Genomic DNA, 106,982 nt, shown 5'->3' with positions numbered 1-106,982 from the left:
CTTCTATATTATTACTCATCAGAGCCACATCGTCTGCAAATAGAGTGCCAGGGATTTTTCTTACTTTTTCTTTTCCTTGCAATCTTAATTCTAACCCTCTGTTTGTTTTGATCAATGCTTCTTCCACTTCATGTATGTATATCAGGAATAGAACTGGTGATAGAGGACATCCTTGTTTCAAACCTTTATTACTTTCTATCCATTTTGATTTTACGTTTCCCATTTCATATCTGTATTTGTTGTTCTTATATAATTCCTTAAGGAGCGTAATAAATTTCTTTGATATTCCTATGTTTTCCATTACTTCCCATAATATCTTTCTCTTGACTGTATCATACGCCTTTTCAATATCTATAAATGCTACTATGAAATCTTCTTTTCTTTCTCTGCATATTTCTATCAGTTGTTATAATGTAGATGTTATCTGTTGTTCTTCTATCTGTTCTGAATCCATTTTGAAACTCACTTAAATTTTTTTTTCTCTAGCCAGTTCATTAATCTATCTCTTAGAATAATTGCAAAAAACTTATATACGCAGCTGGTAATCGCTATTGGTCTATAATTTTTTATATCATGTTTATCTCTACCTTTTCCTTTATATATTAACTTAATCTTCGTTTGCTTCCAACTTGGAGGAATGGTTCTTGACTCAAGTATATTATTCATAATATTCTTTAAACTTTCCAAATATTTATTATCTAAGTTTATTAACATCTCATTTGACACCTCATCTGTTCCTGTTGCTTTTCCTCTTCTTAGCTTTTTCCTAGCCTTCTCTATTTCCATATTTTCAATATCATTAGTTAAGTCCTGACATTCTTCTTCTGCACTCTCATTACTCATTTTTGCTAATTTATTTGTTTCATTTTTCGGTTCTTCACAATTGTGTTTCATCGCCCAATCTGTTAAGTACGCCTCAATTTCCGTCCTGTCCTTCATTATTTGTCCCTTTTCATTTCTAAGAATAATTTCTTTTTCTGTTTCGTTTTGCTTTTGTCTAACATATCTCCAGAATCTTTTCCCTGCTTCTCTCCCTCCTGACTTAATTTCCTCTGCTATTTCTTCATTGAAATTTCTAATTTCTTTCATTTTAGCTATGTGTGCATCTTTCTTGCTGTTTATATATTCGTTCCATGCTTGAATTACTTCTTCTTTCCCGATTTCTCCTTTCTTGAATTTCTTTAGTATTAGTCTATGGGTTCGGCTTTTTTCTTTTCTTATATTAATTTTTGTTTCTGTTTCTTTGGTCCAATTGAACTTTCTACTTTCTCTATAACCTTTCTTCCCTTCTTTCGCATTTGTAACTTCAGCTGCAGCACTTTTAATTTTTGTTACTAAAGATTCATAGCTTAGTTCATTTGTGTAATCTTTTTCTAATTTCTCTTTATATTTCTTTATATCTTCTTCTTTTTCCAGTCTTCTAATAGTAGGTTTGTTTTGATCTCTTTTATTTATTTTTTTGGGGTAATTTCTCTTGCCCTCTTGATCAAATAGCTCCATTTTTATTAATCTATGATCACTTCCTACACTGTAAATTCCCTCTTCATCAACATCAAATTCTTTAACCATTTTCCTGCTTTTTTCACTAACAAGAAAGTAATCAATAGTAGTAGCCATCTCTCTTTTGAAGTATGTCTTCTTAACTGGTGTTTGTCTTATGTTCACTATTTCTAAATTAAAATCCTCTACTAGTGAGTATAAAAGTTGCCCATTTTTGTTTACTTCTCCTTCCGTTTCTATCAAATGCGCATTTAAATCTCCTCCTATTATGTAATCTACATTTTCTTTTCTTATTTCATTTAAATCTTCATTTACACAATTATATATTTCCGTGTTCCACTCTAGATTTTTTTCAGGTCTCCAATATATTACACCTACATATAATTCCTTTTCCCCCAGCTTTACCTTTATCCATAAGTGATCCTTTACATCTTTGGTTTTGCATCTTAATTTGTTTTCTATGATACTTATATTTTTATTTATTAGAACTCCAACTCCTCCTCCTTTGATTTCTCCAGTTTTTCTATTTCTCCCTTCCCACATGTACTTAGTATCTTCCAAAGGTGGAGCAATTTCATCCCTCATGTTTGTTGCTGTAATTAGCATTATGTTTATATTTAGTTCCTCCATATTTTCGATAATTTCCTTCCATTTTTCTGTTTGATTTCCCCCTTCCTGAATATTTAAACAACCTATTTTTATATTTACAGAATTATTTTTATTTACTTTTTCATTTCTGGCAACCTTACTCCATCTTGCTTTCCCTTCCAGTCAATAATTCCGTTCCATAATTCTTATTTCAAGGATTTTTTCACATTCTTCCAAGATTTGTTGTCCTAAGAAACACCCTCCCCTCCAGTTAAGGTGTATTCCATCATTTGCTGCTTCATATTTGGTTAGTCTTCTATTTGCATCTACATAAACCGTTTCTAACTGTTTACAGACCCAATTTATGCCATCATTTAGCTTTTCTATAGTATCTTCATAAACATCATTTCTATATATTAATCCATTTACGACCCATTTACTTTCAGGATATAGTTCCTTACCTTTTTCTAGGAACTCCCACATTTCTTGGATCAGGTGCTTTCCGTTTCTTTTCCCTATATTATTTGTTCCTACATGCACTACAATTACTTTTGGATTTTTATATTCTTTTTTATTTTTCTCCATCATTTTCTCTAATTCATTTATCCTAATTCCTGGGAAAACCTGGGTCTTTACTCCATATTTTTCGCAGAATTTCGCTGCACCTTTCAACATTGAATCTCCTATTACCAATACATCTTCTTCCTGTAAGATATTTTTAATATTTCGATTTTGTTGCTTACTTTCTATATTTGCATTTGATCTTTTTCCTCTTTTTACTATTTTCCAGTATTTTTCTTCTTGTTCACTTATTGCCTGTTCTTTCTGATTTTGTGTAACTTGCTGTTTTTCTTCCCTGGTTTTTTCTTCTTTTCCCTGCTCTTTTACTTCATTTTCTCCTTTTTCCCCAATTGTCTCTATGTATGTTATTTCTTCAAGATTACTCTGTCTGGTGTTGAATCTTTTACCTGTTTCTTTTCCAGATATGCTCTCTCTCTGTTGTCTCCTTTCACTTACATTTTCACATACTTCGGAGCTTCTTCCTTCTGTGGCTTCTTGGAAATTTTGTTCCTTGTTGCTTGGCTTGGGTACCTCCATTGCTGGATTCTTCATTTCTGTTTTGTCTTGTTTCTTATCCTCTACCGTCTCTGAATTCTTATCTTCTAAGTTCATACCTGTATTTGTTTGACTGGTTTCATCTCCGCACGTGCATCTCTTTTTTTGTATCACTTTCTTCAGTTCGTCTATTTCTGTTTGAAGTTGCTGTATTACAGTTAATAGGTTTTGTACGTCTTCCGCTTTACTATATTTCCCCTTTTTTAAGTCTATCCATTCCCGTTTGCAGTTTTCACAGCTCCAAAAGCCTTCTATTTCATTTTCGTCTATTTTTCGTTTTACTTTCTTCATTTTTATGTCTCTACTTTCTGTTTCCTCAGCTGTTATTCCTATACAAAGTAGATGAAACCAATTACCACACAGATCACAAGCAACCATTTTCTCTCCACTGTCCTTTCCTTTGTATTTACATTTTTGAAAACAAAAGGTATTTTTACTTTTATCCATATTTATATTTAAATTTATACTTAAAGTATAATAACTCTTTTCCCAATTTCTGTTATTCAGAAACAAACATGCACTATTTATCTACTAAAGTACTAAGTTTCTAAGATATATTATTAGCTATATCAGAAAGTATTCACCACACCCGATCCACATGCTACAATATCTACCGGTACTATCTGAGTTAACACCCTTTTATGTAAATCTATATATGTACTTTACCACTTAGTTTGTGTTCTTTCCTTGTGAAAGAATTTTCAAGAATCCTTGCTCTATTTGTAAGTTTCTTAGACTTCACTATTTAGTTCCGAAGTAGGCCACTCAGGTCCTTGACAAAACCTTGTTTGCTTATGTAAGTTTATAAGTACAAAGGCTCAAAATATCCACTTACACACTTTTGACTACTAAATTGGAATTGATAATCGCTGCTTTTCCTTATGTATAACACTCGTGTTCACAAAGCTACATTATTATACCGTAATAACACTGACCACTGATAACGGAAAACTTGCCTTCCAAGAAAAAAATCACTTCAATTCACAACCTTTCTTCATATAATTATACAGCCAAATTTCTCCAATTCACTCAATTCACTTCAAATTCACTACCATTCTTCACACCATTAAGTTAGAAACATAAAAAGACAGCGTGTCTGCTGGCGCACTGTACCGATGCACATTCACCGAAGACTTCAGTTGATTTACATACTTTAATTATCGTACTTTTTAAATTTTTTTAACTTTTTACTTTCGAAAGCTGTAATCCAAAAAAACAAACCTACTCGTTTGCCAACTTGGAATTGACAATCGAATCCTGACAATTGGAACGGAGCAGAAAGATGTGCACAAACCATCTCTGTCTGCCCAACTGCCCAATGTACCATTTTGCTTATGTTCATAGCTACATTTAATTACTTTTGATGTCACGAATCACTTCCCGCAGTTTGTGCATATCTTCCTGTTCTTTTCCAATTGTCAGGAATCGATTGTCGATTTGAACTTGACACTTTCTGTCACTCGTACACGACGTGGAATTCGATAAAATGCAAGAGAACTTTTTGTCTTCTTTTGATGTCACGAATCACCTCCCGGAGTTTGTGCACATCTTGTAGGTTCATCCTCCTCGCTGATGACGTCCCCATTAATCCCCCCTACTCATACTCATATAGGTTCATCCTGTATATAGAAGGGAACTTATGTGGTCCCCCTGTGCATTACATACATGGTAATTTTGACTATGCTACTAACGTCAAGAAATTCATTATAAATCAGATACGTCCCTTCCGTCCCCTCCAAGAAAACGAAAGGAAAAATTAATTATTAACGTGAGTGGAAAAGTGCATCAGTTTGAAGTTATAAGCTGGTGAAAAAATTAGAAAATTGTAAAGGGAACTAAGTTTTGGAACAAAAGAAAAGGACATTAAAAAAAAAAAAGCTACCTGAAAACTTACACACAAAGTACTATTTTTATCGAGGTTAACTTCACACTACCAATATTTACCTCTTAAAAGAAAAATAGTCTGTTTTTGTTATGAGAAGTTGTATATACTTAATCTTTTTCATTTGTGCAGGTAAGAAATATGTTAATTATAAACAAATGATTATAGTCAGTTTATAATACCAATTAGCAGAATGCTTGTTTTCCGCACGGAAAGAATAAGGTTTATGAAAAATATTTGAAAGATGTAGATGCATATACGAGCAATTAAAAAAAAGAAAGTAACGCTGTTTGGTTATCAAGACATGCGAGGGGTTATCGTAAATCTTTTAGTTATCACCAGAAAATTATTAAGATACGATTATGAAATTTTGACAGTGTTATGTTTGGTTCTTATGTGTATGATGTTAAGGAAATTAGCTCCTAATGATTTAAAAAAAAAAAAAAAGAAAAGAAAAAAGAAAGAAAGAAAGAAAAAATGTGCCAAAAGTACTAAAGTGCAAGATGAATAATATTGAGGCTTCCAGTATGATAAAGGTCTTGTGTTTGAAAGATAATAAGGCCAGACAAATTCATGACGAGATGAAGGCTTTGTTTGGTGATGATTGTCCATCTTATGACACCATTGTAAAGTAGAAAAGGAAATTCCAAACTAGTCATATGCTCCTCACAGATGACCAAAGACCTGGAAGACCATACCTGACAGACGATGCGGCCACTGTGAAGAAAGTGGAGTGTAATCCTCGAAGACAAACGTATAACAATCCAAAGATTATGACTGGTCTCAGTTATGGTAGTGTGTGGAAAATTATCCATAACGAACTTCACATGTCTAAGGTATCTGCGCACTGGGTTCCTCTTTTGCTGACACCTTTTCAGAAGCACCAGCTTATTTATCTCTGCTGTCGAAAAAGTAAGGGCGTGTGGCTTCCAGGTATCGCAGCATCCGCCTTATTCTCCCGACCTCGCACTCAGTGAATTTTCTTGTTTCCTCAAATGAAGAATTCGTTGCGTGATCGCCATTTTGACAACAGAGATGACGTCATTCATGAGGTGGAAGAGAGGTTTAATGTACAGACTTCTACAATGACGGTGTTTGTAAAGTGAAGGAACGCTAACAGAAATATGTAAATCTGAGTGATGACTCATAGAGAGGGGTTAACAACTACAATCACAACAATCCCCGTATCCTGATATATATATTTTTTTTTTAACTATGATGATTAAAAATTTACGATGCCCCTTTGTACACTCAGATACAGAACTTTTATTGTACACATAAGAAAAGTACAGAATTATATTACTTTTCAACATACTCATCAATCAAATTGAGGCACTTGTCATAACGCTTTTCAAGATTTGAAATTCCTGCTGCAAAAAAAAATCTCGCCTGGGAATAAAGCCACCTGCCAGTAAAGTGCATTGTAATTGTCGAAACGATGTGATGCAAGCCACTGTTGTTTCATGTGTCTGAGGATAGAACAGGAAGTTCAGATATCGTGAACCGACGGACTTCACGGACCCGTTTTGTCAATTTCCTGCACGAGTTTATTGCTAACTTCAGATGGGCGCCCACTTTAAACATGCGACACTATTCATGTATGACACCTTCACTCGTCACGTGTGGTCCGTAAACACTACACAGTTCACGATGAATCGCAAGTGCCGAAAGTTTTTTCGCACTCAAAAATCATATTACCGCACAAACTTCACATCTTGGCGGGTTTTTCTATTGGAGCGTATATTTTCAATTGTTACAGTGGTCGAGTGAAGTGCAACATAACCTTCCACTTCTCACTGTCTACTACTGCACACTTCGCTACAGGACTGACATCGCTCTTCGCGGCCATTTCTCGCACAGGGGCAAACGTTTTTTTTTTTTTCGAATTGCCCTCGTATGTTTGGTTTCAAAATACATGTTAGTGCAAGTTCAATTGCACTGAAATTGATTTAAAAACGCTCATTCCTCGTTTTCCCCTCGGAGTCGGACTTCACAAAAATCAGGTCTTATACACAACCTAGGGACAAGATATTATTTATACAAAATTTCAAGGTTTCACACCTAATATTTTCAGAGATAGGGTGGACAAAAAAAAAAAAAAGTCCTTGTCCCTTCAGGAGTCGAATTTTGCAAAATTCCGTATTATCTACACACCGCGTATGGTATGACAGGAGAATATTTTCCATAAAATTTCAAGGTTTTACACCTAATAATTTCGGAGATATGGGAATAAGTGAGTCAGTGGATTTACTCTTTTATATACAGGGTGGTCCATTTGTCTTGGGACGTCATTATAACTTTTCAACTAATGGAACAGAAAACTGTAAAATTTTGCACAGTCCAAATACTTTACAATACCATTAGAAGGGGAGCATAGTGTATCAGTGGTAAAGCGCTTACCTCTGGCGCGTAGGCTCCCTGGTTCGATCCCCGGCCAAGTAAGCTTGTGGTGGACAACAACGTGTCCATGAATTTTCCCGGATACTTTCGTTTCCTCCATCCGCCAAGTGAACTTTGTGGTGGACAAACACCGCGCTCGTGGGTTTTCTCGGGGTTCTCCCGTTTCCTCCCACTTTCTTCATTCCACCATTTCACTCATCTCTCATTATCACCGTCTCCTTTAGCCTAACCGGCATAAGCGTGGGACGTAAAACTTAAAGATCTCATTTCCTTTTCATTTCGTTTCCTCCAACATTGTCATTCCACCAATTCCATTATCATTTACTTGCCTTAATCATTAGTCTCCCTTAGTCTACAGGGTATAATCATGGAACGTTAAATTGAAAGACTTCTACAATACCATTAGATTGTGTTGCTTTTTATTTTTTTATTTTATTATTTATTTATTTATTTATTTATTTATTTATTTATTTTTTTGTATGACAATACGTCAGATTATTATAGTTCAAATTTACATCCAATACCAATTTTATTTTTTAGTGTTACTAACTAAGAATGCTAAGTCATAAACGTCGGTAAACGTCCACATTTTGGAGGCCGCTACCAGGGACGTACGCAGGGGGGGGGGGACCGGGGGGTCCGGATCCCCCCCGAAATTTCGAATTTTTTAAAATTTAGCCTAATTTTAGGGGCAATTTTAGGAATTTTAATATAAAATACCTTCATATTTAGTTTGGACCCCCCCCCCGAAATAAATTCCTGGGTACGCTACTGGCCGCTACAACAGTAATAGTGCAACTGAGAAGAACGAAGTGATAGTGCAGAATACTTAGGCCATGATATGACGCATTTCTAATAAATAGAAAAAAAGAATAGATTAAAAATTTGACTTTTTTCAAAGTTTTATTTTGAGAAACTGCTTAGATAAGTATCAAATTCAATCATATGAAGTTTTCAGTACACGTAAAGGGCATAATTAAATACTGTTTACAGCAATTTGATATCTCAAACCGTTCCGGAGATACGATGAGCATTTGTAAAATTTGCAAACTGCTTACAATTATATAATTACTAGAACTTGCGAATACAATTACCGAAAACTATTGCTGTAATCTTATATAAGAAGCAGAGGATACCAACTATTATTTTAAAAATTTTCCTCAAATATGTTAATATTAGTTAGTTAGTATGCAATCTCCAACCATATTTTCAATATCACCAACACGGTGTGAGAGATCAAACAGCTATAAACGAAATTATGATCTTTACGTCTCGTGATTTGATGTGATACTCACGGAAGCAGTTTTCTTCTAAATAAAACCTTTCAAAAATAGTGAAATTTTAAATCTCTTGAAAGTTTATTATTATTAGAACTGAGACATATTATGATGAAAGTATTTGATACGAAGACATTTTGAATGTGCATTACCCCATTTGGTTCACTTGCATTATTGTAAAGGTGTCCAAAGTGTGGATGTTTGGAATATTATAGCGTCCTTTGTTTATAACCCTCAGTAATCAATGTGATCTCGTTCGTTTACGTTTAATATGTGTACTTTAAATATATATAAGTTACTAAACTAGCGTAGTGCCATTTGAAAAAAAAAAATAAATAAAACTTCATGTTGGATCAACAAGACTATTAATCTGATTGTACGAGAGAGGATCAGAAACTAATGTCACAGGGCCGACATTTCTGGAGTTTCGTCTGTTATAGAGGAATGAGGAGCTTGCGATAATTTTAATACATGGATTTGGCAACTATGCAGAGTTTCAGCTACCCGCCACACACGGCGCTAGTTAATGGTAAATTTAAATGGCGACTCGTTTGCAAAACTGCTCTTGCCAAGAAGTCCGCTTAGTTATTCGATTTCTGTGGGCTGAACATGTAACCGCGGCTGAAATTCACCGGGAGCTGGTAAAAGTTTACAGAGAGACTAATGTCTCGTCAGCATACCGCAGAATGATGTCGAAAGTTTGCGGCTGGTGGAGAAAACGTCATCGACCAGGAGCGCAGTGGCCACATACAGTCCAGAAGACCACCACGCTGTTGAAGCAGCTTCATTGGGACATCATCGACCATCTTTCCTACAGCCCGGACCTCGTTCCAAGCGACTCACCTGTTCCCGCACTAGAAGGAGCACATAGGAGGCTGTCGCTTCGCCTCAGACGAGGAGGTGTAACACTTCGTGACAACGTAGCTGAGCATGCAAGGATATGATTTCTACCAGGAGGGAATCTTCAAACTCACCCATGACGCGATAAGTGCCTCAACCGTTATAAATATATGTCGAAAAATAACTTAATGTATGTATCATCTATGGCTGTATTGGTTGTATGAAATGATATATGCACGTTTCACTGCAGGCTTGTAACCTTACTTTCTGATCTTTCCTCGTATTTCAGAGTGTGTCAATGTCCCCCCTATCAATATTTGCATGTGTGTTGTATCTAATAGTTGAATGCATTCCAAGATAAATGATTCTCCCTATATATAGAGATAATGAAACTTAATAAGTATTCATGCGACATTAACACACGTAATTTGTAATTCAATGAAGGTTACTGTGGCATGGATACATTGCAGGTGGTAACCTAGCTTGACAGATATGTTGCATTCGTTTATTTCTGTAATGGAAGAACAAAATTGAATGATTTCGTTTCTTTAATTATTGTACAGCGGGGGACACTTCTAAATGGTACAGCCATATGGAAATTTACGGCTAAGGTGTACCATTTAGAAGTGTCCCCCGCTGTATAAGGTGGGCCATAATTATGTATATGATGTTTTACTGACTGTAGTATTTGTAATTCTGGAAAAAAGTTTCAATATGGCAATACTGTGTAGCCTGAGAATGGGAATAACGGTCACTGGCCTTAGAACCGTTAGTGTATGCCACATAGGATGGTGGAACGGTTGTCTCTAGAACAGCGTGTGCGTTTGTAGTCTGTGGAGTGACCAGAGTACTATTATTCAGTACAAAATCTTTTGTCGTGAATTCTGTCGACAAATTTGAAGCTAAAACAATGTTCATACCTGTTCTGTATTGTTGCGAAACATGGTCGCTTACTCTGAGGGAAGAACGCACACTGAAAGTATTTGAGAATAAAGTCCTCAAGCGAAATATTCGGACCCAAGAGGAAAGGGAATGGGAAATTTCATAACGATGAACTACATAATTTATACCGTTTATCAAACCTTGTTAGGGTAATCAAATATAAGAGGCTCAGGTGGGCAGGTCATGTAGCCAGAATGGAAGAAAGTAGGAACTCTTTCAAAGTACTAACTGGAAATCCAGTCGGAAAACGACCATTAGGAAGACCGAAGCGTAGATGAGAGGACAATATTAAGATGAATCTCGTAGAAATATGAATACAAAGTAGAAACTGGATCCAGTAAGCTAAGGATAGAAGTCAGTGGAGAGCTTTTGTGATTGCGGCATTGAACCTCCGGGTTCCATAGGCCATAGACTTAGTTCAGGTTAGTGCGAATGAAATCTCTGCCCAGATGCGTAATTGCCAAATCTCCTTCCCCTTTAAAAAAAAAACTCGTATAATACGTGGTTAATAATAATTTTAAAAAAATAGTTGGCGTCTGCAACCTTTTTTTTTTTTTTTATCGCTCAGTCAACGAACGATTGCATTCCGTGGCGGAAGAAGCCTGGTGTTTGCAATGCCATGAAGTTCTCAGCCGCACATTGCATCACCCAGTCATCAGAGAAGATCTTCACTCCCAAAGAATACTAGAGATGTCGGAAGAGGTAGTACTCAGTGGGAGAGAGATCGGTGGTTACGGTGGAGAGGAAGGTTTTCATACTGCAATTCAAGGGGAGAGTGTACCGTCCTTTGAACGACATATATACAAGGTTTCAGAACAAGAGAGCCTCGATTCCTGAAAATGCACAGAACACCCACACGCCTCTGTTCCTTGTCAACAGGCCATAAGAAAACAATCGGCTAGGAAGAGGAAAAATTGCCAAACGCTCCCTTTTCTCCAATTTTGTAATTCAATTATCACAAAAAGTAATAATATTACATTATGTATTTTATTTCTAATTTGTTTCCCTTTTTTTTCTTTCTTGTTTCTTCTTCTGCCTAACGACAATAGACATTTGACAACATCCACCAACCACCGTCCTAACAAGAGTGGTAGTGTTGTCAGACAAGGCTGTTATGTTTTGAAACAGACTATAATTGTGTATTTTCATGCAACATGAGGGCACAATGTTGTTTATTGACCAATTCTGGATTCTTGAGGGCAAGTTTGTCGTATATTCATCGAGTTCACAGTGCTAGTATCACCTCGACGAAGACCGACATGATGTATCCTCCCCCTCGTCGTGGACGTTGATCACGATCCAACCACTGACGGTTTTTGGTTGCTGTAGCAGATCCATATTTTATCAGAAGTGATAAACTTCCCGGTTATTCTGTACAATAATCAGAGAACTGCATAGCCTCAGATGGCAATCCTTATTAGTCGTATCAACATTTGTTGCACATTGGACCCATAAGTTAAATTTGAATTCAGGTACCGATTGCACAGTTCCACCGAATAAATGGTGTGGTGCATGTCTAAGTCATCTATAATAGCACGAAAACATTTCTGAGGTCTTTTTGCGTGATGTCCCTCAGTTGATTCAACTTTGACATAACTGGAGTTTCGTAAACGCTCACTCCCCGCTCAGGGTTCACATTTCATAAAATATCGTCTTATACACAGCTAAACCAAACAAAACCAAACCACTTGTCGTAGGGACAAAATTATTTATACAAAATTTTAAAATTCTACGCCTAATATGGGGGGCTCAGTGGTAGAGCGCTTATCTCTGGTGCGTAGGATCCCTGGTTCGATCTCCGGCCAAGTGAATTTGTGGTGGACAACATCGTGTCCATGAGTTTCCTCCCACAATTTCATTCCGCCAATTCTTCCATGATCATTCACTTCTTAGAGCAATTTCCTATAGTTAAAGAAGTTGAAGACTAGAGTTCATTTTGAAAATACAAAATTGTCATGTAAGGATTAATATACTTTTGTTCATCTGATTCGATATTTTTAAAGAAATAGCAGTTACTGGTAAATACAGTAAGGTGATCAATACCGACTCCAGTTTCCAGTGGCGTATTTACGATTTTGTTTCGGGGGGGGGGGGCTTGGCTGACTTTATTCCTGAAGATATGAAAATTCTGCAAGATATTTTATTTACTTTAATATAGTAAATACAATTACGGGGGAGGGGGCGGTGGCTCAGTGGTAAAGCGTTCACCTCCGGTGCTTGGGGTCCTTGGTTCGGTCCCAGCTCGCGCCGTGTGGACTTCGTGGTGGACAAATACCGTGCTCGTGGGTTTTTCGGGGTTCTCCCGTTTCCTCCCACTTTCTTCATTCCACCATTTCATTCATTTCTCATAACCACCATCTCCTTTAGCCTAACCGGCATAATCGTAGGACGTAAAACTCAAATATTTCATTTACAATTTTGGGGGCTTAAGCCCGGAAGCCCCCTTAAATATGCCACTGCCAGTTTCTAATATTTAGCATAGACTAATGTATCTATTAAGTTTATTAGTGAATCTACTAAGGATATGCAGAATACGAATGTACTAAGCATAATGTGCTAAATGCACTTTTGTCCACGATTGTACTTTTTCTTCTCATGGATGGGTCAGAACAAAGATATTTCACACTTAGGCCTATATCATAGAGAATGTTGAGGATTTTGAGGGGGTGCCGTTAATTTTAATTTCCAGAATTGGCAACTTTACACTTCCAGCATAATAAAATACAAATTTCAAACATTGAATAATTTTCATCTTTTTCTTACATTTTCTATTGTCTTTCTTGTTGAATTCCCACTTCACAGCTAAGTTATGTTAATGTGTTTCCAAACGGAATACTCTTATAGAACTGGAAATTTGTTAATAGATGGAATAACAGAAACAGTCCAGTGTTCGTTTTAGCAATTGAGGTAGAAACGCATGTGTGTAGAAGAGCGCATTATTCTCAGTGGCATAACTAGTTTTACTGCGCCCTGGATCGATCGATCATCGATTTACTCATACCCGCCCCTGCTCCACAAATTTCAGCTGCTGCGTTATATATATATACACACTATGTGATCAAAAGTATCCGGACACCTGGCTGAAAATGACTTACAAGTTCGTGGCGCCCTCCATCGGTACTGTTGGAATTCAATATGGTGTTGGCCCACCCTTAGCCTTTATGACTGCTTCCACTCTCGCAGGCATACTTTTAATCAGGTGCTGGAACGTTTCTTAGGGAATGGCAGCCCATTCTTCACGGAGTGCTGAACTGAGGAGAGGTATCGATGTAGGTCGGTGAGGCCTGGCACAAAGTCGGCGTTCCAAAACATCCCAAAGGTGTTCTATAGGATTCAAGTCAGGACTCTGTGCAGGCCAGTCCATTACAGGGATGTTATGGTCGTGTAACCACTCCGCCAAAGGCCGTGCAGTATGAACAGGTGCTCGATCGTGTTGAAAGATGCAATCGCCATCCCCGAATTGCTCTTCAACAGTGAGAAGCAAGAAGGTGCTTAAAGCATCAATGTAGGTCTGCGCTGTGAGAGTGCCACGCAAAACAACAAGGGGTGCAAGCCCCCTCCAAGAGAAACATGACCACCTCCGAATTTTACTGTTGGCACTACACACGCTGACAGATGACGTTCACCGGGCATTCGCCATACCCACGCCCTGCCATCGGATCGCCACATTGTGTGCCGTGATTCGTCATTCCACACAACGTTTTTCCACTGTTCAATCGTCCAATGTTTACGCTCCTTACACCAAGCGAGGCGTCGTTTGGCATTTACCTGCGTAATGTGTGGCTTATGAGCAGCCGCTCGACCATGAAATCCAAGTTTTCTCACCTCATTCCTAACTATCATAGTACTTGGAGTGGATCCTGATGCAATTTGGAATTCCTGTGTGATGGTCTGTATAGATGTCCGTCTGTTACACTTTACGACTCTCTTCAACTGTTGGCTGTCTCTGTCAGTCAACAGACGAGGTTGGCTTGTACGCTTTTGTGCTGAACGTGTCCCTTTACGTTTCTAGGAACGTTTAGGATTGTGGAAATCTCACGTACAGACTTCTGACACAAGTGACACCCAATCACCAGATCACGTTCGAAGTCCGTGAGTTCGGCGGAGCGCCCCATTCTACTTTCTCAGGATATCTAGTGACTACTGAGGTCGCTGATAATGAGTACCTGGCAGTAGGTGGCAGCACAATGCACCTAATATGAAAAACGTATGTTTTGGGGGTGTCCGGATACTTTTGATCACATAGTATATATACACTAACAGTATACAAAGTTATTTTTATTAAGAAACCTATACTTTAAAGGTAGAATGATATCATTGCTATAATTCTTAATATACGCGTAAGTAGGGAGTACAGGATAGTTTTATAAGTGTCAACTAGGTTTCAAACATGCTGAACTTTCGTTTTATTCCCGGATGCGGGTCAAACCAGGGAGAGGGCGCGGCGCGCTAATTGCAATGACTCATTATGCAAAACTTTCACTGGCTAGCTAGCTAGACGAACATTGCAGTGACGATTGTCCGGAGTAGTAGTCCCCCCCGTATATCTCGCCGAGTCAGCAAAAATTTCTCGATTCTGATTGGCTGAGAGAGGTCACGTGACGTTAGGCCCCGCCCACGCGGGAAATTCAAATTTTCAGGTCACGTGGTATGACGTCATGAGTCACCCTGCGGGGAAATCCCTCATTCTCTTTTATAACTAGGATTTTTGAAAATTGTTCCCTTTTACGGGTAAGATGTGTGTTTTGATTGGTTGACAGCTGTCACATGATCTTAGACCCAGGGATATTTGAAAATTCGTTCCCTTTTACGGGTAAGATGAGTGTTTATGATTGGCTGATAGAGGTTACATGATCTTAGACCCGCTACACGGTGAACAGGTCACATGGTATGACGTCATGTGTCACCCCGCGGGGAAATCCCTCACTAATTTGTTCCCTTTTACGGGTAAGATGAGTGTTTATGATTGGTTGACAGAGGTCACGTGATCTTAGACCCTGGGATATTTGAAATTCGTTCCCTTTTATGGGTAACATGAATGCTTTGGTACCACGCTGATGATTGGCTGACAGAGGTCACGTGATCTTAGGCTCTGGGATTTAAAAAAAAAATTCGTTCCCTTTTACGGGTAAGATAAGTGCTTTGGTACCTTGATTCTGATTGGATGATAGAGATCACGTGATTTTAGGTCCTAGGATTTTTGAAATTAGGGTGTCCTTTCTGATGTATACTTTGGTATCTCGATTCTGATTGGTTGATAGAGGTCACATGATTTTAGACCCATCACACGGTGAACAGATTACATGGGAAAACCCCTCACTCATTTGTTTCATTTTATGGATAAGATGAATGTTTTGGTACCTCAATTTTGATTGGAGGATAGAAGTCACATAATCTTACCCTCATCCCAATGCTAGACATTCAGAGTGGTATGACAGTGATCACCCTCGACCTGGATTTTTTTAATGGTTATCCTTTTTGGTACCTTAAAGTTCCCGTGGAGGGTTCAACCCATCCTTAAATAACCCTTTTATGGTATGATATTGTACTGAAGTTTACCTTAAATATTATCGTTCTCTCTTTGACAGATAAGATGATTACCAGCTTTTTTTTTACCTTGATGGAGATCCTGTCCTTGAATTAGTAGCCTATGTCTCTGGAAGTAACAATGGTGAAAGAGAGGTGTTGCTTGTAGATTTCTTATAACACATTGTTGTGAGTTTAAGCGATTTTTAAACGCTCAGTAAGCGCTTCATTAATGGAAACAGTGTTGCCAGATTTTTCTTACCTAAACTGCTCCGATTCTTTTCGAAACGGTTCCGCAGAGTACAAGAAATTTTAAACTAAAAATTTTTCGAACTAAAAAATTTTAAACAAAAATTTTCAAACAAAAAATTTTCGAACTAAAAAATTTTGAAACAAAAATTTCAAAAAAATTCGAACTAAAAAATTTAAACTAAAAACTTTCGAACTAAATTTTCAAATCAAAAAATTTTCGAACAAAAAATTTTCGAACCCAAAAAATTCGAACTAAAAAAAATTAAAAATTTTTCGAAAAAATATTTTAAACTAAAAACTTTCGAACTAAATTTTCAAATCAAAATTTTTCGAACTAAAAATTTTAAAAAAATTTCGAACCAATTTTTAAAAATAAGTTTCGTACTAAAGATGTAAACCACATTTGAAAATTTTCAAATTAAAAATTTTTTCGAACTAAATTAAAAATCAAATTTTGGACACTAAAAAAAAATTCTTTAATTATTTTTTCGAACAAAATCGTGTAAACCAAATCTTGAATATATTTTCCACCTTAAATTTTCAAGATTACCATGATTTGAAAACAAGTGTTCAGGGTTTCAAGAAATAATAAAACATATTTTTTTTCAACTTGTTGTATTTTAACGAAAAGTATGTGCTCTTCCTATACATGTTTATTAACATAATAAATACAGGATCTAGTTTAATGAATATGTTGGACGTGTCATCATCTTCGAATGTTGTAGACGTATCCTGTAAAGAAAAAGAAGAAACGACGGATTACTTTAAGAATTTCCTTTTTCTGAAACAATAAAAATGAGTCAATATTGATAAGAGAGAAATAAAACTTACTCGTAAATGATGGATGTGCTTAGGCTCATCTTCCACCTCCTCGGGTACATTTCATCCACTGATGGTGGTTTACGAACTTTTTTCTGGGTACTGCATTTTTCTAGGTGTTGCTCCTTTATGGTCAAGGTTCCTCCTTGGATACGAGATGACTGCATTTTCTTCCACTGATGGTTGTGTTGATGGTTTATAAACTCTTGTGGGTACTTCATTTTCTTCTTGGTGTTGCTGCTTTGTGGTTAAGGAGTGGAAAAAGGAAAAGGAAAAAAGAAATGGCGGCCTTATTGGGTGTTTACAGTTTTTTCTTCTTCATCTTCTTTTTCCAGTTCCATCTTCTGTTTTTTAACGTACCCGTACGGAACCGTATCATAAGAATTGATTTCTTTAAATCGACGTTTTGTGTACTGGATACTGTACATTTTTTCTTCTTTGCGTGTGACGATGGTATGGTCTTTGGTTCTGCATATCTTATGGGGGATAGTGATGGTGACTTGTCCACGGCATTGATTTGTAATCATTTCTTTTAGCGTATTGAAATTTAATTGTTGTCCTGCATTGTAATTTAATGTAAATCCTCTAATTTTACATATGTAACTGGTGACGTTGGTATCCGGATTGTATATTTCTAGGCTGTAATTTTTCGGTCCTCCACTGACAAATGTCTTGATGTATGCTCGTGGTCCGTAAGACTCCATCTCATTCGATAAGCATCCCAAGTACGTTGAAGGTTCAATGGTTGGCTCTCCAGGCTTCTCCGTAAATATTACAGAATCCGTGTCGAAATATAAAACACGTTCCTGCAACATTTCCAGGTACTTGTACAGTTCCAGACGTGCCTGACATGTTGTAAATGCACCTAACACGACATTGGTGTTTCGGTTTTGAACAGGCACATGTTCATTGTACTCCCAGAACGCATACAACATCGTATCATTGATGGGTACAATTTGATGGAGTTTAATGTCGGGGGAAGTGAGTTTTTCATAAAATTCTTCCGGCCGATCAATAATTGTGGTCTGGCTAAAGTTTGATCTTTGCGAAAGTTTTCCCCAAAGAGCATTAAGACAAAGCTTAGATAAACTTCTTCGTGTAGGATTATTTTCAATTTTGGACCGATCCAATGCAATACCTTCACGCTCCAGGACGGTTTGTATGAATTTTGATTTGTCTTCTTCGGTCACACAGGAACTGTGCCAGCCAGACGCTTCCATTTTTGATTTTAAAAATGTATTGATATATTCCGTGAACAAGCCACCTGTTTTCGTGATGGGATCATATTGTTCAATGTCATAGTCCCAAATTTCAAAAATTTCCACTGGTTGATATCCTAATTCTATTGCTTTCTGGATTTCATATGATACCCAAGTTCCAGTGAGGCATCGCTCCTGATCGTTGTGCGTACACGTTGCTGTAGGGTCTGGGTTCATTTCTTCGGCACACGCAGCACACAGTGGAAAGAGTAGTTTCTTGTTACATCGGTAAGGCAGGAGACCATGATAAAGATGGCGACTTGGTAATATCGACATTTTGATTAGACCATTGACTTTATTTATTGGTGGTATATTTTCATCACCCTGTAGATAAATTCGTGGATGGCCTACAGGGTATTTAGCACACTTATTTACATAAGGATAAAGTGAGACAATATCGAAATATTTTATTACTTCCCCCGCTTTTTCGTCGACTTGGTGGTACAATTTCACGCAATTGGTCCTTCCTCCAAAAAAGCTATCTCTTGGATTTAATGGTCTGCGGTTCATGTACGGGTGATTCTTCAGATACGTCGCCATTGCAGGATTTTGTTTTAAGAACTGATTAAATTCGCACTCCCACATTTCATGTACAATGTACCCCAATTCACGCAGTCTTGCATTTTTGCGTTGTGTTCGTTCATAACGGAATTCCATGGTGTCTTCTGGATTGTTGTAGATGGGCTGATTACGGCCTGTAGTAAAACATACTTTACACCCGTGGTAAAAACAGCCGGCATGCTCGTAGACGTGCTCCTCTAACGTCTCAGGATCTTGGTAGTAACCATCAACATGGAATCCCGCAATAAACACTTCTTTTTGTCGGGCCGCATGTAAGATTTGTTTTCCTTCGCTTTTTTCAATGTAGGCCAGCCATTGTATTGCAGCGATCGATTGGGTACTTCTCCATCGATAGCCATGTGCCGGTAGAATTCCAATAGTATTAGGTTTAAGGAAATTCCGGCGGAATACTAAATTAGAAGCACTGGCAATCGTGATCGTCTCCAAGAAGGGATTCACTTTGGTTTCTGTTTCAAATGACGTCATAAACGAAACGCATGCTTGTCGCAGTACATTGACATCTTGAATACAATACTTGAGAATTTCTTTCTGAAAATCAAACGTATCATTACGATGATCGTTGTACCACTGCATGAACTTGTTTCTGTCTTCGACGGCCATTTCATCTGCACCATAATACTTCGTTTCTGGAAGTGGTCCAATATACGATTGATTCTCCTTGGTGTTGAAGAAATGCGGGAAGTAGCCTTTGGTTGCGGGTAAATTGAACGCTTTTGACAATTTACTTAATGCCATAGGTAGGAAGTTCAACGAGTCAATGAACGTCAGATTATTCAACGTTAAACTCAGTATCTTGGTTCCATTTAATATGACGTCAGGTCTCCATTGGCATTGTTCTACCATAGCCTTTAAAATAAAATGTCCATCGTATCCCTTAGCGTTGTGCGCGACACAGAAAATCCTATTTATATTGGGACGCCGTTCCCGCAAGTACTGAAGAAAATTATAAACTGGATCCTCTCCTTGGAAAATATGCTGGCGCTGACCACACGTACTGCAAGACTGCTGGATATTATTGTTTTCAACACATGCATAACATACTTGTTCTGCAACCAATAAATTTGGAATGTGTACATACGTATTATCGCCAATATTCGTGTCCTGCATAGATTCTATATCATAGAATATCAATAAGGCTTTCTTTGCGTGCATGAGTGAAGGAACACCAGGTTTCAAGCATTGTCGATCAGGAAGCATAAAACATTGATGGGATCCTGGAACAATCTTCTTACAAACATTGCAAAAGATCTCATTGCAATCATGATGTCGTTGTCCAGTATGCACAAAAGAATATACTCTGTAACATCTAGTACATTGCTTCACCATTTTGCATATAGGTTCCCCACGATGATATACAATATTACGATGATTGTTAAAACATTGTTCCCCATAAAATTGACGATTGCAGTCGTTGCATAATATCGGCGTTTGATTCTTGTCGCATAGGGGTCTCTGTAGACATTTGGAGCACGTTACAGGACAATTTTTTACATGCTCATTGCGTTTACTATACTTTTTATGGCACGCTTCACAGTAGAACTTGGTTGCAAAACAAGCAGTTAAAGATTGAATGATGTCAAAATGGCCAGCCAAACAAATCAAATTTATGGGAGTGCGATTTTCATCGTTCGGTCCCTCGTACATGATGTCACGGCCTGTGAAACTGGTATACACAGTAATTTTATATTCTTTAAGGTATGACTGGAATTGTCGAATTTCATTTACACTGGCACCATGATCCAAATTCACTCCTGCATTTGAACATAGCGCATCGACTTCATCGTCCACAACACATTTTCTCTGATTTTGATACTGCTTATGTCGTTTTACATCTACATTCTTGTATGCCTTCAGACCAATAGCAATAACAAGGGCGTACGCCAGGCACCTTGAATCTTGATTTTTTACACGTACAATCCCTTTTTTGCAACGTAACAATTCTTCATTTTGAAGTACTCCTTGCCGCAAACCGCCATAGCCACGTGGAATATCCACACGGTGAAAATGAACCGTGAATGGTTCGTGCAGGAGAAATGCATTGTTACTTTGTAACACTCTTTCAAAGGAGGCCCACATCGTTTCCAGTGTCAAGTTTCGTGCTTGGCGAAAACTCACCCAAAACGGTTTATTGGTATTCCGTGGTGATATTACTGATAAACCAACCATCGCCTCATCGTCGACATTGGCTAACAAATGGTCCAGCATTGCTTGGAAACTATTATGTACATACTGTATGATATCGGTTCCTACGGGCGGTGCATTGAATTGAACTTCGAGCATTCTGCCCTCAATGTTAAATCGTCTATAATGACGAGTGATTTCATTGCGAACAATAAAACCCGATTCGGCCATATTAATAAAAGGAGAAAACAAACAAACAGGTACGGTAAAACAAATATGTAATGTGGGGAAAAAAGGAGTTGAGCAGCGTGAATTTACTACAAAAGAAAAGAAGAAAGAAAAATCTTAATCACCTGATAACATTCATGATAAATTCTTAACTAAACAATTCATGTAAAGGTCCTAAGTTTGATTCCTGGCGGTGACGTTTAGAATCTCATTATGAAAGCACGTGTACTAGAAATCAAAGTTTTTTTTAAATAATTATGTTACTGAAATGTGTATTTTATTGCTGTAGCATGTAACTGACCTACCATTCTATAGTGATAAAAAAAGAATGCATGAAATGAATGAATGTTTCAACAGTACTGAGATGTGACAAAGTACGCGTCAGCATTTTTTTTTCCACTCACAACGACCTTTAAATGATGCGTTTGCAAGTTGAAGAGACTCATCAAACATTAACGATACACATACGTAATTGTCGAAACAAAATCTGTATAGCGTATTTTTTTTATTATTATTGTGACTAAGCGGTTAGCGTACATGGTTCGGACGTGGAAGTCCCTGGTTCAAGCCTCGGTGGGTTTGCTTTCCACGTCAGGGGCATGTCAAGCCTTTTCTGTAATTTAATATTCTCACGCGTTATCATACATTCTTTTCAAAACTAAGCTAAATGGCTGACGTGCACCCCTCATAATACATAAACGTACATAAATCGTCTATAATGACGAGAGATTTCATTGCGAACAGTAAAACCCGATTGGACCATGATTAAAAATGAAAACAACAAACAGGTACGGTAAAACAAATATGTAATGGGAAAAAAGGAATTGAGCAGCGTGAATTTGAGTTGATTTTTTGATTTTTTAGTTTAGCGTCCCTTTCAGCAGCGAGGCTATATGAGACGTGGACCTACTGATTAACGTGGAATCCGAACCACATGAGCTCCCGCCGGGAATCGAACCCTGGTCTCCCACGCCAAAGGTACGTATGCTAACTGCTTAGCCCAGGAAATCATAACATTCATGATAAATAATTAACTAAGCAATTCATGTAAAGGTCCTGAGTTTGATTCCCTGGCGGTGACGTTCAGAATCTCATTATGAAAGCACATGTACTAGAAATCAAAGTTTTTTTAAATAATTATGTTACTGAAATGTGTGTTTTATTGCTGTAGCATGTAACTGACCTACCATTCTATAGTGATAAAAAAAAGAATGCATGAATGAATGAATGTTTCAACAGTACTGAGATGTGACAAAGTACGCGTAAGCATTTTTTCCCACTCACAACGACCTTTAAATGATGCGTTTGCAAGTTGAAGAGATTCACCAACCATTAACGATACACATACGTAATTGTCAAAACAAAATCTGTATAGCGTAAATCTTTTTAACCAAATATTCATGCACTCCTTTTTATTTAAGCGGTTAGCGTACATGGTTCGGATATGGAAGGTCCTGGTTCAATCCTCGGTGGGGTTTGCTTTCCACATCGGATCGCTGTCAAGCCTTTTCTGAAATTTAATATTCTCATGCGTTATCATACATTCTTTTCAAAACTAAGCTAAATGATTGACGTACACACCTCTGGCCCATGTTCAATCTCGGGCGGTTGCTCGAATATCACGTTAAGCTGAAGGGGGGGACGCTAATGGTTTCAAAGGGAATCGAACCATATTATTCTCAGACATAGTTTCTGAAATTTTGTAATGCATTCTTTTCAAAACTAAGCGCACACATTTTTCTGGCCATGGTTCAATTCCCGACGGGTGCTCGCTGAAGGGACGCTAAACCATATCGTTTATCGTGCTTACTTCTAATGTGTGGAGGTTCCTGATTCGTACTCCCACTTTCCCATTCCACTAATTTCTTCATAGTCTAAATATTTCGTACTAAAAGTAAAACAGTGTATGAGTGATTCACCCCACAAATATGAAATAAAAATGATTTTGGAATCTTGGGTGACAAATAAAATCTCACTGAACTTACCTCAAATTCAATGAACAAAAAGTCGGTGCAATGAAGCTTCTTAAATAAAGACACTTTTAAAAGGAGATCTTCTTCACACGATAGTTGAGAGCGATGTAGGATTTGAAAAATGAAATTTAGATTTTTATTTAGGTCGTTGTGAAAACGACGTCACCGTCAGCCAATCAGAAACGAGGAAATTTATAAAATGACATCACAACGAACCAATCAAAACGCTCGCTGCTCTTGTCATGAATCACGAACCAAAACGATGTGTAACATTCGATCGTGACGTCATTCACGTTTCTCAATAGTTACAACATCTAGTATCGCAATTCCGATGCCAATTCCCTTCTGCCAGGATCATGTCACTACTTGTCGTAACTGTGACGACATTTCATTTTCCTCATATTCCATACGAGAATGTCAATGTTTGCTTTTTTCCATGAATCATGCTGACACGTTCGTAGTAAAACTAAAGTAATGCGATCCGCTGACGTTTGCATTTTTTCAATCATATGTGCTTCTATGTCGTCACACAAAGAAGTCTATCAGCATTTTATTTTAATCCACGTTACACTGTCAGATTTATTTTCTTAAAGTATATGTGTATCCTTTTCAAGAACCATGGTTCGAAACCCACCAAGCATAATTAAATCCGAATTCATTCATAGCTAAGCGGTTAGGATACACGTCTTTGGTTTGAAAGACCTGAGTTCGATTCCTGGAGAAACATTTCTTAGGATTTTTCAAAAACTTGGTTTCAATTTCTAGTTCGAAAATTTTAAAAGTTTAGTTCGATAAAAAGTTTGATTTGAGAAGCGTTACACTGTCAGATTTATTTTCTTAAAGTATATGTGTATCCTTTTCAAGAACCATGGTTCGAAACCCACCAAGCACGATTAAAACCGAATTCATTCATAGCTAAGCGGTTAGGATACACGTCTTTGGTTTGAAAGACCTGAGTTCGATTCCTGGAGAAACATTTCTTAGGATTTTTCTAAAACTTGGTTTAAATTTCTAGTTCGAAAATTTTAAAAGTTTAGTTCGATAAAAAGTTTGATTTGAGAAGTGTTACACTGTCAGATTTATTTTCTTAAAGTATATGTGTATCCTTTTCAAGGACCATGGTTCGAAACCCACCAAGATCGATTAAAACCAAATTCATTTAAGCGGTTAGCATACACATCTTTGGTTTGAAAGACCTGAGTTCGATTCCTGGAGAAACATTTCTTAGGATTTTTCTAAAACTCGGTTTCAATTTCTAGTTCGAAAATTTTAAAAGTTTGGTTCGATAAAAAGTTTGATTTGAAAATTTTTTAGATGTGATTTACATCTTTAGTTCGAAACTTTTGTTTTTAAAAAATGTTTTAGTTCGAAAAATTTTTAATTTTTTTAGTTCGAATTTTTTTTGGGTTCGAAAATTTTTTGTTTGAAACTTTTTTGTTTCAAAATTTTTAGTTCGAAAATTTTTTGTTTGAAAATTTTTGTTTAAAATTTTTTAGTTCGAAAAATTTTTTAGTTTAAAATTTCTTGCACTCTGCGGAACCGTTTCGAAAAGAATCGGAGCAGTTTAGGTAAGAAAAATCTGGCAACACTGTTTCCATTAATGAAGTGCTTACTGAGCAATAAATCGCTTAAACTCACAACAATGTGTTATAAGAAATCTACAAGCAACACCCCTCTTTCACCATTGTTACTTCCAGAGACATAGGCTACTAATTCAAGGACAGGATCTCCATCAAGGTAAGAATCATCTTATCTGTCAAAGAGAGAACGATAATATTTAATGTAAACTTCAGTACAATATCATACCATAAAAGGGTTATTTAAGGAGGAGGTTGAACCCTTCATGGGAACTTTAAGGATAACCATAAAAAGGGAACAAAATTCTAAAATACAGGTCTAGGGTGATCACCGACATATCGCTCTATATTTCACTCATGGGGTGTGTGGTGGGTCTAAGATCATGTGACCTCTGTCGGCCAATCAGAATCGAGGTACCAAAGCACTCATCTTACTCGTAAAAAGGGAACAAATTTCAAAAGTCACAGGGGCTTAAGATCACGTGACCTCTATCAACCAATCAAATTCAAGGTACCAAACCACTCATCTTACCCATAAAAGGCAACGAATTTTAAAAATCCCAGGGCCTAAGATCACGTGACCTCTGTCAGCCAATCATAAACACTCATCTTACCCGTAAAAGGGAACGAATTTCAAATATCGCAGGGTCTAAAATCACGTGACAGCTATCAACCAATCAGAATCACACATCTTACCCGTAAAAGGGAACAAATTTCAAAAATCCTAGTCATAAAAGAGAATGAGGGATTTCCCCGCAGGGTGACTCATGACGTCATACCACGTGACCTGAAAATTTGAATTTCCCGCGTGGGCGGGGCCTAACGTCACGTGACCTCTCTCAGCCAATCAGAATCGAGAAAATTTTTGCTGACTCGGCGAGATATACGGGGGGGACTACTACTTCCGGGTATCGCCCAGTGGGAATCCAGAAAGGAGGCGTGGGGCTCGCGCGCCCCTCCTTGAGGAGTAAAATATATAAATTAGTCCCTAATGAAGCGCTTGTTCAAAGACTGTGGGGGAAAAAGTTTTAAAATTTCTCTCGAAAGGAAGATTCTGAGTGCGTTCTCCACTCATTGTAGATAATATATGCGTTTTCAGCTCATGGTAATCCTGGATTCTCTCGTGTTGAACAACATGGCATTCCTCAATGCTGCCTCCAGAAGGGCGGAGATAAATAAGTATTATGAAGCACTGCAGTCCACATTTTTAGCTAATGAACCAAATATCGATAAATGTCTCAAGGTTATTTTTCAGACCTGCGCCCCCTCAAAAATTCCTGAACCTTCCTCCAGTATCGGCTGTTGCCAATTAACTGCTAATAGTCATAGTGTACCTTTTGAAATGTTTTCCATCGTTTTTTGCATAAGTAACAGTTTTCCGTATTCTTTTTTTTTTTTTTTCGTCCTTGCGTCCCTTTACTGTGCGCCCTTGAGCAACTGCTCCATTCGCTCCATCAGGGCCGGCGCTAGCAGTTTTGCCGCCCTGGGCGGTACTTTCACATGCCGCCCCTTTAATCTGCAAACCTTATTTTGACAGAAGACGCTCAAGTATCACGAAAAAGTAAGATGCCCATTTAAAAACATATATGAAATGAAAAAGTAAACAAAATATTGAACTCCTCTCTCGAATGCTTACGTAATATTTAAACGACTCCATACATGACACAATATTCAGTATGTTCGATTTTGCAGTAGGCCTATATCTGTGATATACAGCAGCGCATGCAGAAAATAAAATTAAAAAATATACTTTAGTCAAAACTTTAGAATTTTAATTTTTAAGCTTATTTTATATCAAAAGATGTTTCCAATAGAGTATGGAGTATGAAGATAATATAGTAAATCAGATATTACGGCAAAACTAAGTGATTAGCCTAAGCCTTCTACTAAAAACACAATAGACGTACATAAATTTAACATATCTTAATTGAAAGAAACTTTTCTTGCTTCGATATGCGCAAATTCCTATAACACATTCACGTAGACCAATGTTTCAGCCAATTCGCGTTCTATTGATATCATCGATAAACCACTCAAGTGTATTTCAGACACGGAACAACGTAGATAGTTTTTAATAAGCTTAAGTTTCGAAAAACTTCTTTCTCTACTTGCCACTGTTACCGGTAAAGTTAACAAAATCCTAAGTGCAACACTGATATTGGGAACAAACTCATGTTCCTTAATTAATTTTAAAGTCTCTTTTAGTGAACTTTTAGGTTTAATTATAGCGAATAACACTTTCAGTTCGCTGTGACACCGCGTAGCGTAGTCGCTAATGCTCTCGCCTTCGGTGCGAGCGGTCCCGGGTTCGATTCCCGGTGAGGTCACTCGGTCGAAAAAGTGTAACACGCTTTTCAGGCCAGCCACCCTAAATGAGGTTTTCCTGGGTTTTCCTCATTCACACCAGGCAAATGCCGGGGTGGTACCTAACTTATATGTCCCAGACCGCTTCCTTCCTTCCCCAATTCTTTCTTCCTTCCCTTTCTCCGGATTGTGTGCTCGCCGAGGGACGTCATCCCTCAAATCGTGACGGGCTAAATGGCCTTAGATGCCGAAAGCCCAGAAATCTAAATCCTACTTTCAGTTCGTTTTCCAAATTACTGGGGTTAATATTTTTCGATTCTTCGTGTGTTAAAATGCTGGCAAGTTTAGTACACTTTTCAGACAAAAGTTCAGGTGGCATATCTTTAAGATTACTTATATCGTAAAGAAAATCGATCGTACTGAAATTGTCTCCTCTGTTTTCGACTTCGAGCTTGCACTGTATTACCTATCCGTATCCATATCTAATGCTGATGTCAAGTCCATCGCATCAACTAAGTAAGATTGAAACTTTGCATCATTTCTGCTCCTCTGAAAATAGATATATTTTCAAGAAACCCGACTGCATCCAACACATTAGACTCAATGCTTTGGAGATTTTGGCTTACTATGTTTATGTGGAGTACAGTGGTCGAAGTGAGACGGTATGCGGTGGTATGCCATACCGCCTCTGGTTTTTCAGTAATGAGGACATACCGTCTCTGGTTTTTCAGTGATCAAGACAATATTTAAATAGCGGGCATATTGAGTCAAAATCATAATAAAACATACCGCCTCTGCTTTTTTTCCCACTTCGAACACTGGTGGAGTAAAAAGTCATACCAGATAACGAGTGAGCAAAGGAAACTCAAGCAGCTGGTGTGCTATACACAGATCATCGTCTGCGACCATTCTATCTGTTCTGTTGTCGTTACTTATTTGAAGTAAGGCATCATAAATCTCCCATATTTGATATCTAAGTGGAGTCAGAGCATCAATTCGGCTCTCCCACCTTGTGGTGCTTAATGGTTTTAAACTGAGACTGCTAATATGTTCCTTTGTTCCTGTAGTATGGCCCAACGTTGAACAGATGCAGAAAAACTCATAAACTTTTTTAACTATACAAAAAGATGAAATGGCATACTGAGAGATGTGGCAATATGGTTAACGACAAGGTTTAGTGAATGACTACTGCAAGGAACGTACCGTAGAAGACTCGAGAATTTATTTCTAAAATTCTCTTCTGAATACCTGAATGTTTGTCTTTCATAGTGGAACCATTTCATATCCTTGGCCCTCACGTCTTCGATGGGAATGTTCATTTCCTTTTGTTGTTTAATTATTACTTCTGTCAGTCCTAGACCAGTGATGTCTGTTACCGGTACGAAACCAAGAACGTGTTCGAAAATTTGTACAAGGCATTCTGTATGTAGGGGAAAGTGGGGGAATACCACGCACTTAAGGTACTTTTTCCAATATCTCACTAGAAATCAAACAAATTAACACGAGGAAAATGTATGTTGTAACTTAATCATTCTACTTTCATATTCGGTCATTGGTAGTGCTCCTTGATTTTCATAGGTTCTGTAAAAATAAATTTTGTGGAAAACGAGAAACGCGTGGTATTCCCCACCACATCGGGTAATCCCACGCATTTCATCGGGTAATGACACGCATTAATTACTAGCGCAAATTCCTTAACGTGAAGCATCAGAATCACTTTCCAAAAACTTTAGTTTTTTGTTGACTGTACGTTTAGGTCTACTTCTAATTTGTTTCCCCAGGTTGTCTTCATGTTTTCCACCAACATCGAATTTTCGAGTTTTCTTCTCAACTTTGCTTTCTTCGCTTACTGCTCTTTCTGAATTCAGCATCTTCCAATATTCGTTTGATTGAAGTAGAGATTAAGATTTCTGAACGCTTTTTTGTTATTTCGAGGAGTTGACTTGGCAGGCCTGGGGAAAGGAAAAAAATTGCGAGACTTTCACAGCCTTATTTTGTAAAGAAGACGGTTGGACAAGCAATGGTAACTTATGTGATGATGTTCCGGGTAGTTGATGTTCTCGATTTAGCTCTATTTTCGTGGAAGATAGTTCTTCATTTTGGCGTAGACCTATATTAGTTTGAGTACTGGAAAGCAATTGGGAATTCACTTCTTCAGAACAGTAGCGTCATTTTAGATTTGGCTTGGGGGGGAAAGATCCCTTGATATAAGTAAAATTTCGCGTTTTTCACTGACTTACTACTACTCTATTGATAACATCTATATAAATCTCAAACTCAGGGGGGGAAATGCCCCTCTCTGCCCCCCCCTAAATGACGCCTCTGCTTCAGAAGTCTCTCTTTCATCTTCAAGTTCTACGGCCTGGAGTTCCTAAGTAGCTTCAAAATCTTCTTTTCTAAAAGTGTCCGGCAAATACCCGCTTGTTTAAAACCATTAACAGCTTTCTTCATATTTGCTGCTTTCAGATAAGCTCTATTGAAGATCTCAGCTAAGTCATATGAAGAAATTAACGTAGCGCTTCGCAAACAGTGTGCATTCTTGGTTAAAATATGTTTTAAGGGAAACAAAACAAAGTGATGTCTAGCGGTTGAAGTTTATGTGAAGTATACGGTGCTATTGTAACCATAACAATTCTTTTCTCCTTACAAAAATTGTAAATTTCTAATGAAATATGATTCGTATGATCGTCCAAAATAAGTAGGACTGGATCACCTGTTATCTGTTTCGCAAAAAGAGCAAAATGTTACAGCCACTAGATTCATTGCTCCACCCACGAATATATAGATCCACTAGATTGTTCTTTTTGCAGCTGAGGTGACATACGTTTTCTTGGGTAAATAAACATAGGGGGTATGTAAGACCTGGCAGCTTTGTAACGGTTTTACCCCTTTCCCATGATATTAGTGCTCCGAGCTGTTTCACTCCCTTTGGATCCAAAATATGCCCTGTTGTCTATACTGTGAGTATACCTGTTTCGTCAATGTTAAAGATCGAATCTTTGCAAAAAAAATATTTTTCGGTAACTTCTGTCAGGTTCTTAAAATACCCTTTCACCTCTTCTTCATTGAATTCGTCGACCCTGTTAATACTAATTGCTTCAGGTTTCTTTAATATTATCGTTGAATTGTTCTTTAAAAACAATTCCAACCAATCTTTCCCAGTAAGTCGACTTTCTTTATTCAAATTGTGTTTTATATTATTAGCTTCTGCGTATTCATAAGCTATTCTGCGTAGTTCAATTGGAGACATTCCGCAAAACAACTTGGCTAAATGTAAAGCGTGACCAGCAAGTTCCACTTTTTGTGTAGAGCTGAATACAACTTTTATTCCCATTTTCTTAGAACAGACAGTCCCAACTTTCATTTCTGTTCTTAATGTAGCCTCATGTATCCCAAAAACATTTGCTACCTTTCTAATTTTTCTTTCGTCATTTATTGCTCCTATGGCGTTTGGCAGCTGTTCCAATGTCCATTTGCATTTTTCTGTTTGCCTAGTATCATGACATCTGCAATATACATAAACAGGGAAAAGAAACGCAGTATAAACTTTTTTGATAACTGCTTCGTGAAGGGGCAATACCACGCACAATGAACGACATGCGTGCAATTCCCCCATTCCAAGCCGAGAAAGAAAATTTGGACCTTCAGCCGTTTCACGTCGTTTCATATAAATATATTTAGCACGAACTTACTACTAACAGACAAAGCTAAAACACTGTATACACAATATAAAAATCAACGAAGTATTGCAATACATACTTCTAAATCTGTGAACGAAGTAAATTAGAAGAAATTACAGCAAAACAGCATTTCGTCATGCCATGAACCACACCTAGCAGCAACTGGCGCCTCACTGATGCAATATGTCTTTCATAGTCTAAACTAGATAGTAGCACTAATCTGAATCAGTTTCGAAGCATTACAACTGAGAAAATAGGGTGCGTGGTATTCCCTCGTAGCGTGGCATTCCCCCACTTTCCCCTAATTGGTACAAAACGAATGATTATTGTCATTTGCTCTATATCAGAAATATCGGGCGTACAGTCTAGTATTATAATAGTTTGCAGCTCTCAACAAAGACAGTATTTTACTTTTTATTTGTTCACTAAGAATTTGAATAATTCATTTTAAACATCTTTTCCTAAGTAATGGTGGTATTTATTTTGTCCACCCATGGTTCTTTTAATGCGTTCGGCGATGACGCTGTCAAACATGCAAAGAGTTCTACCAATTTGGAGTGGAGCGTTAGAATATTGCTAAATAGAAAAAAAAATATAAAAGAAACCTTGATAATCTTATCCATCCTAGCTGAGAATCTTATCTACGCCGCTGCAAGGGAAATATTGAACGAGATACCTATGACCAGTAATGTGATAATTGAAAATATGGGGGAATGCTCTTAATTTCCTGAGTGAGTATTTTCCTGAATGTGATTAAAATAAGTTCGTATACATCTCAGGTGAACACAATTTTATTTTTCCATTTGGGCTTATTACGAAGCATTATATTTTGATAGTATTCGTTTCTTTTCAAATTTTGCCGCTCATTAGACTTGCCGCCCTGGGCGGTGGCACGGTTCGACCCCCCTTCACGCCGACCCTGCGCTCCATTGTAGTTACACCACTGATTATTCTTAATTCCTTTACGCAAGTACATCAAATCTACTACATAAATCACACATTGTTTCATAACAAAAATGATCTAGATTTACTATTTATTTTTCTTAATACATACATTCCATACGTATTATATATACTTGCACTAAAGTGTTATCAAACATTTTTTATCTTTCCCCACCCCACCATAAATTGAATCCAATTAATAATATTAAATGAATATTACGTTACACACTAGCGATCAACTGCATGTCAGATTTCGTTTTAGCACAAATGTATTATATTCTAGAGTAAAATAATTTTCGGTCGTGCCGAATATCAGCTAAGTATTCGTACAAAATTTATAAAGCACTTCGAAAGTGTATCCACTAATTATGTATAAATATGTTTATAGACTGACGTCAGCTTCTTCATACATTTAAGGAAATTGACAGAAGGTTCTTCTTTTGAAGAAAGCAAGTCAGGAGTAAAATTGCACCTGCACATATTTTACAATATTAACGCCAGTAACAATCTAGGTTCCGTCATTTGAATGAGGATTCTTTCTGGTTATTTCTTCGGAGCGATAATTCCTTCCAATTGCGACTGAAAAAAAAAAAGAGAAAATATTATTTAAAAGTTCTAAACATTATTCGTAGTCCAAAAAGAAAGCTTTTTATACAACTACTAGCAGAATATCCGTTCTTCGCACGGGGAGAATACATTTCATTTTGGACATACAGTATGGCGCTAAATTCGTTGTACAAAAGCAGAGAGGTGATTCCTGAGAGCAAAACAAACAAAAAAGTTCTAATAAACATAGAGCGAAAAATCGCGTCGTTTACGTGTTATAAGCTGCCGAAAGCGTGGGAAAACCAACTTTAGAGTTAAATATTGCACAAACCACTGAGCCTAGACGTGATACGACATGATATCATCAAAGGACCCTAATCTGCTCTATGCAGATTTGCAGTTTTCAGATTTGTACAATGGCGGCGCAAGGGATTCCCCAAAGGACGTTAGGGATTCCCGGACATTTTATGACGTAAATTGAGTTGACAAGAGTATGTAAAAGACGTCTCACTACCTGGAAATAATACCACGTGGCAGGTCAAAACACATACACGCAGATAAAAGATGGCGAATAAGATAATTTGATCACTGTGCGTGGTTGCATACCTCCTTAAAAAGTACCAGTAAAGACGTTGTGCAAGATTTCACTGGAAACGTCACGTCGCTACAATGTAAAAATACGTACAACACAAGTTGATAGGTAACAGAAAGAAATTCCGATTGCTAATCTGCTCATATTAATGATATTGCAACACTTTTGAGAACGCGTTCTACCTTTAATACTACAGGAATTGAACAACTACTGTTATGAGACAAAGAACGCGTAATAATAATAATAATAATAATACACATAACTCTTTGAGCACATTCATTTCAATCAGTACATCACACAAATGAGACTAGAGTACTTTCTCTTTCTCAATCAATAACTGGTCGTCTTGTAAAGAATTCGGATGTCATTAATATGAGCAGATTACTAATCTCAATTTCTTCATTTGCTGTTACCTATCGACTTGTGTTGTACGTATTTTTACATTGTAGTGACGTGACGTTTCCAGTGAAATCTTGCACAACGTCTTTACTAGTACTTTTTAAGGAGGTATGCAACCACGCACAGGGATAATTACCTTATCCGCCATCTTTTATCTGCGTGTATGTGTTTTGACCTGCCACGTGGTATTATTTCCAAGTAGTGAGACGTCTTTTACATACTCTTGTCAACTCAATTTACGTCATAAAATGTCCGGGAATCCCTAACGTCCTTTGGGGAATCCCTTGTGCCGCCATTGCACAAATCTGAAAACTGCAAATCTGGATAGAGCAGGTTAGAATCCTTTGGTGATATCATGCCGTATCATGTCTAAGCTCAGTAGTTTGTGCAATATTTAACTCTAAACTTTGTTTTCCCACGCTTTCGGCAGCTTATAACACGTAAACGACGCGATTTTCGCCCTATATTTATTAGAACTTTTTTGTTTGTTTTGCTTTCAGGAATCACTCCTCTGCTTTTGTACAACGAATTTAGCGCCATACTTTCCCCACCAAGTGAACTTTGTGGTGGACAAACACCGTGTGCGTGGGTTTCCTCCCACTTTCTTCATTCTACCATTTCATTCATTACTCATCATCACCATCTCCTTTAGCCTCACCGGCATAACCGTGGGACGTAAAACTCAAAGATTTCATTTTATTTTTTTAGCGCCATACTGTATAGGACACTGGAGGCTGGTTTGGATTTAAACGGCATCGAAACTATCACTGTTCATCTCAGCGACCCCGAGAAGTATGGATTCAACACTAATATTCATTTTCAATCGATTTTAAATATTTTCTTCCTCTAACTTGCATCGTCAAAGTGATATGATAAAAAAAAACCATCCCAGGCCCGAACCTCATCTATGTTGAAAATTTGATCGGGATCTGTCGGGTAGTTCAAAACATTAAGAGTCACAAACATAATCACTTTCAATTTTATAATATATATAGCAAAAATATACAGAACAAATTCTAATCTATTTATAGTATATAAATGAAAGTGACTATGCTCGTGACCAGTGTTTCTTTCAGAAAAAATGTTCTGGGGGGTACACTTAATAGTTGGAGGGGCACATGCTATTTTCACACCGTACTATTCTATTTATTATTATATTATAGGCATAGACGTATTATTTTGGTTTCCTCCGAGGGGGGGATACTCTCAGAGTGCCCCCTTAAAAATATGTCTTGGAAGAAACACTGTTTGTGATTTTATACTTCATAAACCACCCGACCGATCTCGATCAAATTTTCAACATAGATGAGGTTTGATCCTAGGAGGGTTCTTACGTATTTACTTTGACGGTGCAACGTAAGGGAGGAGAAGATATTATAAAAATTAATAAAACTTACTTCTTGAACTACGAGACCAATCTCGATTAAATTTGCACATAGATAAGGTGTGGACCTGGGTTGCTTTTTATCATATCACTTTGACGGTACAACTTAGGGGGGAGAAGGGGAGATATTTAAAAATGTTCAAAAGTGACCGAGATTAGTGTCGAATCCATAGTTTCAAGGTCACTGAGATGAACAGTGACGCTTCCAATGCTGTTTAAATCCAAATTCAGGCCCGCAACTTGAGGAAGGGGAGGGTATATATATATATATATATATATATATATATATATATATATATATATATATATATATATATATATATATATATAAATGGTCGAAAATGACAGATATTAGTGTGGAATCCATAGTTTTCTGGGTCGCTGAGATGAACAGTGACACTTCCGAATCCATTTAAACTCAAATTCAGATCACAATAGTAATATTTAATTTTTAAAACAAATAGTCTATCAGGGAGCGCTTCAGTACCGTAATAGTAAAAAGCGATTAACGGAACATATTACTAATCTTTTTTATTTTAACTGAGCGAAGCGGGTAATTGACGTTAGCTAGGATATAAAATCTCAAATACAATTTCATTTAAACATTCTTACAATCAGTATTTACGGTTCGAAAGCGAAGTATTTCTCATAATGGTTTCAGCATGCGTGTATTTGTGTTCTAACAACTGATGGGTTAATTTGGATAAGGGATGGTGTAACATTTTACAAGAGAGACTTTTCGTTTGTCTTCTCTTATTTTACAGAATTTATTCTCTTAGTTGGTATTTATGAATATAGACTTACCCTTATTGTGTCGTATACTTTGATAAGACTTTCACAGCTTATCTAAATAAGTTAATTTATGCAATAAAATTAATTTTATAGACAATACTGTATATTCCTTATCCAAATCAACACTTCAATTTTGCAAATACCTATTATATGAATTCACACCTTTATAAAGTCCACGCTTGGTCGAAAATACAATGTATGCATGCAGCATTCCACAAGGTTCAGACATTAGAAAACGTAAAATCGTTAAATATTTATTTCTTTTCATATGATACTTCCCTTATAGTTCGGTTTGAACTTCATGCTTACAAATTTCCAGAAACTTTAAAAGCTCAACCTTTTTTTTTTCGACAACTGTCTGTAAGAAATCTACAAACTCCAAAATGTTACCGCTGTTCTTTGAAATATCTTTGCCTGAGAAAGGACTCTGTATTGCAAACAACCCATATTAGAAAAAAGACACTAGGTCTGGTAACGAAGTGTACTATGCGACCGGATCTACCCTATTAATTTTCATGGACGTACTTTTCTTTTATTTCAGTCAACACCTTGTTATAAATTTAAATTATTTAAAGGAAAACACTGAATGGTAAAAAAATAAATAAATAAATAAATAAATAAATAAATAAATAAATAAATAAATAAATAAATAAATAAATAGCTATTGCCATTCTGTTGATACCACAACTGACCAACAGCTATTCTATGGTACGCAATTGCCCACAGAATAGCTAGGAAACTTATAAGATGCCCAAATATCTATATTTATCAACGTAAAAACTATATACAGGGTGTTTCGAAACAACACCGACAACGTGTGGGAGCTGATTGCTGACAGCAAGATAAGATGAAATATATAGACCAACCTGGGTGCACAAATGCTTCCTTTCGGATTTATAGGCTGCCGAAAAGTTTAAAGGTCCATAGTTCCAGTACTATGGGACATACAGTAGTCGGGTCAAGACTTCACTTAGGAACTAACATGTGCTCTATCTAAAAATACATGTTTCAGAATCCTAAGGTACTCGCGCAATAATTTTTATAGAGGGAGTTTGGCTATGGGCATATAATTTGAAGTACTCACCAACTACCCCTACAAAAATTGTTACGGAAGTATTTTACGATTCTGGATATTTGGATAGGGTACATACTAGTTCCTAAGTGAAGTCCTAACCCGACTACGGTAGGTCCCATAGTACTGGAGCTATGGACCTTTAAACTTCATTTTTTTCATGTTTTCGGCAGCCTATAACTCCGAAAGGAAGCATTTGTGCATCCAGGTTGGTCTATTCTTTTCGACTTATCTTGGTGTTAGGAATCACCTCCCAAACGTTGTCGGTGTTGTTTTGAAACAACCTGTAGATCCTTTTAGATGGTATCTAGAGTAATGGGTTATAATGTCATAATTAAGACTCAACTCTTCTTGAAATGCACTATCTTCAACACCATTTTGGAATTCTAAATAGGTTTCTAGATTTAAAAGTGAGTTTTACCACAGTATGTAATTTAATTTTCATTGGGTATTTTGAAGCAGACACAAATATTTTGCGATAGTTCAAGCAAAATTAAAATGCTACCCAACTACCTACACTGTATAAAGATATTCTTATACGAGGTTCATCAACAAAAGTGCTGAAGAAGCTGTTATGTTTTCTCAGCAATATGAGGTCTGGCATTATCGTGGAGGAGAACGGCGTTAATTTCATTTCGACAGGGAATATCATATGGTCGCACATTTCTTGCGTTTAGAAATCGAATCACAATACTTAACTTCACAAATTTGGCATTATGTTAATTATTGATTTTAAATAAAGGTTCGCTTATACAAGAAAAGCATTAATCGCGCAATAAAACTTTGTACATAGTGAACAGAATGAGAGAAATTGGCCCTGAATTGTGGCTACTCGAGCCGCCAGCTCTGCACACGGCACGAACGGATATTACTTTCTGGGAAGCCCTCGTCATAAGTCACTTGTTACAATACAATGACAATTCTTAATTGAACGATAAAAATATATGAAATTCTATTTTAGCTTCCACCATCTCAGAGTACATTGACTCAACGGTGAACGTTTAGTTTCTATTTTTACTTGTACTATTATGAAAAATAAACTGCAAAACAAATATTCATACCTTGAGCTGTTGGTTAGTTTTCTTGAGGAAAGCAACTTCTTCAGCATGCTTCTGTTCTTCAGCCTTCCTAGCCTCAAGCGCCCGTCGTTCGTTCATTTCTAACTTCGACAACAGCTCTGTAACCTGCTTTTCCAATTCAGCCTTTTGCAGTTTCACATCTTCCAGCTCATCACGAAGATCAGACTTCCCTTGTTCAGCCTAAATATAAACAACAAAACAAATTAGAACGCACCAATAACAAAGAAAATACATTCAAAATACAGTGAAACCTCCCGTAACAGACACCTTCAATAACGGAGACCTCCATAATACATACTTTTTTTTTTCGGCAAAAATATACTGTGCGGATCAAAAGTAGCCTTACAGTGTTGCTTGAAGTATTGGTTTCACGTTTTAAATATAAATTTTCCAAATAAGTGTTCTATATTCTTTATCTATATTTTAGAAATATTATTAAGCTGTCTTCGTATCACTCGGTTTTAATATCTGTGTGTTTTATTTATTCTTTTCATACAGTAATTATCAGCAATGACAAACAATTTAAATCAAGAGCAAAGAAAGTTGATACTAAACAAGTATTGAAAGTGTGAACATGTGAAGCAGGTGCGCATAGCATAGCGAAGAGCATTTTAAGACTGCTCCACGCAACAAATAAAAAATTCATGATCACTGAAAATTGAATAACACACACAGACAATACAATCTGGTAATGATAACTAACTAACTATAGTATATGGAACATGGAGGTTCATTGCCATTTTCACAGAAGCTCTTCATTGACTTTTATCCTTAGATAACTCGATTCACTTTCTACTTGGTATTCCTATTTCTGCGAGATCCATCTTAATATTGTCCTCCCATCTGCGCCTAGGTCTTCCTAATGGTCGTTTACAGATTGGACTTCCAATTAAAACTTTTGAGATCATTCCTACTTTCTTTTATTCTGGCTACATGACCTGCCCACCTGAGGCTCGAAGACTTGATGGCCCTAACAATGTTTGGTAAACCGTATAAATTATGTAGTTCCTCATTATGGTTTCCGCCATTCTCCATTGCCGTTTCTCTTAAGTCCGAATATTCGTCCCAGGATCTTGTTCTCCTATACTTTCAATCTATCTTCTTCTCTCAGAGTAAGCGACCATGTTTCGCAACCACACAGAACACGCATTATTATCGTTTTACACATTTTAAGCTTTAGATTTCTCGATAGAATCCGCGAAGACAAAAGATTTTGAAGTGAATAATAACATGAATTTCTGCTTTTAGTCGACATTTAATTTCTTCGTGAATATGGTTTTGGTCTGTTAATGCTGATCCTAGAGATTGATATTTTAATGCATCCATAATATGCAATACTATGATCCCGACGGACTTCCATGTATTTAGTTCTCTCTGCATTTACTTCTAAACTTATGTTCCTGCAAGTGTTTACTAAGACCTCTACATTTCTTCCTATGGTTTCCCTAACATCCCTATTAAATTTACATCATCAGCATACGCCATAACCTGGTGAATATCATTCAACTCTAGATCCTGGTCGCTATCTTTGATTTTCCTTATAGTGTACTCAAAAATTTTCCTACCCGGACTTTACTTTGAGATTCATTTAAACAGTAATTAATCTAACTAACTTTTGCGGTATTCCAAATCTTTTTGTCTACTGAAATATGCCGTAACTAATTATAATTAATTTAATTCCTATTAAGTTTTTATTATTTTTAAGGAAATGCAATATTCATTTTTGCAGGCGGGCTCGCATACTTGTCGTTACGTTACTGATCATGAATATACATAAACTTCAAAGTAAATACTTCTGACAGTTTGTAATTTTATCATAGACCATGTAAACATTATTTTTCAATATAACTTTGTAGAATACTTAACGTATACAGTTATATGAATGAATGCACCTTACCTGTAATGCTTTCCTCATCCCAAAAGCAATACTGCTTTCGTACAGTGACTGGTATGCCGCTACAGTCATTCGTAACTCGTCCCGTACTCGTAGAAGCAATAACCCTCTCTCCGCACAGTTGATTGTGATTTGTCGTATCAATTCATCTTATTAAATATAAGAGAAAATAACAAAAGAAAGTTACACTATTACAAAGAAATTACGATATAATTACAGTAAATATAGAGTAGCTAAAATTATTTTGCAGGTTTAAAATATAAAAACCTTTACACAGTACAAATGGTTGGGTTAATTCAAGACATTGGCTCTATGTTACCCTAGTTGTGTTAAATTTTGGCACATTCCTGGTGCTACTTCAACTCCTTCAAAAAGTAAATTATGAAAATTGTAGTGGTTATATCAACTACCTGAGTTGAATTGTTCTTCACTTGGTATAAATGGCGAATATACCGCGTAAAGCTGTGCTTATAGCTAAAAATAGTAACTAACATAAATATTCAATGCCAGTTTCTTAGACATTTGTAATATCCGTGCAAAGCAATGTAAAGTCTAAAAATTACAGTATAGCTGTATCTATCTGATACCCAGGATTTAAAGGCGGGTGTGGTGCCTTTGCTATCACTGTTTTTAGCAAATGGAAGCTCTGACTGATCGTTGATGAATAATAGTTACAAACATGAATACCTTAATGGCTTGCATTCACTATGCGAACTGGGGTATTAGTAATAGCACAGAGTATAATTGAAAGAACACCGTGGTATTGTTCCTATTTCCGAAATCCTTAGTTCAATCATCTAATCCTTTAATCTGCTCTATTATTTTCACAATGCTCAACACCGGCTCTGTGTCAAACCGATAACGCCAAACCCTTGGTTTAAAATGACACGCTAAACACTGGTAGGACCCTTCTATTTCAAGGGTGACCTCGGAAAATACGTAAAACAGACTTCGGTCCCACCCCCACAGCCCTCTTACGGAGGAAACCTTCCCTTTGCTTTGGGGAAAGAAGTGAATGACCTTAGCTGCGTTGCCAATTTGTCATTCAGTCGTTTGGTCTTGGCGAGTGAAGATCATAGGCTACTTAGAATGGCTAACAAGACAGTTCACAACGAAACCTGGGAAATCATTCGGAATGGCAATCCTGTTCGCATCCAACTATTGAAAGATCTCGGTCACCCCTGTTCGCATCCAACTATTGAAAGATGTCGGTCACAGCAACTTGTCCCTCCTCTTTTGAGGGAAGTACGGGAACCCTACATCGACAGCAGCGCCAACAGGGTCACATTTGAAATAGAAAGGCTCTAGTTATGTTGGGATAACACTGAGTTGAATTAACATATCTTTTGCTGACTGCTCTCCCACAAGTATCAGCGACAGCTACGTCTACTAGCTTGCTACTCCAGATACTCTTAAATCACTTTTTTTCTTAGGTTATGAACTACATTCAGGTTACTACCGTATTGAACCGAAATTACGCTACAGCTAAGTTAATCCAAGCCTAACATAAACAAACATTTCGCCTAAATCTTCCTCACCTATAGAATAACAAGTATATGAATTCTAGTACATCAGGGCCAAGGATTCAAAATTGAATCTGGACAAAGGATATCTAGACAACCAATGAACATACGTCATTAATTACAATGAACAAAATCTTATTCTTTCCAAATTCGTAGCAATCGAATTAATAAACGCCTCACAATTTATATCTAATTCAATATCAATGGATAGGAAGCATTGTTATTTTAATAAACAATGAAGACTGCTACCTTGTATTCTGTTTATAGCGTTCTATAGGTAAGTTACCCCATTTCGGAAGCGGACAGGTTTACAAAGCTATCAACTATAATTTTAAATGATGAAGATTTTTTTCTGCATACTAAAAGAGAAACAAATAAGGAGTAAGTAGCAGTTCAGTTGGCCCTATCAGATTTTCATCCTTTTACGAAACAAGGAACACTGGAGAGGACTTTGTTTTGATCCTGTCCTTGCAATGAAGTTGAACGGCAAGTTGAGGTTTCGTAGTCAAGATTAACAGTTCTACAAAGACATTATGAAACTGGTCACATGTTGGCAGAAGTGTGTTTATTGCCAAGGTGATTGTGTGGGAAAATAACAATTATTGCATTCCATAGTTTAAATTCCTAGTAATGCTTACGCGTTTGTTCTATACCGGTAACTTCAACCGTTTTACTTTAAAATTTAGGAGATATCACTTGTCAACATGCCCTCATAATATAAAATTTCTCTTTTATGAGGAAAATACAACTTTAATACCACCATTTTTATTGCGTCAACAATTGTTTTCAACACGGGACGATGCTAACTATCATGCATTCTTATATTTGAATAGCACCATCTTTAATGAACTTACCGAAACATTGTGTATAAAGCTCTCGTCGAATAGGGCACAGTCCAGTTTCTCTAGCCTGTCGCTGTTGGAGTCGCATATCCAATTGTTCCTGCAAGTTTATCACATCCAAACGTGTTGCAGGAGCACAAGAAACCTAAAATAAATAAAACTTCAGATGAAACGCCTGCTACGAAGACCCTAGTAAACTTTAAATTATATTCTGCCTTCTTTTCATCATTGTTTACTCTTAGCGAGTCAAGACTATAAGAAATGTCGTCTGAAAAGTCTTCAGTACAATATCCTGGCCAATAATTCAACTTTAGGAGTGACAATATTTTAAGTTGTTCTTACCTGGGAACACATAGGCAAAACCATACACGTTAAAACTTAGTGGGGTGCTGGGGCACCCCAGGGAAATTTTTTCATTGTTTTATAGTTTTCTGAAATAAATGTAATAAATGGATGTAATGGCCTATGAGAGAAAATATTCAATGAATAAAATTAGGAAATCTTTTCAATCCTCATTACACACACTGATTGCAAACAATTACTTTATGTTCAGCACAAACCGGCTACTACATTTCGCGCAGAATGATCTGGTCTTTCTGGGCCTTATGCAGAGACATTCTGACGTGGGACTAGTGACATACTAAAGAGATCGACTAACATGTTTCCTGCAGTAGTCAGACTTTTAGTATGACGCTAATCATTCCTCAAAACGACTCTGCATAAGGCCCAGAAAGCACACGTAGCATCTACCTTACTTCGGCGTAAGCACGTCTTCTCTTATTATGTCTTCTTTTATACCAAGAATGTATTTGATCATCTTAAATAGTTCCAAAGGTAGGGGCGTCAAAAATCTGTCTTTCATGGAAGGCGTTGCAAGTTGCATTCCCAGTTCTCTCAAAAAGTGTTGTGTAACGCAAATTCCTCTATTTGGTGATGAGTTTTTTGTAGAGAATCATACTGTTAACACTTGCCTGATCCAATATGCTATAGTGTTCTAAATCACTAATTTCACTTACACCAATTTCATCGTTTACATTAGAATCAACAACTAATGCATCTTCACAATCACTCATATTTTCATCGTTACTATCGTAACTTGCATTCTTCTGCCCAAGCCGGTATATGATCTCATCGTCTACCGCCTTCGATGTAGATGGCCTCGAATCAACCATATTTCAACATAAAAATATCTAAAATAATAAACACAAAATCTGAAAAAACCTGGTACATTAACATATAGGCGGGATATGATAGCACCCCAAATGCGAACACGATAATACTTTAGTGGTTTGTTAACACACGCGTTCACTGCGTGATACTAAACACACCGTTCTACTACAAGCAGAAAGTATACTTAGAACACTAAGAAGGGCAACACCACCGCTTCCATATTATTGCTTTACTTTTTCGAATACCTACTGGGGTGTGGTAGCACCCCGCAATGTGTTCCCGGGTTAAATGTTTATACAAGGAACTACTGATTGAATTACAATATTGTGATATAATTAACTACAATAATTAAATTTCGAATTATTATATTATTATTATTATTATTATTATTATTATTATTATTATTATTATTATTATTATTATTATTATTATTATTATTATTATTATTATTATATGCCAGTAATGTAGCCATGGGGCCTCACCAGGTTCAAGTCTCCAATTCTCTAAATATTGATTCAGTTTGTATCTGGACAAAGAATGAATATTCGTCTCTTTAAAAAAAATCAATTGACGTGATTATTGTCGGTCCTTACAAAATACACTGAAAATGGGCAGTTCTGCTATCTATTGGTGATGTACGCTGTTTTAAATACATCCTTTTTTTTAAAAAAATATTACTGAGCTTCTGCTTAGCCGAATTCTTAACGCAAACTACTTTGGTGTGCTTGGTCCCTATCCTACTAACATTTTCCAGTGCTGACCCAGGATCACGAGAATTATATATAGGCGCAACAGTTTTTATAGAGGGAGAGAAGCTACAGGCATATAATTTGAAGTACTTACCAAGTACCTCTATAAAAATTGTTGCGGAAGTACAGCAGGATTTTGAAACATGGATTTTTGGATAGGGCACATACTAGCTCCTAAGTGAAGTATTGATCCGACTACGGTAGGTCCCATAGTTTTGGAGGTATGGACCTTTAAAGTTCATTTTTTCATGATTTCGGCAGCCTGTAACTCCGAAAAGAAGCATTTGCGCACCCAGGAATCACCTCCTAAACATTGTCAGTGTTGTTTTGAAACACCCCAGGTTCAAACAAATTTAGATATAAAAGTTAAATATATTTATGAGGCTTATAATTTCTGAAACTACTGTGCAAAATTTGGTTTGACTAAACCAATTTTAAATTTGTATTTTTCAGGTCCAAAGTGACGATGTCAGCCCATGTCCCAGAAATTAGTAAATTTAAACACCGTGCATTCATCAAGTACCTCTTCCTAAAGAGACTCTCGCCGGAGACCCACAACAACCTTGTCACGACATTGGGTAGGGTGACCAAATTCTAAAAAGCGAAAAGTAGGATACAAGTATAATAGTAAATGATAGCCTATTACGTCTGCAATACAAATGTCCTTATTTACTTTAATCATTCATTTAAAATAAAATATAAAGGTACACAACAAAAATATTGAAGGAATTCAACACAATTCCAAATACTTGCATGGAAGATAAATACAAAATTGATGAAAGGAAACAATTTGATGGATTTTACTTTCATGAGAAAGAAAACTTAAGTATGTTGAAGCATAAAATTTTAATGAAACAATAACGCGGTTCGTCTTAACGGTTATTTATCCATTACCTTCCGGACTTTTTTCTAAAAATGTTAAATTATTTTCATTAATATATGACATATCAACTAAATATTAGTACAGTGCTTGGTGATATATTTTTCGTTTGAATGTACAACGTGCAGCAGCTTGCTGTTTTGCAAAATCATGTCATGGAATTCACTAGATACAATTATAGTTACATTTGGTTATTTTTAAGTGTTTAAGAGTTTCACTTTTTAGCTGAGATTTCTCATCAGCCCATAAATTATTCATCATACAAATAATCCTTCCAGTAGGAGTATTTGTGCAGGGAGGCACGTTCTGAACTCCACATCACATACTTGGGAATATAGAATGGATTTTCTGCAAAATGCTTGAATAATTCATTCCATCTTAAACCTACCCTAATTTGAGGAGTGTTTCTGAAGTAGCATACCTCTTTACATTTGTAATCTCATCAAACAGGCAGAAATCATTTCTTTCCTTTCCTAACAATTTATTAATGTACTTCAAGCTGCTCTGGACATTATCCCATTCAATTACTGAGTTAAGTGTTCAATTCAAAATGTTAAAGGTTTGAACCACTGCTCAATATACTCCATACAAATTGAACAAACTAAATACACGTATTTTTAAAAATTCCATTCAGAAAAAAGAATGCCTGTGATTCGAAATGTGAATAAAGAATAAAACATTAAAGTATTGCAAATAAGTTAAATCAGGACATTTTGCAGGATATTTTAAGAAAAAAGGACATTTCTCGATTTTCGAGGAATCTTTGCAACACGCAGGACAGCTATTTGAAAAATAGTACTGTACTGCGAAAATCAGTACGTCTGGTCAGCCTAACATTGGGGGACAAGGCACCATCGTATGCCACTGTGAAGAAATGGGCAGCGAACTTCAAAGGTGAGCAGTTTGGTCTGAACTATGATCCAAAGTGTGACCTTTCAGTGACCTCTCCCGAGATGATTGACGCCATTCACCGAATGATTCTCGACAATCGCCGAATCCAGCTCAAACAGATAGAGAACACATTGGGCATTAGTCATGAAGAGGTGTGGAAAGTCATCCATGAAGACTTGGGTATGAGGAAGGTCACCGCAAAATGGATTCCGAAACTTTTGAACATAAATAAGAAGCGTGAACAAGTGGAAGCAAGCAAGGCAATTCTGTCCCAATTTCAAGCGGATAAGGCCAATTTTTTGCAACAGCTGGTAACAGTGGACGAAACCTGGTTATATTTCTACGATCCCACGACGAAACAGCAATCGGCGGAATGGCGCCACAGCGGTTCTCTACGTCCGAAGAAGGCTAGGACACAGCGCTCCTCTACTAAGGTCCTTGCTACGGTCTTGTGGGATTGTGAAGGAATTCTATTGTTGGATTATCTAAAATCGAGTGAAACCAGCAATGTAACTTATTATACATATCTTCTGGACAAACTGAAAGCAGTACTAAAGGGGAAGAGACGTGGAAAGCTGCCAAAAGAGGTAATCCCTTCAGGACAATGCGCCCTCACACAAAGCACGTCTGACATTGCAAAAATTGGAGGACCTACGGTTTCAAATACAGGAACATCTACCTTATTCGCCTGATTTGGCTCTATCAGACTTTTATCTCTTTTCTAAACTGAAAATATTTTTAAAGAGAACGCATTTTAATGGCGCCGATGACGTCATTTCTCAAACAGAGACCTGGTTTGCAGAGCATTCATCCGACTTCTATTTGTCTGGCCTGCAAGCACTGCAGCAGCGATGTGAAAAGTGCATTGCACTACAAGGGGAATACGTTGAATAAAAACATCAAGCTTCGCTTCCTATCTACTTGTTTCCTTGGTGAGGCTGAGAACTTATCAACCCACCCTCATATATATATATATACGAGGGCCATTTAACTCGAAGTGGCAACATAGTTGTGAAATGGAATGGAATGAATCACTTCGCCAGATGTCTGGTAACGTTTGAATACCTGTCAAAGCCCCACTTTGTGAGAGGGTGTTGACAGTGTGCCCTAAGACACGAACAATGTTGGGAATGTCTCTGAAACGTTCGCCCCTAAGAGGTTCTTTCATTTTTGGGAAAAGATCAAAATCACAGGGGCTCATATCCGGGAAGTATGGCGGGTGCTCCAGTACCTTCCAACTCCATCGTCGTCTGGCATTGTCGTGTAGGAGTATTGGTCCAGACTCCAGGAGGTGTGGACGTTTGCGCCGCAATGCTGGTCGCAAATGGTGACTGAGGTATGGAGCATTGACGGTAACGCCCGGTGGAACTTGATGTGACAGGATAATTCCTTCGTGATTGTATGACATTATCATCATCATCATCGCGTTTGCTTGCTCTTGCCTAAGCTTTTTCGGTCGTGGAGATTCTGGGCGGCGTCATTCATTCGACTGACGTTTGAATTCAGACTCGTAGGATCTTCTCAACGTTTCGTCATTTGCAATAAGCGGTGCAAGAAGTTACTACCTTCCTCATTGTAACGTTGACGGTGTAGGCGCGCACATTCCCACCTTTGCCACTTTTGGACCTCGGTCAGAGCATGGGGTACCCATTTGTTTGCAATTTTCTGCATGCCAAGATCTTGTGTTAACATGCGGAACACTGATTTGGAAGAAATATTCAGCTCCTGACCCAATTCATTACAAGTCCAGCGCCGATCACCGTCAAGCAATGTCCGTAGTCTTGCCAGATGAATTTCGTCCGTAGCCGTTTGCATATGCCCTCCACCGTGCATTTTGTCTGTTGACTGTCGTCCTACCTGAAATGGTGCAATCCATCTCGCCACTGTCCCATACGGTGGAGCAGCTTCATCACAGGTCTCTACTAATCCTCTGTGAATCTTCCTAGCATTTCACCCTCATTCCACCTGGAATTTCATAAACACACGCTGTTCTGCATGCGTGAACATTGCGTTAGGGCAGTATTTCACACAATAATCACTTTAACAATGTCTACTCGCCACACACACTGTATTATGGCCCGCAGCAGCGTTGAACTGACTCGTCCAGGTCCGCGGAACACACTACATTCGTCATTTGTCTCCTGCCCACACGGCAAAAATCATGCATTTCCTGAAAGTATATGAAAGTGAATGGCTGAGGCCCCTTCACGAAATTTTGCGTACGTCATTGGACACGGCAACTATATATATATATATATTGTAGTCACTATGTTTGTGACTTCGTACCTCTTGAACCAACAGACAGATCTCGATCAAATTTTCAACATATGAAGTTCCGGTCTGAGATAGTTTTTATCATTTTACTTTGATAGTGCAACTTAGGGGAGGGGAGGGAGGGATTTCAAAATAATCGAAAATGAAAGTGAATACGTTCGTGACGATTGAAACGTTCATCATAATAATAATAATAATCATAGGTATTCTGCCTTTATTGGCAGATCACTTGCTGCAACTGAGAGGCTTCCATGCTCCACACGGTCTTCTGCTAACCTTTGTCTTCACGTACGACTTTCCTTTTTTTAATACCGTATATCAATTATAGTATCCTACCCTCTCTTTTCTGCTTCTATACATTCTACCACGTCCATCATGATACAGTCCCGTCTTAGCCAATGTCTCAACAGTTTTCTCTTCCTCTCTTAGCAATATTTAAAATTGTTCTTTTTTCCTCCACCATTTCTGACCCCTCTCATTTGTTTTCCGCTCTACCCAACTAATTTTGTTCATTACTCTCCATAGCCACATTTCGAAAGCTTCCTGTCTTTTTTTTACCATTTTTGTTTAATGTTCATATTTCTGTCCCACACAATACTCCACACGAAGCATTTTGTGAGTCTTTTTCTCAAACCTAAATACGGAAGTTAGCATCAAGCGTCAGTCAAACTTAGTACAATGCTACGTACGCGCCTTTGGCGTGGGAGACCCGTGTTCCATTCCTGGTGGAAGCTCATGTAGTTCGGATTCCACGTCAATTAGTAGGTCCTGTCTCATATAGCCTCGCTGCTGAAAGGGACGTTAAACTCAAAATCAACTCAACTCTTAGTACGATACTAAAAACGACTCCGAATAGAATTTTTTTTTTTTACTAATGTCTTTCCTCACGAGCCGTCATGGCTCCATAACATTTGCGTGGTGATAACCAGTAGTCAGTTTGTAACTAAGCTAATACAACGATGTGTTAAATTTTAAAGGTTATGTTGTTTACCTGTTGCTGCCATAACTGATTCCCTTCCTCCCACTGCCTCGGAGGCAATATGGCGTTCAAAATATCTTCTGTCTGCTTATGGTCATCTGCAATCGCAGCAGGCTTAGGTTTCGTACCAGTTGGAGGACCAGCGTATCCTGGCCTAGTCGGAGAAGTTGGTTTCTGTTAAAAACAAATAAAAACAAATTACTTGAACATTGCTCATAAAAGATAACCCAAATATAGTGATGACCTGAAATACGAACTTACGTTCCAGTGGAATACGAATCCGTTCCAGAACTCTGTTCGAGTTCCAAAAGAAGTTTGCACTTTAATAGAAACTTGATCAATATGTTCCTGGATTTCATAAACTCAAATGATTTTAATAGTAAATATACTGAATTTTGAGGTAAATTATTAACAAATAATAACAATAATAATACTTGAATAAAAATTAACTTTATTTAGGAGCCATGGCAAACGCTAAGTTGTTAATATATTTAGAAATAAAGTTAAGAGTGCACTTTATGCAGAACAAGTGATTTTGTCATGTTGTTGACATGACACAAGGTAGGAATAAGTGGGGTACAGTTGGCTTAGCTTAAGGTTAGGGAAGTTTGAACACATTTTGTTAAGGGGGCGCGGTGGCTCAGTGGTAGAGCGTTCACCTCTGGTGCTTGGGGTCCCGGGTTCGATCCCAGCCCCCGCCATGTGAACTTTGTGGTGGACAAACACCGTGCTCGTGGGTTTTCTCGGGGTTCTCCCGTTTCCTCCCACTTTCTTCATTCCACCATTTCACTCATCTCTCATTATCACCGTCTCCTTTAGCCTAACCGGCATAACCGTGGGACGTAAAACTTAAAGATTTCATTACATTTTGTTAAAATTAATAGAATGTAATTGCTCGTATTGTTATTTATTGTATCGGTTCCTATGAAATGTTCTGCACAAAGTGCATTCGTACCGAAATAAATAACACAAAACAGGTAGAAAGGCATAAAATTAAAAGCGAAACATCATACAAGATGCTGTTACTCCACTTCCGACAGAGCTCCCTCGCAAAGTTGCCAACCTCAGAGAATAAATTTGTCGATTTTCGTAGTTAAAAAGTTTTTTTAAACAATAATATCGTATATTCGTTCCGCACGTGATAATTGAAGAAACAAGTACAATACTACTAATAATAACAATAATATATAATAATCTTATTTAGTGATCTTCAGCTTCGGACATCAAATCGGTGTCACTCTCCCCACCACCTTTAAAAAAAATCCTTATTAACACTACAAACAACGACAATATTTCCACTCCTTCGTATAATTAATTGAATTTAAAGAATGGTGGGAGGATTGCCATTTGACAATTTTCAAATATTTGTTGATTTATTTTAGAGGGAATGATTGTTAAAAACTTTAATGAGTGTGTGTGTGTGTTTTTTATAATTATTTAATGTACACTTACAATTTACTTGCAGCAGCAATTTATTTCAAAAACAGCAAAAAACTGTGTGTTCTAAAATTATCGTATAATCACCTATTATCGCAAGGGCATTATCGTATATAGTATTAATTGAATTGAATTGAAAAGGTTTGGGGTGGGTGCGCCGACGACGGAGGTCTTTTAGCACCCATTACTAGGTAGGAGGACAAGCAGTAAACGCGAAGAGACACAAACACACACAGCTAAAAACCGTACTGTCCGTAGAAGAGAAGGCCATAAGGAACACACTAAAACAGTCACGCAGAGCACCAGACTGAGTGCAGAAAAAGAAAAGTACAAGATAAAATAATAACTAATGCAGGAAACGTTAAAAGCGGTGCATCCACATAACAGAACACTGCACAGTCACAGAGGCATATAGAAAAGTCAAATGGCGGATAAAACCTGCTGATGGCGCAGACATCGGAACACCTTCAAGACGATGCCAGGATCATCGCTGAGCAGAGTTCGGAGGTCAGCGGGCAGGCCAAACTGACTACGCACAGGCACACGAGGCACGCAGTCCACAAGAAGATGTCGAATAGTCAAGCACTGACCACAGAGGTGACAGTCAGGAGCAGGAGTTCTTTGTAGAAGGTGTCCGTGTGTCAAATGACTATGACCAATCCGAAGACGAGCCAAAGTCCTCTCTTCCAATCGTGAAGGGCGGGAGCTAGACGACCAGACTCCAACACGGGGCTTCACAGCATGGAGTTTGTTGTTGATCTGCTGATCCCATGATGATTGCCAGCGCTGATACAGAAGACGAAGAAATACGTGACGAACATCAGTGCTGGGAACAGGGAGGCGGCAACGACGACCATGAAGAGTAGCCTCCTTCGCAGCAGTGTCTGCCAGCTCATTTCCAGGGATGCCAACATGGCCTGGCACCCAACAAAACTGAAGATCATAGCCCTCAGCAAGTAGGCGATGGCACTGAAGTAGTACCTGCTGGACAAGTGGATGCGGAGACGAGACAGCGGCAAGGCTATGAAGGACACTGCTGGAATCAGAGCAGATCACAATAGCGCGAAGCTGGCGGCGACGAACATGCTGCAGAGCTTCCAAAGTGGTTAACAATTCTGCGGTGTAGACGGTGCAGAAGGGATGAAACTGAACTCGGGAACGGTGGACTTCCAGAACAAAAGCACAGCTAACAGAGTCATCCTGCTTGGAGCCATCGGTAAAGATGAAGCGGTAGCCCGGATATGAAGCCATGAAAAAGAGAAATTCCTGGTGATATTCCTGGTCACTGCTAGTGCCTTCTTAAACTGCACCAAAGAGAAGTTGATCGCTGGTGGAAGCAGTTGCCAGGGTGGAAGTGGCAGGAAACCCAAAACAGCAAGTGGAGGTAGCTCGACAGCAAGATCTGCGAGAAGTTCCAAGGCACTGATTCCAAAAGGCCTGGTGACTGTAGACTGTGCCTGATAACGTTGAGTGCGAGGACCAGCTTCCAACGTAAACCCAGAGGGATGATCAGGAACGGCCTTCAGATGAAGTAGATATCTTAGCTGCAGGACTTGGCGACGGTGCAACAGAGACGGCTCGTGAACTTCGACATACAGGCTAAGGATGGGACTTGAACGAAATGCCTCAGTGGCAATTCGCAGACCCAAATGATGGACGGTGTCCAGGTGGCGTAGTACGTTGCGACGAGCAGAACTACAAGCCACTCAACCGTAATCAATCTTCGATTGAATGAGACTTCTGTAAAGGCGAAGCAGCACAACACGGTCAGTACCCCAGGTGGTATGAGAAAGTAGGCGCAACAAGTTCATCGATGGGAGACAGCTATACTTCAATGCGCGAACATGCTAATTCCACGTAAGACGGCGATCAAACTGGAGGCCCAGGAAACTAATACACTCAACATACTGGAGGCGATCAGGTCCCAAGGAAAGTTTTGGATCAAAAGCACAGTTGCGGAGGCGACAGAAGTGCACACAGTTGGTCTTGGCAGAGGAGAATTTAAAGCCAGAGCGAAGGGACCACTGACGCAGGTGGTTGAGCGTCAGTTGTAATTGGCGTGCAATGGTACGGAGATCATGGACCGACAGTAGATCGTAGTCATCAACGTAGAGCAAACCACGAGCGAAAGGTGTAAGTTCGTGCAGCACACTATTCATAACCACAGCAAACAGCGTTACACTGAGCACACTGCCTTGCGGAACTCCATTCTCCTGTCGAAACGGTGCAGAAAGGGTGGATCCAATCTTTACTCGGAATGAACATTCGCGAAGAAAGTTCTGGAGAAAAACAGCCGTATGGCCACGGAGGCCACAAGTATGCAGTTGGCGCAGGATCCCATAGCGCCAAGTAGTGTCATAAGCCTTCTCCAAATCAAAAAAGATGGCCACAAGATGTTCACGGTGGCGAAAGGCGTCCTGGATCGCAGTCTCCAGGTGAACAAGGTGATCTGTTGTGGAGTGATAGCGTCGGAAGCCACACTGGAAGTTGGAAAGAGAGCCATCATGCTCAAGGAACCAAACGAGACGGTTGTTGATCATCTCCAAAACTTTGCAAAGGCAGCTGGTAAGGGCGATGGGTCGATACTTTGCAGGAGACGTAGCAAGCTTGCCACGTTTTAGAATTGGGATAATGTAAGCCTCATGCCAAGCAGCAGGAAAACTGTCCGCTGGATAATGCGCAGAGCTGGAAACATCGGCAAAATGTTGACCCAGTTCGGACACTATAAGATCTTGGTCGGTGACCAGGAGTCCATTGATAACTAAAGCAGAAATCCCACTAGAAGGAGAATGCCCTTGTATACGACGAACCTTAGACCATACTTCAGAGATTGAACTCTGGGCAAAAAGTGAAGACACATACACGCGCCAGCTGCGTCGTTTGGCCTGTTTGATGACATACTTAGCTCGGGCACGGAGCCGGCAAAACTGCTCCAACTTAGTATCACTGGAGCACAACGAAAAGCACGCAAGGCTCGTTGACGTGCTCGGATAGCCTGGCCAATCTCTGCAGACCACCAAGAAACGACGCGTTTGCGACGAAGGCCCTGGTGGATGGGAATGGCCGCTTCGGCTGCCAACAAGATACTCCGCTGAAAAGCCACACACTGTTCCTCGACGAACTGATGCAGATCTGGGGTGAAGTCAAAGCTGAACAGAGAACCGTGCCCAGTCAGCTAGGTGCAGATTGAATCTTGACGATGGTGCAGCTGGAGGTAACTGAAACCCAATAAGTATAGTGGAAAATGATCGCTGCTACAAAGATCAGGATGTACACGCCATTGAACTTGAGCTCACAGAGCTGGGCTGCAGAAGGACAAATCAAGATGAGAAAAGGTCCCAGTAGCAGTAGTGAAATGCGTGGGACTTCCATCGTTCAACAGAATCAGGTTCGTCTCGGCAGGAAAAGCTACAATCTCGTGAACACGAGGTTCAGTCCGACAAGAGCCCCATACGGTATAGTAAGAGTTGAAGCCACCCACGAAGACAATAGGGGCGGAAAACTGGTGAAAGACATGTTCCAGATCGGCTGCAGTAAAGGCATCGGTGCGCGGGATGTACGCACAGCAGATGGTGATAGGCTAGTGCAGAAAGATACGGACAGTAACGATCTGAAGAGGACTCGTGACTTGTAGTATTGAGGAATGGTAGTCGTCAGACACTCTAAAAGCGACGCCGCCGGCCAAACGACCATTCATGATCTTGTCCTGACGATATAGCGTGTATCCGGAGACTAAACAGGTGGTGGTAGGCGTGAAGTAAGTCTCTTGGAGACAGAAGATCACTGGATTCAACATTGATAAGAGCTGACGAAGTTCCGCATGGTGAGATGAATATCCATTAAGGTTCCACTGGAGTAAAGCCATAAGTTAAGCGGAATCTATAACAGTTTCGATGCATGCTTTCCCTTACAACCAGGCACAAGTTAAAATGCATCTAGATCGCCATCCTCCACCCCCTCCATAGGTGAGACACCGCTCGCAGATGGACTGCGTGGTTTCTGCTTCATCTTCTTTGCGTCGGGACGGCTTGAAGAGGGCTTACGGGAGGACTTAGACTTGTCAGCACGGTCAGAAGATGCTGACTGAGAAGTTAGGGTCCCCGTCTTTTTCTTTCGCAGTATCTTCGGAGTCGATAGAGTCGCACGAGACGTTGAGACGGCACCACAAGTGCAACAGCCAGCAGAAGCTGGAACAGGACTGGTCTGCGTGGATGCATCTGTCGCCTGAGTTCCTACAGAGTTCATGGATTTCACCAAGGAAAAAAAACTGGTTTTAAAAGATAACTTCCGCGCAGCTCTACGGCGGGCCCCCGCTGCAGAGATCTCGGTCACGATGAGTTCCCTAATCACCTTCTTCTCTCTGAACTTGGACAATCTTTGGACCAAGCAGGATGGGCACCAGTACAGTTGACACATTTCGGATCCACCGTGCATGGAGCAGAACCATGTGGAGGGTCACCACAGTTCCCACAAGTGGCCGTCCCATTACAAGAAGGCGCAGAATGACCAAAGCGTTGACAGTTGAAGTATCGGAGCGGCAAAGGAATGTAGGTCTGACTTTCAACTGGAGGTAGCCAACCCTCAAAGCAGGAGGTAAGGTGGGCAGGTCGAACCTGACGATATATGAATGTGTCACCTCTAGTTGTCCATTCTTCTTAACATGTATCAGTTGGACACCTGTAACATGGGAGTCGCGGAGCTCTGCAGATTTCATCAACAAGCACATCTTGCAATTCGCGGCAGGTAATCACACCCTTCCTGGAATTGAGCTGGTTATGAGCTTCAACCAGGACAGGAACGGTGCCGATGGACTCACATTTCAGCACGAGCCGCGACTGTTTGTCACTGACAGTATGGACAAGTAAAGTACCATTACGTAATTTCCGGGAATGAGTCAGTGGCGATGTGACAGAGTTGGCGATACAAAACAAACGGCGAGAGCTTTACTAAAGAACCAGCGGTCTCTGCACTTTTATCTTCAATTATCAGATAACAAGGGATGGATTTATTCTCTTCTACTTTCCTTTGGTACTCAAGGTCCAAGAGTACTCAAGGTCCAAACAAAAGAAAATCAACTATTGTAGAAAAATTTTTGCTTTCGATTTTAAAACCAGGCACAACCATTAACTGTGGTATATACAAGGGAGGATTTTGGAATTTAATCCCCCTTATGCAATATGATAATAGGGGAAAGCTAGGGTTCCCAACTCTGAAAGATAAAATTACCGGCACCTTCTCATAATCCTCCAAACAGATTAAGAATAATTGTACTCAACATATATATATTGAAGTCCCTTTTAGGAATGAATGACTTTTTAAAGGAAAGTTGTCATATGTAGCAACTACGAACGTGAAACTAAACAGTGCAACAAACATTGTACGAACAAAATGCATAAGAGTTATTTGCCAACAATCGATGGACAATTTAAATTTATCGCTATATTTATACCGCACAATTCTGACAAATTATACACTTCTGTCTCGATTGTTGATAACAATGTTTCACAGTAAAATCTATGATTATCAAATTTCTTATGCTCAATAAATGAAAATAAAACTGCCATAGATTAAAAAATACATCGCTTAATGTATAACAGGGTTAAGGGGGGGGGGACATTGCTACGATTTTTACTTACCCGAGATTTTAGAACATATCGTCAGCTTGAGAAACATGACTTTTTTCCCACTTAAACTTTGATTCTTTAGCTACATTTAAAATGTGCAATATTGTTTCTACTAATGTCCTACCTGGAGTAAATTACATTTTACGAAAGGTCTGCAATCTGTACCAATCTTCCCCATGTGGGGGCAGATTGGTCCGAGCAAAGTGAAATATCACACAGACGTTTTGATAATAGAGATAACGTTTTTTTTAAATTTTTTTCCATGACATATTTTGAGATATAATATTCAGTTAAACTTCCACAAACTCAAATATTTTAACAATAGATTTAAGGACCTACAGCAGCAAAAATGCAAAATAAAAACATGTTTCATAAAAAGACTGTGAAGATTTGTAAGAATCCTTAGTAATTCAATAGATCTAGTCCAACTGTTAAAAAAAAAAAATAGTTTAATGCTTATTTGTGTTCTCATCAAAATTTAAAAGTTCCGCAAGCTATTTACAAAGATAAAAACGTACTATAAATAGTTCTGTCTCTATAAGGAAAAACAGAAGTAAATGATCCAAGAGCTACCTATAGTTTACAAAATTTTGAAATCTTTCATACCGCAACTACTAACTGCAAAAAATGTTATAATTTTGGTTTAAGCGTCCCCTTGTCTCCAAAGGAGGCGTAGCTTTGTTATTATAAAGGTAACCAAGAAAGTTCTATCGCTTTTTTACCCACAACCTTCGAACATCGATGTCACCTAAGACGTACCTGGAAGATCAAAAATGGTCCCATCAGCATCGACGACCTTCTGCCAACGTTCAGGAAGGCCATGGATTCCATCGCGGTAGAACACGTGGTAATCGGATGGCGCAATGTCTGGGGAGTTTGGCGGGCAGTAGTATTTTCCATAAAAGGCATAGAATGGTGTCCCGGGTGATCCTAGTCACGTGGGACTTAGCGTTGTCCTGTAACAGGAGGATCCCTTGCGATTCAGATGTGTTGGCTGCATTGTTTTGAGTTGTTCTTGAATACACACCAACTGCTGACAGTACACAGTTGCATTGATGCTCTGACAAGCTGGTAGCAGTTCCCCATGGAGGATGCCACAAGCATTCCACAAACACACAGGAGGACCTTCTTTTGGTGCAGTGCTGGTTTTGGCTGTTTTTGAACCGGTTCATGGGATGCTAACCAATGATGACGGCGCTTTGGAGCTTCATACAGAACCCACTTCTCATCATATGTAAACACCCTTCCAGAAATTTCTCCTTCCTCATACAAGACGGATCCCATCATGTGGAACCCATTGACCCAAGGTGCTGCCGAACGGTTTCTTCACTCACACTGAATTGTAGTCTCAGTTCCTCACATGTCTGGCTACTGTTCGCCTTAAATACTGCCTGAAGATTTTCATTTTGTACATATGTTGGTCTTCCGGCACGCGGTGCGTCTTCCAGTGTTTCGTCACCGTCTTTAAACTTGTTAAACCGCCGTTGCACTGTCCGCGTAGTCACGACACTCACAAAAAGCCTGGCATATCTTATGCCTTGCTACAGCGGCGTTTGACTCCAGTTTGAACTCGTACATCATACTCACTCTTAAGGCTCTATGTGGAGGTCCTATGCTCACTGTCCTGACGCAAGTTCACTGTGTAACTGAACTGCCACAATCAGGTAGTATGTTGGGTACATCCACACTTAACAACTGACCTTCGCCTTATCTCCATTCGCATTCAACTCACGGTGTGAGGGCCAATTGAATTGAACACAGATCTCCACAAAAAGCGACAACACTTTCTTGGTTACCTTTATAATATTGAAGTTTCAAGAACTTCGCCGAATAACTTTCAAATAGGTTGCTGAAAGTCGAATAAATATGACACTTACTACACGCTGATTTTTAGCGTCCATGTACAAATATATACTTGAGGTTGATTTTGTTAGACATGTGCCTATTAAAATCACTCGCATGTTATGACCTGGGGGAAAGAATCTTCACATTTTTGCTATTATTTCTCCTAAATGGTTAAACAATTTTCCATGCGAAAGTTTGTGTACCTTTCGGCTATACCTATAGTTAAGGAAAGTCGGAAATATAATAATACTAAAGTTTTCCATATTATTTTAGTTAAATTATTTTTGCTTTGATTACGGAAATCAAGCGATCACACAAGATATAGCCTCTCTTATTAGTGACTTTTTCTACTTGATGTTAATCACGATGAAAAATGTAATAGATGGGAAATGCACAAAGAGTAGTCTACCCTTATAATTACAAATGGAAGGGGTAGATTGGTACAAAGCAGTGGGGGCACATTGTCCGTCCACCCCACTGTGTGTGTACTAATGTGCCCCAACCGAACTTTTCAGGATCATTAATTCCTATAAATGAAAAATTACTCCACGCAGGGCAATTGAACATAAACGAAATTATTTGTAAAAAATTACACTTTCATGCGTCATACACAAGTTTTCAAAAATCCAGTGCTTATTACAAATATAAGCTTACAAAGACATAATTGAAAACTTACTTTTATTCTAAGTCAAGCTTTTTTTCTGCACAGAGAAAAGAACACTGCGCTTATCTATCAACTGTGCCTCACGATGTTCGTTTGTCACCAATGTTGCCAACACCAAACTGTTGTCCATTTACCTCTTCATAGTGTAAAAATATCTACCTCATACATATGTACCCCATGTACCAATGTCCCCCCTCTCCCCTACAACGGAAATTTGTAAAGGCACTGCACTGCGTACGCCACTGATTATTAGATTTATAAAGCCTTAAGTCTACGAACCTTGTGAGCCAATATTAACTATAGAACAACTGCAGCACTAAAAAAGACCATAGGCCCTATAGGTGCAAAGCTCCAAAGGGCAATGCAGGCTTTGATCTGACTTTGTCGTTAACATTTTCAACACCAAACTCCTAAGATTAAATTTAGTATGCAACAACTACCTAATATTCTGTATTCGCAATTTCTGTATCAAACGAAAATAATTCTTGTTTGACTCCCGGTAGGAGATCTCAAAAATTTAGTTTCATCATCAACACTTTCATCCGCCTCCTTTAGCCTAAAGGATAAACATAGGACGTTAAACTAAAAGAAAGGCCTATGTTTAGCAGAAGGGGTCCAGCTGTTTTCTCTAAAAAATGATACAATTTTGGTAATTTCTGTTCACATTCGGTTAGTTTAGGGTAGGGTTGGTTAGTTTAAGTTAGGTTAGGCTTGTTTAGGTTACGTTAGGTTAGTTTAGGTTATGTTATATTAGTGTAGGGATCCCGCATAATTTTCCAAAAAATGATAAAATTTCGCTTATTTCTAATAATATTACGTTAGTTTAGGTTACTTCAGGTTAGCTTACGTTAGTTTATGTTAGGTTAGGTTAGATTTGGTTACGTTATGTTACGTCTAAGTACTTGCATCATTCATTTCTCCTGTAAATTTTGTGTTTTTTAAGAGCTTCTGGACCCCTTGTACTAAACATACTCCAAAAGAAATATTGGGGGCGCGGTGGCTGTGGTAGAGTTGGAGTTGGAGTTCTAATAAATAAAAATATAAGTATCATAGAAAACAAATTAAGATGCAAAACCAAAGATGTAAAGGATCACTTATGGATAAAGGTAAAGCTGGGGGAAAAGGAATTATATGTAGGTGTAATATATTGGAGACCTGAAAAAAATCTAGAGTGGAACACGGAAATATATAATTGTGTAAATGAAGACTTAAATGAAATAAGAAAAGAAAATGTAGATTACATAATAGGAGGAGATTTAAATGCGCATTTGATAGAAACGGAAGGAGAAGTAAACAAAAATGGGCAACTTTTATACTCACTAGTAGAGGATTTTAATTTAGAAATAGTGAACATAAGACAAACACCAGTTAAGAAGACATACTTCAAAAGAGAGATGGCTACTACTATTGATTACTTTCTTGTTAGTGAAAAAAGCAGGAAAATGGTTAAAGAATTTGATGTTGATGAAGAGGGAATTTACAGTGTAGGAAGTGATCATAGATTAATAAAAATGGAGCTATTTGATCAAGAGGGCAAGAGAAATTACCCAAAAAAAAAAAAATAAATAAAAGAGATCAAAACAAACCTACTATTAGAAGACTGGAAAAAGAAGAAGATATAAAGAAATATAAAGAGAAATTAGAAAAAGATTACACAAATGAACTAAGCTATGAATTTTTAGTAACAAAAATTAAAAGTGCTGCAGCTGAAGTTACAAATGCGAAAGAAGGGAAGAAAGGTTATAGAGAAAGTAGAAAGTTCAATTGGACCAAAGAAACAGAAACAAAAATTAATATAAGAAAAGAAAAAAGCCGAACCCATAGACTAATACCATAGACTAATAAAGAAATTCAAGAAAGGAGAAATCGGGAAAGAAGAAGTAATTCAAGCATGGAACGAATATATAAACAGCAAGAAAGATGCACACATAGCTAAAATGAAAGAAATTAGAAATTTCAATGAAGAAATAGCAGAGGAAATTAAGTCAGGAGGGAGAGAAGCAGGGAAAAGATTCTGGAGATATGTTAGACAAAAGCAAAACGAAACAGAAAAAGAAATTATTCTTAGAAATGAAAAGGGACAAATAATGAAGGACAGGACGGAAATTGAGGCGTACTTAACAGATTGGGCGATGAAACAAAATTGTGAAGAACCGAAAAATGAAACAAATAAATTAGCAAAAATGAGTAATGAGAGTGCAGAAGAAGAAAGTCAGGACTTAACTAATGATATTGAAAATATGGAAATAGAGAAGGCTAGGAAAAAGCTAAGAAGAGGAAAAGCAACAGGAACAGATGAGGTGTCAAATGAGATGTTAATAAACTTAGATAATAAATATTTGGAAAGTTTAAAGAATATTATGAATAATATACTTGAGTCAAGAACCATTCCTCCAAGTTGGAAGCAAACGAAGATTAAGTTAATATATAAAGGAAAAGGTAGAGATAAACATGATATAAAAAGTTATAGACCAATAGCGATTACCAGCTGCGTATATAAGTTTTTTGCAATTATTCTAAGAGATAGATTAATGAACTGGCTAGAGAAAAACAAAATTTTAAGTGAGTTACAAAATGGATTCAGAACAGATAGAAGAACAACAGATAACATCTACATTATAACACAACTGATAGAAATATGCAGAGAAAGAAAAGAAGATTTCATTGTAGCATTTATAGATATTGAAAAGGCGTATGATACAGTCAAGAGAAAGATATTATGGGAAGTAATGGAAAACATAGGAATATCAAAGAAATTTATTATGCTCCTTAAGGAATTATATAAGAACAACAATTACAGATATGAAATGGGAAACGTAAAATCAAAATGGATAGAAAGTAATAAAGGTTTGAAACAAGGATGTCCTCTATCACCAGTTCTATTCCTGATATACATACATGAAGTGGAAGAAGCATTGATCAAAACAAACAGAGGGTTAGAATTAAGATTGCAAGGAAAAGAAAAAGTAAGAAAAATCCCTGGCACTCTATTTGCAGACGATGTGGCTCTGATGAGTAATAATATAGAAGATATTAAGGAAATGTTAGAAACAGTAGTTAGGAAAGAAGAAATTGGTCTAAAAATAAATGAAGAAAAAAGCAAGTTCATGGTTTTTAGTGGAGACAGAGGATAAAAATATACAAGCAGGAAACATAGAAATAAGCAGGACTGAAAAAATAGAATTTTTAGGAATCACACTTGAGGAAGGAGAACAATACTTAGTTGAACATGAAAAAAAACTGAAAAATAAAGTACAAAAATATACAGCAATTATAAAAAATAAAGCAATGTGGTCATACAATAGATATGAGGTATCAAGAATATTATGGAAACAAGTAGCAGTACCGGCGCTAACATATGCAAATGAAGTAATAACTTTAACGGAAAAAACCAGGAGTATTTTACAACAAGCACAAAATCAAATAGGAAGGTTTGCCCTAGGAGCAAATAAATTAAGTGCAAATGTAACAATAACAGGAGAAATGGGATGGAGTGATTTTGAAAAAAGAGAAGGTGTGAGTAAAGTAAAATATCTTGGAAGATTAAAATTTATGGAAGAAACAAGATTAGTAAAAGTGGTGAATGAGGCCACTAAACATATGAGAAAAGGGGAGAACACGAAATGGTTTAGGAGAGTTAGGAAATTAGAAAGAAAGTATGATCAAACTACCCGCTGGCATAGAGAAGAAAATTATAAAAATTGGGAAAAAATCACAGAAAAAACATTTAAAGAGAAAGCGCAGGAAAAGTGGTATGAAGAAGTTGTTAAGAAGAGCAGTTTAAAAGGAATATACACACATAAAAAGAGTTATGAGAAAATAAATTACATGAACAATGATTTTGGAAGCATTTTATTTTTCAAAGCCAGGTCAGGGAGCCTTGAAACAGGGGTAAGACTGAAAAAATTTAAAGAAGTGAATGAAAAACGTCAATTATGTTTTAAAGAAGATGAAACATTAGAACACATATTGTTAAAATGTGAAGAAACCCAAAAAATCAGGGAAAAATGGAAATGGATCGATGAAATGAAAGAGGAAGGAAATTTGGTTAAATTAGCTTGGAGGCTAGGCTTTAATGTAAATGGAAGGGAACTAAGTGAGAAAGAAATGGAAAAAACCAAAGAACTTCTTGAATTTTGGTGGAAAAAGAAAATGGAAAACGTTAAATGAAAAAAAAAAAACAGTACTTATTTTTTTCTTTTTTTTTCCAGGATCCAAACTTCCGAAGAGAAGGAAGGAAAATACCTTGAACCTGAACCTGAACCTCTGGTGCTTGGGGTCCCGGGTTCAATCCCAGCCCCCGCCAAGTGAACTTTGTGGTGGACGAACACTGTGCTCGTGGGTTTTCTCGGGGTTTTCCAGTTTCCCCCCACTTTCATTCCACCATTTCACTCATCTCTCTCATCATCGTCGTCTCCTTTAGCCTAACCGGCATAACCGTGGGACGTAAAACTCAAAAATTTCATTTTTAAAAGAAATATGTCACTATTAAGGATAATTGTAAAAGTATTGGTCTATGTAAAAAAAACACGCAATGCCACTATAAAATATGCTCTAATTTAGTAAGTACTTCATTTTTGTTTAACAATTATTGTAATCAAAAATGTTAAGTGCAATTGCAAATGTATGAAAAACCATGAATAAAATATTTTCAATTACCTTACCCTTCTTGTCAGTGTGTGTACTTATAAGAACCGGATTGTCGTATTTCACGAGAGAGTTTTCAGAAGCAATCAATTTTTCTGCCATTATGAGTTAGCAATTACAATATTCTTTGCATTTAAGTTTACGTGCCATAAATATGACGTTCATAACTTGAAACTTTGATCACACTTTGGTTGCTATGGGAACCTTCATAAATTGAATCGGAGTTGCCAGATCATGAAAAGAAACTTATCATGTATCCCAGGACATACTTCCAGCTCATAATGAATTTTCTTCACATTTCATTAAATATTTTGCATAATATTTAGGAATACATCAACTTAAAAAAAAATACATAACAAAAACACCACGATAATGTTTTAAGATCATGTAATTCCTTCTTTGTCCATCAGACGACACATAATGTGTTATCCACGATAGTAAAATGTCAAAAATGATTTAGTACGAAATAAACTCCCAATATATGTATATAAAATAGAAAATGCTATACGGTGACACAAATTAATAACATTTCATTTTATTATTATTATTTTTTAAAAAATCATAAAACTGGCAGCTCTGAGGAGGGAGGGTACAGTGTTTTGTTTTCAAATATGGCAATTAAGCGCTCGTGATCTAGAACGAAGTGTTGATAAAGTAAGTTGAAAAAAAATAAGTAAAATATGATCTATTTCTAAGGAATAATTACAGATTATATTAATTAAGTTGCAAGAACAGTCTTAAGTCCTTTCGTAGTGGGTAGATTGTTTATTTAGAGAACAGTTTTGGATGTGTCGGGCTATCGATAAAACTATCATACGTGACGTTTTTTGTTTATATAGGTAATAGTTAAGAACAGCTACTTCTCATCTCCCGTGCACGAGGATACATGTTACTGTTGCACTACCTAAACACCCTAAGTACAAGGGCAAGAACTCAGTCTATTACCTACTTTTTAACATCCTAGATAGTCATTGAATAATTCCTGAAAGTATGGCGTTTCTCGTCCTTCCCTAAATGGGAAGTACGGCTCCTTAATTATAACCTTTATATATTTCATAATAAAATAGTAGTATCGTTACAACAGAAATTTTAAAATTGAAAATTTATTTCAATTGATGACCTAACTTACATATAAACTAGTGTTTTACAGTTACTTCTAAACCTTGTTAGCCTGCTTCGTTGGCACTATTAAAAATAATGATGTCGGACAGAAAGAGTTCTTGTAATTTCCTATTTCCTCATACGTATTTACAAATATGTTAATCCTGAAGAAATTAAGAATAGGGTTCATGAGGTACTGACAATTTTCTGTCTTCATTATGTACACCTATACAGATTAAATAATTATGTGGGTGACAAAATACAATGAGTACTGGTACAGAATAGTACGTGAAAGAAAAATGTATATACCTATGGATAAACAGGATTGGATGCACGTGAAAAAGAATTGTCTATATGTTTACAAGTATAGAGTAACTAATGTAAAACCATTACAATACAATACAATAAAACCAATACAATACAATGTTATTTTATGCGATATCAAGTGTCTTTTTGGGTGCAGGTTTGTTTCATAGATACATATATAAATTCGGCATTACTCGAGCAGACGGTTATACCAAATTTGACGGTCAATGTTCCGTTAAGGGGGTCCAGTGTTTTTGACACCACTTCTTTCTATTGATTTTTGTTTGATTGCATAATATAACGTTATATTAGATTCTATTAGTTTAGCTTGTGTTACGTTAGGTTAGGGTAGGTCAGGTCAGGTTAGGTTAGGTTAGCTTAAGGGAGTCCAGTGTAGTTTTGGACCCCCTTAACGGAACATGGACCAATTTGACACATTTCGTACATTTTCAATTTTGGTTAGAACTTTGTATTTCTTTTAGCATAGCATGCACTGAATGAGGAGCTCCATTACTGGTTGCAGATTGACTTCAAGAGGGCTCAGTATAGTGTGGAAGTATGGCAGTGTATGAAATCCGAACGGGAAGGTTCTAGAACACAGGTCCCCCATATAGGTTAGTAGCTAGATCGGTTCCTTTCTGTACCAAAGCTTAATATTTAATTCACATAGTATTGCCGGGCGAACGTCAGTGAGTGAAAGCGGGTTAGAACCCCGAACGGCACGTTTTTATTATTTTTTTTTTCAGGTAAGTGGGAAGGGGAATCTGTGTTCTAGAACCCTGCCAACACGAACCAATTTGTGCTAGGTGAAAGTTAAAAAACACTAATGCTATCTATCGGAGTCAGAGCAGGAACGCAGAAGGGGGGCACGAGCTTTAGCCTAATGTGCGTCCGTAGGGAGCAGGCGCGTCAGCGACGTGGTATAAGCGTAAACGAGGATAGTGAAAGCATACACATACAATACTTTCACTACGGTATTACTCAAAATTCATTTTAATATGCTGGACACTTAGAGTAATTATTTATTTTCACATTCTCATTACGTAATTCACAAAAAATGTTTCACATCGTATTTTATCTGTAAACTTTCTACTTGGTAGAACCGTCTGCTCGAAATGAAATGAAATCTTTAAGTTTTACGTCCCACGATTATGCCGACGAGACTCAAGGAGACGGTGATGATTAGAAATTTATGAAATGGTCGCTCTCTTTTCAGTGGACATCAGTTAATATTCAGTCTATTCAGTTATGGTTTCAGTCGAGCAGACGGGGTACCGCGGTGGCTCAGTGGAAGAGCGTTCACCTCTGGTGCATAGTTCCCTGGTTCGATCCCAGCTTGCAGCAAGTGAGCTTCGTAGTGGAGAAATACCGTGTGCGTGGGTTTTCTCGGAGTTCTCCCGTTTCTTTCCAACTTTCTTTATTCCTCCATTTCATTAATTTCTCATTATCACAGTCTCCTTTAGCCTAGCCGGCATAATCGTGGAACGTAAAACTAATATTTCATTTCGAGCAGTCGCTTCTACCAAATAGAAAATTTTTAGGTAAAATACAATGTAAAACATTTTGCGTGAATTACATAATGAGAGTATTTCGAGAAAACCCACGCATACGGTGTTTGTCCACGACAAAGCTAGCTTGGCGCAAGCTGGGTTCGAACCAGGGACCCCATGCACCAGAGGTGAACGCTTTTTCTCTGAGCCAACGCGGCACCCTGTCTGCTCGAGTGAACCCACAAAATCATATATTTCCCTCATTGGAGATTCGTTTTAGGAGAGCTTGTGCAAAATACAGCATGGAACCAGTGCTACATGTCCACTGAAAAGAAAGCATGCTATTTAACCGAGTCCAGGATAGAGCGTAGTAGAAGGCCCGTGTGGTAGCGCAGGGTTGCGTCCGTAGGAGCAGGCGCGTCAGCAATTGCAAATAATTTGGAGAAGAGTAAACAGTTCTTGTGTACAGTGGTTAGGTTAGTGAATGTGATTTTCAACTTTATGCTGGGTTACACAAAATCGCACTTCATCCATCATATACAGTGTGTTTCAAAAGTCCCCTGAGATAGGGTAACTCTGTTATTATGAGAGTTACAACAAAACGTAAGAGAAAATACCGTCTCCAAATATGATGTTTTCAATCTAAAGTGAAGGATTTTGTTTTTTTTTTAAATCGGACGAGTCGTTTGGGCTGTACACTCTTTATTAGCCCAATGTTAAATAAAAATGTACCGTTGCCATTTACTTGGACCCATAACATAACTGAATGAAGTTACTGTTTGACATGGGGACTGGCCATCGACACGTTAGCGTAAAAGTTAATCCTGAAAACTATAAGAATATCTGATACCGTAAGCAGAAAATCCAAGCTTAAAAATTGCATGTTACTACTCAATTTCGTAATAGAAACAACTAGATATGTTCTTCTTGTGCTTGAAAAATTATGCTCTATTGCTTGCTTTGGGACACCGTAGCGTAGTAGTGCTTAGAGCAGCGTTTCCCAACCTTTTTCAACTTGCGGCACACTACAGGTGTAACTTGAATTCTCGCGGCACACCCATATATATATATATATATATATATATATATATATATATATATAATTACCGTGGTATTTTAATGTGATTACTAATTTCCTTCTTACAGAGAAGAAAGCTCGATCACTGATTTTTCCCCGTGCTAAATCATTATACTTATTTTTCATTCTAATTTTAAAATAGAAAACAATAGCAATGAAATATAGGACTCGGGTTTTTAAAAATCCACTTTCTCTTTCGAAAACTGTATCTAACCTCTAACTAAAAGGGAAGATCACTAAATAACGAACAAATAAACAAATCTCCTATACTTTTAAAACACAAATGTAGGTAATTTGTATGCATGCTTGCTTTGTTGAATTTGTTGAATGATATGTTAAAATTTCAAGTTACGAAATAGTCTGCAACAATAAAGAAGTAATAATGGACATGACAATGATAAATACGTTTTTCAACATTAAAAATGTACAGAAAAGTAACACAGTATGAAATTTAAAATTGTAGATTTATAGTAGAGGTTCATAGTAATGTGAAATATAAATATACATTTTCCCCTGTCTTGCAATTTGGTTCGTATAGAATTAATAATTTGTTTCGATTTTCTCGCGGCACACCAGCGGGTCATTCGCGGCACACCAGTGTGCCGCGGCACACCGGTTGGGAAACGCTGGCTTAGAGCGTTGAACTCACATGGGCGTGGCCTCGGGTTCGATTCCCGGCCGGAATTCCTAATTTTCGGCGTCCATCCAGAGTCGTCTGGGAAGTCACATGATTAAAGACGTAAAGGCCACTAGATCTAGAAAGCTCCTCGTAACTCTTGTTAAGGTTAGTGTAAAGGGAAAATTTTGCCGATAGATGTCACTACAATCTTCGTATCACTTCCATGCATTTTTTACCTTTCACGAAAATTTACAAATTTCAACCTAGAGAGTTCAAATTTTTAGAGAAGGATCTTCATAAGCTATCAAAGAAAACAATACGTGCCGATTTTTTTATTTAGAATTTTCTTTATTGTTGAAACAGTTCCATTGTTAAAGATTTAGATAACCATTTCAACAATCAAGCAATTTCAACAATGAACAAAATTCTAAATAAAAAATCGGCACGGATTGTTCCCTTTGATAGGTTATGAAGATCCTTCTCTAAAAATTTGAACTCTCTAGGTTGAAATTTGTAAAAGAAATTGTAAATTTTCGTGAAAGGTGAAAAATACATGGGAGTGATACGAAGATTGTCGTGACATCTATCGGCAAAACATGTCCCTTTAAACCAACCTTAAAGACAGATAACGCAGCGTGCTGTCCACGTGTTTGTCACTAGGCTGGAGGCAGTTCAGCCGGTCGCTAATAGATGGCGTTGGAGCGGTTCAGGCCCACGAAGGGCTGTTACGCCAAGTGGTTTAGATAAGAATTCTTTTTTTTTAATACTTCAATGATTGTTGAAACAACCATAAAAATAGAATGCATAGGTGAATGAAACCTTTCCTTAGCATTGAGAAATTATTAATTCTAAACATATTGTATACGTAGGTGTTTTTGTGTGAGTATTATAAAAGAGGTTGTCACCGTTGTTGACGGGTATACAGCCATATTTATTTGGTTTTCGCTTTCTTGAAACAGATTTTGTGCTTTCACGTCCTATCCTATCATGGATGAATGGAGTAATGTATTCTTTTTTGCTCTCCCTTTCAGAAAATGGCACTGAAATTTGTTGCTAGTCGTATCAAGGCGCTCTTCCTTATGCTATTTGGAGTAATGAGAAGAGCCTTGTGCTGCTTTCGACGACACCGGAGGAATTCTTGTACTCCGATTCCGTTGACTGCTGTTGGAGTGGTTCCAGACAACGCTAACCAGGGCTCCGAGAAAGATGTTAGTCACTATTCTTGTTTTATATATTTGTTTATTTTGGTTTTAAGCAATTGTATTTGAGGCCGTGTCCAAAAGTGCGAAGTGCACTTTTCGACCATGTCCACTCGAAGACTACAAACGGAGTACACACCAGATAGTGTGCACTTCATCAAATTAGCTTTCGATCCGCACTTCGTACCAGCGCCTCATTGTCATAGACAATCAAACATTGACAACAAAAAGGAATAGAATTTCGCATGCTAGAAAAATAAACTAAAGTTATTATTATTATTATTATTATTGTTATTATTATTATTGTTATTATTATTATTATTATTATTTATGAATGATTTTCCAGTTATATTAAAGGTTAATATATCGTAGAGATTGACAATATAGGGAAACCATAAACTGGCGTAAGTACTTCTCTCCTGTATGTCAACAGGTTCAGCTTTACCGTTCCTGTAATATTTGTCATTGCGGATCTTTTACGCGCAGATTAACAAGAGCGGAGCGTAAAGGCAATAACTACATCATATTGTGTTATGTGCAGAACAAACCTCGTAACAGCATGAACATCCAGCGGGAGGAGAATAGCACTGGTGCTTAGGGCGCTGATGACACTTTTGCGGGTGCTATTTGCAAGCAGTCTTAAAAATAACAGGGTTTTCTTTGCAAGCGACAACAGACAACTTGCAAGAGTGTGGGCACATCAAAGGTACTGAGGAGAGCATTATTTGCAATAACGTGGTGCAAAACTACTTTGGAAAATACATAGTTCATTAGGTTTTAGGGAGTTCATATTGTGTATAATTGCATCCTGTACGCCAGGTTACACAACTATAACACTAATTGTGCTAGTTCTACTGTATTGTTTCCGTTACAGGCATACTGATTGGACTATTGCGCCAATAATTAAGTTCCTTAGGTATTACTCTTTCTTTGTGAATCTATCGATTTTACACATAAATCTTCGAAATAGTGTCTCCATATTCTTAATCTACACCAAAGGAAAGTGACAAGGAAAGGAGTGGTGTAGCTCTATACAAGGAAAAGCTATTATGTCACTATGAAATATCAATGTATAAGGATCACATATACTCAAGGTGGAAAACGCTAATTCAATTAATGCGGTAAAAATCAGCAAAACAAAAAGATCACTATCATATGAGCCCGCATAAGTGAAGTCCTGTACATTGTATACACTCCAGTACTTGCATGGATTTCACTACGCTTTCGGCGCCCTACATCTCTCTTGATATACACCCGCCCTCTCTCTAACATACTTCCCGCTGCGAAAATGGCTACTCAGTTACGAAACAAAATCCCTTCATCCAAGTGTAACCATTAAAAAACTACTAATATAATAAGAATTTTATGAAAATTAATAGACGGTTTTATGAAATAATACAATATGTACGTTTGGTAATGACTTTCATTGTTCAACCACACGGAAGGAATTACTTGTTCATAATCGTTTCACAGTGGGTACGGCAATGGGATTGTATGAGTTAAGAGGAATTTGTGAAATCTTCGTTAAATGTATAGAAAGATTTTTTTTTTTAACCTATATTTCACTTTTGGTCAGTTGTCAAAAATGCAAAATATACAGTAATTGACATATTATGGTTCCTCACAAAGACCAAGTGCTAGGAAGTATGGTAGCTTTGGAAAGGATTTGTTTATTTAGAATCAAAACTAGAAAATTAGGCCTCGAATTAACATTTGTAGCTGTAGCTGTAGCCATTGAATAATCTCGGTATTCATTATTCTATGCTAAAGCTTAAAATTATAAGTCATATGCCATTAGTTTATAATTTAAAGTGCAAATAGCTGCATTACCGATAGTCTAATTATCACATTTAAGCTACATAAACCATGTACTATTTTAAGCACAAATGTCTTCATAGTATTATTAAATAAATTGTTTGGTTAGTTTCCCTGTACTATTTTAAATTCCATTGCATGCTCAGAGAACGACATAAATACGTTTGTTATTTTTGTGACACTTTGATATTGCACTCATGAAATCACTAATTTGTGTATTTATCAGCTGGAATCATTACAAGATAAGCTCACAAAAATATTAAAAATATGCCTTTTGAAGTTTTATTAAGTTATTTAGACATTACTACGAGGAAAAGCCATCTTAAGTACACAAGTGTGCTATCGTAGTGTACATCCTCGCACACTATGTGACGCCAGTTCCGGAAAGAAGCGTACTTCGAATGTACACTTGCATCTTTTGGGCACGGCCTTAGTCATTCGAAATTTTGCAATATTTATGTTATTTATTTGTTTGAGTCAAGAAAATGTTTCGATAAACTTTCGTTTAACGTACTTTAATTGCGAAAATAATATACGAGGATTGTTATATAAATTCTAAGCCTAACCAAGAAATATTAAAACTAGACATGACATGTAATATTTTTAGGCCGTATTTATTGAACCTTCCTATGATGTCATACCAAATTTGGTATTAATATTGACTTTTATTCTGTTGTTGGGATGTCCAAAACGACAGAAGAGTGAGCAAAGTGTGACCAAATGGAGAAATTGGAGGTGAGAGTTGTTACTGAATATCTCCACAAGAAAGTTTTAAAGTCGTAGGAGATCCACCCCTATATGGTTGCAACTTTAGGTGATAGTGCCCCTTCATATGCCACAATGAAGAAATGATCAGGCGAATTTAAGAGAGGGAGAACCTCCATTGAAGATGATAATCTAGCAGAAGGCCCGTGAAAACACTGACTTAGAAGAACATTGACAAAGTGCATGAAATCATCATGAGTCATCGACGAATGACCTCAGACAGATTGCTGAGACAGTAGACTTATCTACTGCAAACGCTGACCGGATTAACCCAGAATCTGGGAATGAGCAAGGTTTCCGAAGCTGGTTGCCGAAACTTTCGATACCTGATGAAAAGCTCACCAGATGCAGCATTTCAAGGGACAATCTTCATATCTTTCGGACAAATTAAGATGCCTTTCTCACTCGATTCAGAACAGTAGATAAGACCTGGGTCCATCATTACCAACCAGAATCCAAACAAAGTTCCAAGCAGTGGAAATACTCCTCATTCCCCTCCTTCTCTCCGAAGGAGGCCAAGTCACTGCCCTCAGCTGGAAAAGTGATGGCTACAGTTTTCTGGGATTCGGAAGAGATAGTGCTGGTGGGTTATCTTCCAAAGTAGCGAAAAGTGACTGGGGAGTACTATGCAGGTTTTCTACTACCAATGGTATTAATGCACTTGAACATCGATGGACAAAATGTGTTGATTTGTCAGGGGACTATGTTGAAAAGTAACATAATCCATAAACTCTCTCACGCTCCGTTTATAGATAGGTTTAGAACTTTGATAACAACGCTCGTATATAAACACCGTGTACGTGGGTTTTCTCGGGGTTCTCCCGTTTCCTCCCACTTTATTCATTCCACCATTTCATTCATCACTCATCAATACCGTCTCCTTTAGCCTAACCGACATAACCGTGGGACGTAAAACTCAATGATTTTATTTCATTTCAACCCTCGTATATGTATATATAGGGTGAACCATTTACCATCAGACGCTCTTGTACCTTTTAAATATTAGATTTAAAAAAAACGCTAAAATTTCGTTCTTTGCAATTATCGATATAGGGACATTGTTTGACATACACTGCAATACATCGAGAGCAACAGCGTTGCCAACCCAACGTACAGTCGTATTTTTTCAAGTGGCACTACGTCAGGTTATTACATATTTCAAATATCTTGTTCGTAGATTCTCCTGTTTCCTCCTTTTTCATTCCACCAATTCTTCCATCATCATTCACTTGTCTTAATTGTCCTAAAGGACGTAATCGTGCCACGTTAAACTTAAAGATTTCATTTTATTCACATATTTCAAATCTACATATTAAACAAAAATTACAATAGAACACTTGTTTTTCAGTGTTGCAAACTAGGGATGCTACAGCATCACAAACATCCAAATTTTGATGGTTCTGCAGCAGTAATAACGTGATACGAATAAGTTAATGCACACCTAAGTACATAGTGTCTAATTCTATGATCATGATATGGTGGATTTCGAATTAATAGGAACAGAATTACAGGAGATCGAAATTTTGATTTTTTTTTTTTTTTTCAAAAGCCTTTATTTCAAAACATTGCTTACATAAGTACTTCATCCAGTTACAGAGGTAGTTTTCAATAGATATAAAAATCATAATGCCATTTACAGTAATTTGTAGATTTACAGATAGTAAATATACTTTTAAAAAAAGCTACAATATTATACATATCTACACGTATTAAGGCATCAAATAAATACCAGAAAAAATCTCGTACTTCTTAATTCGTTTTTCTGTGCGTATTTTTGAGAGAAAGTTCTTGTCTGGTCCTCAGGTTTTTCAATTTTATATAAAAGTAGTTGCTGTTATTTCATACTCATCGTAAATATCCTTAAGGTAATTTTGTTTCTGCAGCGATATTCCTGATTCTCTAGCTTCTTAGTTAATAAGCCCTAGAGTTAGTTATTGGTAAATATAATCTTAAAATAACTAATTTCAATGAATTAAGACAGACAGTTGCCTAATCATGTTGTTCTCATTTCAATAGAACTATGATCTCCAGAGTTGGAATGCATGGGAGGAAAATCCAGTTTCTGTAGTAACTGAGCGAAATACAGTCCAACAACAGATTGAAATGTATAGGCTTGCAAGACAACAGTCTGAATCTGACAAAGAACCCGAGAATGATTTCTTCCAAGTAAGTACATTTTGTGTATTTTTTATTTAATATTAACTTCTGGCATTGTTGACTGAGAGTTGATATTAGAACAAGACTATAAGCATAAGTCCATATACAGCAATATTCAATAGATAAGCATAGTAAATTCAAGATTCATATGTATTAGAAGTTACGTATGTAAACATCAACATTCTGTTACTAAAGGAGAGAATAATTCGTTAATTAGTAAATGAGCACACAAAGAAAGTAAAGACAATTCCAGTTGTGACGAGAAGCTACATAGGTGAAATGTAACGTACGTTGAAGAAGGCATGGTGGCTTAATAGTACAGGACTCATCTTTGGTGTGAGAGGTCCCTTGGTTCGATTCTAGACCATATGAGTTTGTGTCCGTGGGTTTTTCCGTGATTCTCTAGTTTTTTTCCATTGCCATTTCACCAATTCGTTCACTTTCATTAATCGTCTGTGTCCTTTACCCTTCAGGACAGTTGTGGAACGTAAGCTGAAAAATTTAACTTGAAATTTACTCATCAATGTATGTATTTATATATTCTATTTCATAATTTATGTTTCATTATATTTCACTTCTTCATTTAACATATATTACATATTGTTATTGATTTGTTCTTTCGTAGTTTAATACTATAATGTCTGTTTGATAGAATCAATAATAGTCCGGGGTAATCCATTCAGCAATTTTATTATAAAATAATTCTCTATGGAACAATTACAAAGTTTCTTAGTAAAGATACAAAATAAGCGTTTCAATATTAATCCTTAGCACACGTAAAGTGTCTTCGGTTGATGAAGGTTGGAATTAGGTATGTGTGGGTAATCTTTTGGCCCAGTGCATCCTCCAGGGTTTTCTAAAGAAATTTCCACAATTATGGGAAAGGATTTATAGGGATTCTCCTTCGCCCAATGCAGCTACCGGAGATAATGTAGGTAGGAGATCTCATTTGTCCAATGCGACTGAGGAGCCGATGTTGTAGGTTAAGTGATTAGTGATTAACTGATAATTTGGTTCTCTCATGGTCTTCTTTACAGGTGATTTGTTGGCGATTCGTCCATCTTCGGATTTTACCGTGTCGGTTTCATGTCTTCCTGTTTTCTTCCGTGTCGTCTGCTTTATAAACAATAGCACGTACGTGTTTTACAATTATAACATGTGCTTAAAGAAGTAATATACACTGAAAGGTGGGGATCCTTACAATATTTATATTTCATTATCAAAGCAACGAATCTCTTGTACTTACTCGAATTGTTAAATATTACTATCGCTAATGCAAAGATAAACATTGTCAAAATCTCCAGTTTTAAAGATTTCGATACTTGCTAAATTAAACTTACTTTGTGCCAGTATCAAGAGAATTCCAAAACATTGTTTACTTCCAAATTAAAGATTTGGTTAGATAATAAATTAAAAATTACGGCAGCGTTACAGCTGTTGAGAGAAGCTCTTTTAGGACTTGAGAGTAATATAGCATCTCCATGAGGATACTTTTTAACGTACTGGGTTCGAAATAGTTAAAATAAAAGCAAAAGGAGAATAAATTTTAACAATAGGCAATTTACCAGTTATAATATACGTTATAATTTAGTTGCTTTTGGTCTTTTAACTCAAAAGAGATTATTTTAAACGTTTGCAGCTTTTCGTCAGGGTGTAGAAACCTCGATTTCGTTAGGGTATTGATATCTCGATCTTCATATGTTGAAGGGGGCACGGTAACTTAGTACTAGATCGTTCACCTCTGGTTCTAGGGCCCTGGTTAGATCGCAGGTCAGATGAGTTTCTGGTGGACAACATCGTGTTGGTGGGTTTTCTTGGGGTTCTCCTTTTTCCAACATTCTCATTCTTTCACGAACGTTCACCTTCATTAATCATTCGTCTGCTCTAGCCTAAAGGACATAATTGTAGGACATAGAACTATAAATTTAATTTCATACATTGAATCTACCGGCTGCTTTGTAGTTTCATGGATAAATTTAACAGACTACAACTATATTGGTATGGCCAAATTGTATTTCACAAATAATGATTACATACTTATAACACACAACATTTACGAAAATAAAGTATTGTAGCATGTCTAAATAACCTTAACAAGTGAACATATAAAGCAACGTAGACACTATTAAAGTCTTAATAATGGAACAATATTTTACAATAGGGCGATTGACAGCGAAACTGATACAGCGTTTAGCATGTTGATATTCGGGGTCTAAGTATTCTTGGTCTATTTTTTGTACGAAATTTTGTGCTAAAATCAGTGGGACTTGAAACGTAATACCTAAAAAGGGCTTTTTAAATATATATTGAGCCAGTATCATAAGGGGGTTGAGTGAGCTCTTGAATTAGACAAGCGAACTTCAGTCTAGATAAGCGGTAATTAATGGTAGCAGTAGCCGATCCATATAGCGCTTAACTAAAAGATCTGGCTAGCCATGCTCATGGTGGACTAATTCCAAAATCACTACCGAGACTATGACGATGGCATCATTGTCATATTATTACTATTAGAGAAAATTAGGAATAACAATTTTCAGAAAGATGGATCAGCATTCCAGAGTAAAATCCAGAAGAAAAATGTAAGAATTGTTTTATTAATAGAGGTTATGGAAATGTATTCTTATTTGTTTGTAAGATATGTACATACTTAAAAAAAAAAAAAAATGTTTATGTTACAGGATATGACTCCAAGAATTACAAAACAACCAAAGATTATCCTACCAAATGGCGAACCGAATGTCGGATGGAACTCAAATACTTCTCCAAGACTGTCTTTAGCTGCTGATCCAGTTTCATTTGTCGTAAGTACTATTGTACTTCTATTGACTTTTATATTATTTTTTTTTATAGAAAGAAGCGTTTTATTTTTATAGAATAGTATGAAAGCAGACAAATCAAGGCCAAACAGAAATCTACAATTTGTATTATAATTTTATAACACCTACGTAAAACGTGTTATTATTTAATACATTACTTTTATTTTTTTAAAAAATTACAATAGTTTCGAATACTTAATGATCACAAAAAGATATTTCTGTATAGCCGAACAGCTAGCGGACCGATCTTTCAAGTAGGTCTGGCTTCTATTCCTGGTGACACAGAAGTTTCAATGTTTACCTTATATATACAGTAAATATATATCGGGTGTTCTAAAAATGACGCCCACGGACCGAGCACTATTATACAACTCATAATAAAGCAGAAAATATATATATTTGTATACCTTTTGGGTCCATGTCTGGAGACACGAATTGCACTATGTGGCAACGTCGCAAGTAAAGAACCATAGATTAGATCTACCAATCTTATCAAATAGTTATATTGACTGTTTCCAGTTGGCAGCTAAAGTCGATATAGATTGATACTAGCAACACTTACTAGTGTAGCAACCGATTTAACTGCCTGATGTATTTGTACGTAGTGTGATGCTAATGGTTCCAAGTTAATCTGCGACGTTGCCACATTGTGAAATTTTGATTCCCCATAGCGACTGAAGGAGGCCCCGGAGGGCAAACCATCATATATTATTTTCGCTTTATTTTGGCCTGTAGTGTAGTGCTCTGTGGTTCGTGGGCGCCATATTTAGAACACCTGATATATAATATATATATACGAGGCGCGTTCGGAAAGTAACCTCCAATTGAGTACTGTGCGTGAAATAGTGGGGGCAGCGCTGCCATCTTTGCATGGACAAGCGCGGTACATCAATCTGCATCTAGACGTGATAGAGTGAAGGTTGTCTGACCAGTAAATCTACTTTTGTAGCGTCTCAAACTGTGTGCTGCAATAGAAAACCCCGCCAAGTGCAATGTGCGAGCTGTTTTGCGTTTTCTTACGGCAAAACAGTATTCGACAGCAGCTATTCGTCGGGAACTTTGTGCCGCATATGTACCAAGTGTGATGAGTGAAGTTGTTCGTGAATGGATTCGTTGATTTAAAAGTGGACGAACAAAGATTCATGACGAAGAGAGGAATGGCAGGCAATCAGTAGCCACTGATGAATTCTTCAGAAACTTGATGGAAAAGTTCGTGAAAATCGACGTTTCACAATCGCGGAGCTTTCCGATGAATTTCCACAAATTTCCAAGACTGTGTTAAATGACACATTGACACAGAGGTTAGGCTATAGAAAGTACTGTGGTCCAAGGTACAGGCGGGAGATTTTTATGGTGATGGAATTTCTAAGCTAGTGCTGAGATATAAGAAGTGCTTGAATGTTTATGGAAACTATGTTGAAAAAATAGAGTAAAGAAGTACTTTTCAGATGTATATAATAAATTCTTATTTACTTTGGTGTTTCTATTTTAACCAATTCGAGGTTACTTTCCGAACGGCCTTAGTATATATTGAGAAGTCACTTTGAATTTTTTTTTTTTTTTTTTTTGTAAAATTTAATTGAAAATAGAAAAAAATAGATCATATTTGTATTCTACCAATTGCAACAACACTACTATCTCACAATTAAACTTTGAAGAAAAATAATATCTAGGAAATTTTTCCGTCCACATTCCGATCTAGTAGAACCAGATTCAGAGCGTAGATAATGTTATACTGCATTTACACTTGAATAGTAACAGCTCAGGGCGTATGTACCAAGTGTGTCAGATAAAATATCAGTGCTTTAAATCAAAAACGGTTAGAAACAAAAGGATGAAAAAAGATAAGATGAAATGGGAAAGTAACATAGGGTGCTTCTAATAGAGCGCACTACTACTTGACTTCAGGGCCCTTTATAGTCCACCGCAGATTATCGGAAAATATTATATTAGCAAGGTAGGTAATTTCTCTCATCATTTGAAAGATTATGGGAAAGGAAAGTAAACTTTTACAGGAAAAAGTCTAAATTTTCCTGCTGTTTATTTTTTTGGGTGTGATTCTGTTGGATGTGCGTTCTAACATCATAATTCGCTTTTTGGTTCATCCTTCTGTCTCCAGTCCTTTGTGAACAGTTGAACGCGTTTTACCTGAATATGGAAGAACTTACAATTAAATTGTGGCCATTTCGTAAACGGTCCCCCACACAATTCTTTTCCCGATAGAAGTTGTTTTTCCATTATCTTTTCAACGATGTAAGAAATTGAATACCTTGCTATTTAAAATTTTCGATTGGCTCCCTGATGCCCGATGATAGCGGATCAAGCAGTGCGCTCCTTTCGATAAACCTTATGTAATTTTCCTATCTCAATTTTTAAGGAGCTGGACTTACTAAACTCCTTTATATGTTTACCCTGTTTCTCCGAGTGTCCGTCTGGGAGAAAATAAGTCTCAAGAACTACTTGCTGGATGACCATCAATTTTGGCCGGATGTACAGGATCAAAGGTTAGGAATTGAGCTTGTTGGTGGAGGTAAAATGTAATCTGGAAGCGGTAGAAATCAAGCTTTTCCTCTTTTTACCTTAATCACTATGGAGAAAAAACGGTAATAGGAACAGTTCTCTGCAATCGATTAGCGTGCCAAGAATACAATTTATCTCCCTCCTTAAAATTTCGTTCTAAAACTAGAAGTGATAGAAATCCACTAGAAGTTCCGGTTTCATTATTGATCTGTGTAGAATATAAACTATAACTAATAACGAAAAGCGGCTTTTGGAATTGATTTAGCGTTCTAAGCGTAGGTATCATCTTCTCTCTTTAAGTCCCTATTCAAACCAGAAGTTCCGCCGCGGTGGCTCAGTGGTAGAGCGTTCACCTCTGGTGCTTGGGGTCCCGGGTTCGATCCCAGCCGCCGCCAAGTGAACTTTGTGGTGGACAAACACCGTGTGCGTGGGTTTTCTCGGGGTTCTCCGGTTTCCTCCCACTTCCTTCATTACTCATCATCGCCGTCTCCTTTAGCCTAACCGGCATAACCGTGAGGCGTAAAACTCGAAGATTTCATTTCATTTTTTTTTTTTTCAAACCAGAAATGGCTGAATTCAACAATTTCCGGTTTTAACGTAAACGATTGCTATAGAGTAAAAATGGTAATAGCGAAAACCTGTTTTATGCGTCTCAATAATAGCGTCAATCAAGCGTCTCAATAATATATTCCATCCACTACGATAAGTAAAACTCGTGTAACCCGTGAAGTTCCATGAGTTTTACTCATTACTACTACCACCACTACGTTGCCAGTACTCACGTGTCAAGGCTTTTTCGGTGTATCTATGATGGTAGTTTTCTTAATGGTGTAAAACAATCACCGTGGTTGGTAACACTAGTATCAAAGAAGGGGCTGTATTTTCCCTCCTCCGCACGTGATAAGGAACTTCAGAGACCGTCTCTTGATGGCTCTGCTATAGTGGTTGTTTATTCTTAACAATATGCGCCAAGTTATATCTATGTTAAAGTAAACGAGTATATTAAATGTTCGGTACCATAGGCTACCTCTGTTATGAGTTTAAAAAATACAAAAAGTTGTTGGAAATGCATGATTTGTAATATAAAATTATGAAATTTTTCATCAGCTCTTTTGGGCTTCACACTGGTAGGTCGCCCTAAAGAAACGTTTCCAGTCCAGTAGGCTGTTCGAACGGAACGCAAAAATGAGAACGGGGAACGTGCACGTTGTTACGGAGGGAACTTAGAACATCTCGAACCGTTCCCCAAGAATACGGCATTGTTGGTATGATATAGTAAAGCTGTTGTTGTAAATTTACTCATAACATGCCTATGCCTCCCCAGACTTTTGATATCCTGTATATAATTTGATAATGTTAAATCTTTTTCAAATTTTCACAAAAATACATGCCTGTAATACCTCCGTATTGTTACTTTCAGTCGTCCGAGCTCGGAGTATGGGAAGATTCCCCCGGGTGGGAAGATGAGGCCGAGTGGGACCCTGATGGTGTCCTCAAAGAGAAGCGGGCTCTGGAACGACAACGGCGATTAGCTGAGCAACAACAGAAGCGCCAGGAACGAGAATACCTCAGAGCGACGAAACCTGGAGGCCTTGGATCGAAACTCAGCTGACACTCGATGCAGTGCAAGGGGAAGAGTATTAATTGACTTCTTGCAAGAGGGTCTGCATGTGAGAAAGAACTAATCGGTTCTCTTTGCTCACAGAGTGGGTTGTGATGACTTTGGGCAGAGGACGAAATGAACAAGTAAATAATCTACAGAGCTATGCAAATTATTACACTCTTAAAACACTTTTCGTAACAAGTACTACTAAAATATTAGTATTAGACGCTTAATAGCCAGCCCAGAAAAGTGGCTTAATTTATTTGAAAGTTCATTTATCAGCATACAATAATACATATTTTTATAACTCTAATTAATAAGAAGAAAAGAGAGGGGAAAAAGGACTAGAATAGAGTACAAGGTCATAGACATTGGAAGTTTTCGCATCCTGTTGTTTAAGTTAAACACCTTTTAGTTGCTTTTATATTGACATTAAATGAAACATTAAATTGACACAAGTAGTCGATACATTCATGTCTTAATTCGGGAAAACGTCTAGGTGATAATCTCTGATACCAAGGATCTTAGATTTGATACTAAGTTATACGATTTCGGGTGTTTGCTTTATATAGAAAGTGTAACACTTAATTGACATGAATAGTCGATACCTTCATATGTTAATTCGGGAGTGATGATCTCTGATACCAAGGATTTTAGATTTGATCCTAAGGTATGCGATTTCGGATGTTTGCTTAATTCGGGAAAATACCAAGAAGATAAATCTTTGATGTAAAGGGTCTTAATTGAATCCTAAGCTATGCGATTTTGTAGTTGGAGAATATCATGATGTTCAGATATTTCTCGGGGTTCTTTTTTCTTACTTTTTCTCTCTTTTTGTTGTTTACTTACATCTAGTGCACATGTCTTCGAGCTAGCAAGAATCAATTAATCGAGAATCTTAAGCTAAGGACTTCCATATTTTTATTTAAATTTCGACAAAAAGAAAAAGAAAGTGCGGGTACTATATGTCATATTAAGTTAAAATTTGTTCTAAGGATACTTTTTGAGTCTAATAATAATTTGCTCAACTCTGTAGTTTTGTGTGACACTGTGAGTGGTATGGTTGAAAGCTTTGAGGCTAAGAACGTCAAATTCATTCGGAAAAATAACGTGTAAACACGCTCACGCGCGTTTGTATGTATGTATGAATGTATTGTATGTGTGGGTAAATTATCTTGTCACTACACAACTCGGAACGATCTACACAAAGCACTTGTGTAGCAAGTGCATTTCAAATGAATAAAGAAAAACAAATATAGAGTATTGTGAATATTTAATATATTTTAATTCAGTTGTTTCTGTGGAAAAGAAAATTCATTAAAGCATTTAGAGAATTACATAATTCAAAGAATATGTATAAAATACATAATATATAATTGTAAATAATATTTTCTGTTGTTATATATAGAGAGAGGATATAAATAGTCTTTTATTGAAATAAACTATGTAAATATTCCAAATTTTTTTTTGGCTAAGTTATTAAAGAAATTTCTTTGTCCCCAATGTAGTGCAACAACCACCAGTGAGAGTTTTCCTGGGAGAGAGAATTTCTGTGAGCATATACTCGGAATTCTGATTTGAAAAATAACCATTTACATGGTATATGTAATTAAGGATAATTTAATATTCCTAATTAAGTGGTACACCACACACACACACACACACACACATGTATGTATATATATATATGAGGGTGATTCAGAAAGTAATGCTTCCAAGCTCATTACTTAGCCAATACTATTGCAAACATTCTGAACTGTTTAGCGTTAATGCACTGATGGTTAAGCTGTAGAATGTCACTTGTTACCCCTTCCTATCTCTTCTCTTTCCAGAGTAATGGAGCAATCCATGGCACCCAGTGATGACGTCCGGTTGAAACAGCGGGCTGTCATTGAATTTCTGACTGCGGAAGGTTGTGCGCCCAGGAACATTCATCGCCGGCGACGAGTAGTGGGTACACTCATGTCCAAAATGATTCTCGCATATCTATAACTGTCTTCTTGTAAGAATATAATTTGATAATGATTTTTCAGGTTTCTTTTAATACTGCTACTATGTGTATAATCGGGAAATGTATATTTTGTAGTAAATTTCATTAAAAAAAAGAATTATAAATACGAAAATTAGAATGAATAAAACAAAATGTTGCTAAAAATGCACAAGAAAGTTTTGTTTTCGTTTTATTGTCTTTACTTACTGCTCTTTTGACATGAAATTTGCCACATACATGTCTTTGTCGATTATACACATACTAACATTATAAGAAACCGGGCGAATTCGTTATCAAATTATATTTCTACAACAGCATATTTATAGACATGCGACAATAATTTTGGACATGAGTATACACCATTACGATCCGAAAATGAAGCGTCAGTCAATGGAGTACCGCCACACGTCCTCTCCTTGGCCAAAAATTTCGCAGTTGTTCCCATCTGCTGGCAAAGCGTTGTTGACATTCTGCCTCATCCTTTACTTGCGTCCTGCGACATTTGGTTCTTCTCCAGACTTAAGGAGCATATTAAGGGTAACGTTACAGTTATGACGCAGATGAAAGCAACAGTTCGAGAGTGGTGACGCCAGCAGCTTCCACAATTCTTCGCCGACGGCATGAAAAATCTTCTTTCGCGTTGGCGCAAGTGTGTTACCCGTAATGGGGACTATGTTGAAAAATGATGCCACCATTTGTAGCTGACATTGCAAGCTTTCCACTGATTCTTATATCAGTGCTATCTGTTACAAACACAAGTAAAGGTATCACCTTGGAGGCATTACTTTCTGAATCACCCTCGTATTTCGATATTATCTTATGATTCACAATGACCCAATGAAAGAAAGAAAATTAGCACCACTTCTATGTTTCAATAGATAATTTTTATTTAAATATCTTCCCTTTTACACAATACACTGTATATACAAATAATTTAGAATTCATTTCATGTGCACTGTTTCACAGCTTCATATACAAATTGTCTTGTGCTATTCATATAATCATGAAATAATCTCATTGCAACATATATGCTCATAAAAATGTGAAGCTTCGCTATATACCTAATACGTGAGTGGAAGAACATTTACCATAATGTCAGGAACTTCCTGTAAAAAACTAACAGGTCACGTCAATATTTGCAAAAATTACATATATTGTGTTCCATATTCTGCACCAAAATATGTATACTGAAACGTATCTCAGTTTACAGACATTATCTTCGGTGGGTTCACTGGGATATCCAGAATTTTTTTTAAAGTACCTCCTTAATAAGCATTTAAAAAAACCTCGACATTGTGTTAAGGACGTATATGATATTGGAATTGTGAGTTCACTCTCCTCTTCTACTTAACGTAACACAAAAGTATTCGACAGATTCACAAACTCACCGAGTTTAAATCACTTATAAGTTTTACGCTTCGCAATAAACCCCAAAAAATATTATGTCATATTCTATGTATTTTTATGAAATCAATCATTAAGTCTTCGTGTTTCTTTGTCCACAGAGGATTTATCAGATTTTTTTTTCTTAATTATGCTGAGCGATGAAGTTAAATACAATATAAATTGTAGTCAGCGACGAAAGTTCTTTCCGTTCGGTAAAATTTATTTTGGGAATAACGGTAGTATGGCTGCAACGTAAAAAAAAAAAAAAAAAAAAAAAAAAAAAAAAAAAAACCATTCTTTTTAATTAAGTGAAAACTGTACTCAAATTGTCCTTCCATTCTGAAATTCTTTACAAAACTAATTTTATCAAACGGAAAGAACTTTTGTTGCTCACTGTACACTTGTTGAAAGTAACGTACCTACTTTTTATGGATAGGAAACTTACAATATGATGCCAAATGACACAACAAAAAGCTATAAAGCTGTTGACACGTTGTATGCCATCAATAAACTGCTTACAATGAAAAAGTGAAAAGTTAAAAAAAAAAGACATAATTAGAGGACTAAATTGTACAAAAATAATTGTAAAGTTTGGAGAATTACCAATTGAATTACAAGATGGCTCATAATTATTTATATGATGTTTCAAAGAGTGAGGTAAAGAAACTAGCAACAAAAATTGAACATAAGTACATTCCTCTCATACCTTTCGTTACAAGAAATGCATGCCTGGAGACGAAGAGCAACATTGTCAGAAGCAGCTTGACAAACCCGTACTGGTATCCTGTGGAACTTTTCTGTGATAGCTTCCTGTACTTGTGCAAATTGTGTATATGATGTTGATACACTTTGTCCTTTAAAGCACCTCATAAGAAAAAGTCAGGTGGTGGGAGATCGAGCTGCCAAATCCACAGAATACAAACACACACATTGTTCCAGAGACAATCGTTCTGTCATCCTGTCTGGTATAAGCTAACGGTTCAAAGCCCAGTGACCGTTATCCCCACTCTCAGGCTACATAGTGGTGCAGGGTGTCTATCGGTCGCGAAAGTCATGAAAAAGTCAGAAAACGGTCATGAAAGTCAAGAAGTCATGAAATCAGAAAACGGTCATGAAGGTCACGAAATCAGAAAACGGCCATGAAAGTCAAGAAGTCACGAAATCAGAAAACGGTCATGAAAGTCAAGAAGTCATTTCTCTATTCCTCAAATATCAACTAGCATTCAGGAGAGAATATGGACAGCAGTCATAAAAGAATGGTATAGCGAGTTTATTGCAACAAAAAGTGCTTTAGATCGTGGGAAACGGGAACACTCCCAGAAAACCCACGGGGACGATGTTATCCCCCACAAACCTATTTGGCAGCCTGGGATCGAACCAGGGACCCCACGCACAAAAGGTAAGCGCTTTACCACTGAGCCACCGTGGTCCCCATGTCTAAAGGTGATACACACGGTATATCAGTCGATACGTAACATCAGGCTGAACAAAATGACATATTTGAGATTCAATTTACTCACAGAGTTTTCGAGAAACGCTCACTTTTATCGCGATTAAAGGTATGTCGCTCCTTAATAATATTATTTGGGAGTTTTTATTCTACAAGAAAATATTGTTTATGTACTGTAAATGTTAAAAAAAAAAAAAAAAAAAAAAACAATAGATTGTACAGGTAGTGGACATTCAAACTGAAACACCTGCGCAATCAACAAAGGATGTTCGCGGGGCTCACCAGAGCCAACTCGTACTTTTGGGCAGTGAGTCACGTGTGCGGGTCCTTGGTAGCCACTCCAGTTAAATCGCATGTATAGAGGGCGCGTCTAGCAGGTGCATCTGTCCAAAAACTGCCAACACTTTGTGACGTCTCACGAGTTACAATATCCAGGGTGATGTGTGCATATGAATAGGAAGGACGAAACACATCCAGGAGGAGCAGCTGCAAGGGAAAACGGAAGTTGTCTGAAAGGGACGTCAGGCCATTCACTGGGATTGTTGTACGAAAACGGAAAACCATCATATCGGTAATCACCGTAGAAGTGATTACACACTTCACAGAACCTGTATGCACGAATGCAGTCCGTCGATACTTGCATAAGGCCAACATCTATGGCAGGGCTGCGATAACTAAGCCTTTCATCTGTAACACAAATGTCACAAAGCGGGTTCAGCGGTGTTAGAAGCATAAAACCTGGAGCTACACTGTTTTTGAAACAGCAGGAATGTGTTCGTTTGGAGAAGCCCCTCGTTGAGGTATACAACTCAGACTCCTTGGTACCCACAGTCAAATATGGAGGCGGATCCGTGATCGTTTGGCGTGCAATATTCTGGCAGACTTTGGCCTCTCTACAGGGATGCGTCACTGCCAAGGACTATAAGGCCATTCTGGAGGGCTTTTTACACCCTATGGTTCGAACACTCTTCCCGGACGGTAGCGCAGTGTTCCAGTATAATTTCCTTATTCACACTGCTAAACTTTTCACAGAGCGGTTCGATGACCATGACAATGAAGTTGAACATCTGTCATGGCCCGCTCAATCGCCGGATCTCAACATTATAGAGCCTGTATGGGATTTGTTAGAAGATTGAGTGAGGAAACGTTTCCCTCCACTACGTGCACATGCTGAACTTGTCACTGTGTTTCAAGACGGATGGCTCGAAATCCCTCTGCAAACGATGCAGGACCTATATTAATCCTTCCCAAATCGCATTGCTGCTGTACTGGGAACCAAAGGCGCCCCAGTACCTTATGGCTTTCTACCAGGTGTTTCAGTTTCAATGTTCACTCCCTGTATCTATTGTTATTTGTGTCCCTCTAACAGCGACGCCCATGCTACTTGTAAATAAATCAGTCACAAGGGTAAGGTATCTTCTTCGTCATTTGCTATTTTTCATGTACCTTTGAGTGTGCGCATAACTCCAGCCTGAGAGCCGCTGCTACAAATAATAGAAGCGCCAATGTTGCTATTTGGAGTCGAGAAAGGTAAGAACTAATAAAAATTTCCTTTAACTACTTTTTCGTCTACTGCTCACATTCTTCTGTCTTTCTTCATATTTCACGAGTTATTAGACTTTTTTTTTTTTTTTTTTTTTTCAGAAAACAATTTCTGACCTTATGATTTTGTGCTATTTTGGTTAAGTTCCGTTACACAGTGGAAACATTATTTCGACTATGGTGGAATGTATTATCGTCTGTAACCTAGAAAGTTTTCACCATGAATTACATTCACAAAACTATTAACGATTTACCTTTTAAAGGCACATTTTCCATTATAAGTATTGACTAATGTTTATCGTTTAATAATATCTTACAAACACACAAAAATATATCATTTTTATCTCATTTACATAGATATCTATGCTTGAGATCCACAACAGGACATTACAGTATTTATTTGAACACAAATAATGATCATATTTGCAGCTGCCTTTGACGTTATTTACGACAAAGATTTGGGCACGGTGACTGGTACCTCTTTAGATGCCTTTGTTTTTCATCTGTAATACAAGAAAAATAATACTTATGTATAAGTTAAATATATTCATTCTTATGTGTATAGTAAACGAAAAAAAAAAAAAAGAGAGAAAATAATCTCAAAAGCCTTACAAAATCAAAGAAAGTTATAATAACTGGAATTCATAATAATTGAGACAGGAAAACCCTAGTCTCTCTGTGTTTCTAGCTTCGCCTCTGCTAATTTTCAACTTTGTCTAAGTTCATTATTAAATTCATCTCCATGTTTTTAACTTTGTCTGCGTTAGTTTCTAATTTCGTCTACGTTAATTTACAATTTTGCCTACGTACTAGGGTCGTTCAATATGTAAGTTTTCCTATGCTGTAATAATAATAATAACAAAATAAATAAAATAAAATATACATTTGTAAACTATACGTACATGTGTAGGTGGGTCCTTCCTCACTTCTCCATATAATTCCCATTGAGATTCGGACATTTGTCCCACCGTTACATCAATTTGTTCAAACCCTCTCAAAAAATAAATAAAATAATAAAAAAAAAAAAAAAAAAAAACGGATCTGGCTATTTGGGCTAGGACATTTGCAAAGTGGATTAACGTCTTCAAGAAAACCGTCGAATTAAGTTATGCGAAGTTGCAGAAAGGTTGAACATTTCTGTTAAAACAGCCCATCACATCACTCACGAGAAACTGCAATACCGCAAAGCGTGTGCACGAAGGGTTCCTCATCAAGTGAGTGACGATAATCGACAAATGAGAACGGGTTGTAGTCTTGAAGGTTTTAATGCCATACCAGCAATATGGCAATGCATTCTACATGCGCATAGAAAGAAGTATTTGTTCATCATTACACTTCCAATGGATGATGAACGTTTCGGAACAGATGAACACGAGAAGTGGAATATGAGAAGACTGCGAAATAGCCAGAGTCCTAACTTTTTACAAAGGGTTTGGAAAAATTGTTACAACGGTGGGACAAATGACTAAATCTCAATGGAGATTATGTAGATAAGTGAGAAACGACCAACCAACACATGTATATAGTTTACAATTTTTTTTTAAGCTTAGGGAAATTTATATATTGAACAACCCACATACAATTGACGGGGTGATCGCAACAGTGGTCTAACCCACATTTTTTTAAAAAAATGGCGAAAAATCAAGTTAAAGTTAAACACACGTTCTTTTTGTACTATATACCAAAAGCAAGCACAAGTGGTTGAATGTGTCGTACATTGTACATATATATATTGTACAAAAAAACTACATGTGTTTAAGTTTAACTTGATTTTTCTCCATTTTTAAAAATGTGGGTTAAACCACTGTTGCGCTATACCTAAAGACAAGGAAATCAAATTCAGAAGGGGGGAAATTCCCAGGCTTCCCTGGCTACAAATAAATCCCTGCAGACGACATAAAATCATGATTATCATCGTAATGTATTGATTTTTAGTAGTTTTTTTTTTTTTAATTTGAACAACTATTAATTTAGAATTTTTTTTTTTCTAACTTGTTCTTAATTGTCAAGAAACTTCAAGGAGGTTGAATAAATGCTACCTGTCAGAGATAGAACATTTACTAAACTTTAATGAATGTGGTTTATGACTAAGGCTGTATTTTGAACCACAGGAGACCACTTGTTACCACCATTATTCTACCAGACATTTTTTCTAAAACGAATGTTTAGAATAATCCATAAATTTACTTACTGGATACTATCTTTATTATTGTGTACTATAGATCGTTCGATGAGCTTAACATGTTTACTAGACGATTTAGTGTGGTTTATACAAAAAGCGAAATAAGATTGTCAGAGAGCACGATGCCTGATATTTGAACCTTCTATTTACATTGCATATATTTATTTTTAGTCTGGGCCCGAGATAAATTCTGGCTATGAAACATAAATTTGAGCTCATTTGTACTGGCTGATAAAAGGAGAAAATTGAATTTTCAATACTGATTTTAGTCACTTTAATACTAGTCAAAAATTAAAAACTTTTCAAAGACATAAATTATTTTTATGCTTTATTAAAATCTATAACAATGAATATATAATAAGAATGAAACAAAAATTATTGTAAACAATACAAAGCACGTTGCTTAGTTTGTATTTGTGGAAAAGCTTTCTTGATCATTTGTCTTTATTACAATATGTCAGAAACATTTAATGAACATGATGAAGAAATAATCTGGATTCTAGTGTGCAACATACTCTTTACCAAAACTTTGCATTACCTCCGCCAACCGCTAGAATGACATACTAGACTATATGTGCTTAACGAAAGGAAGTAAATCATCTTGGAACAAACCTGAGGATATGTTAAATGATACAATTTCGTCCAGGAATGTTAACAGTAAGAGACCAGAGTTTGGCTTTTCATTTTTCTATAAACTACGCAGTGTGGGACTTGAAATCGGGACTGTTTTTTTTTTTTTTTTTCCAGTAGGTGACGCCACTGTGCATGCTTTCTGGGATGGGAACAAGTGAGGAATATCTCACTAACAGTCGACGCCAACTCGTTCACATTGAGCGACAATGCCGCGTGCAGAGTTGCTGAGTGTGGACACAAGTCTTGGTTTCAAGATAAAATAAAAAGCCAACATTAATTTTGTGCGCGTCCAGGCGAAACTGCTACGGAAACCTTTCACATGTTATTAGGTGTACAACTTTGCTTCCGTCATTTTCCAATAGGTGGCTCTAGCGATATGTGGTGGTAGAAATAAACAGGTGTAGACGTCATACAAGAAGCTTGGGCATTTGTCAACATAAATAACATCATTGAAACAACAGTCGATCTGCGTCCGCATCGTACAGTTATTCTCGACTGAAAATGTCAGTTTGCGAGTCAAATTCTCCTCATTTGCGGGAGGTTTTAATTTTCTGCTTCAATATGAAGAAATCTGCGGTTCGCTAAAAAATATCAAATGTCCTTCTCGATGTTTATTTATTTATGTGATCCTAATGTTAAATATCCTGAACACCGTGGTTCATGAAAGTTTTTGTTTTCAGCAGTGTTCTGTCAATACTGATAGAATATCTATAAGTATGATTAAAAGACTATTTTGAGAGGCTGGATTTGTATTTATTTGTTGATTGGATAATGTAAAAAGCATTAGTGTTCTTATAAGAAAATTTTACAATATTGCGGAAGCTGTAAATTCACTTTGAGGAATAATAGAATAAAATATGTCCATCTGTAGTGTACTTGATAGGAGGCAGACGGTTCTCACATCAGACGTTCCTCTTCCACTGTCTCCATAACACATCGGGAACAAAAGAATCGTTCGAGCCGTTCTAACTGATAGAATGGCAACCACCAGTACAATCAGAGTCAATGTGGTCACCTATGCGAATACACAAACACTAAAAAAACGAGTTTTCATATCAAGTTTACATCTTCGCGTTCTTCTTCTAAGTGAGAACGTCTTTGTTGCTATCGAAAATGACATCAATAGAGAGGCGAATAGAAGATGGTAGGGTACGCGTTCGCAGAAAATTCAGTGTCTGTTCACATTTACCAAAATTTGGCATTCTAGTATGGGGCCAACGAGCTACACATTTCGCTCGCCTCTGGTCCTCCTATAAAGGAGTATAGTTAATGCGAAGTAAATTCAAGATGATGTCAATCATGCTCCCCGACCTCACCTGGACATTTTGCGGGATTCCATCTTTCGGGAAGTAACCCACGTCTCCATACCGCCAGAGAAACCAGCCTACTCTGCTAGACATACAGCATTTGCCTTGGCCTGCTGGATCTCTAGACCTAAGCACTATTGGGCACGTGTGCGAGGGTATCTGATTACCAACCGGACTACAGTGAAGACCACCGCCCTGCTACGCTAAGATCAACATCGAATATGGAATACCACACTTCATATACATATTCAGCAACTGAAGGATAGATGGTTTCCTTGGGTGTTTACAGCGCTGCTAAGGTGAGTATGTATGTTTATTTGAACATCCTGATAACACGTTCGAGATTTTCCATTGTCACCACGTTGGGATCACCTACCTATCACCCTTTTGTGTATCAAGTTTTAGTTAGATCTATGAATTCCTACAACGTGTTCTCAAATCCCTTTCCACCAGTATTATTAGGGAACCTACCAGAAATATGTCATGCTTGACCCAACCGTTGCAAGAATACAACATATTCAAAATTAAATATAAGAGTGAGATACATACCTGATAATCTCCTTACAACTGTTACTTTTTCCCATTCATCTGAACCATCACAACAATCACAGATACCATCGTTTACCCAGCCTGATGGAACGAAAGCTGAAAGATAAAAATATACATATATCAATAATACGTACTAGAAATATTAACATATGAATAGTAACCAGTTCGTACACTTGCTAAGCCGAAGACTTTCAGGCACTAAACTAAAGTCAGTAGTGGTATACCCGATGAAAGGGTATGACGAACCAGACGGCTTTTAGTCTTTGAAGTCTTCCAGTTTAACGTCCCACGCTTATGTCCAGTAAGCTAAGGGAAAAAGATAACTAAGGCAAGTGATGAAATAATTGGTGGAATGAGAAAGTGGGAGGAAACGGTAGTACCCCGAGAAAACCCACAAGCACAATGTTGTCCACCACAAACTCACATGGCTGGGGATCGAACTAGGGACCCCACACACCAGAGAAGTGTTCTACCACTGAGCCCTGTGGCCCCTTCTACCTTAGATGGCTTTTAGACTAAGTATGATTGGGTAGAATCTTTTGTTGCTTCTGTCTATCCACACCGAAGTCCGATACGTCTTAATTCAAGTAGCCCCAAAAAAACTAACAGTGAAATTTGATATCCAAGGTGTATATTAGTGCATTATTATTTATGACATTACTTCCGATTTGCTTCATATAGTGCTGAAGAGAACTGTTCGAAACTGTCTGGAAGAACCGTTTCCGCTTTTGGTTGAAAAGAATGTGGAGTTTGTATAGCCACCTTTTGTTAAATGACATACTTACTAATATAGACCATAACACAATAAAATCTGATGGATTGGAATGCAATTATAACGTACTGTATGTAGACCACTATTTTTTTCACAACTTGCTGTATTTTCACTCAACTTTCTTTGTCCACCTTCGTAAGCAAAAGTAACTTGGGACGAGCGTAGCATGTGATATCTGGATAAAAAGTGGGCTACTGCACTCAAATGTATTTTCGTAATAATCCAAACTTTCAACATATGAGTATCAGTCTCCTAAATTTTCGTAAATAACTGTAAAGATGATCCTAAATCTTCCAAATAAGTACAGGCAACGATCACTAAAGTTCATAATTGACTTTTTGAGAACATGCTCGCCCTAATTGATATATCACATGACTAACTTTCCATTTCAAACAATATCACAGATTTCAAAATGGCGGCGGAGGTTCATGATCTACTATGCCCATTCTTCTTTTGTCAATATGTGAAACTACTACTGTTTGTATTGTCTATCTTTCACTATTTTCACGACTCAACACTTTATTTGATGTATTTCTATAACATAGCATAGGCCTTCACCACCAACTTTGACCTTCCCTCTCCGTTTCTTATGGCGCTCAGCCGCTATAACTTTGCACATGCACAGATTTTCACATCCTCTATAAGACACACTATGTCTCATCCCGCAACTCGATTCATCCATTTGAACCCTTTACTTGTAAGTATCGCATTTCGACCCAAGAGCATGAACGAAACGTTCTTTAAGGGCTGTACCTATATCAACCTTCCGGTAGGGTGTTGGATCCACCCCTCTGGGCACATCAACTACCCACTCTTTCATACATGTTGGGATACCACGTAGTCTTATCTCCGGAACCAAGTGTGCGGTTTAGTTGCTCATTTCGGAGGACAGCCGGAGCCTCACCTCCTCCGGTACGCTGTTATCCTGATACGCACTGACAACTAGTGGACGTTGTCAGCTCTTGGAACAGGATATACGGGAGTTGTGCAGGAACAGGATATATGGGACATAGGGGCAGCCCGCGACACCTATCTTCCGCTGAGGGTATACCAGACCACAAGGCTTGTGACCTGGCCAACGCAGGGGGCCTTCCCCCTTTCCCAGCACGGGCTTGGGATCGGCCATGTCACTTCCAGTTTGAATATGAATTCGTATAGTTCGGAAGTCTACCTCAGTTTCACAATGTGAAACGGAACCTACTGTACAATATGCCACGCTAAATTACGATTTAAAACTTACCTCTTGAACGTGAGTCATGACTATCACAGTAGAATATTCCATTGACACAAGCACTTGTACTAGGTTCGTCGGTGCCATCTGTACAATCACAGTAATCGTCATTTACTTTAGAAAATTCAATCTCTTGTCTCGTTGTAAGGCAACGAAAATTGCCTTTTGCGTTCGGCGTATATTTCTTGCGATCACTTTTTCTCACACCATGCAACACGTCAGACTGTACACTTTTATGCAAGTCATGTAAATCTGCATTTGGTTTAAGTGTAAAAAACTGTTTTTTGTCGTGAACATGTTTCGCGTTCTTAGGAACACTTCTATCTGCACGTTTCGAGTGATACAATACATCTTCATCAGACAACTGTTTCACTGAAAACATCTGATAAAAAACGAACACTACACCAATTGCACACAGCAGTGACACCATCAGCCGGATTTTTCTTTGATGAATATACTTCCATCGGATGCGCGATCCAAACCACCGCATCCTGTATTCTATTCATACAAAACCTATAAAAAATATATATAACTTGATAATTGTCATGGAAATATTTATTTGCAATTAAAAAAATATTCACTTTATTCTCTTATTATTAATATTTTTACTTATTGTTGAAATTAAGTTGTTGTAATAGACATGTTGTAAAATTAAACCCATTTGTCTTTTAATGTACCCTGTTATTTTCATTTTGATGTATATTTTACTGGGATCAATAAAGAATTAATAAAATCATTTACTTCACTGTACTTTTGGTGTTTTATTTAGTAGTCGATCATTTTTATGTCATACTGATATCCTCCTTCAAATCTGGACCTTGAATTACTTGTTGCTGACATCTTACATTTTTCATCTTGTCTTCCAACTGGAATACTATTTTTTAATACTCCACAAATATAAATAGTATTCAAACGCTAGCAGAGTAGTGTATGTTGTGAGGATACACGTGTTTCAGCACTACGTGCTAGATGTAAACACTCTTCAGACGACAACCACGAAGAAGACGTTATTTACCATCGCAAACGATCGGCACCGAAGACTCAAGCAATCATCAACAATTCCGCATACAAGGAGATAGGACACTGCAAAAGACATCAATCTCGCCTGATTGATCAAACCACAAACTCTCTAAGATGCCTGGTCATTGATGTTGTAGGGTTGGATAATATAGGCACGTTTTGCGGTGCCAAATAATTTTGTAGCATAGAAGAGGATGAAAGTTTGTTGTCAGTAAATATGGTGATCTGTATATAGAGATACCCCGCATGGGTAGTTAAAGGAAAAAATATATAATGGACGTAGTTCAAGTGTAGATAATTGTCGAAAGGACAAATGGTGTGAAAGAATATTGTGAAGACATGATTGACGAAATATATTAAAGGATAAATGTATTATGCAGAATTAATCAGTGGTGTGTACGAGAAGCTATTCTGTTATTAAATATACAGTTTAGTAATTAACATTCCCATTCTGAATTAACATCATCTTGCAAAATGGTTCACCAATCCACAGGAGAAACAACGTGCGCCCTTTGCTCGGCATAGGTTAGCTGCATGTCTAATTCCACAAGCTTTACATTTCCTAAATCGCCAGTAACGATTGTATTCTCGTTGTGCAGACTGAAAATATGATGAATTATCAATTTTCATGATTGATTTCCTGTCTTTGTGATTTACAGAGGGCTCACTTTGTTTGACCATCTCCAGTGCGTGACTCAAAGTTAGATTTGGTACTTCTAGCATTCTATTCCGAACACATTCATTCCTAACACCACAAATTAGCTGATCTCGAATAATCTCTTCTGTCAGTGAATCAAATTCGCACCTGTTTGCCTGCATCTTCAATTGCATTACATACTGGTATAATGATTGCCAAGACTGTTGCTTCATATTATAAAAGTGATACCTTTCCTCGACCACGTTTAACATAGGTCTGAACTGATCCAGGAAAAGTTGTCTGATTTCACAAAACTCCATTTCGAATAAGTTATTGGGAGTAGCCAATTTCTTTAATGCTTCAAAATGCTGACGACCCATAACAGACAGAAAAATACAGGAAAATTGTGACTGTTTGATTCCGTTACTCTGACAATAGTTCATAAATCTTTGCAGATACGTCTCTGCGTGCTCCTCTTCTTTATTAAAAGCCTCTATATAACTCACCGTCATCTCTGCATCTACCCTCCTGGGTTCCAGAATCCTCGTCGCCATGTTGTTAATTCAGAATGGGAATGTTAATTACTAAACTGTATATTTAATAACAGAATAGCTTCTCGTACACACCACTGATTAATTCTGCATAATACATTTATCCTTTAATATATTTCGTCAATCATGTCTTCACAATATTCTTTCACACCATTTGTCCTTTCGACAATTATCTACACTTGAACTACGTCCATTATATATTTTTTCCTTTAACTACCCATGCGGGGTATCTCTATATACAGATCACCATATTTACTGACAACAAACTTTCATCCTCTTCTATGCTACAAAATTATTTGGCACCGCAAAACGTGCCTATATTATCCAACCCTACAATTGAGAGCACCTTAACCCCCTCCCCCCCCAACCCTCTATAAGACGCTCGGTCATTGAGAAAAATGAAATATTTTGAGTTTTATGTCCCACGCTCATTGAGAGGAACCCATCCAAAAGCCCTAAGACGCATGGTCATTGGACTCCTTAATTTCTCCAACAAACCTCCAAATAATTAGAGAAACTTATACTTATTGTATACAAGAGGAAAACTATAATAAAAGGTGATGGAAAGTCCAAACTACCTTGTACCATGTTTTAGCTCTAACCTAAAAGACAAAAATCTTTATATGGTCGAGGTGTCGGGTAACGATTCGAGTACCTCTCGCAATCCAATTGAAAGAAGAGGACACAAGACCAATAATGTAAGCTGTCACGAATTCGATGTGCACATCTGACAAATGTAAGTATGACATCAAAATGATAGACGATTAAATGAAACACCAGTACGCTGATATACGCGATTAAATATACTCCAATATGCTAAGATGTAAATTAATTCTTTACTAATTTACATAATAGCATATTATACATAAAATGAAAACATTAGGTTATTACTGGGATTATTTCAGCAACCAATCTGCTTCTCATCACCGGCCAGGCAGTTAATGAAAAACGCTGGCTTTCAAAGAATTTTACATGTTATTTATTTTACTTCTTTTCGAAGAAAATGATAGTGCAACACCCTATTGGTGATTACGTAAACACACTAGCTTAAAACTAGTAAATGATAGTTACATACATATAAAACAATATAGAATGCAACTATGCACACAAACTTTTCACAATTTGAAGAGATTAATTTTGTCAAATCTTCATTTTAGTTCAATTTTGTTGTTTTCTACTACATAAAGGACGAGGACAACCGTGACAAGAACTGGGATCAAATTATTATGTTAATTCCAATACCAACTAAAATTTTCAGACGATTTCAGAGGCTCCACGCAAAAACATTTTATCTATAGATTTGGAATTTGGTAACAATAAAAACTTGGCAAGATTTTATTCTTTCACAATTAGAAGATGGCCAGCTCTTAATAGTGAAGTGATTTTGTCAATAGCTGTGTGTGTGTGTGTGTGTGTGTATGTGTGTGTACTTGTAAATATTTTATTTTTACTATACAATTACTGTTATTATTATATAAGGAAAATGAAAATAAGGAAACTATCAGAAGAGAAAGTAGTGACTTTGGGTTTCAAAACGTTGTAAGAGGACTAAAATTAACTTATTGCGATTTCCAAAACAGACGTTTTAAAATTGACCATACAGAGCAGAAAAAGAGCTGCTGAAACTTACCAAAATTAGGCTTTACTGGCACTTAATTAAAGGGCGAATTTTTCCTTTTTTTTAAGAAAATATTTGCTAGACATTATCAGTATTGTGGAGGAACCGACTGGTATTGGTTATCGAATCACTGGCCCAGTAGGACATCGCCCCAGACAACGAAAGAGGAGATTTAAACATCTCATCAACGATTATCCGAAATTTAGCGGACAGTTAAGTCCAGGGACAGCTAAACATTTCTGAGGAATTTGAGAGACTAGTTTGTCTTTTCCATTTATCGGAGGAGGATAAAATGCTTCTAATACCGAAATGTCTGTCGAAATCTGTGGAGGCTTGGTATATGAATATAGCAAGTGATGTCACGTGTTTACGAAGATTTCGTGAAACATTTGCGAAAGCAATACTTATCAGAAAATTTAGATTGGACTCGGAAGCGCAAATTGATGATGAAATTCAACAAATATACGCACTTATCTTTATTAGATTGGTCGTGGGATATAGTTGAACTGTATTACAAGATAACCGATAAGTTAGAGGAAAAACAATTCTTAAAATATCTTGTGAAATTTCCTACCCAAAAATGAAGCAAACATATAGCAGTTTCGATCAGTAGGTATAGCTGAAGAACTTCTATTGTGTCTTACCGTCATGCACTCCATCGAATCGAATGCTAAATGGGACAATTCAAGTAGTAACAACCAGAATTAGACCTTTATGTTTGTCTGGCTAAAGTGAATTTTAACCCTCAAACTAAGACGGATAGTAGTACGGAGTGTTGGTCTGCTAATCGAAGGAACGATTACAATGATATAAATTCGTTTGGTATAACTTTCTTATCGCCTAAAGATTTGGTGGTGAAAGTTTGCTAAGAAATCAATAAGAACATAGTGATCAGGAACGTCAAACAACTGAATCACGCGTCTCTAATATAATGAAGTTTTACGTCCCACACTTATGTTCGCTAGGCTAAAGGAGACGGTGAGGATGGGGAATGAAGAAAGTGGGAGAAGCTCGAGAAAACCCACGAACACGGTGTTTGTCCACTACAAAGCTCACTTGGCGCGAGCTGGGATCGAACCATGGACCCCATGCACCAGAGGTGAACGCTCTACCACTGAGCCACCGCGCGCCTCCAATAAGAATAACCAACGAGGTAAAGAGATCGGCAGAAGTTCAGACATGCAATCTTTTCGGGAAACATTCACCGCAACCCAAACTAAAGGGAGGAAAGTTGCGACGAAGATGATAACCCTTTCAGTGATTCTTGAAAAACAGTTTGTATTTAATCAAGACCCAACGATAATTGATGTAGAAGTTAAGAGAAAGAAACAAGAGACTGACCCTTATTGCAAGAAATTACTTACTATTTTAAATTCAGGACAGAGAAATAAAAATCTAGAATGAGTCTAAGGTTTGTTGTTGTTCATCCATGATCAATCAACTCGTCATCGGCTCTTGGTAATACATTAAGTTATATCTTGTATAATTATCCACTCTTTTATTTCCCTGGACAAAAGAGAGATTTTGTAAATTATGTTAAAGACTGTATTTACTGTGCCAAAACAAACTCTAAAACCAAGTCACTTGTCGGGGAACCGATACACATCACTGCTGATATGCCACATGATAGCTATATATCAATTTAGTGGGGAACTTACCTTTGAGTAATAGATACACATACATATTGTCTATCATTCATGTGTTCTCGAGGTATGTCTGTTTTTACCTTTTGAACTGTTCATATTAAGAAGTAATGTTTAACATCTGGGAAATAGTAACAAAGGAATGGTGTGCAATCACATATAATTCATATCAATTCATTACTAGTGTACTTGTTTGATTTTAAAATAATGTAAAGAGTACATTGCGGTTCTTTGTAACTGTAATATCTAATTTCAGTGGGTTAAAATACTTATTTCTATGATTTTAACTATGATAATAATAGACTAATTTTTGCATAGAAAATTTAATTGAAATAAACACAAATTTTAAACACAACTTTTCCATTATGCAAGTTATAGGATTTTGTACTACTATACTGAGATTTTTCATTCCAATTAATAATAATCTCCAGTATAGTAAATGAAATTAATTTGTGACTAATGTGCGTAGTTATGTCTATGCATTGCTAAAAACGTTACTACACGTCCGTCACCGTAGTTAGCCAGTACTGAGAATATTGAAGATCGTATGTTGGCGGTATTTATTTCTAAAATGTGTACATATCTCGTAAAGGATATCATTTTTTTGTATATGTGAAGTGTTCAAGTGAAGAAAATTCTCTTTTTTATTCTATTGTACTTGAAAGCTATTTGTATGTTCTGTATGTTACAAGTAATGGCCAATTTGCAGTATGAATCTCATATATATATATACATACAGGGTGCGTCACGTAAAACCGGCCCGTCGTAATATTCTGGTATATTGTTTTTGGCAACACTTAAATAATCTACCTTTCTACCAAGAGATGGCGTGTCGCGGTCGGGTCGACTTACGTGACCTGCAGCAGTCACGTGCAGCCGCAGCCAGTGAAACTTGTCGAAACCAGTTGAGAAAAAGGCCTCGTTGTGTTAAGCCGGGTGAGTGTCAGTGTATGATAATGCCATATTCGATACCCGAGCGTGTTGCCATTGTTGAAGGGTTCATTCTCACTGGATCTTTTGTGAAAACAAAGAATTTGTTTCGGGAGAAATTTCCAGGACGTTCTGTGCCAGCAAAAAGCACCATTCAGGAATTGATTGAAAAATGGCGGCGTACAGGATCGGTTCAAAATGCTCCCAGGAACAGACGACCATCTTTCTGCACACCTGAATTAAAGATGCAGGTGGAGGAGATAATGACAAGAAGTTCTCGAAAGTCAACCAGGAGATTGAGTCAACAGGTTCATGCGAGTGAGAGAAGTTGCAGACGTGTTTTAAGGGGACTGAAGTTAAAACCGTACCGAATAAGTGTTGTGGAAGAACTGAAGGAGCCTGACCTGCAGAAGAGGGTGCATTTCTGTTCATGGCTGTTGAGCAATGTTGCCAGTGGTTTCTTGGATCCACTAATGCTCATCATGAGTGACGAGGCGTGGTTCCACCTGTCTGGGTACGTAAATTCCCAAAACAACCGGTATTGGTCGACAGAAAATCCACACGCAATCCACCAGGTACCCTTGCATGATGAGAAGATTGGTGTTTGGTGTGCCATTTCCGCCACACGCGTTATTGGGCCCATATTCTTTGAGACGACAGTGAACAGTGACGTGTATGTGGGAATCCTGGAGGAGTTTTATACACACTTGACCGAAGAGGAGCGTCAGTTATGTTACTTTCAGCAGGACGGTGCAACATGCCACACATCAGCTGCATCATTGTCCCTTGTGCATGAGATGTTTACACCAGAGAGGACAATCAGCAAAGGCTTGTGGCCTCCTCGGTAACCAGACTTGTCCACGTGTGACTTTTACTTATGGGGACTGTTAAAGGAAGAGTATACGAAACAAATCCACACACAATTGAAGAACTCAAGACCAGGATCCAGGATGTCACCAATAGCATTACAACACAAGAACTGACAAGGGTATATATGAATCTCCTCAATCGTGCTCACATGTGTGTTGAAGTGGGCGGAGGACACTTTCAGCACCTGCTGTGAAGGTGAGTAGTCATATTCAATACATTACATTTCATTTATGTGTTGTAGTTAATCATATTCAATACATTACATTTCATTTTATGTGTTCACTTTACGGGCCGGTTTTACGTGCCGCACCCTGTATATATATATATATATCTATCTATCTATCTATATATATATATATATATATATATATATAGCGAGATCTTGCTGACTTTCACGAATTTGTGATTATAATTTTCAATGTATTTATATCTATATGAAGAACAAAAATTCTACTAAATAAATGTATTCTACTCTGTCTAATGTCTGGTACTGCTAATGTCTACAATTATGAAATCCTCCGTCATGGGTTCTTCTTTAGTAAAATGAAACAAATTTAAATTTGATACTTTTGAACTGATACGCTACATTTGAAAGTTCAGAAATTCGCTCTACAGAATGCATTACCTAGTCTGTGAAATAGATGAATAAATGTGAAAATGTTGAGCCTTGCCCATGTAGTAAGGGCTAAGGTTGAGCCATGAAATGATATTCCTATAGAGAAGCATAATTGATCGTCATCAGAATATAATGTCAACTCATTCCACTGTTTCCATGATATCTTATGTCTACATCTAAGATCAAACTGTGAAATAAAACACATTCTCCTTTTAAAGAATGAGTTATTTGTTGTTAACTATATGCTATACATTATCAGTATTACATGGTTGGGTTGTTCTCCAAGATTCCGTATTTGCAGTTGCAAATACCGGTATACAAGAAAATCCAAACATCCATTGTGAAACACAGAACTAATACGAACTCTTCTGTTTGACTTTTTCTTTTGATACCCATAATATGTCTTCAAGAATAAGAAACGGGTCTAAATTAACCCACCAAAAAATCCTGGACACCGAGCTGACGACAACCGATCTTCCGTTCGCGGGGAGATTGTTTCAACCAAGTGAGTAATTACCACTACGTCTTTTTCCCCCTTTAGTAATAACCCTAACGACTGACACAGTATATATTTCTTAAGATGAACCATGGGTAACGATGCTATCGTCTCTACCCTCTCAAGGATCAATCCCGTGTTATCTCAGGTTCGAAATTCCAGGCCCATACTGTTATCCCGAGCTATCTCGGGCATTCAAATATTTTCTCTTTCTTCCTTACCTATCATGAAACAAGCCCTTCTTTGATTATTAGGTACACAATCTTCTCACTAGAGGCGCCTAGAGCATCGTACATCAGTGTTAAGAGGCTTCATGCCGGCGAAATTAAAACACCGCTAATTTTACAGTAATTATGTGATATCTTCAAATAGATACGAGATAATCAAAATTTGGAACAGGAGCTATCTAGACAATATTATTATACGTAAGATACCTTTATTACGACTCACTTTTCCGCTTTTGATTTCCATTTAGAAAATCGACGTTTATTTTCGCTTTTACAAATGGCTTCAAACGGAAAGCTACTAGGTGACTCATGATAACGGTACCTCACGCAAAATAATATTGTCTAGGGCGCTCTTGTTCCACATTTGAATTATCTTTTATCTATTTGAAGATATCACATAGTTACTGTAAAATTAGCGGTATTTTAATTTTGCAGGGATGAGGCCTCTTAACTGCGATGTGCTTATTAAGAGGTGTCCTTTTGGCTGTTTTGCAACAATAGGGACTCTATGAATTGTAAACATTGAACTACATTGTCTGTTCTACGTGCGTTGAAAGAAAATTACTTTTTTTTTTTTTATCATCTTACGAGAAAAACGTAAGTCGAAAGTGACTCAGTATGGCAATTGATAGTGAACTTTGGAAGAATCAAGCAGTGCTAGTTCGAATTCTGATGAGGAAATTTCGTATTCTGAATCTAATAGTGTGAATTTCCAAGCAGCTTGCATATGAGTTCAATCACAAACGTCTGGCACTTTGATCCTGCCCCGCCCAATTTTGGTTTGACTTATCTGCCAAAGATAAATTTTGCTATGAACCCAGCAGGTGTAGATTTTTTTTAAATTATTCTTTGAGAAATGATCTTGTACTGACGATAACAGAGGAAACAAACCGCTCTACAAATCAGTGTTTTCGAACACAAGACATGGAACTGGTGAGGCAAACAAATGGATACAAGTGACTTAAGACTCAGGAAAAGTAGTATTGGCCTCAAGATCTCATGTTACGAACACCTTTCTTTTCATAAAGGTGGAAGGTAATGGAAGGTTTGTATAGTTGAAGAAATATTTACGTTTTGTAAATAACACTAGAGATATTGATGATAAAAATTAATGTTTCATTGCACTACATTATTCCCTAATGTTTGCAATTATTCAGCATAATTTTACTGATCATTTTTATCCCATACCGGTACGCAATATGTTATGCGATGCTCAAGATAACTCGGCGTAGGAAAATAACAATTTTTAACTTTTTCTCTACATACAGGGAAAGAATTACAGTGTGAAAAGAATTGGCCTTTAAGGAGCTAGAGCAATTCTACGGAGAAACTTTTTACTAGCAACAGCATCAATGTCTAAAAAATACTTCCCAGTGAACGAGAAAAAGTAGAATTTATTCCACAGATGTGGGCCAGGATATCTCACTTAATAAATTGTCCCTAAAACTCTACCCCCCCCCCCCCCACCTTTTGTACTCTTACATAGCTAGTTACGTTATATTACGTCCTGGGTACCCTCAGTGCAGATTAACTTTACTTCATTTATGGATATAAATCCAGTGAACGAATAAATGCCTTGAAAATTACAGTGCAAAAAACACCAACCAACATGTGCTAGGTTGCCACTAAAAAGCTCGAATAGCATCCAACTGAGTTAGTACACGAGCGTAGCCCGTAGACCTGCATGGTAGGGAACTGGTGTGTGAAGGACAGTGGTTGTGAGCGTAAACAAGGATGTTCCAAGAGTACTGTTGAATTTAAACGCTCCACGGTGAACAAGAGAACGATGTTATATGCGAAACTGTTACACTACTCTTTTTCTCCTGTAAACTTTTAATTCTTACTCCTTCTGGCTCACATCTGTGGATTTAAACGTAGGAAAAGCAACCACCTTAACTTTTTCAATAACACACAGCATAAAAAGTCATTTTAAAACGGAATTATTACAAATAAATAGAGCAGGCAACTCATAATCCCGTACTAACAAGTAGACTATATGGAATTGTAGGGTGTAAGGTAACAAAGAATTTCTTAGATATAGCCAGGTAATATGCATTAAAAGATAGGAAGTGTGAAGTACGAACATAGCAGGTAATTTAGAAAATCTGAAGACGCAACGTGAAATCAACGATTATTTGGAGAGAAATTTTCGACATCTGAGCTTGGCATATAATGCCAGATCAAAAAGTATGGAAGAGTTTTTGCACGTTGTTGTCATATAATGTGACAGTATAATTTAAAAATGTATTAGAAAATGAAATGAAATCTTGAGTTTTACGTCCCACGCTCATGCCGGTTAGGCTAAAGGAGACGGTGAAGGTGAGAACTGAATGAAATGGTGGAAATAAGAAAGTGGGAAGAAACGTCGGCATTATTAAATATTATTGTAAACCATAGATTGTTTCTTTTTTTTTCCGTGCTAAAATGTGTATTCCCATTTTTTTCTGTATTTCAACTTCAATTGTGCCAATCAGCAGTTATGAATTTGAGGAATTTGATTTACTTCGAATATCTGATGAAGCTCTCAATACTATCCTTTACTGGTGTGGGTTAAGTATCACAGAGGAAGTGCAGAGATATTGAGTTTAATCAAAAATAGCCCAAGGATATAGTATACGAGAGTGCCTCATCATTTAGCGAGGACTCACGAAGTGCAGTCTTTTAAGGATTATTCATTGAGGATATAGGAACTTGAAAATGAGGTAAAAATGCGACTTTCATTTAATTACTGAGTAATATAAAATAAAATGTACGTCGGTTTGCGTTGCGTTTCGTTGTGTTTTATGGTATGCGAAGAATAATAATGTGCCCTTGTACGTAGTGTATGAGTATATGTGGGGGATTTAAAACACGTATCGCATGTCACGTGCACGTGGATGCTTCTTACTACTTCTAAATGTAATAAAATCATTTTTATACGTAGTGCAAGAGTAGGAAGTATCCACGCGCACAGATCATGAGGCACTGTTGTATACTATTACCATAGCCCAACTTGAGTTGAGTTGATTTTGAGTTTAACGTGCCGTTCAGCAGCGAGGCTATATGAGACGTGGACCTACTGATTAACGTGGAATCCGAACCATATGAGCTCCCGCCGGGAATCGAACCCGGGTCTCCCACGCCAAAGGCGCGTACGCGAACCGCTTAGCCACGGAGAAGCTCAATAGCCCAACTTAACCTACCCTCCTGATGGACCCATTCTACGACACAAAGACCAATATAAGCACTTGCTGGTATTTCCAGAAATACGGTATGAAATCAAACCTAAGTCCTAACATCTTGGACCTACTCTGTGGCACAAAGAACATCGTATCTCAGTGCTTTAATATCTACACTGCCAAAGTTACGATTTCCTTTCTATTTTGCTACCAAAATTACCCTGCTCACTATTTTTCAACGTAGCTGATTTGGATATAAGCTTATTCAATTCGGTTTGTGTTGAAAATACAGTTTGATTTTCCTCTACGTATTATTTCCAAAACTAAGTAAAAATAAATATCAAGAATCCATCCCTTGTACTTAAATAATTATGGGAAGCAGCATTCTTAAAATGTAAATGACTACCGGCATCTTACTGATATATAAATTTATTCTCTATGTTACTATTATATAGACGTGTAACATCGTTTTCTACGATGTCAATTCTTCAAGAAATATAATTTTCGTTAACATACCACAAATTACTTCACTTACTTCTCCACTTGCACTATTATAAACAGAATCGAGATTTGCCAAAATTGTTAGACAAAAAAATGAATCGAATCAAAGGAATCATTTAACAAACTTTGAACTTGGAGCGTTGTGGTTGTCATCTTGTTAATAGGTCGTACTATGCTTACTTTAGGACCCTTTTAGGAGCATCTTCCTTAACTGATGTCCACGGGCGCAGAATGATGCTAATTGGAAGCCGTTTTGCAAACATTGTGGAAGGTAGTGCTTACGTTCAGCTCCACAACTTGCGAAAACTAAGACGGAATAATGCCTCTGGAGCCCTAAAGAGATCATTCCGTACCAGTCTTCCAAAAATTCAGCAAACAGCTACGCAATTTAGATCATAATTATATAATTGTTGTGACAGAAAACAATCGGGAATGTTGCATTGCGTAGACGCAAATAATTACGAAATGTACCCGTTATTACGTATCTGCTTTTGCATAAGTTGCATACTCGAATGCAACGGGAACAAGCAAAATGCCACTGTACGGTAGATTATCGCAGATTAGAATGCTAATTTTGCGGTATGTTGATTTAAGCCTTGTGGAATGAGATCCTTGTAAAAAAAAAAAAAAAAAAAAAAAAAACCTTCTTGAGGCACAGTTTTGTCTGTGAATATATGTTACTTCAGAGGTGGGTTTTGAGGGAATTCAACTGGTAAAAATTAGATTTATCCGTTAAAACTAAAGGAATCAAGGTTATCTGTTGTGTTAATTCTTGTAACAAACAATCAGTACATTAAGAAAGTTTTCTTGGTTTAGTTTTGAGCTACTCCGTGGCTAAGCTGTTAGCGTATGCGCATTTGGCGTGACAGACCTGGGATCAGATTCCACGTTATTCACTGGTCTCACATCTCATTTCGCCTCGCTGCTGAACGGGACGTTAAACTCCAAATCAACTCAACTCTTGGTTTAGTTTTAAGCGAAAAAAAGAAACTTTGAGCCTTATACAGAGTTGTTCTGAAGCATGATTAGTGCCATACTAAAGAATTTGACATGTTTCCTGCAGTAGTCTGACTTTCGTATGATTCTAATCATACTTCAAAACGACTCTAAATA

The 106,982-nt window shown here is 37.4% G+C and overlaps 5 protein-coding genes across 7 annotated transcripts; 1 reads left to right on the top strand and 4 right to left on the bottom strand.

Moving 5' to 3' along the window:
- Nucleotides 1–462: 462 nt before the first annotated feature.
- LOC145683179 (uncharacterized) lies at nucleotides 463–2,130 on the bottom strand. The gene has a single exon (XM_081754544.1). It carries the CDS (start codon nucleotides 2,128–2,130, stop codon nucleotides 463–465), a length of 1,668 nt encoding a protein of 555 aa, XP_081610670.1.
- A 29,673-nt stretch (nucleotides 2,131–31,803) lies between these two features.
- On the bottom strand, nucleotides 31,804–63,306 carry Dnali1 (Putative inner dynein arm light chain, axonemal Dnali1). Its single transcript, XM_081756288.1, has 6 exons — nucleotides 63,104–63,306; nucleotides 48,887–49,048; nucleotides 41,944–42,076; nucleotides 39,570–39,715; nucleotides 37,655–37,852; nucleotides 31,804–32,387 (listed from the first exon to the last, which is right to left on the bottom strand). The coding sequence occupies exons 1-6, from the start codon at nucleotides 63,191–63,193 to the stop codon at nucleotides 32,352–32,354; spliced, it is 765 nt and encodes a 254-aa protein (XP_081612414.1). The 5' UTR covers nucleotides 63,194–63,306; the 3' UTR covers nucleotides 31,804–32,351.
- A 284-nt stretch (nucleotides 63,307–63,590) lies between these two features.
- On the top strand, nucleotides 63,591–81,188 carry LOC145684214 (receptor-binding cancer antigen expressed on SiSo cells). Its single transcript, XM_081756289.1, has 5 exons — nucleotides 63,591–63,745; nucleotides 68,717–68,893; nucleotides 73,481–73,630; nucleotides 76,300–76,422; nucleotides 80,378–81,188. Exons 2-5 carry the CDS (start codon nucleotides 68,720–68,722, stop codon nucleotides 80,567–80,569), a joined length of 639 nt encoding a protein of 212 aa, XP_081612415.1. The 5' UTR covers nucleotides 63,591–63,745; nucleotides 68,717–68,719; the 3' UTR covers nucleotides 80,570–81,188.
- A 3,001-nt stretch (nucleotides 81,189–84,189) lies between these two features.
- On the bottom strand, nucleotides 84,190–106,131 carry LOC145684215 (uncharacterized). Of its 3 annotated transcripts, none has more exons than XM_081756292.1 (4): nucleotides 106,050–106,131; nucleotides 93,612–94,115; nucleotides 91,600–91,695; nucleotides 84,190–87,431 (listed from the first exon to the last, which is right to left on the bottom strand). In XM_081756292.1, the coding sequence occupies exons 2-4, from the start codon at nucleotides 94,090–94,092 to the stop codon at nucleotides 87,370–87,372; spliced, it is 639 nt and encodes a 212-aa protein (XP_081612418.1). In that variant the 5' UTR covers nucleotides 94,093–94,115; nucleotides 106,050–106,131; the 3' UTR covers nucleotides 84,190–87,369. The 3 variants fall into 3 exon arrangements, with proteins under 3 accessions (XP_081612418.1, XP_081612417.1, XP_081612416.1); XM_081756291.1 differs by lacking the exon at nucleotides 106,050–106,131 and adding an exon at nucleotides 105,904–106,041; XM_081756290.1 differs by lacking the exon at nucleotides 106,050–106,131 and adding an exon at nucleotides 105,885–106,035.
- LOC145683178 (uncharacterized) lies at nucleotides 95,085–95,813 on the bottom strand. The gene has a single exon (XM_081754542.1). It carries the CDS (start codon nucleotides 95,811–95,813, stop codon nucleotides 95,085–95,087), a length of 729 nt encoding a protein of 242 aa, XP_081610668.1.
- Nucleotides 106,132–106,982: the final 851 nt, after the last annotated feature.

The sequence above is a fragment of the Thermobia domestica genome, chromosome 4 (genome assembly GCF_964235325.1).
Source record: "Thermobia domestica chromosome 4, izTheDome1.hap1.1, whole genome shotgun sequence".
Lineage (NCBI taxonomy): Eukaryota > Metazoa > Arthropoda > Insecta > Zygentoma > Lepismatidae > Thermobia > Thermobia domestica.
Note: the sequence above shows the minus strand (reverse complement) of the source record. Positions and strands in the feature narration are given on the sequence as shown.

Coding starts and splice junctions, on each gene's coding strand:
- LOC145683179 (XM_081754544.1), bottom strand. CDS start 2,130: ATGGAGGAACTAAATATAAACATAATGCTAATTACAGCAACAAACATG.
- Dnali1 (XM_081756288.1), bottom strand. CDS start 63,193: ATGGCAGAAAAATTGATTGCTTCTGAAAACTCTCTCGTGAAATACGAC. Junction 49,049..63,103: donor ACACTGACAAGAAGGGTAAG/GTAATTGAAAAT, acceptor TGTTTTTAACAG/AAACCAACTTCTCCGACTAG. Junction 42,077..48,886: donor ATCAGTTATGGCAGCAACAG/GTAAACAACATA, acceptor TATTTATTTTAG/GTTTCTTGTGCTCCTGCAAC.
- LOC145684214 (XM_081756289.1), top strand. CDS start 68,720: ATGGCACTGAAATTTGTTGCTAGTCGTATCAAGGCGCTCTTCCTTATG. Junction 68,894..73,480: donor ACCAGGGCTCCGAGAAAGAT/GTTAGTCACTAT, acceptor TCATTTCAATAG/AACTATGATCTCCAGAGTTG. Junction 76,423..80,377: donor CTGATCCAGTTTCATTTGTC/GTAAGTACTATT, acceptor TGTTACTTTCAG/TCGTCCGAGCTCGGAGTATG.
- LOC145684215 (XM_081756292.1), bottom strand. CDS start 94,092: ATGCGGTGGTTTGGATCGCGCATCCGATGGAAGTATATTCATCAAAGA. Junction 91,696..93,611: donor TCATGACTCACGTTCAAGAG/GTAAGTTTTAAA, acceptor TTTATCTTTCAG/CTTTCGTTCCATCAGGCTGG. Junction 87,432..91,599: donor AGTTGTAAGGAGATTATCAG/GTATGTATCTCA, acceptor CTTGTATTACAG/ATGAAAAACAAAGGCATCTA.
- LOC145683178 (XM_081754542.1), bottom strand. CDS start 95,813: ATGGCGACGAGGATTCTGGAACCCAGGAGGGTAGATGCAGAGATGACG.